Below are 117,011 nucleotides of genomic sequence, written 5' to 3' on the forward strand. Positions count from 1 at the left end.
GCGCGTAGAACGCAAAATTTAGCTAGCTCAATTATTAGCAGATTTATTTGGGGGCTGATTTTGAAAAAGTGGACCTTTTTTTTTCCTTCAAACTTTTGACCTTTTTGGACTGGGGGAGAATTTGGCCCTTTTTTGACCAAAAAGGCATATGATAAAACCCAATTTTTTTCGCTCGCTATACGCTAGACTACTCCGTAGTCCACTTGCCCATAAGTGCATACTCTAGATATTGCATTTAAGCTTAAAACTCCGATTTAAATATCTAATGACAATTCAATGACGTTTCCTTCACACATTAGGGCCTAAAGGCTTAATGTACGATTTCCTTCAAATTTTAAATTTGTCATTATATACTCAAAATGCTGAAATAATACTAGTAATAATTATCGGGAATGGTTTCTGTTAATTTTGAGCTAAAATAACGAGGTAAAGTGAAAGAAACACTGCTTGTTATTTTGGCCGTTTAACACGCAGTTCTATGGGAGGACATAAGGGAGTGTTCATTAATACTTTTTGACCCCCCCTCGATGGACCGCTAAACTTTTTTGACCCCCCTCTTTTGACAGACAAAACTTTTTTGACCCCCCCCCCCTTATCGTATAACAAACATACTTATTACTAATAGGCCCTATAGTGTTGTTTCCAGTGGTGTGGTATCTGTTTCACATTGAGGGAGGCAAATGTTTGAAACATTCTCATTGGGACAATTGCGCATGAAATATATACAAGCACAAGGAAATTTTCATTTTATACTTAATTTAGATTTGTCCCAAAATCAAGGTGTTTATCTGATTTTACAGGGATAAATGAATTATTTGGAGGTTTATAGGCACATCAGCATAATTTGGATCCGTGGCTATTATGATAGTACAAATGCGCGCAAACCGCACAAAGAATTTGGCCATATTGAGGTTTGAATGGTCAAATATTGTTTATATTGGAACAAATTTAATATGCAAAAAGCTAAAATGGTCAAATGTGAGATTAATTTGGTCACGCAAATGTACACAGGTATCAGTTTTGGCCCCCAAAGACCGTGGTATGGGCCTATGTGTGCAAAATAATTGTGCAATGAGAAATCGTAAACTGAAGTGTGCAGTTTACGTGCAAAGAAATTCAATTTATTTGCAATATTTTCTTGATCTTGATTTAGTTGTATTTTGATCAGATTGGTACATAATCATATTTGTAGCCTACTTTGAAGAGATATAAAATTCTATGATAAAAAGTGCCAGTATTTCCAACCCAGATGTTGCATGTTGCTGATCATCTTTAAGGTTAAATGCAATTGATTTTCAAGGCTTGATTCCAGAGGGGCGGAAGTTAATAATGGAAACAGCCATGCAGAAAAGAATGAACTCACGCGTACAATAATGTATCAATCTGAACTAGAACACGGACAAACCGCGGCTCGTGAGTCATCCTATATGTTGATCTTCTCTGGTTGCAGGGATAGGGAAGGGGCGACCATGATAGGACCATATGGGCTGATGCGGGGGGTGATTGTGGGCAGCCGTTTTCGGCAATTTTACTTTGGATTTTCTAAATTTTCAATTTTTAAAATTATCCTGGATGATATCTGTCGTGAAATAAATCAAGGCTTCTATAGGCTAGCCCTAGTATGCCTATTTATACCCTGATTATGCAATATATAGACCTACAACAATAACTACAACAACAGTAACAAAACCAACAACCAATATTTTGTTAATCTAATTTGTAAAAATATATTCATAGGCCGCGCCTAGACTATTATAGCCTAAAAATTCCTGAATTATATAATGAAAAAAAAAACGGGCAAAAACAATCAATCGCTGCAGTCAGAAAGAAAGAAACGAACAAGAAAAAAGAAAAAAATGAGAGAAAAATAAAATAAAATAGATGGAATGGACCACATAGGGACTCGAACACGTACCAACGTTTTCCAGCTCAAAACTATAGAATTATATAGTCGAACGTGAGCCCAGCGCGCTAACCGATTGAGCTACTGAGTGATCTGTGAATTGTGAAATCGATTGATCTCAAACTGACTATTATGGAATAGTGCATACCAGGCTCTTAGGGGCTGGCATTTTCTTCGGAAGGGGGGGTCACAAAAATACTGGGGGGTCATAGAATTTTCAGACCAAAAATAGGGGGTTATAATTTTTTAACACCCAAAATAGGGGGGGTTATAGAATTATTTAGGGCTGGTGACTTAAAATTTTCGCGCGCTGTGCGCGCATTCTTTAACTTCGCAGTCGAAATGTGCGTACAATCTATGCAAAATTTTTACACGCTCCACGCGCCTTCTTTACACTTACAATAAAAATTTTACCCCGCTCCACACACTTTCTTCACTTTTAAGTTTTGACGCGCTCCGCGCCTTAGTTCCGGCAATGAATAATTTTTCTTGAGTCTGTGTAGTTGGAAGGGGGGGGGGGGTCATAAAATTTTTCGACCCGCGATAGGGGGTCGTAAAAATGTTGCCCGCGATAGGGGGGTCATAAAAAATTGACTCCGGTCACCGACATATTTGTGACCCCCCCCACCTTCCGAAGAAAATGCCAGCCCCCTTATGATAAACAATCTCATCACCGCTGTAAATGTCGGAGGTATCGATGGCGAAAAACCTCGATTTTTGCAAAAGTAGCTTAAATTTGGAGTGAAATTCAAATGGGAAAGGAATCGACATACTTTTGAGAAATAATGTAGGCAGTTAGAAATCAAAATTAATGTTCCACAATCCAGATATCGATAATGTAACATAACAGTGTTTTGTGGTACAAGATTCTCGAAAATTGTTCCTAAAAACGGGCTAATAAAATTTAATCGGTACTGTTTTTGGTTCTTCCCCATGGCAACATTATTTCTTTGGTCGATTTGTAGTTCAATACAAAAAGGAGAAAACAATCACTCGGCGTAGTTTTATACGGAGCGAAAATAAAAAAAAAACTGCATGGAACGTGTTTTTGATCTTGTGAACACGGTGCGTAAAAATGATTTAAACGAAGGATTTTCAAACGGATTCTAAAAATTTGTATAAAGACACAAAAATAATGTTAAGATACGTCCATGCACCAACATTTGACTCACTGCGATATTTGATTGCTGAGAAAACGCGGTTTTAGCATGTTTAGAGAACAACTTTATACGTGTTTTATACGTTTTTTATACGTTTCTTCGTGTAATCTTAATGTTATATTAAAGCCATATTTTAACATTTGCTGATGAGAACGCCCTCAAAAAATTTTTAAATTCAGGTTTTTACACGATTGTAATGTACTTTAGTAAACAAAGATTCTCTGCAAAAATCAAGACTTTAGGTGCTGTAGTTTTGTCAAAATCCGAGATTTTGAATAAACCGCCTGAATCAGCGTTTTATTATTACGATAGAAATATTAGTCGAACGCGTATGCGATGTCAACACAGTACTACGTACACGGCGTGCGGGACACACACACACGCCAGAGGGTCGTACCATATTACAACTGCCGGCGTGACATGCATTGGCGCTAGTTGTAAATTCCGATTTTCTTTGCTTTACCTCACTTGTTCGGCTCAAAATTAAAAGGGGACATATATATCTGACAGTAAATGCTAATATTTTATTGAAAATTAATACTAATCTATTTTTAAAGAAATGTTATAATATGGCTTTAATTAATAGATATATGTACACTAAGTGCCATCATTTTTTCAAACAAAAGCACTGAAAACCAAAACTTGGCCATTTTAAAAGTGATATAGAGGGTCTCAATGCGCGCGAAGCGCGCGAAAATTTTGGGTTTTGAAGAGGAAAACTTTTTTGGCCCCCCTTTCCTACCACCTAAAACTTTTTGGTCCCCCCTCTTTTAAGACCCCCCTCCCTTTTTACCAATTCTTTGAATTATGACTTTTGTCGAACTTTGCTCTGTTTGGCTGATTCCATTTAGGTACAAGTTGTGACATGTGTAAACATTACAAATAATATATGCCAAAAAATCAGGTTTGAAAAAAATTAACCAAATTCATATTAGGCCAAGTAAAATAAAAAACATGTTTCACGTCCGGGTTTTTGAAAAAAAGGAGGAAGAGGGGGCTTTTTTATTTTTTATTTTTTATCGCAAAATCAGTGTAAATACCCATAATTAGAGCTGTTTTAGGGTATACAATAATGCCTGGAAAAAGGAGGAGGTCTCTTTTTATTTGTTGTTCTGAGGGATAGGCCCCCTTTAACTATCACAAAACCTTATAAAAGTGTTGCTTGTGTATTAGCAAGGCTATAGAAAGCATCTCTACTTCCTAGACATATGTGTTGAAAAGTTATAACTGAATTTCAAAAAATAAAAATTGAATTGAAGAAACCTCAAAAAAGGAAGCGGGAGGGGACGTGAAACATGTTTTATTTTTTATTTGGCCTTATAAGATCGTACATTATTCACCTGTATTCACCTGTATTCACCTGTCTTCTCGGGCTCTGATGGAGGCTATAAAAAGCCTATAAAATGCCCACCTTAAACATCTAAATTACACTGCATAGCCTAATAAGTGAGAAGGAGTTAGTAAACTGACTTCTGCTGCCAATCGGGTCCAATTCCATATGTGTACTTGTTGTACCACTTGAGAGAGCCGCGTCGACACCATTCTTGAATTCGTTGACTGATTTGGCTGTTACTACATCGTCCGGGAGCTTATTCCACGGAGTTACTACTCTTTGGGTGAATGAATTTGACCTTAAGCTGAGTCTTGAATGCCTCTTCTGAATTTTCATACTATTGCCTCTTGTTCTCCCTTCTTTAGCCAACACAAATAAAGCCTCTTTCTGAACATCATTGAAGCCATGCATTATTTTGTAGACTTGAATCAAGTCACCTCTTACTCTCCTATATGCCAATGATGGCAACTTCAATGCTTCTAATCTCTCTGCATAGCTGAGTTCCTTCAGTTCAGGGACTATCTTAGTGGCTCTCCTCTGTACTTTCTCGACACTCAATCTGTCCTTATGAAATGCTGGGTGCCATATGCAATTGGCATATTCCACATGTGGTCTGACCAGGGTTTTGTAGAGAATCTGAAACATCTCTCTGTCCATATAATCAAAAGATCTCTTGATTACACCTGTAATCCTGTTAGCTCTAGATGTTATAAGGCCAACATGCTTACTGAACTTCAGTGAAGGATCAAATAGCACACCAAGATCTTTTTCTTCATTCAACTCAACTAAGTTTCTGCTCACACCATCTTCCTGCATACTGTAAACATGTTTACTACTCTGCTGGCCATAATGCATGACACCACATTTTCCTACGTTAAATCTCAGTAACCATTTATCTGACCATTCACATAAGCTGTCAAGATCCTTCTGAAGGTACCTGCAATCTTCTTCATCATGGACTGCTGTGAAAACTTTCGTATCATCTGCAAATATTTTCACATTTCCGTCTACTATATCCGGCAAGTCATTAATGAAGATCACAAAGAGGATCGGGCCTAGCACACTGCCCTGAGGAATTCCACTCACCACATCCTCCCATGTAGACCCTTTGCCATTAATCACCACCTTCTGTTGTCTTCCCATCAAGAAGCTCTCAATCCAACTTAACACTCTTCCTTGAATACCATATGCTGCTAACTTCTTCAGTAGTCGTTGATGGGGACACTGTCGAAAGCCTTCTTAAAATCTAGGTAAACTACATCAATTCCTCCACCTTCGTCTAACATGCTTGTCCAGATCTCAACAATCTCCAATAATTGTGTAACACACGAACGGCCTGTCCTAAAGCCATGCTGGTCCTCGCTAAGTAATTGCCTTTCATCCAAATACTTCATTACATGGTCTCTGATGATGGTTTCCATCACTTTACACACAACTGATGTTAGGCTGACTGGCCTGTAGTTCCCAGGAGATGTCTTCTTACCCTTCTTAAACAAAGCAGTAACATGCGCTATCTTCCATTCACTAGGTAATTTGCCTTCCTTGATAGACTTATTGAAAATTATCTGCAACGGCTTTGATATCTCTTCTGCAGCTTCCTTCAGAATTCTCGGGTGAAGACCATCAGGTCCAGGAGATTTAGACGGGTTCAAATTCTTCAATTTCTTCAAAATATCTTCCTCTGAAATGCTAATGTCCGAGAGTATATCCCCTATAACTGTCGCCTCTGGATCTGGGACATCTGTAGTGTCCTCATCAGTAAAGACACTGGCGAAGAATTTATTCAAAATCTCTGCTTTGTCTTCATCTGTATGTGCAAAACTACCATCTTCCTTCTCCAAATCATGAATGCCTGTCTTTGTCTTAGTCTTTGAACGCACATATTTCCAGAAACTCTTCGGATTCTTCTTAATATCAGCAGCTAATTTCTTTTCAAAAGACTTCTTTGCAAACCTCACCTCCTTGGATGCTGCATTCCTAGCTCTCTTATAATTCACAAAGTCCTGGTACTGCCTTGTATTACTATATCTTTTCCAAGCATGATATTTCTTCTTAACTTTCTTCATGGCTTCATTAGACATCCATAGTGGCTTCCATTTCTTCCCTTCTTTACTTGCTCTGGGTGGTTTTGTCTTAGGTATATTTCTTTCCATTGCTGTTCCGAGAAGATTGGTAAATACATTCCATGCTACATCAACTGAATATGGGGTCAACTCCTCCTCCCACTGCACACTAGACAAATCCTCATTCAGCTTCTTGTAATCTCCTTTATCATACTTATACCGCCCAACAAATTCCTCGCTAGAGAAGTCTTTGTAGCAAATTAACTCAAAATGTATCACCACATGGTCGCTCTTGCCTAAGGGGCTACTATCGGTCACATCACAAATCATGGCCTCATCATTGGTCAAAATCAAGTCAAGACGGCTGGGTTTTTGACCATGTCTAAATCTAGTGCAGAACTCCACCATCTGGTACAAAAAGTTATCCTGTAAACAGTCAAGAAATGCCCAACCGGGGTGACTGACTCCAGCATTACATGTCCATGACTGCCAGTCAACTTCTGGAAAGTTAAAGTCACCAACTATAAGTAGATGAGAGTTCTGCCTGGTACATGCTTTGTTTATAAGTTGATTCAGCTGCTGATTATTTCCCATGGATGAATTTGGGCTTCTGTAGATACAGCCTAACAACAACTTGTCACCATCTTTCAGTCTTATTTCGCACCACATGGACTCTCTAAAAGCTTCATCTGTCAGGTCATCAACCTTAATAGCCTTCAACTCACTTCTTATGTAAACACAAATTCCTCTTCCTTTTGGTTCAGATTATGACTTTAATTGGTCTAGGAATATTTGCGCACCCTGAGGCTTATAATTAATATTAGGATGTTTCTGAAATTAGAAACACCAAAGTATCCCAGAATGCCATTCGGCACACCGGACAAAATTCAAGATGGCTGCAATCTGTGGAAAATGAGATTATTTTTTTCTCTTTACTTTAACATCTTTACAGTGCGAAGTGCGGCTGTTTAGCACTTTTTACAATGATGGTACATCGGCGGAAAATGTATACATTCGACACATCTACGTTACTTTCTTTGTTGTGGTAAATTATAAGAAAGAACTCGTGAGGGAAACTCAAATTACGTTGCCACAGACGCTCAAAACTCGATTGCTTAGTTTTACATTGACTTTGATCTGCACATTAACAACGTTGTTATAACAATGTATGAAAATGTATTGGTTTAAATACGTAAATTGTCTATTTTATAACATAATCGTTTAACATACAGCTTCACATCACAAGACAAGATTTTTAATTTTATTCCAAATCAGACTGAATCAGAGAAATCAATCAATTTTCACTGTCGTCACATTCAAAATCTTGCTCATCAAGAACAAGCCCACAACAAGTCAAAATGGATCACAAATATGTGAAAAAGAAGAAAATTGGAGAAGGTTCATTTGGTAAGGCTTTACTGGTGGTATCAAAAGCTGATGGAAAGGAATACGTTATCAAGGAAATCAACATCTCAAAGGTATTTTAAATTATATTTTTTATGCTTTCACTTCAGTTTGTAAAAATTTGAATATATGGCAATTTACGATGGTGTGTCAACTGTCATGTAGTTTTAAGCATGTTGACACCTTCTACTGTCAAAGCAATTGTGCATGGCCAAGAAAACGTACAAGGCATAGCCACTAGCCTGCCAGCCGTGTAGGCCGCGATTTACATTAGAAATAACACGGCTGATTTTCTATTTAAAAGGGGGTACTACACCCCTGGCAAATTTTGTGCCTATTTTTTGCATTTTTCTCAAAAAATATAGCACATCGGTGACAAGTAAGGTATATTATAGGGGCAGGGGCTACAACTACTGTACTGAAAATTCAGCAACTCAAAGCAAGCAAGTACGGTAGTTATTGATTTATTGTTGATCAAATATTGGTTTTCCCTTGAGTCTTGAGTCAAACGTAAGTCAAAGCTTGGATGCTGTCTTATATTGGTGATAGATACAGTGACATTCAGTTGTCTGATGTACTACATGTAGCTGTCATGATTCGCAATTTTAGAATAAGCCAAATCGGCATTAGAAGTTTGCAATGCATTGTGGGACAGTTTTTGCATTTTTAGGACACTTTGTCCTTTGACCTTTCACGGAAATTGTTTTTTGTGCATACAAAATATAATCAAAAAAGTTTTACTTGAATAAAAACAAATTACAAAAATATATTTATTATATAAATTAATTATCTAAATATTTTTAATTGTAACATTATTAGAATAATAAAAAAATAAATAATAATTAGAGTAATTTTTCCGAAATGTCAGAGGTCAAAGTGTCCTAAAAGTGCTCTCAAAAACCGGAAGTCACAATGGCAATTGGGCTTATTTAAGTGAGAAGAAAATAAACTTTGCTTTATGATCACTTTGATCAATTTTTAAGGTGCAGTTCACCAATTTTACTAGTTCATTAAGGCTACCTCTGCATTGTTGGTGTTGATTATAATGTCCGCTCAATGTCGTAGGCTTACTACAATCATGTCATCATTTGTGAATGATGAAACCAGTTTGTGACATAATTGCCGATGAAAATTAACCATGTGTACACAGTTCGTCTTTGTATCAAATACTCCATGGACTTTGCAATTGGGGTGGTGTGTATTTAACTAGAAGTAGTGATGAGGTGCTGACTGTGTGAACGCTCTTATTCATTTATCAAAATCGTGTCATCAGGAAATTATAATACAATACTGACATGTATTTAATATTTGGAAAATCCTATAAAGGTCCTTCAGCACTCCCTTACAGCTCTTGTCCAGCGAATGAGGTGCCGTCAATTTAGCAGGCTACTGAGTACTGAATGACCTTGCTGAATACTCTGATGTATAAACTCTGATGGAACAACAATTGATGTTTGGTTAATGAAAGAAAATCAATATAATAATCTCAATTTTCATCCACCCTCTAAGTTACGATTCGTAAGGGGTGGATAAACATTTTTTATGCTAAATTGAGTGCAAGAATATGTATTGGAGGTTGAGGTAGGGTCTCCTTAAAAACACCAGGGTTATCCACACTTAATAAGAGAGAGCTTACAGTCTATGCTTCCATGTAGCGGCGCCCTGATGATTGATGATGATGTGTCCTTTTAAAAAATAGGTAAAATTGATTTAAGGAGTGATTTTGCCAAGGCTGTATCAACCTTTCATAATCTAGTGAAATAAAAACATTGCAATCAATATTTTATTGAATTCCATTTTGTGGAAGTCAGCTGGTCTCTACTCATACTCAAAGAATGACTAACAGGGAGTGTAAAATTATAACAAAGAAAAATCACATTTTGTTGATCTTATTTAAATGTTTTAAGCTTTATGTTTGTGTTTTGTTTTTTATCAGAAAAAAAAACCCAAATGTGGCCAACAACAAAATAAGTGGGCTGATGATAATGCAATTTTAAATCACAATTAAATATCTACAACCAAAAATGCATAGCGTTTAGGTTTTTGTGCAAAATTCACTACCGTAACTGTGACATGTTTTCTTGTTCATGTTTACTCTGATATATGTTATATAATTACAAGCTCAGTCTGTCATATAATGAATATGCAGTGTACAATATATTTCAGCTTTTGAAACTAATGAAAATTGTTTTGATTTTTTTATTAAATTTTCAGATGAAGAGAAAGGAAAGAGAAGAATCCAAGAAGGAGGTGAGAAATTAGTCATGGAACATATACATGTTGTACAGTATGTCTTGAAATTTTTTTGAATTATAATTACTAGGCGGTTACCCGTATTTGGCGGTTCTCGGCTGTTGCGATTACCTGCTGATGGTGACTGTACTCACCAAGTTTTATGCCCATAGGACAGTTTTTACTAATTTGACCTCAGGTGACCTCAAAATGAAGTTGACTGTACCCACCACGCGGCCCTGATTTGGTAAAATGATCTAACTTGAAATTAAAATCACTGTTTCGAGAAAAAGAGTTTTAAAGTTTGAACACTTGACGTTTTTCTTTTTGAATAAAATAAATTATTAAACAGATCTTATGTCTTAGAAAATATAAAAATCTCATTATTTGGTGGCATGGTGGTGAATTTAGGATGTCACCAATGGAAAGAGCGCCCTCACAATACCCATGATATGGATTTATCTCAAAATATCCAAATTTCAAGTTAGATCGTTTTACCAAATCAGGGCCGCACGTTTCATGCCCATATGACAATTTGACCTTGGATGACCCCAAAATGACCTTCCAAAAATTTGACTCTAAAAGGTGACGGTACCCACCAAGTTTCCTGCGCATACGACATTTTTTTGTCTACACTAATTTGACCTCAGATGAACCCTGGGTGACCCCGGATGACCCCAAAATGACCTTCCAAAAATTTGACTATAAAAGTTGACTGTACCCACCAAGTTTCATGCCCATACGATAGTTTTTACTAATTTGACCTCAGATGACCCCTGGATGACCTCGGGTGATCTTGGCCCACTAACTGAAACAAACTTGTTCTGTCTGAGGTCCAGATGCACCCATCCACCAAGTTTGAGGAACGTGCGACCCCTAGTCTCCAAGAAAATAGGCGGAAAACAGTTTTTACTAATTTGACCTCAGATGACCCCTGGGTGACCTTGACCCACTAATTAATACAAACTTGTTCTGTCCTAGGTCAAGATGCACCTACCCACCAAGTTTCATGCCCATATGACAGTTTTTACTATTTGACCCCTAGATGACCTCTGGTGACCTTGACCCACTAACCAATACAAACTTGTTCTGTCCCAGGTCAAGACACACCCACCCATCAAGTTTGAGGAACGTACGACCCCAGTCTCCGAGAAAAACAGTTTTTACTAACTTGACCCCTGGATGACCTTGGGTTACCTTGACCCACTAACCAATATAAACTCGTTCTTCCTCATACCAAGCTGCACCTACCCACCAAGTTTGAGGAACGTGCGACCCCTAGTCTCCGAGAAAAGAGGCGGACAGACAAACAAACAGACCCCTAGATGACCTCTGGTGACCTTGACCCACTAACCAATACAACTTGTTCTGTCCCGGGTCAAGACACACCCACCCGTCAAGTTTGAGGAACGTGCAACCCCAGTCTCCGAGAAAAACATTTTTTACTAACTTGACCCCTGGATGACCTTGGGTGACCTTGACCCACTAACCAATATAAACTCGTTCTTCCTCATACCAAGCTGCACCCACCCACCAAGTTTGAGGAACGTGCGATCCCTTGTCTCCGAGAAAAGAGGCGGACAGACAAACAAACAAACAAACAAACAGACAGATTCTGGTGAATTATAGTAAGAACCCACTAACCAATACAAACTTGTTCTGTCCCAGGTCAAGACACACCCACCCATCAAGTTTGAGGAACGTGCGACCCCCAGTCTCCGAGAAAAACAGTTTTTACTAACTTGACCCCTGGATGACCTTGGGTTACCTTGACCCACTAACCAATATAAACTCGTTCTTCCTCATACCAAGCTGCACCCACCCACCAAGTTTGAGGAACGTGCGATCCCTTGTCTCCGAGAAAAGAGGCGGACAGACAAACAAACAAACAAACAAACAGACAGATTCTGGTGAATTATAGTAAGACTAGGCGGTTACCCGTATTTCGCGGTTTTCGGCTATCATGGTTAATGGCTTTCGCAGATCTCAAAATCAGGGTGTGTCCTTTGGCTGGGATCACTTTCCTAACAGCTGAGCTTAATTGCAGCTTTTTGCAATTTGACCTGACTTTTGCCATCAATTTGACATTTGACCTGACCTTTGACCTGGATGACCTAACAAACGCAACCCTGAGCTTTCTTGGCCAAAGTTACACCCACCCACAAAGTTTGAGCTCCATTATATGAGCAATTTGAAATTGTTACGTTTTTTGACCTATGACCTCTTAACCATAGGTCTGACAAAAAGGTCACCGTGGAAACTTTTGTTTGTCCAAGGTCCACTCACCCACAAAGTTTGAGCTCCATAGAGGCAATTTGAAATTTCTACCTTTTTAGGTCTGACAAAGAGGTCACCGTGGAAACTTTTGTTTGTTAGTCCAAGATCCACCCACCCACCAAGTTTGAGCTCCATACGGGCAATTTGAAATTTCAACCTTTTTTGACCTATGACCTCTTAACCATAGATCTGACGAAAAGGTCACAGTGGAAACTTTTGTTTGTTAGTCCAATGTCCACTTACCCACCAAGTTTGAGCTCCATACGGGCAATTTGAAATTTCAACCTTTTTTGACCTATGACCTCTTAACCATAGATCTGACGAAAAGGTCACAGTGGAAACTTTTGTTTGTTAGTCCAATGTCCACTTACCCACCAAGTTTGAGCTCCATAGAGGCAATTTGAAATTTCTACCTTTTTTTGACCTATGACCTCTTAACCGTAGGTCTGACGAAAAGGTCACCGTGGAAACTTTTCTTTGATAGTCAAAGGTCAACACAATGGCATGGCTAGATTTGCCATTTAAAGTGTTTGAAATTAGGCTTCAATTGAACTTGACCCCGTCCTTGACCTTTGACCATAAAAAATATAAACTTGTTCTTCCTCATACCAAGCTGCACCTACCCACCAAGTTTGAGGAACGTCCGACCCCTAGTCTCCGAGAAAATAGGTGGACAGACAGACAGAGTCACAGACAGAGACGGACAGACTACCAGTATTATTATATAGACTAGGTGGTTACCTGTATTTCGCGGTTTTCGGCTATCATGGTTAATGGCTTTTGCAGATCTCAAAATCAGGGTGTGTCCTTTGGCTGGGATCACTTTCCTAACAGCTGAGCTCAATTGCGGCTTTTTGCAATTTGACCTGACTTTCGCCATCAATTTGACATTTGACCTGACCTTTGACCTGGATGACCTAACAAACGCAACCCTGAGCTTTCTTGGCCAAAGTTACACCCACCCACAAAGTTTGAGCTCCATTATATGAGCAATTTGAAATTGTTACGTTTTTTTGACCTATGACCTCTTAACCGTAGGTCTAACAAAAAGGTCACCGTAGAAACTTGTTTGTTTGTCCAAGGTCCACTCACCCACAAAGTTTGAGCTCCATAGAGGCAATATGAAATTTCTACCTTTTTAGGTCTGACAAAAAGGTCATCGTGGAAACTTTTGTTTGTTAGTCCAAGATCCACCCACCCACCAAGTTTGAGCTCCATAGGGGCAATTTGAAATTTCTACCTTTTTTGACCTATGACCTCTTAACCATAGATCTGACGAAAAGGTCACCGTGGAAACTTTTGTTTGTTAGTCCAATGTCCACTTACCCACCAAGTTTGAGCTCCATAGAGGCAATTTGAAATCTCTACCTTTTTTGACCTATGACCTCTTAACCGTGGGTCTGACAAAAAGGTCACCGTGGAAACTTTTGTTTGTTAGTCCAAGGTCAACACACCCACCAAGTTTGAGCTCCATAGGAGCAATTTGAAATTAGACTTCAATTGGACTTGACCCGGTCGTTGACCTTTGACCTTAAAAAATATAAACTCGTTCTTCCTGATATCAAGCTGCACCCACCCACCAAGTTTGAGGAACGTGCGACCCCTAGTCTCCGAGAAAAGAGGCGGACAGACAGACAGACAGACAAACAGATGTACAAACAGATGTACAGATTCTGGTGAATTATAGTAAGATAAGCTTTTATCAGTTCACCTTGTTCTCCATTTTGTACAATTTTATCTTCATTTTGTCACCTTTTCTGTAACATACCGGTACTTGATCTGTATCATGTATGGATCTAAGGGACCATTCACAAACACTTGGGCCTGATGCAAAAAAAATTCCACGTGAAAATTTTCGCCCCCCCTTTACAGACCTCAAATATTTCAGGCCCCCCTTTTTGACATGAAAATTATGGGTCAACCCCATAGAAAAGCATATAGAAAAGCCCCCCCCCCTTAGGAGGGTCAAAAATTCTCAGGGCCCCCCCTTTTGGCATCAGCTCCCCCTAACAAGTGTTTGTGAACGGCCCCTAATTTCCTTTCAAATTCTTATTTTGATAGAAAGTGATTACTACAATTTGCTTTCATATTGAAAATCATTTTTTACATATTTCTCTATTTTTAATTGTTTTAGACAGTTCTTTAATAAAAAGCTGCAATTGAAACAAGATGAGACAACCTTTACACTAAAAATCCCATTACCTGAAATAATAATTTCAGGCTATATAGAGAAGCACAAGGTGAAAGTTGTACATTAACATACACACTGTAGAAGAAGTAGTGTTATGTTGCAGAGAAAAGTGTCATACGGGTCCCTGTTGTAGGTTATTAATAGTAGCAATGAGGAATAAACCTTACATAGGCTTCTACCCGGGGCTTCTACAGTCTGTGGTAATTTAAAAAGCCAGACTTAAAGCCCAGTACAGCATTCAATCTAACCTAGACGGGGCGCTTAATAATTTCCAGATATTTTGTAAGTCAAGCTGGTCATTTTTAAGGCACAACAAATAGACCAAGAAAAATAGAAACAAGGACTGTCTTTTGGTATTTGCAGGAGAGCATTAAATAGCTCTTTTGGAGCCTTCAAGGAGAGCTGTTTAGAACATTTACAATACAATGTAAGGAGAGAATGGTCAACTAAGGAGAGCTAAAAGTCACTCTCCTACATCAGATTTAAGGAGAGGAGAGCAGTAGCGAGTGATTGCTCTCCCTCTTCTCAAAAGGCAGTCCCTGTAGAAATAAAACATATTAATACAAAGGTCTCAACTATATTACAACCCTTCCCTGAAATAATTTTACTGTGGTCAAATCATCCAACCAACATCATTTTTCATGCTGTTAACAGTGCATTGAAAGTGGGTTGCTAACATTTCAGAAGCAAGTTAAAAAAAATTTCATGAAGGCGCTTTCTTTTTTTGAGATGTGTTTATTAGGTTGAATAAGTATTTTTGAATAATCAGTTCAATCACCAAATGGTGTGCAGTAGTGTACAGTAGATGTGAATGCAAAATTGGTTTGTACTTTGTAATGTTATGTGTTTACACAGTTTGCATATATGAGCAAGCTAGAAAAAGATTCACATAACAACATTTGTTCATAATGCTGAATTAGCACCTATGTGGTTTTTTTTAAACTTACAATTTTTTCCATTTGATTTCTTGTCAATTAAGGTGTCTGTATTGAAGAAGATGCGGCATCCCAATATAGTGTCCTATCAGGAGTCGTTCGAAGGTAAGAAACAATGTGTGCACATATATGCTAATGTGTGTGTGGGGTGAGTTGGGGTAAAATTGCTCAGTTTTGTAGATTGATTCAACATAGTAATTGTATTTCTGCATGATATACATCTCATAGTCACCCAAAGGTTTTTTAAGTGACAAACCATGAATGTACAATGGCAATGTATGAGTACATAATGCATTGGTGCCTGTAGTCTTCACTGTCTGCTGCTATACATTAAGTTCTGTCTATCTTTCTGCAAATTAAACTTACACAAATCTTCAGTGTTATAATTTAATGTACCGTTATACTGGATGAAATCAAAACTGCTTAAATAAGTCATGTATTTCATTAAAGTTGCAAATAAATAGAAATGATTGTTTCGGAATTAAAAAATGAATATGAATATGCCAACATGATATACCTTTAGCACAAAAGTTAACATTTGCTGTGCTGATTGTCAGACTTGAATGTCATGTAGCATGTCAGTTCAATATCAAACATGACAGGTGAAACAGGAATTGAAAAGGGAAAAATGGACAACCTATGGATTGATTGTAAATGACCTGTTCTTTAAATAATGAGCAGGGAAAATGTTAAATTCTGGTGTAGCTGTAAGTTTGTAAAGTGTGTATTTACTGGAAAAAATTGAATTCTATTTACTGGAACCCATAGAATGTCTACTGTATTTGTAATGCTTGTAATTAAAGTGTGAACTCTGATATTTTCTCTCCTGTATTTCATAGCTGAGGGGAATCTGTACATTGTCATGGATTACTGTGATGGAGGTGAGTTTAGACTTGCTACAGGGTCCTCTGCCTTTTCTGTAGTACTACTTGATCATTTTTTCAATCACTTTGAGCATGTGTGCATTCATAATCATCATGGCAATACACACATACCATATGTGCAGAAAACATACATAGTCAATACCATAGTTTCCCCAGCCAAGATTTTGCTGGTAATGCTGTAGTGAGAATATCCTTTCTGCACAACCCTCGAATTAACCCACGGCACCCACGGCATTTTGCCGTGGTGCCCAACCCCTCTGCCGTAATGCCCTAAAAATATGTCCTTTACCCAAGGCAGTCACTTGCTGTGCCAAATGTCTAATGAAGTTGCCATCGGTGCCCCAGCCCTGCCCCTTCATTATAAAATAATCGATCTATGTTTGTGTGTGTTTTCTTCACTTTTGATAAATTGCCTTGGTGCCCTTCTTAAATTTTCAACAGTTGCCATGATGCCCTCTTGAAATATTACAAACTGCTGTGCTTCCATTGCCTTTTCAGTGAAAATCCAAGGCAATTACCAACTTGCCCTAAAAAAGTTGCCGTGCCCCTTCAGATCCTTAATTCGAGGGCTGTTTCTGCAGTCATATACACATATATATGCACTGTACGTGTCATGTGTGGGTGTATTGGATTAAGGCAAGGGATCAGTAGCTGGGTCTGCACATTTACTACCTGTGGCCCAGACAAACTACTACCTAGACCACCGAACGCACATCCCTAACAACAGCAGTAGTTGAAGCCATGTATCCACCCATGGTGATTTTGACATGTTGACCAGAGTTACCATGCACTGAGAAAATGAACCCCTCAATGCGTACATGTCTAAAAAAGAAAGACACGCCACTTGCAGTGTAAAAAGGAAAGTGAGAGAGAAAAACAGCCTGATGCCTTGAATCAAGACTAAGGAGTATACTATGAAATGGTATTTAGTTCTTTAAAGTGAACCTCATTGAAAATAAAATTATATATCAATGGAAAGCTTATAATGTCAGGAAGCAGAAAAGAATATTTTTTATTTGCCTAACGTACCAGGCTAGACATAATCTCCATGCAAAGATTGGATATTGGCACCCCCCTAAATTACAAAACGAAATCGTTCAAATTAGGCGCTTTCGTTGATGACGCCAGCCCGGGACACACAGTTACTTCCGGTTTGATTGTAAACACAATGTCCATGCATTACTGTGGCATGCATCGGGCCAATGCACGAATTCAGTCATTGTCAACTTACTTTACATGAAAAATATCTTCAATAAAATAAGAATAACATGAAGGAAACATCATGATAAAATCAAGAATGAAGTTCCTGAATAAAGTGTGTGGATTTAAAAATGGGAAAAGTGCTGGCCGGGGTGATTTGGGATAGGCCAAGCCATCCACGATATCACTGATATGCATAGGGAATATTACAGTAAAGCACGAAGAGCAAAGATTCAGCGAAGAACCGGAATGAAAACAGATTGCAAAAAAATAACTGCTAGTGCTACCAGTTCAGATCGTCACACCAAGTTGAGATGAACTTATCACAATGAGAAAATGAAGGAATAGAATAAGGTACATGTACAGGATTTTTTAATTATTTCTTAGCTTTACAACCAGTCATGTATGATAGGCGAACTCGTGAGATACATACGGGATGAACTCAGTGCGTGACTGACCGAGGCTCAGTCGCCGAGTCCGGCGCCGAGTTTTCAGTATCCGCAACTGTACTGTACTTGCAGACAAAATGACCGATTTTATATTCACATTCTGATATTTCCAACTTATTGCTACTTCATCAGCAAAATTTATTCCTGTAAATGTTCCAAATATAAGATAACGATTGATCAAATCTGCTGAAACACACGCAAGCATGACGAAGCGAGTCGCTGTGTTTGTGCATAAACCCTGGAACCACCTGTCGGGTCCCTTCTTCAGCAGCAATTTACGTATTATGTGCGGTAATCCATAAAACATGAATGGTTCACTTTTCAGTACCGTATACTGATTGTACTATCATTAAAGAATCGTGACACAAGTGACAATATTTTAATTTTATTCAGATTTCAGAATTCCATCAAATAATGGTCTATCAAGCCCAAATTGTATTTATTTTATAATTAAATATCTGTTTCTTTCAATCGTGATTGTGTGGAAAGAATGTATTACGCAATGCGCTAAATATGAAAACCAAGTTTATATGGGCTGGATTTGATGAAATCGGCGGCTTTTTTATTAATTTTTTGATTAATGCAAGACGATATTTTTTTTAATCAGATATTTTAAAATGAATCAAGAATAGGGAATGTCACAAACAAGTATTTAATTTTGATTTTGATTTAAACTTTTGATCCAAACACAAGAATTAATTCCTACCTCGGAATTTTCAGATGGTACTCCATCTTTCATCAGCGAGTGAGTGACTGTATCACTCGCTGATGAAAAATGGAATACCATCTGAAAATTCCGAGGTAGGAATTAATTCCTTGTGTTTGGATCAAAAGTTCAAATCAAAATCATGATTTATACCAACACAGATGAACTTTCATGAAAGTATTTAATTTGTTATTCGATCATATTTATTCAGTCCATGACATGAACGGCAGCAGCAAGCATTTGCGCATGGAATTGATCCCAGCGCGAAATTCAAACTCAATTACCCAATTATACCCAGCTAGTTATGACTCATTTTGTCAAAAATTTACGGAAAATTTACGTGTTGACAATAATTCTATTATTTCTAATATATATAGAAGGAACCAGCAACTTGAAGATTCCTCTAATTTCAAGCTTTATTGTGAAAATCAGACCTGCCGGGCAGCTTGCAAAGTACAGGAAGCCAGTCTTGTTTACATGTTTCCAAGCAGGATCACGTGACTGCGAACCCTGAGCTTACGTCACAAGCATTCCCAAGGTCATAGACTGATAGACATAGATTGATTTGGGTGCTTTTTGGGCGCCTTAAAAAAGACCAAAAATTCATTAGTTTTTTTAATTTTTCAGCTTTATTGGCCATCAAAAAAATCGGAAAAAATAGTTTTTAGTATCCTTTCCATTGATATATAACTTTATTTTCAATGAGGTTCACCTTTAAAAATAGTTTGAATTACACTGGTTTGCGCAGTGGTATGAAGTACTTTTTGGGTTAAAAGACATTACACTGTAAGTTAACACAGATTTAGACAAATGAATAATTAGAACAGTTTTTTGAAGCATGTGGCAAAACAATCGGATGGTCACCTTTTCCGTCCATATGCAATATGCGAACAGAATGACAAAATGCTTCTTGCTTTGAAGTACAAAGTATTCAGTTATTTGGTACCAGTATATAAAAGACTACAAAATCAATGCAATTAAAGCTTTATCCACCTGTAGACGTCTCATGCCTAAACGATTTTGGCACCATATTCTCTGTCATTGTAGGTGATTTATACAAAGCAATCAATGGCAGAAGAGGAATTCTATTTCCAGAGGAGCAGATAGTGGATTGGTTTGTACAGATATGTCTAGCCCTAAAGCATGTGCACGACAGGAAGATTCTACACAGAGACCTCAAATCACAGGTAAATCATAACCTAGCATGGAAAGTTCTAGAGAGAAGGGCACTTGTATGTACAAGTGTCTTTGGTACATTTAAATTATGTGCATCATTTAGTAACACATTACATTCAAGTTTTGAGATGACAAAGGCTGAAAAGGGTGGTGAAGAAAGCAAAAAGGCTTAAAGAAAATGGGGATCTTTTCAAAAGTGGGTCATTTAGCGAAAATCTAATGGTAGACCTATCACTTTTAATACAAAATTTCTCAGAATTGGGGGTTTTCAATAAATCAAATTAGTGTTTTGAGGTGATTTGTCACAAACGTTAAGTCTTTCTGCTTTCTACATTAAGAAATATGATACATGTGATACCTATGATTTATTTTATAAACTTTTTTTTCATTTGCAGAATATATTTTTGACCAAGAAAGGAATCATAAAGCTAGGAGATTTTGGTATTGCAAGAGTGTTAAACAGGTAGGTATGTGTGTTCATTTTTGTCTCGCCTGAACTATGTTCAGGATGAGAACCACTTTTCTATTTGCCCGCCAGTCTGTCAGTAGTCTGACCGTCCATCTGTCCAGAGCTGCATCTTAGCTGGGTGAACTTAGGAATGTCAAATCACCAACATATATATTTATTTTTGTTTTAATAATATAATAAAATAAAACAAATGAATGAATGAATGAAATGAATATTTTGGATGGATAATATATATCTGCATAATTTATTAATTTCTGTTTTTAGTACTTCTGAACTTGCCAGGACTTGTATTGGAACTCCATATTATCTATCACCGGAAATTTGTGAAAATAAGCCGTACAACAATAAAAGGTATGTTTGAGTGACTTGAAAACTGACCTGCAAGTGAAGCTTTCCAGATGGAGTTGCAATACAGTAAAATTCTGTCTACAAGCATATATATGCCTCTAAACGAGGTTTTTTTGACACAAGAGACAAGAGGCAGACACTCTCAACAAAAACGTTATTTGGAGTTTGAACAACTATATTACGGATAAAGGCGGCTGTACAAACATGTATATTTGTAAGACCAATCTATTGCAATGTTTTTGAGAAGGGTATTGGCCTTTCATATCTTTTGTTAAAAAAAACCTCGTTTAGAGGCATAGGCCTATATGCTTCTAGACGGAATTCTACGGTATTGCAATACAACTTTGATGGGAATTTTGTACCACTGAAGAGATGATTTCTGCAGGCTAGTGATGTCCATACACAACAAATACCAACAATGAATTGACAATTTGCAGCCTTAGTAGTCTGCATTTTAGATGAAGTTAACAAATGCATGAGCTCTTGAGTATACAAATATTGATAGATCATAACAAAGCCGAGTCCTGCAAACATACAACAATTTTTAAAATGTTTGAAAGAAAAAGCATTATCCAATTTTAATGCAAAGAGGAGATTTCCAGGTGAAATAGAAGCAAGCAAATTATTGTGCGTTCCTGGTGTTCCTATTCTTAATTATCCAACATAATAAAATATTTGTCTATTTTATCGCAGTGATATATGGGCTCTTGGGTGTGTGCTATATGAATTATGTACATTGAAACATGCGGTAAGTGGGATTGTCATAGATTGATTTAGAAACACAAAATAGTTACACATTTCATGTTTAAAGTCTAGGTTACAGTGTACGTGTGTGACCTATGGAATAGGCCTAAATGAGTCACAGTGATTTTTCATTATTTTCCAAAGTTCAAAATAGGGGATTAAATGCAGTGCAGAGTCATCAGGCAGTAAGCTTACCTATTGAAGAATCAAAGGATTAACTTGAAGGGAAATCAGATTGTGTTCCGAGTAAAAAAAAGTTAAAATTTCAATCATGAATTCAAATGCAGGCGGCGACGGTAAACTTAGAATCATTTGTTAATGGCCCAATATAACCGTTGCTTCAACGGAGTGACATGTGCATTTCAATTGATTGCAAATATGAATTTTTCTTACAGTTTGAAGCAGGTAATATGAAGAATCTAGTTCTGAAAATCATCCGGGGATCCTACCCGCCTCTGTCACCTCGCTATACATATGATTTGAGAACACTACAAAATCAACTCTTCAAAAGAAGTCCCAGGTAAGGAAGTATAGAGAGTTACATAGCTTTGTTAGTTTTATGTGCTCTGTATTATGTTCTGCAGACATCATTAGTCAACTGCTGTGACCAGATGGACAGCCTCATCATTCATTTTGCCTCGTACCATTTTTGCTACGAAAAGGAACAATTGCCAAAAAGTGGCAAACATTTGCATTTTACATTCCATTACTGTCATACAGGCCCGCACGCAGGATTTTTTTTGGTTGGTGCTGATTTTGAAAAAGTGGACTTTTTTCCAAAAGGGGGGGACAAAAAAACCGTAAAAACCTGATTTTTTTGCTTCGCACGCTTGCAAATTCTTTAATTTTGGGATTTTTTGCAAATTTGGGGAGGTGCGCTCGCACCCCCCCCCCCTGCGTACGGGCCTGCTGTCATATTGTTAAGAACCAAGTAGCTAATGTGTTAGTTCAGTATGTTATGTAAATATTTCTGTTGATGACCCCATGTTGACGTTGGCTAAATAAACTGTATTTTTGCCAGAACTGGTAAAAATTGTCAAATTTCCTGTCCGCCGTCTTGAAAAATAGACTCCATCATTCAGGGTGAGCATGTGACAGTGCTTGGATCAAGACTGACTGTCATATGTAACATAGCGGTCTTAATTTTCATTTTTCAAGCGTAAATTTGCAATATTCCCAGTGAATAGGGTGTGGATGTAATAGAAGTTGAAATATCTTGCAGAAAATATTTCTTGACTCTTTTTTTTATGTTCATCACAGGGAAAGACCATCAGTGAATACGATATTGAAGAAACCTTTCATACAAAAGAGGATAGAGAAGTTTCTGTCAGAAACGGTAAGTTTGCATGTTTTCTAGCTTTTCATCTTATAATATACAAGCCTTGTTACAGATGACAAAAACCCTTTTCTCCGGGGCAGTCCAACTTAGATTTGCGATATATATTTTTCAGCTGTTTGAAATTAAAAGCAGCAGCATTGGATTTGCTGCATTTATCCTGAGTAGCAAAATGTGCTATGCAATATGTTTTTGTTGCAATTCCAAAATTTTAATAGAAGGGAAAATATCAGAGATGTGCAGACATAAGACATAAGAATGAGTTATAACTGTCAAATTTAGCGCAGCTAAAAATAACCGTATGACCAAAATTGATTTGCAAATGTTAAAAATTGTATAGCACTTTGCTATGCAAATTCAGGTTAATCCAGTGCTGAAAAGCAGCCATTTTTGGGCTGAGGTTGTATTATTATTTTGTTGTTTTTGATGGAAAATAAATAAATTTGATTTGATTTAAAGTTTATTTTGTCCCCTTTTTGTTATTCTTTTCTGTAGCAAGTGTCAGATGAATTTAGTCATACAGTACTACACAGAAATGCTCCTGCAGCTAAAGCAGGTGGTATAGGACGCCCTGTTGTCTCAGCAGGTAAGTTCAAAAATGAAATGAAAGTTAATGGCATATCATACTTGAGCATTTTTTGACGACATCACTTCCATCGCTGTTCTAATCTAATTGATAAGTTGCTAGCATGCCCAAGCGTCAAGTCGCAAGCCAGTTGACTTCAAGGCAACTTCGACGCTTACAGCGATTGCGCGCTGTTGACGATTGTAAAAACGCTATCAGCATTTGTTCACTAGCAATCTTGGAAGTGCACACTACAAATGATATACCCTCAAGAACTTGTTGTGTACATTTAATACTTCATCTATTTTGACATGCTCTGTGAAGAGTTCAGGAAGAGCTAAACACTATATCCTGTTTGTATGTGTGTACCAAAGAGATTAGACTAGAGTCGGAAGTTTACCATTTTCTAAAATCCATTTTCTGTGTTGTAATCCGTGTTGTAAAATTTGTAATCCATGTCATGAAAAACGCTTAATGTATAAACAATGACATTAATGTCACAATAAAGTGTTCAATGTCGCGATCAATATGCTCTGATTGGAATATTCTCACGATAATAGGCCGACTTACGATGTTTGGAGGGATATAGGGGGTTCATGCCTTGGTAATATACCTTTATTTCGGAATATTAAACAGTGTTTTTATCATAAGAATTGACACACACAACTCATGATTGTATTTAACATTTATTTCTCTTATCTTTTAACAATTTTTGTCACATCATACCAAAATGTCATTTTCCGTGTTGTACCTCCGATTCCGTGATTTTTTCCCGTTTCTAGATTAGACTCATAGTACCAACTCAAAATTGCACTTTAAGTAATGGTCTGGTAAATCCGCCATCTTGATTTGTCGCTCATGGAGAGCAGACTGTACCTCCGGCTTTTATCACCTAAAGCCCATTATGGAATGATACTTTCCATTTTAAGCTTGAGCATTACAAATTGAAAGTTTGCACATGCAGTGATTAGTGTGCATTTTTGGCACATCGTGTTACATGCTGTATGCAAACAAGCACACACTTTTGATTTAGAGAATAAGCGATAGGAATTTTTATTTTGCCTATCCTCTATCGTGTGATAGAAGCGACAGGCAGGTCCAATATTTTGAGTAGTGGATGCGGCGCAGCCGTATCCACTACGATAAAATATTGGACCTGCCTGTCGCTCATCATAGGTAGAGGATAGGCAAAATAAAAATTCTATCGCTTATTCTCATTCTTAGTCAGTTAAATATTATTTTAATAACTGTAAACAAATTTTTAAACAAAAACTAAGTTACCGTCATAAAAACTCTGTTGCGCGTTGCAGGCGTATTGCTAAGCGCGTTCGCGTATTCCGCACTAGTCTACGCATCCAGCACGATACATACGCGCACCTCTACACGCATGTTACGCATTATCAAGGCGCATGATGACGTGGGGTGCGTCTACGGCCTGATAGACGGCACCGAAATCATGCGATTGTCCAATCAGAAGAGACGCCACCCACCAGACCACTCCCACTGACTAAGAATGAAGTTTGCCAGACGCATAGTGAAATAACCCAGTTGCCTCCATGAGCAGCGACACACAAACATAGCAAAGTTGGTACTCTCTGATTCTACCTCATTGGTGTGTACTTATGTATATAGCTGCTATGTAACATGCTTGGCATCAAAAATTGATCCCAGACCAATATACTTTGCTCAACCTAAAGACATTTAAGCAAGCTAATCATACATCACCCATAGTGCACTTTGGGTAGATGCTTTGCGCAACTGCCTGCACGTCATTCTGTATCAGTCCACGATTTTATGAGTCTTGTGACTGATAGGTTGGGCAAAGTATAGTATAAGAATCAATTGAGGTCAAAGGTCATTTTTCAATCAGAATACGTCAAATTGGTGCACTTACAGCAAAGGTGTGATGGCCTGTATCAAATCATTAAGGATATGCATTATACAAAAGATGTATGGACAAAAGAGGATGAATGTGGTGATATTAAAAAAAAAATTTTAAATAAATGGAGAGCCAAGATGTTAGAGATGGCTGAGGAGATTTCACCCACAGCAAATGTTGCTGAAGAAGAGGATAATGATTTTAAACGTTGGTGATTCCATCTGACCAAAAAGTTAGTTTTTCTGGTTGACCAGATTTGATTATCAACTAATTAATAATGATTTTAATCTCATGCTTGTGATTGCAGCCAACAAGAAACCATCTCCATACCAACCAGCAAGAGTAAGCAATCCTGCAGCCAAGTACGGACCCTCGGTAGCACGTAAAGCCCCTGCAGCCGCCGCAAAGTAAGTAGGTTGTATATTAAAATTGGATGTAGCTCACATTGTAACTTAGTCTTTATATCCCATGTCATGACCATATAGAAGACACTTAACTTGGTTGATGCCAACTAGCTGAACAAACTATTATGTGGCGGCAAACCGATATCAACAAATCACAATTCTGTTTGATGAGTGCTTATGAACAGTTTCAATACAGTAAAGTGTACACTTACAGCTTCTAACAATATACATTTATCTTCACAAAGCACAAACAAACATGACGTCTTTCATGTGAAACTCATTGTGTAAGATTTTGAAGAAATTTCAATGGACAATGTGCTCTTTCCATTCTGGTCAATAACACTTATGTTGCTGTAATTATGAATGCAGTCAAGACTTGTAGTTGGACAAACGCTTTGTTTAGTAGACTTCTCTTATTAAAGATTTAATCTCCAAATGATTTTCTCTCAGAAAATTTAATAGATTTGTTGTAACATATTGTATTTTCAGGAGGTCAGCTGACAGGGAGAAAAAGGGACCAGATAGTAAAGAATTAGAAAGGAAGAAGAAAGAATTAATGGACAAAGAACAGGAGAGACGCAACAGGGTAAGTCAAGGTATCCTATAGAAGTTATCCTAATTTTAGAACTGGTAAAAACATACAAAATACAAATATCATCAGGAGAACACCAGAGTAAAAGGTGTTGAAATCAGGTACATAATCACTAGGGTCATATTCAAGGGGTGTGGATGACTGCCTCTGAGGTCTCGGCATTAAAAAAAATTTAATATATGTATTTAAAAGTAAATGTGTGGCCTGTTCCTTGCTTTACAAACACATTTGGGACAGTCAAAACTGATTGCTCCCCCTGTCAGTTTGAAAAGTTACTTTGAAAATCAGTTCTGCATGGTCAAATCCAGCACCTCTGGAGATGTTGCTCTCTGAATACGACCCTGATGAACATGAAGAAGATGGCATAAAGAAATATAGTAACTTTATTGTCTTTCCAGAACAGCTTTGTTGCCACTTTTACCTTGCTGGTTTAAAACAGTATGACTTAGATTTGGCTGGGATCAAAGTTATGACATCAATCAAACAATTTTTACTATTTTCGGTCATAATGGTGAACATGTTTAAGGGGTGGTGCAATAATTATGTGTACCCCCCGGGGGGTGAATTATAGGGGGGGGCAAAGATTTTTTGGCAGGCCAAAAGGGGGGGCAAGCATTTTTTGGCAGGTCGAAAGGGGTCAAGCGATTTTTGGCAGGTCGAAAGGGGGGGCAAGCAATTTTTGGCACAGATATTTTGGGCACCGTTTCTATATTATGCCCTAAAAAGGCGTAGGAAAACGTTATGAACACGTTCAAATATGCAAAATTTCCTGCTCGCTGCGCTTGCATTATATGTTAAGACAATTTAAGGTTTTAAATTCGGGTTCCCAAAAATCTTGCAAGGGGGGCAAAGATTTTTGGCACGTCGGGGGGGCAAAGGTTTTTGGCACGTCGAAGGGGGGGCAAAGGTTTTTGGCACGGCCAAAGGGGGGGCAAGCAATTTTGGCAGACCATTTTGAGAATTCACCCCCGGGTACACATAATTATTGCACCACCCTAAGTTGGCAATTTTGATTTTTGACTTTAAAGGTATTCTTATTATGCAAAAAAAAAGTATTTTTAAACTACAGGGGAAAGAAGAATTACGCATCGCACACTAGCACAATTAAACATGAATTTACAAATGGAAACATGACATGCATAGGCAGATATACCAGAGTAAAAACTCCGGACAAACCTGCTTGTGTAGGAACTTGACCCCCAGACCTCTCGCTTGACGGGCGAGCGCTCTACCACTGAGCTACACAGACTGTCCCTGATAAACAGGACTCAAGTCTGGTACTTATGGATATGAGCAATCAGAATCAGGGTAAACAATACAAACAAGTTGAAACAACACATTACATACCAGTGTACGAGATCAATTAATGATGATACCCGCCAGCCTAATATAATCATACAAACAATGGAAGAGGCTTACGCATAATACACTGGAACATGAAAACATTCAAACATTACAATTTAGTGCACGAGATTAAATTAATGATTTGATCTTGTGCACTAGTCAAGTTGTAATGTTTGGATGTTTCCATGTTCCAGTGTATGATGCGTAAGCCACTTCCCTTGTTTGTATTTTTAAACTAATTTTCTTCAACTTTGATTTGCACATAATTTGGCAGTCAGTCGGTGGCAAACTCTCAAACCTTGCATCAAGTGAAAACATTGTGATGAAATGAGACCAATGAGTACCTGATCCCAAGGGCGCTTGATTGTTTGCAAACCTTTGTTGTGCAGCCCTTTGTTTTTACCAGAACTAGCCTTAGTATTTGGTGTTGTGCACCCTTAAATTTCTTAAATGTCGCCCTCTATTGATGAGACTTGCAAATATGATATAGAGGGCAGCAGACTTGTTTACCGAAATAAAGCAGCTGGCACTAAAATGAAAGTTCATTTGCACCCAAGTTGCTTCTAATATCTGATCAATAATTTTTAATACAATTGTTTATTTGTTTATGCTTATTTAGAATAATTAAATATGAAAAATTATTATAAAATGCTTAAATTATGATTTTATAGAAAACTGACACCATAGACTTTATATTCATATATTGGTTCTTTCCATAGAGATGCATTGTACAGGGCATAAAAAGGGCATCTGCCTCTATGGCACATGGGTGGCTTTCGGGCTGCCTGTGTGGAATCGCCATCTAGAGATTTCGGATGCATAATCTTTAAAAATAGTGGCTGTTGGTTGTCATTTGCACCGACGCCCAATAAACAGTGCAAAAGTAGAATTTGTCTTAAATCCCCTAATCATGGGAAGTATGTGCAGAGAGTAGATATTCTTAAAGGGGTTTCTTTTCCAATGCAAAAATACTACAAATTTTGGTGGTTTGCGAGTGAAGACTGTCCGCACTGTCGACTGATTACGTAACTGTTATGAATAATTTAATTTGCATATCTTTTAAATATATTTGTTTATATATTTGTCAGTTAACAATTTTATTTATGCCATATTAATATATTAATTTTGAAACAGATGAGTAGGTAATAGTCTAATACACAACACATCCCAATACAATTCATTGATTTCAAGTGTTTATTAAAGCAGACTTACCAATGGATGACATCCTTTTTTGTGTGTGATTTTCAGGAAATTCATATGCGTCAACAGCAACAACGTCTTGTTGAGAAACAAAGGGTAAGTTTCTTTGTAATTTAAAATGAGCTCTATAATGTGACCCAATCCATTGTTTACAGACAGAGGTGCATAGAATCACAGTTCTTTCCACAGGTATTGTCCTGTATCCGCAATTGCAGTAAAAGCCTAACTTTTTTTTCAATTTATTATTTAAAAGTGGTGGTCCAATGTTTTCTATCTTACATTGAGGCCTACCATTAAAACTATCTGTTTCCAAATTTTGAATTATGTAATAATACCCCATAGAACAGAATCTACTTTGGTTGTTGTTACCACTTATTTGTTAACACTATCTTAATGAAACCTATCTTGGGCTTTTGAATTTTACCTGGACAGTGAATAAAATAGGAGCTTTCACCTGATACCAAAATCACTGTTTTGATGAGAAAAATTGGGGATGTGGTTTAGGATAGGTGTCTTACATCTTTAAGTAACATGAATTTCATGAAAAATAAAAATAACATCTTGCAGGAACCATAATACCAAATTTTAGGTTTCTGCAATCTGTATATATATATAATGCAAAATAGACTTAACATAATCATATGTCAACTTGTTCTCTAACTTGAGTTTTTAATAACATTTCCATTATACTAGATGCATCATATGAACAAAGCCAGAGAGGTTGGATGGAAGAACACACTACTTGGTTCAGATGAAGCTAATGAGGTCAGTGTTTACATGCACCCATCGGGGGGAGGGGTTGTTTGTATGGGGGTGTCATTGTACTAGATGCATCATATGAACAAAGCCAGATAAGCTGGATGGAAGAACACACTATTTGGTTCAGATGAAGCTAATGAGGTCAGTGTTTACATGCACCCATCGGGGGGAGGGAGGGGTTGTTTGTATGGGGGGTGTCATTGTACTAGATGCCTCATATGAACAAAGCCAGATAAGCTGGATGGAAGAACACACTATTTGGTTCAGATGAAGCTAATGAGGTCAGTGTTTACATGCACCCATCGGGGGGAGGGGTTGTTTGTATGGGGGGTGTCATTGTACTAGATGCATCATATGAACAAAGCCAGATAAGCTGGATGGAAGAACACACTATTTGGTTCAGATGAAGCTAATGAGGTCAGTGTTTACATGCACCCATCGGGGGGAGAGGGAGGGGTGGGTGTATGGGGGTGTCATTGTACTAGATGCATCATATGAACAAAGCCAGAGAAGCTGAATGGAAGAACACACTACTTGGTTCAGATGAAGCTAATGAGGTCAGTGTTTACATGCACCCATCGGGGGGGGGGGAGGGGTTGTTTGTATGGGGGGTGTCATTGTACTAGATGCATCATATGAACAAAGCCAGAGAAGCTGGATGGAAGAACACACTACTTGGTTCAGATGAAGCTAATGAGGTCAGTGTTTACATGCACCCATCGGGGGAGGGGGAGGGGTGTTTGTATGGGGGGTGTCATTGTACTAGATGCATCATATGAACAAAGCCAGATAAGCTGGATGGAAGAACACACTACTTGGTTCAGATGAAGCTAATGAGGTCAGTGTTTACATGCACCCATCGGGGGGAGGGGGACGGGTGGATGTATGGGGGGTGTCATTATACTAGATACATCATATGAATAAAGCCAGAGAGGCTGGATGGAAGAACACACTACTTGGTTCAGATGAAGCTAATGAGGTCAGTTTTTACATGGGGGATTCATGCTCCCCCAGTCGGAAGTGAACATTTTGAAGAAAAAATGTCTTCTGCCACTCAATCAGGCTTGGTGCCTCCCCCATTTGAATGACCCACGCTACACCACTGATGTTTAATTGGCTTGAAAAGAAGTTGTATCATTTAATTGAGACGTTCACTCTGTGGTATATTTACAATTTGGTTGATGAACCATAAGAATGTCTGTCCCTGTGTGATTGCCAAGACTTGTCTTTACATATGTATTTTGTAGGTATTCTAAAATGGTAACATGTTGTAACTATAAAACAATACAAGGAGGCATTTATATGATGTGCCCTATAATATAAGGTATTCTATTCTCAATACATTGTGTGTGTTTGTTTCAGAATGACAAAGCCAGTGATGAACCTCCTAAGAAAGAAGCAAGGATGGAAGCTCAAGATGTAATGTATAAAGAATAAGTTTGTTTTCTGTACACTGACTGATCCTGTAAAAACACTGCTGACCTCATTTTTTAGGAAGGAAAAAAAAACTGTTTCTTCCACCCAACTGTAATTCTTCAAACCCAATAGAAAAAGTGTGTTTTGTTCAATTCAATTTTCAGTATTCCTATTTTGTGTAATTTGGCCATTTATCCAGAACACCCAACTGTGTTACCATAATATGTTCCTCATTAGATTTAGATGCTGCAAACTTTCTTGATAACTCAGTGGTACAAAAAATGTTGGTACAGAATCCCCGAGGTTCCTGGTTTAATACCTGGTCCCTTGGCCAACTTGAAGGAAAGAATAATGCATGATACAAAGTTTCAAATGAGCTCAGATTTCATTTGGTTTGTGGTGCTTTCTATTCATCCCAAACAGGGTGCCAAGCCATTGCGTGAGAGAGGCAACTATGAGCAGTATAATAATTACCTAGACAAACTCCAAGCCAACCAGAAACAAGCTAAACCTGGGCCTGGTGGCCATATTGCATTCCGTAAAGATGCTGAGGACGCAGCCATTAGGCAGAGAATAGCAGAAAGACCTGTGTCGGCAAGTGCTGCTGAAGCTGCAAAACGAGGAGAAGATGGCAGGTAAATGAATTGGGTCTGGGTACCACAAAATATTGCACTTGTGTGTTTTTGCCCCTGACTTGTTAATAGTGATTTTCTTTACACTACATAGTGAAATTTGAGTAATTTTTCATTAATTTAATTTTTATTTTGTAAAGTATGATACTGTGTTATTTCTATCTTTATTTACACTGTGTAGAGATGCATTTGGGTCCTGAGGATTGGGCTCAAGTAAAATGCTCAAGCCAGGCTATAAAGCCTATAGTGAGCATGCTGACCAGTATGGAAAGAAACAATTGAAAAAAGAACAATGAAAATAAGGTCACTTCCAGCAAATCATTTGAACAATTCTCCTTGGGTCAAGAGAGAGGACATTTGTAATCCAATCTCAACTGCCACAGAGGCTCAAATGTGACAGGAATGTCTGATATGGGCACTTTGACAATTAGCGGGTAATGATTAGTGAAATAGTAAGGGATCACAAGTGGTGTTCTTCACTTGCTCAATATGTTATGTTGAGTTTTGAAATAATGATGCAAATTGAGATGTGGAAAAAGATTATTTATTCCCATTCAGAAAACTTACTCCATTTCTTTTTTAGCTTATTCAGCACAATTTTCTATTACTTCTTCTGATTCTTCTTGAGATTAACTTTCACTTGTGAAAGGTCTTGGTGATCCCAATCTGAAAGCTGTAGGAGCAAATGCTAAGATTTTGTTGGAGTCAAATCATGTTTCTTTCTTCTTTTCGTCCAGAATGAGAGGTGCAGAAGCAGCAGAAAGAGCTAAGATAGTGGAGGAATTCTTGTCACGTAAAAGACAGGCAGCCGCTTACAAAGATAGAGGTGCAGCACCGTGGATGGTAAATATATAGTCTCAACTTACTGCACATAATTAGGCCTAAAAATAAAATTGTTTGATTGGTGTAACATGAAAAAAAAATTAGGGTAGGTCGGTCGGCAATTTTTTTTTTTTTTACACACATTTTAAGCTGAAAATCGTGAATTTTTCATTTTTTTTTTAAATTTCAATTTTTCTTTATTTTTTTATCCATTTTTTGCAAAAAAGTAAGAAAAAAGGCTAAGATCAGGCCTATTTTTAGGGTCGGTCGGGTTACGCCAATCAAACAATTTTTTTAGACCTTAGCACCATCTCATTAATGGGCTATTCCAATTGAAATCCATACACCCCCTGTGGAAGATGTGACCTTAATCTCTCATACAGGGAGTGTGAATTTCAAATGGGATTAACAGAATGGTTGACTCCATTTGAAATTTACACTCCCTGTGTGAAAGGCTAAGGTCATGTCTTCCATAGGGGTGTATGAATTTAAACTGGAATACCCCAATTAGTGCTCCCAGTGGACTTTCTATGTTGCACCTTTTCGCCAGCCCATTCGGGGCTGGTACCTGTTTCAGGTTTGGGGTCAGTTTACTCAAGAGATTATATTTTAGTGGTATTGGAATGATTTTTTTTTTTTACTTTTTGTGGTTAAATTTTTTTTTAATATTTTAATTGATTTGTTAGGAAAAGTAAGTATGTTTTGCCGTTTCAACGAAAGCAGTGAGTATTACCAAAGTTATGTTTGAACTAATTAATTATGACTTTAAAAGTTTAAAGGCCTAAATGTAACAATAATATAGCATCATATGGTCAGCAGAAGAAAATCTGACATCACCTATGATGTCATATCAGTGTCCTTGACCGGGGTCCTTACTCCTTGACCACTGAACAGCGTGATATCATGTTGATAACAGATCTATAGAATCAAAATCTTCATCATATCCTCGGATCATATCACAGATTCTCAACAATCTGTGATCATATGGACCATATTGATGTGAAAGTAGTTATCTATCATATCCTGTGTCGTTTTATGGATAAAATGACTCAAAATGTTATTGATGAAATGGTTGCTATCATAAACATCAGTTTTGTCTTTTCAACGGGAAAAATCCGATGCAAAATAAAGTTTTTAGGGCCTAGCTATAATATGGGCATAATTTATGCATATAGTATTGAACAATGTACCCCATTTGACATGCACTTATAGATAAATAAATTGTCTTACTTTATTAATTTAATAACTTCTTTATTATAAATAAAATGACACATAACTATTTGATTCATAAAATTACATTCAACAAAATGATTGAAGAGAAAACACACAAGGCACTAGGCAGACTGTTATAGAATGGAGTATGTAAGATGCCATGTCCATAGCTTCATGAGGAGTTTCCGACTAGCAATCAACATGATCAGCACATTCAGAAAAACACAGTTTTAGAGTGAAGATTGTAGTGAGTAACCAGTCCTTTATAAATGTGCTGGCCACTATCTATTATAATATAGTAGGCTTAAACTATACATTGCGAATTAATTAAGTTATTTTAAAATAAAATGTACATGTAAGTTAACTCAAACCGCAGTGTATATATATGAAAGCAGTGAAATCGGACATTCCTAAGCGAAGATATTGAGTTCGTAAGTTCTGGTATTAAAAAATTGGAAATTGAGATATCGTGGGTAAAAAGCTGAAAAGACAAAAAAAACCTACGACAACAACAACAACAACAACAACAACAAAACAAACAGACCAGAACAATTTGGAGTACATGTAATGAATTAAAAGAGTTGACATGAGATTAGGAATTAATGTTTTCTGCTGTTTCAGTGTGCATGTTCTCATCGTTGATGGTTTGGTGGACTGTCATGTAGATGTAAGCGTGATCCTAAAAATGCCTTTCACATTGACCAAAACTAATTACAAGACCTCTTCTACATTGAGGCTGGCTTTCCCTTTTAAAGGGAATTTTATTAAGCTCCTTTTTTTTCTTTTTTCCAAATTGTTAAATCACATGACAGGAAAACCATTTGGACATTGTTGAATTTCAATGACTTTGACATTTGTTTACAGTTTATATATTTTATTATTGTGAGTTTCAACATTGTGTCCATGGAAAATGGCCATTTTGACTTTGAGAACATAACACGCTAGATTTGCTCCAAAGCCAACCTATATTTTTCCACCCGATAAAACAGAAAAAGAACTAAGACCAAATGCCATGACATATTCTCTCTGACACTAGTCTGAAGTGCTATAGAAGGTTGGCTTTGTAAAATTTGCAGTTAAGATTAAAAATTAAATAATGAAGAAAGTAAGTATCCTATATGCTTCACCCTAGCAGGACAGATGACAATGCGAGATACTATTTTAATTCTAATTATTCTATCATTAATTTCTTGGGCTTGCATCATTTATTCCATCCTCACATATATTAACCTGCTAGGTTGAAGCATATAGGCCGCATCCTTTTCATCAATATTTTATATATGATTGACTGACAAGACATAGTGAGAGAGTTAGTTGGCTAGTTTAGATTACCTGTGTACCAACTGTGATCTGAGATAGTGCAGTGATATAAAATCTGGACCGACCGGTAATCAAGTGAATGTGATTCAACCCCTACTGAGTCTTGATTTTTGTTCACTCTCTCAATTGATTCTATGTCAGTTTGCCAGATTTTCATAAAGTCATTTATAAATTTCCTGAAGTTTAAAGGGTAATTTGCACACTAAGACTATAAGTAGGAAACCTGGTGTTTCTCAGGCAAAGGCATTATTATTGATGAGTTTCTTATTGCATCATCTTTTAGGGTGCCCCTGCACAGCGGCAGCAGTCACCACCACCAGCAGAAGTACTTCTACCATATGGGGGTGGTCCTGGAGGGGCCATGAGAAACAAACATGGAGAAGAGCAGGTAAGATAATAAAGGGATTCAGGATTGGCTATGATAAAAATAAGATTCAAAAGTGACGAGGGACCTTGAGAGAGCTATTAGAGGTAAATAAAGATCTAAAGGATAAATTATGAGGGGTCATGATAGGACTTTGAGAGGTGAAAATCTTAAAGAGTTAGTAAATACCTATAATTATTCATTTGTATTGGGTGGGTTTCTAAAAGTATACATTGTTGAAGAGCAGGTGAGTACTGTTCTTCAGGAAGAAACAATTGTAATGTTAAAATGCTCATGCAATTTTCATGTGACAATATATAAAGCAGAGCTATAAACACTGAAAGGGAGCTAATTATACCAGAAGAAATTATTCCACTGTGTCATCATTTACTTTTATTACACATACACAATAACTTCTCATAGGGCCCTAACAATAAATACACAAAAGATACTCATTCCATTAAGCACCTTCACACTCCTTTAGAATTTACTGAGGTGTTCCAGAATTGCCCTGCTTAGATGCAGTTGTGTTATGTGACAATGAGATTGATTTACATATTTTGGCATTTCTAATGTGCTTGCACCTAAATGTTGTGCATGTACTGTGAAATTGGAGACTTTTGTGCTACATTTCTTTTGCATTCCAGGCAGCTACTGCGAAAATACAAGGCTCAATTATATTCCTTTTGTGTATAGGTCAGAGTAAGAAAGCTTAGAATTCTGAATTTATAAAAACAATTGAAATTGTTTAAATTTGGCAAAGCTTGTGAAAGAATTGTGCAAAAGAAAATATCCCTTTTTTACAGTACACCATACTGGTGTCACTCACTCATAATCACTATAGGTACTGACATTTTTGAAAATATGTAAATTCATTATCAATCCTGCACTATTTGCACCTACTTGCCTGTATACACTAATTAGTAATACACATATCGTTCAAACCAGTACACAGCTTTCAGTGCACCTTCTAACTTGATTTTATATGGCAGGAATACTTGGACCGTCTCAAAGCAATCCGTATGCAGAATTTTCAGGAGAGACGTAATTTGCAGCAGAAAGTTGCAGCTGGAGGCAAGGCTGTCAGGGTAAGATGAGTGAAAAGTGTAATATTAGGTAAAATATATACATTATTATCTGTTCAACTCCAGTGACACCTCATGCATATTTTCCTGGCTAGGATTAGGCAAATGTGCACTGGAGTGTCATGAAAACTACATGCCTGTGAAATCTCCACTACAGAGCGGAAATCCGCTTTTTTTTTTTTTTTTTTTTGACCGATCAAAAATCAAAATAGTGTCTGAATACTTCTGATAGCATTACGTGTCGCAATAAAACGACTGAGAAATGAGATTAACAATGCTTGAAAGGTCATGAACCCGGGTCATGAAACGCAGGTCATATATAACATCAGCGCAATATTCTTTGATTCCTCGCTCCGTACTCATTATATATGTTTGTTTGGAACTGCGCCCATCGGAATGATGTTTAAAATGGTGCCGTAGGGAAATACGAAATATGTGATTGTTCATAAGCGATTTTCAATCTGAACCATCCATCGCAAGTTTCACATTTGATGTCATAAAAATCATGTGGCATAATGCTAATACCCATTTGAATTTTATCCAAAGGTCCAGGAAATTAATGAGGTTTTACTCGAACTGGAATAGATAAAAAATGATACATTGACTGATATATATGTGACACAAGTGTACTCCAGATAAGAAACTGGTAGACTTTGTTCTATTTTGTTGAACATCATGGCTACCATAAAGGGTAATTTTGTTCAGCGACGCTCACATTTTAGCAATGAAATGCAAGCTTTATATCTTCAATTTATTGCCAGTATGCACCAGTGTTGTAGGTCTCGAGACCAGGTCTCGGTCTCGAGACCATCTCGAGACCTGATTTTGCAGGTCTCGGGTCTCGGATGTCAAGGTCTCGGTCTCGGTCTGGTCTCGGTCTCGGTCTCGGACATCAAAAGTCTCGGTCTCGGATGATTTTAAGTTCGAGACCTGTCGAGACCTGAAGAAAAAAAATATAATTTTCTGTTGTTCTTTATAACTTATTTTGTACCAAAATTTCATTGAATGTTGAAAATAATCATTGTATTGAAATACACTCAACTTGAATATGTAGGCCCTACTGTTCATGTTCATAGGCCTACTGCCAATTTTTTTAATTTTTGACTGCATATTAAATACAAATAGTTTAAATTATGAGAGAGTAATCATGCGTAAAATTGGCAAAAACATGTTTGCCCTAAAATAATAATATGATCATTTCCTGTTTTTTAAATTAATCATCATGAGGCCTCACCGTGCCCGCCTCTCTGCTAGCATGCTTCAGATTCTCATGTTTCTAAAAATGAGAATATAAACCTTTTCAAGTAAAACAATAACTGTGCAGAACTGCATTATACAGTATCATATATTATATAGGCCCTATGGTTAAATTTACCAGTTTAAGTTATCAGTGATATTTTAATGCAATCAAAGCAATAGCCAGAGAGGGGTGTCTTTAGGGTGTCCAAAATGGTCAAAAATACCTTGTTCTACAAAATCAGGGTGGCCACTTCCTATGCACGGAATAGCATTGAATTTGTACTGTAGTTTGGTAAGTAAATTTTCCGTTATATTTTAAACCCACTGGTAGGAAATTTTCCGCTTTTTTTCGCCTGAAACTAGAACTGCAGCCCTCTATATTGATTTTTCAAACTAAAATGCTAATACCTATTTGAATTTATCCAAAGGTCAGGGAATTAATGAGGTTTCACTCGAGCTGGAATATATAAAAACTGATACATTAACTGACATTCACTGTTACACTAGAATGTGACACATGTGTACTCCAGATGAGAAACTGGTAGACTTTGTTCTATTTTGTTCTGACACCATTGCAAAAGAGGATCCGAAGTACACCTGGTCATCAGTAAGGATCCTGTACCTTGTAAATAAGCAAATGTTGACACCCGCTCATAAGTAAGCATCCTGTACCTTGTGAATATGCAAATGTTGAATGGATAATCTATCTCAGCTGTGCTGAGCTGATGCAACATTGAGTAGCATTTACCTAATTTCAGTAGAGATTTCAGCACATTGTAGTAAAGGAGGATACCATGATGTTGTTTGCTTCAAATAGTTACCAGAAGTAGGTAATACAGTTAGAAGATATCCACTTGATTTGTTTCATTCAACAGCCAACTGTCTTGAAAACTACAGGACGTCGTTGGGTAATATGATACAATGCATGAACTGATTGATTGCATGATTGGCCATTGTAAAACAATCTGTTTGTAAACCCAACAGACTTCCTATATACCACTGGTTATGGTGTGTGATTGCATTTTGACATTCCATTATGTTTAGTGAAATGGTGATGTGCTGTTTTGTTAGAAGCAGCTGCTTAGCCAGATCACAGATTTGTCAGCAAAATCGGAGGCAAAATGTGATGCGATCAAGCAAAATCAGTCGGAACTCGGAAATATTGATTTTGAGATATAGCCAAACAAAGGCAATATTTCCTTTTGTTTCCTCTTGTTTTGGAAACTCTTTAATTGCTCATATCTTGGAACTGGTTGTTCAATTTCAATGGGGTTTTCTGCAAAATACAGCTTTGCAAATGCTTTTTACTATACTATAAGGAACTGAAAATTTAATATTCCTGAGTTTTGACTGATTTAGCGTGATCGCATCACAAATGGGTTTATCAAAGGTGTTTTTATTTCAGTAAGAAATTAATGTCATTTTAAACTAATCCCAATCCAGAAAAGCATGAACCTGAAAACACTTGAGGTGAAATTTAGGTGCTTTTTAGCACATGATATTGTTAAAAACAAAGGTGTGAAGAAATTTTATGTATGCCAGGGGAATTCTAAAGATTCACTCTGACAGCTGTTGTGCATTTTTGCATGACTTATATGGAATGCATACATTAATGGCTATTGCTGGTAGAGAACCCTCTTTGTTACCATATTGATTTCCATTCTTTACCAAGTTGTAGCAAGTTGTGAGAGGAGCATAAAAATAAGCATGATAGAGTACTCTTATATACCACTTATTTTGGAGCTAATACTTTGTTTCTCGCCTTTGTTAACTAACACCAATTTGTTAACTAATCATCACCACTGTTTTCCATGACTCAAGTTGTAACCCTAACCCTAATACCTTAACCAAAGCCTTACCTCTAACATTTACCCTAACCCTCAGGCTAAAACACAGCACATGATTTTATATATAGATGAAGTAAACATAACAGACCATGTCACTGTGAATAATTATGTTTATGTTAATGTTGGGTGACGTATGCAGAATGGGTGCTCATTAGTAGATACCGTCTCCTTGCGCATAATTTTCCCTACAACACCTGTATTACACATGTTTGCAATTTCTATCAAGGTCAAAAACATATGCAAAGATCAGAGATGACAGTTTTCAGGTTTTAACCTGAAATCAGGTTTTTTGTGAGTTCAAATTCCCGCGTTTTTATTTATTTTCAGCCTGTTTTTGGGATTTTTGGCCTGCATTCACACGCTTTTCATGTTTTTTGAGTGAAACTGACTGGCATCTCTGAAAGATGAGCAAAGGCTACAGCTTAATAATGACAGCATATCAATTATTTAATTGTGATCAGCGTGATAAGCGAGCAAAAGAGAGTGGCATACATGATTGGTTAACGGTGCAGTGCCACACCGTCAATCACCTGTTTGGTAATTCAAGAGGATTCATGTGTGACATGAATTTAACAAATTTTTAATCCAGATTCAGCAGTCTGTCAAACTCATCATGATATGATGACGTAGTTAAATTATCAAGTGATGGTAGTAAAAGCAATGAATGTCAAATCATTTTGCTGCTCAATAACAATTTATACAATATTATCAAAGTACTTTTTCTCTTTTGGGTACATTATCGGGATATACATGTGCCATCAAACCCTTTGCCAATATGAGAGAAATAATCATTTGTCATTAATTCGGCAACAGAAGATCGCATACAGGCCAATTTACAGACGAGTATGTAGTCATATTCACCGCATGCTTAAAAGTCAAAAGTATTATCTTAATGGCCTCATTTATACTCCATTTACCAAAAAGTATTTGTCAATTTAAGCTTCATATTATTCCATAATATCCAATTTTCTTTTCAAATATTAAATCTGTAACATGTATGAATTATTTCATTCTAGGCATCCCTAGAGGGTCAAGATCCTAAAAGTAATGCTGAAGCAAGACGCAAGAAAATTGAAGCATTGAAGGTAAGCTGCACTTTCCCTTATTTGGTTCCCTTTTTAAATAACTAAATTACAAAGTTTTGAATTTATGGAACTATTATATTTTATTGAAACTGCTATGTTGGATCTGATACCACCAGACTTCATCAGAGTAATAATTTGGTAGTTTGTGTGCATCTCTAACCAATTACGACGCAGTCTATATTTTATTTGACCTCAAGTTTGGTAGTGATGTAGGAATCCCACACAGCATATACACACACATACAAGGGGAATTCCAACATGCTTGCAGTGCAAACCATGTAGAAGCACAAATGTCACTAAACGTGAGGTGAATTGAAGTGAACCAGATATGGCTTGATCATCTGTAATTGCAAAATATAGTCCACCCAACCATAATCCAAAAACCCTAAACTTAACCCTAACCTGATTTTGGGGCAGACTGGTTACTGCAATTACACCCTGGATTCTTATAAATATAAATTATATATGACACACTGTGATATCAGATCATAGACTTACAGAATGATGTAAATGTTTATTATGAATAGGCTCAAGCTGATGAAAAGGCAGCTAAACTCAAAGAGCAGCTGGAGAAGCAGAGACGTGATGCCTATGAGAAGGAAAAGAAACAGTGGGAGGAACATGTGAGTATTAAAGAGTATTTCTATAGCGCTCTACAAATAACACAGCACTTTTGCTCCAAAACAAAATACATATGGAAAACAAAATAAAATAAAAACAACGACAAAAAATTACGCATGTCTTCAGAAGCCACTCAAAAGCAGCAGCAGATTCCGCTTCTCAGACATAAACAGGGAGCGTGTTCCAGAGCTGGGGCCCAAAAACGGTGAAACAGCAATCCCCGGCTCTTTTATTGGAGCAGACTGTATAGAGCCTTGTTTTGTCAGATGATGTGCGAAGCCTGCGACTGCTTCTAGATGAATATGGATGATTATAAAGCGTGGCACTAAAACTTTCCCAGCATGGGGTCAGTGTTACAGAGCTTTATCCCATCATATTGGAAACATCTTTGCAATGTGATCCTTTTAGTAATAGCTTACTCTATTCTTTCCATTAAGGGTATACGATGTAGCAGAAGCAGCAGAAAAAAAGTAGTTCACAGCATCTTGCGAATGGTAGGGAGCTTTAGCAAAAATTGCATTGCTCAATTCATAGCGGAGCGCGTAGAAGAATTCAAATATCACAGATATACTTTTGTAGGTCCTGTGGTTCATGAGTTATGTTGTAAAGAGGGCTGAAACAACAACACTTTTGTAAAACGTACATAACTCACATTAATAACAATAAATTCAGCAAGTTTTCAAAGTATATGATTTGTAGAATGAACTTTTGCAAAACACCAAAGTTTTATTTTTCAAAAATATATTGATTCAGATAATGAAAATCGATTTTTGGCTGCTTCGACCAACAATACCTCGTATACCCTTAAATGCCCCATACCTCATTAAGCACCCACCCACTGACTTAGCAATTTGAATATCATGAAATTACTTATGAAGTCCCACAGCCCTTCTAATTCTTTTTATTTTGCTTTCATTTAGCCTAAAAAAGAATATCAAAACTCTCTGCTTAAAATTCATAATATTAATTTATCATCGGAGATTCCTTGTAACAAAGGCTCTTCATTCCAAATTTGTCCGTATAAGCGCCCATGGGCCGTGATATTTCATGAAGGGTGGGCGTTTATTAGGGACTAATTATAGTGTATGTGTTTACCTTTATAAAAGCTGTTTCAAGCAACAATGGCACAGGGGAGGGGCACCGGTCACCGACAGTACTGTCTTGGTGATAAACAATTACAATAGCATTGGATTTGTACGGGGGAGGGGCACCGTTCGCTGACAGTACTGTCTTGGTGATATACAATATCATTGAATTTGTATCCATATTGAAATCATTAATAAGAGTATGACATGAACACAAATGATCACTTTGCATATTAGAATTTTTTTTGAGTGGGCGTTTAATAGAGACTGGGCGCTTATTAGGAACAAGATGGTATTTTGCAGCAATTTTTGTTTCTCCATCCATTCTGCCATGGTCACCATATTTACAGCAACAAAAAAGGTCCTGGATGATATGATTTGGGATTCTGTGATTGTAAACAATGGAAAATAAATGCCCAGCAGCACCAAATTCAGAACTTGCAATGCCTACCGATCATAAATCCTCTTTATGTGATGGACTCATCAGGTTTTCATCATAAAGGTGATACATCATCAGAGCTTATGATATGTTGTAATGCTTTGCAAAATGACCTCATCAGTGTAATGTCATAGACTTATTCCAATCAGCCGTCTACACTTCGCATGTCTGTGTATGCTTCGTAGTGACGACTGATTATCTTACAGTCCATATCGTGATGGACTTCTGAAAACTATTCAATGCGACTTTGGTTGTGCGTCGTAGCGTGACTGATTAGCGGCGCTCGTGTACCGCACCGCTGTGACAAGATCGCGCTCTGAACTTCTAAAAACAACAAACTCGGTCAAAAAGGTCAATTTGGACACAACTGAGCATACTCGATGCCACAGGAATCCTGTTGCAAAATCTGTCACTTTTTTTCCACGTAGTTTTCTCAGTCGTCAATCCAGACGGTTGACGACTGAGGGCAGCAGTCAAGTAATGTCATAGTTAATACAACAATGTTTAATGCATGATGTATTATTGTTATCACACCTGATTTCTCATTGTATCTCATTATATATCATTCAACAGCTTGCCAGAAAACAGAGAGGAAAACAGAGGTAAGTATATCTAGATGTAAGTTCACATGGGTCCACAGAATTCTAATATACACAAGAACCGATTATCCCTATACCGATGCGTGGCCGCCAACGTAACCGTCCCGGCTGAAAAATGAATCAAAAAAGGTACGGCAAGAATTTTTAGCATCACGACGTCAAGTTCACTTTTCAATATGCAAACTGTAGTTAGGATAATGAAAACGACTGGTAAGCAAGTCTACTAAATGACCTCAAAATCTGAAGAAGAAAAATGGCGGACCGTCGCTGGACTCTTTCCAGAACTAATGCAGCATATTTAGCCATTGTCAACATGGGGTCATCGCCAAGAATATTTTCCTTAAATAAAAAACTAACTCCTCCGCTATGTGGTATTTCACGATATAACGTTAATGGAAATAAAAGTGTAAATGTTTTTCGTGTTTCGAATCGGACGGGTGACAAGCTCTAATGACGTCATGATGTAAACAACATAATCGTCATTAATAATTAATTAGGTAAACCCAAATATGGAGGTATCCAAAAGTATGCTAATTCGTAGTTCAACAAATCAGAATACGATCCTGGTATCCATTCAATGCAAATGAGTTGAAGGAGGTTACGTGAACATGTACACTAATTCTCATCTAGCTTTACTAAAAGATCTTTGCATGGGTCCTGATAATCCAGTCTGATCCAGTATGGTCCAGTCTAACAGCAATCTGCAGATACTGTAAAACATTTTTAACTGCAATAATTCATTAACATTGACAATGTCAGATATGCTTCATTAAAGAAACACAATTTCAAGGATTTTGTCAGCTTTCTTATTGAAGACAAATAAATTTATTTATCACCCATTCATATGTGACATTTTACAAGATGATTGAGCACTCACAAGTTTGAAAAATTACAGCAGTATAACATTTTACAACTGTCATCAGTGTTTTGAATGTTTTTAACCTTAACTATATTACATTAACAGACATGCAAGCAGGCAGAAAAGCAAAAATCACAATAAAGTAAAGTAACACACTATAAAAGATTTCATATGTTGAATAATAATTTTTGCTGTTATTCTATTATTTTCAGAGAACCAAAGCAGGTGAAACCTAAAGGCCCAGCTGCACGTGGTATGTAATACTTTCAAATACTTTTATTCTTTCTTCATATTTTAGGGTAGTGTAGCTTCCAATGCTGTTCCTGTTTCACCAAAAATATTAGACCCAAAGAGTACCGACTTCAAATTGCCCTGTGTATAACGGTGTGGTAAATCCCCCCGCCATATTGGTTTGCTGCTTATTGAGGTCAAATATTATAATTATATTGTTATTTTGACAAGAGCCAAAAATTGAACGATTGAGACATCTTTAAGCTTGAGTGTTACAAAGATTTGCACACTAAGTGCTTAGCGTCCATTTGTAGCACAACATGTAGCATGCAGAACACAGACAACCGGACACTTATAATCGGAAGTTTGCCGAGCACGTAACAAAATTATATGGAGGTGCACGAATTACACTCTATGAGTGACACACACAGTACAAAACCGCTACTCTTTGATTTTCTACTTCTTTGGTTTTCATATGTCATGTATTGATCTTTTATATTTCTATATTATTTTCAGTCATTGGACTTACAGGAGTTTTACACGATGTTGGCATTGAAGTACCATCAGCTATTGTAAGTATTTCCATTACATCTTTTATTTCTGACATAATCTTATGCCAAAGGATTAGATATGAATCATGAGCTATTATCACTTTTATTGTTATTTGCTCCTTAGTTTTGCCTATATATCAATTTTGTTATTATCGACTATGGTGTGACTGGATCCGATCATGTCTCATATAGTGCTTAACATAGTATACAAATATTGACTGCTATTAGGGGCATAGTTAAAATTATAGGCTCAAGGTGATCACCGCGGGCCTATAATTTTAACCATGACCCGAATAAAGCAGTCATTATTTGTTTTATTTATATACCTCGTTAATATAGATTTTTGTCATCTGATTGGTTAAAAAGCCTATTTTATTGTTAATAGGCTAAGGTAAAATTTACAAAGAAAGTTTTTCGTTATGAACCGATCGCGCCACCGCAACTGGCAGGCAGCGCGTTGGCGCCACGTCCGTAATGTGAACACGTCATCGCGCGCGTAGAGTTTGATTGGGACGCACACCGATGATGTGAAAATGACTATGCCCGGGGAATATCCTTTTTAAAAGACTATTGCCCGGGGCATAGTTCAGTTTTTACGTAATTCTTAAAAAAGGAGGGCATAGCTAATTCAATGACTGCACTTTTAACCAATCAGATGACAGGAATCTTTATATGAGGTATATAATTACTAATATTTTATCTATGAGATATATCCATATTAACTATGATATTTAGGCCATGTTTGTGATGTAATGAATATTCTTGCAAGTTAAAAACTTTTTTGATGTTTGTTCTTTTTTTCGCAGCAAATTGAAGAACCTAGTAAACCAGACATGTGAGTATCAAGATTAAATTGGGTTCATTTTAAAATCCTGTACATATTTAATAGATCTTATATCATAATTATCAAGGTTTATATCAGAAAGTGACAACCAGCAGTCAAAAAGAAATACAAAAAAAAGAAGAAAGAAAAGCAGGATTTTATTTGATTGTCAAAGAAATAGCACAAAAGATCTATCCTGTGCTCTTTCAATGAAAGTTTGCAGTGCAGTTCAATTTGAACTCTTTTCTTCTCTGCTTTGCAGATCAACCAATGCAATAACTAGCGAACCAGAAGCCCAGAAAGACCCTGAGGTATGTTACCATTTATTACTTCTTAAACTTTCCACATGTTCTTGCTGGTATTGCGTTGTACATCTCACAGTGTCAAGTAACTTCTGATACATAACCTATGAATTGTTTTTACGTACAAGAAATCAAAAATACCCTAATAAACAAGCACATTGAGGTTGACAATATGTTTGGCTCCAAATATTTTATGTCAGGTGTTCAAAAGGTCCCATGATCATGGGCTTGAATTGTGTGATTAGGTAGTTGGAAAATTTGAATTGGAAAGTCAAAGTTAATCCTGCTTATAATTCACTAGTAAACATGAAATATGTAATGTTTGTTTTAAATGTAAAATGCCACACCTATACCTAACAATGCAGCTTTTCCTCTATATGACAATAGAATGATGCAAATGATCGTAGGAAGTGGATAGGTGGCGAGACAGCTGTGGAAAGACTAGGCAATATGCCTATACAGGCGGATACTGTCCCTGTACAGATGGATACCGTTATCTTCAGAGGCAAACAGGTGCAGACAGCATGGCCATACATTATGATAGATGTCTTTGCTTTGCATGATCTTCTATGCATAGTCTTTGTAGAGTGTACAGAGGCCTTGTGGATTTAGAAGGCAGTTAAATGATACCTCAAAAATATGCAGTATTTATCTTTTAATTTTATATTTTTTGTTCAACCACATCCTGTGCTCTGAGTTTATAATGATTTATAATTATGTTTCTTTTATGATTTATAGCTATTTCTTTTACTAATGACATACAGTTTCGCTTGTCATTAAAGTAGTGTGTGTCTTCAGCATGCAGGATATCATTTGCTATAGTTTGATCAGCTCTTAATAGGCGGGAAATGTTAGGCTTTTACCACTACGCCAAAAAGTAGACCCACGTTAAGAGTGCTGTTAGTTGACCTGTCTGAACTATATTTTGTGTGTTAAAGAAAGCAGACGAAGTATAGGACTTGAATTAATAATTTTGTGATGCTTCTGGCGAGATGTCACAAAACAATTCTCAAAATAAAATATTTTGATATTAGTACGCGATGTTATAAGGCCCGCCGATTACGAGCTGATCAAAGTATAAGTGTTGTTTATTTTTATATTATTTGCAGGAACTATATGTTTTTGTGGATTTTTGTTTTGTTTTGTTTTTGCTCTTTGTTTTTTTTTTCCATGTATGGTTGCATGGCATGTGTGTGTGTCACTGTATGTTTGCCAGATCTGTGTATATGATCAGGGTTGTACTTAATCTTTAAAAACCTCAATTTTTCTTCCTTCAAAATTCCAAGTCCTATATTTTGATTACTCAAACTTATCTTAAATTATCATCTGCCTGGTACTATTGAAACTTACCCCATCAAAGTTACCAACCAGTAATATAGGTGGTATTCAGATATGAGATACTAGTAACTTGAAATGCACAGATCTATTTTTCCCATGGTAGGCCAAAAAATATTAGCCTCTGTATTGTCCAAGAAAAGCTAAAAATTGCTGACTGGAATGGCTGAAACTTAAGACTAGATATTTGACATGATTACACAAGTGATGCATGATATAAAATGTTTAGATATGGCCTGCTTTCGTCAAATAGAATATTAAGTGATACTATATGATTAAAGTTTGTGTGTTTCTCTTGTTGTGTTGGGAGGGAGCATTCCGCATTAGACTTTTCAGACCTGCTATTAGAAAAAGACTTGGAAGTTTCCTGTTGTCCCTGTTTTTGGAATCTATATAGGTCCAGGAATCTTCTGTCCTGGAAATGTTGGCATTTAGTGGGAAATGAGAGTTGGCTTCCTCAAATAACAAATATATCATCATAATAAGAAATGATGGGAAATATTGTTACTTGTGTGGGAAATATGGCTTATCTGCCCTGAAAAAATCAATGTTTTTGTTCTAAGGCCAGTTTGCTTTTATTTTAGATGGATCTGACACAATTGTCATCAAGAATGACGTTGTAGTTGTCTAGTTTCTTCATTTTGTTTTTGTAGATTTCAAGATTTTGTCATGATATCCCTATGTGAAGAAAGAATCCAAGACAATTTAGCAAACTGAAACATCTCATTATTTTCATGATCTGAAAATACTGTTATTTAAGTTATGGAACTTGTTTTGAAACATAAATGGAAATTGAGGCAAAACTTAAAAAGTAACTATGTCCTTGGTTCAAGTCTTCATTCTCTTTATTCTTAATTGATTTCAGGAAGTTGCTGATCGTAAACATTGGAAAGGAGGAGAAACAGCAGCGAATAAACTCTCCAATTTGCCTCTACAAGAGAATACCAGTCAGGTGCTTACATGCATGCAAACTTGATTTCATTTCATTTTTTTTTTTTTTTTAGGTTTCCTTAATTTTAATTGGTTAGACCTTATTACAGCATGCTCTGTGTGTCAGTAACACTAAGCTTGATATAATATATATAGCCTGCTGTTTCATACAGCAAATTTCTGGCTTTTTGCTTCTTTTGAGATTTTAGCATTTGCAGAAGGCTCATATTTTTCTAATAACCCCAGTAAAATTTAAGGCCTGAGATGTATTCCATCAGATCCCACTTGGTGGTATACCACCCCTGCTATAGAGGCCGTCAGCCTTTCACCATCTTGTGGGTACAAACGATCTGCGTGTTCATGCATCGGACACTACGCACAGGGCGCAGCTTGCCATGCAGCTGTTATCACACGTCGATGCAGTGATTTTGCTGTTCACGTATGGAGATCGCGACCGTCACAGCATGTACCCACAAGATGGCGGCATATGACGTCACGCTGACGGCCTCTATTGTATGGGCCATTGTGATGCACATGTTTTGCTTCTATTATCCAAACTGCTGAGAGTGAAAACTTGGAATGAAATTGATGTATTGATAGGGTAGAAAACACCATATGAAAAAAATTGGACCACCTGCTTTAAAAGCAACTTTATCTCTTAGGTCAAGTCAGTCATTTTCTTTATTCGTATGCTTAATTGATTCCAGGAAGTTGCTGATCGTAAACATTGGAAAGGAGGAGAAACAGCAGCGAATAAACTCTCCAATTTGCCTCTACAAGAGAATACAAGTCAGGTGCTTACATACTTGCAAATTTAAATTTGTTTTATTAAGATGAACACTTTATTTATAATATACCCTTTTCCATCATAGTGCAAAAATGCATTAAGTTCAAACTTGGTAGGTTTTGTGTGTATCTCGTTTTGGTGTACAAAAGGATTTGGATTATACCTCCAATGTTCAAATGCATTGCTGGGAGGATATCATGCTTTCGACTTCGTGTTTGTCTGGCCATTTTTAAAATCCCAACAAATAATAAAGCTTTGTCTTTTATCCAGATTTAAAAAATATATAATCAATACTCACAGACACACACCAAATATGTGTAGTGTAGGTTTTCTATTTTATAAACCCATATCATATGCCCATGTACTTACTCTATATTTTCACCTATATTCCTTTTACACAGATTCCTTTAGATCGTAGGAAGTGGACCGGTGGAGAGACAGCTTTAAATAAGTTAGCCAATCTTCCTGTACAGGAAAATACAGGCAATAGTGAGGTGCACAGATATAAATATCGATATATGCATGCTACAATAATTTTTATGCTACATTGAGTTCAACAAAGACATGCTGACACAATGGCTGTGTGGTGAAATTGCCTTGAATGTGATTGTTAGGACTTTTGTTTTGGTAGTCATTGATCCTGCAATGGCATTAGAGGTACTACAGTTATGCAGATCAAAGATACTGTGTGCACTTTGTCTACTCTGCTGTTAAGTAACCAGATTTATTTAATCAAAGACAGAATTAAAAAGACCAGTTTACGTTCGATGTCATCTGTCAATTAAACTTGTGCACAATTTGTGTACAAGCGTCATGAGGATTGAGTTCCTGAACGTATCGGTAAAACAGTGTGTCTTATTGTTAATATTGCACTGTCAAACATACAAACCGTCTCAAAAGTTGGGTCTTAGTATAGTAGGAAACTTTCTTTCCTGAAGGCACCATGTCAACAATGGGTCAATCCTTCATGTAATTATTTCGTGTAAGCTAATCCTAACCCTAACCCTAAGCCTAAGCCTAATCCTAATCATAACCCTAATCCTAACCCTAATCTTGATCCTAACACTAAACTAACCCTAACCTTAACCCTAATCCTAATTTTGTGTAAAATTACATGAAGGAATAACCCAACAATGCCTAGAAAAGTTTTGCCGTGTAAAAAAAGTACCATAAGTCTGTTTAAGATTATATTGGTCACAGTGATAATCACATGCATTGAGTTAAACACAATACATGCAGGCAAAGGTAACACCAGCAGGGGTGTGAGAGTTCAGATTAAAATCTGAATTCAGATTTTTTGATCTTGATTTTATCTCTTTTTCTGCACTTCCTCTGTACAAAAGTATAGAAGCTTCTTCAAATTTCAGACTTTTTCAGATTTTTTCAGATTTTTTTATCTGTTGTCACTCACACCCCTGATCAGGCGCATAACCAGGCTGGTCGCTCCGAGGGGAAAGAGCATGGGTATTGAAAAATTTGGCCTGGTTTGAGGAAGAACGTCAAACCTGATCCAAAAATTGGTTATCAATTTGCATTTTTTCCATCATCTGAAAATATTTTTGAGGGTACAGTCTGCCACACCCTCTGGTTACACCATCAGGTAGTATTCTATGTATTTGTCACATACCTTTCAAAGTTTGTTTGTCTGACTTTACTGAGCTGAACACACTTTACCTAAGACTTGTGGAGGATATATTTTGGAAAATGAATTGCCAAAATACAGCTATGGGTGTATGTCTTTGTTGCACCAACACAGCGTCTAGTGTATTGGATTTGTATTGTTATTGGTATGCATGCTGTATTTATTATTGGTGCCAAGGTTTCTTACAGTACTCAATGACCCCTCCCTGCCTCAGTATATTTTGTGATAACCCGCAAATAATGGTTTTCTATTTCCAAGTATGCTAACAAACAAATTAATGGGAATTTCTACTCATGTGGCAACTATAAAACAGGGTATTGACCATTACAGCTTATACAAATTAATGTACTGCATAGATGCATAAGCATCTTATGGGCTGCGACATGTAGTATTAATTATGCCTAATACCGTAACCACCCGGGTATAAGCCCACCTTCGGCTATAAACCCACCCCCTATTTTTCAAAACATTCTGGGAACAAGGGTGCACTCAGGTATAAGCCCAGTACTAAATTTTCGCCAAGTTCTTAAATCAAATCAATACTTTGCTCTCATATTTAAGAACAAATATAAAAAATATCAGTTGATAATTAACATTCCACACTTATAATTTTAAGAAATTGACATAAAAGATAGAAATTACTGGTACATTGGGCATATACAAATGGTGGTGATTTTTCTTATTTTTAAATTCAAGCACTAGCCCTTCCCCGGTTATAAGCCCACACCCATTTTTGAAGTGAAATCTGCCATCTAGGGGGGTGGGCTTATACCCGAGTGGTTACGGTAATATGTGGCACAATCTGGTCCATGGAGGCCAAGTATGCTAGACCTTTGGTGTTTTTAGTATATGATAGCCTAATGTTTGTATGAGGTAATCATTATAGTAACTCTACTTTCAAAAATGCCTCCATGGACCAGATCGTGCCTCATATAAGCTTATTTTATTGGGGTCAATTAACATGGTGAAATGTTTTGCAAATACATGCAAGTGAAAGTTGCTGCATAATATTCTTAGTTTGAGCAGCAGTGATTTTGACTTATATTGATGATTATGGTTTCCTAATACCTCTTACTTTCTATTCAAGGTCTGGTGCATGCATGGTGCTGATATTTAACCCTTGGTGTTGGGATTTTTGTTATATATTATGCTTGCATGTTGGACGTCTGATATACAAGTTCACATATATGTCATGAATTGTAAGGGAGCAAACAAAATGATTTTTTTAATCAACTTTTATTTTGTTGCATGTCAAACAATTTTCAAGACCTGCATGCATAAGATTTTTTATGATTTTATCTCTACTTATTTGCAGATTTGAAGTGTGATCACAAAAAATTGATATTTATTATATTGGTATATATTATGGTTGCATGATACATGTATTTTGAGTCCATTAAGTTTTGTAATGTTTAACAATTACGATGCTTTTTCTCATATCATATCCTTACAGATTGACCGCAAGAAATGGGCTGGAGGCGACACTGCTTTGAGTAATTTAGGTAAAATGCCTTTACAAGAAACAGCCTCAGCAATGGAAGGTAAGAAAACTTATGACAACACTACATCTGATGGTACCTTAGTTTAATCTTAATCTTAAAAGAAGGGTATGAGGTGTAAAAAATGGCAAACAATATAATAGAAAATGTTTATTTAGGTGACAAAAAAAAACCTGTTCTACAGGCTTGACTGAGTAGTGTTTGTTTGTTTTTAGCTGAAATTAAAATGGCCGTTTTGGGTTAAAGTGGATTGATTTTGACCCCAAAATGGTTTTTTTAAGTTCAAAAATGTTTCAAAATATGTCTGCAAAAATTCAGATCTTTTAAGCTTTGAATTAATTTTTAGGGTCATTTAGCCTCTTCCAGAAAAAAAAGAAAAATCTTGACCAACTGACCCTACTTGGCAATTCCTCCTGTAGAACAGAGATTGTTTTTTGTTGCTTTAATTGTTTCACCTCGCCTCATTTGACACTAGTGTCCATTCTTGAGACCTTAACCTATGATATGGGTCAAGTCCCTGTAGGTAACATAGAAACAACATCGAGGTAAGGCTAAAAAAGTTGTAAAGCGCATGGCAGTTTCAAAAACGAATGTGGAATATGGTTTTTTAAGATTTTTATTTTTTTCATGATGTTTTTAAAACTGAATTTTGAATTAAGATGTCATTTTTGAGTGTTCAAAAGTACACAGGATAAAATTGTGGTTGATTTACACAATTGAAGTACAAATATCAATTATTCAAAAGAAAAAGAAAAAATTAATTTACCATTTCAGCTGACATGGAAGCGCTAAGAAAAACGAATGCACACAGGCGCTTTGAGCCACAACATTTTTTAAGCCTAATCACTGTTTTTTAAATGTAGTTGCAAAAGCAATTCAGAATTATGAAAATCCATGCTACCTATACTATTTATTATTAAAAAGATGAAACTCTTACAAATGACCAAGGTTGCTGAAAACAAGAAAAAGCTACCTTGTTGGTTTTTGAAGACCTTGAATTGACTCATATTGCATCGATACTACTTGCTTATGTAAAGTTAAGCATTCTTTTGGGCTTCATATTCCCTTTGAAAGCAGCATGGCACCTTAACTTTAAATTTGGAGAGCAATTTTGGGCAAGTCAAATTATTGTGAGGTCTGTCATTAACTTACCAAAATAGAATTATACATTTAAATAACATTGAATATTCTTGCACCATCTTATTTATTGCAGCCACAAGTGCCCAGGATGTTGTAATCCGTGGTGCAGGACCTGCTATAGGTGGCGCTATTCCTGCAGCTAATGGCGATGGAGGTCGTAAAAAATGGGGAGGTCATGGGACAGCAGTAGTTAGTGCCCTGGGAAAGGTGGATTTAGCATCAGAGACAATTACCCTCAGCAAGAATGAACCAAAAGGTAAAATAAAATGTTGCATTTGTTTGTTTTAATTTATTCATTTTCAGGAAAATTTTGATTTTATATTACTCTAGTGAGTGGGTTTCAGATGTGACTTGTGTGAATGGTAATAATTATGATTCAGCAAATTAAACCCGATGCAAGTAGAAAGTAATTCTGGTTCTCTGGGAGCACACCAAATAAAATTAGTTGTGTTTCTTTTATTTAAATATATTATTTACATAATGGGCAGGATTTTAATTTCTAAACACAAGTGAAGATAAACAACCAAGTTGAAATGCCTTACCTTATTCAACTAGTAAAGGTGATTTAGAAAATTGACTATAGTTGCTTCATATTTTTGTACATCCTTCATACAGCACCCATGGGTATAACTATAGTGAAGAGTGATGACAAGAAGACACCTCCAAGGAAATTACCTATTGCTAAAGGCACCATTACTATCTCTAAACCAGATGACGCAAAATCAACTGATGACACTGATGGCGGTAAGATTATATCTTGACATGTTTTGTTGCGTGGATGCAAGAAAAATCTAATGATCTCAAGCAAATAACATCTGCAATTGCAAGGACCAAGGGAAAAAAGTTTGTTTACGAAATCTGCGACCATAACTGTGAATTTGGATTTGCCACTATGCAATGAGCTTATTTTGGCCTTCTTTGTTTAAAGTGGCAAAAACACTCAATTGTTGGTGGCAGGTCATTGGAGCAGGTATTCTTTTATGCATTTTTATGCTTTACACAACTCAACTTATACTAAAATTAGAATCAATTCAAATTCAATTGTTTTGATCTAGGTGATATTGAGACAATAGAAACTGATGATGGTAAAGCAGATGAAGTGAAAGAAAGACTGGGTACTATAGGAGAATCGACAGAACCAAAGACAGCATGGGACAATAAATCACCCAGACCACCAAAGTCTCCTAAATCACCAACGGGAAGTTCATCTTCACTAGGTAAGGAGGAAAATTGTAAAACCCACAGATACATTGAAGGATTAGATCCCATGTAGATGCGGATCAGACACAATCATTATAATTCCTTACCTTGAAACTTATTGCAGTTGGGGATAAGCACTCAAATCTGCAAATTTGGCGACATTCAACATAATATTTTTATGCATAATTTTTGTTCAAATGTCAGAATATGGTACGCAATATTCTGCTTTTTATTCGTCGGTAATGATTTGTCAAAAATCCAAGTTTAAAGTGTGTAAATTGATGTGCAAAGTTGCAGAATTACTTTCTTAGAAGTGCTTTTTTGATTTGGCTGTTAGAACTGTATATCGCCGTATACAGTGATACATTGTCACCCTGTTCGGTGAGGTCGCCTGGTTGAGCGAGGTCGCCCAATCGAACGCTTTTCCCCGACTGAGTGGTTAAAATCTTAAGTCAGATTTTATGAAAACGTTATTACAATCAATATTCATACAAGAAAATGTCCATATGAGGAGCAAAATTAAGCACTAAACCAGGATTGATTATATAAATTGGTGCATGAAATACTATTGTCCCAATTACTTGGCTTTAGTGGGCAATCATAGTTTCAGGGACTTTCAAGTAGTGTGAGCAATACCGATCGATTAGTACTTCGACGTGGGATAATCATAACTATTTTAGTGTGGTAGTTTCTTGGCATTGCATACGAATAAAGTAAACTTCTTGAAATAATTTCTTGCTGCAGATGTAAATGAAGAAACTGTAATTAGAGCAAGATCACCGAGGTCACCCAGGAGGCGACGTGAACTTACCAAGAGTGAAAAGAAACAGAATGGTGAAAGCTGTGAAGAGACACTGAAAAAAGAAGATGAAAAGACGCCGAAAAAGATAGATGAAAAGACACCGAAAAAAGAAGAAGAAAAGATGCCAAAAAAGGAAGAAACATGTGAAACAAAAGAGGATGGCAAGTCAAAAGAGAAGACTCCAGAAAAGCAAACTGATGAAGAACAGGACAAATCTCAGGAGCAAGTACCAACCAAAGAGAAAGGTGAAAAACAAAATTGATCACTTAACTCTGTTACATTATATTGAAACCCTATGTGTGGGGGTATTTATGTGTGTGTGTGTGCTAGGGATGTGCAGGGTAGGGGGGTGTATGTGTTAAAAAGCACATACAACTGTGTAGCCTTACTGCAACTGTGGAGCTCCACGGTTGGAGATAGCTTCAAAAACAAGCCAGAGAGGGATATAAAACCCCCATTTTGTGATACGAATACCTCCATTGTCAGTTGTTTGTGTACGGATGAGCTTAGCATTTAGAATGTATTGGGTGTGTGTGCGTGTGAAGTGAACCTCCGCGGTTGGAAACTCCACACTTGATAGCGTCTACAAGAGTGGGTTTGTTTGTTAGAAGTTGATATGAAGACATTCAAATGTTCGGTCTGTGATTCCAACTTGATGCAATAGACTAGAAACACTTCAAAAGAGAATTTAACAACAAGTCCCCTATTGGTTGGTCTTGACAATTGCCTTGCACTATTACATCAAATTTGCATGTATGAAAATTAGCACACAAAATGGTGTAATTGTGTCTATGGTCCTTGTTTGATGGCAAATGTGTGGGACGTATGTGTCGGTGTATTCGATAGTGGTCCCAAGTGTGCATGCATGTTCATAGGTACACAGTGCACACTTCCATATAGGAACACAGATATTTTTCTGAGGTTTTAAGCATATTCCCTCCCTCCCACCTCCAATTAAACAAATGAAAATAAAAAATGATATTTTATTTGACATAGACAATTCACTCTCTGAAAACTAACTGCTCTCAGCAACATTACCAAATCTTGCCTGCATCCTTACTTCTCCCAACCTTTAATACAAATGAGAAATATCTCATCATTACCTGGGCTTTGCATCACCATCTATATACTGCAATCCAAATCTTACCCTGAACCTGCTAAGCTACTAAAAGCAAAGCTTGGTTAACATTGAACTGATACTCAATAATATTGTAGTCCCAGTTCATTTCTTGTTAACCATGTTTTTAACATAGGATATGTATTGATATGTTACTTCACAAAGTACTGATAAGAATTTTGACAAATACAAATGATTAAACAACTCTTGCAATCATTTGCAGCCTCAATGTGTTCCCTTTTGTGTACTTATGTATGGGAATCAAAAATATGGTGTTTTTAGCAGAGACTTTGACACTGTTTTTAGTATATACAAATCAGTTTCAATAAACGATGTATAACAATTTACGATTGATAATAATGAACTATGGTACAATCTATTACACCACTCCTGTCATACCCCCTCTGATTCTAATGAGAATTGTGCATACTCATGGAATAAGCCACAGGTTCTGGGTGGCATAACTTATTCTAATTCAGTTGGTGCATCTTGTCAAGAATACAAGCAATTTGATTGGTTTTCACCTAAACATTAAGACACGATAGTCATATAAGACAGCAAGCGCACAGACACGCAACGGCAGCACGCTTGTAGATCCTCAGAGATAATGCGTTCACGTAATACATGTGCACGAATGAAGAACGCAATTCGGCGGCTTAGATGTTCGTAACGGTTTCATTCATTTAAAACAACAGGGATGTACTTACAAAAGTAACTTGATCGGGAAAAAGCACTTTTACTTATAAAAATTATACTTAAACTGAATAAGAATGAGAATAAAAGAGAGGATGCACCGACATCCACTACTCAAAATATTGGCCAGCCCATCCATTGTGACACGATATTGGATAGTCAAAAGACAAAATCCTAGTTTTATTCTCTAATTGAAAAACTTAACCTGAACTATTTCAGTTTCTTGATATGCATTCAAAATTTGCAAACCCTTCGTGTATTAACAAGACTAGTGTATCCTTTCTTATTTTGCTGCTTTTTATGCAAAAATCTAATGATATCACATGACATTTGTTATACATAATTAGTGAAGCAGTAGTACAATTAGCTTGATATAGATTAGCCTTAACCCTGCTTAACCTAGTACTGCCTCAATGCACATCATATCAGCACAACATTTGTCTACAATTTTCATTACAAGTTGCCAATATTGTAATACTTTTATATCCCTGCCCATATCCATACATCCCTATACTAAACATCCAAACCAAAAGGTTCAGAAGAGCAGACTGTGAACCAGATCAGAAAGAACAAAAATGTCTTGGAAGATGAGGAGGAAGAACAGAAAAGATATCTTGATGCTTTACAAGAACAGCTAGATGCAGAAAAAGAAGATGAATCTCAACCCAACCAAGATGATCCTTTAGAAGCCTACCGAGACACTTTCTTAGAACTATCCGGGGAATTAGAAGTGGTAACTCCAACAAACCCGGATGAACCGAGGACTTTCAAAAGAATCCAAAATCGGGATGAAGCAACGTTAAAAGCAGATGCGGAAGTGGAGTCGATTGGAGTGCATTCTCCGGAAGAAACCAGGCGACTGAAGTTGTTGAAAGAGGAACCGTGCACTCCCCTAGTAGTCCAGTAGATGTTTGGATGACACCAAGTGATAAAGCAGTTGACCCTGATAAAGCAGTGGAAGGTAGCTAATTTGCATGTTACTGTTGAACACAGCTAGGTTTGTTTGCTGTGCATGATTTTGGATGATTTAGAGATGGTGTTTTTACATTTTACTGACCATTTAACATAGTGTTTTGTTGCATTTGTGCCGTTTGTTTTGCACTGTGTGCTTTGAATGAACAAGAAATCAAAGGATCTGTCTACAAGAGCTGCCATGTTTGTTTCTCATTCATCGTTGACTTTGTTGAAATATATTTGTCTTGTGTTTTCCAGTGTTATTCATCAGTGTTACTCAGTGTGAGTGTGGAATTGTGAAATGTTTTCATTATTTTAAGTTGGAATTCTGGAGAAAAAATGAAAGTCACGATTTAGTTTCTGTGAATAGAAAGTTAGCAGCTTATTTTTATTTCTTCATGAATCTTCATTATGCAAGTATGAAATGTGTGAAATATCTGCTACAGTTTCAATCCTTTCACATGACCGATACTATATATTTTCAGCCTTTTTTTGCGATTAATATCAGAACTACAAATTTAACAGCCAGCAAAAGGTTGTTGTGACCCAGGTGGTTTTCTGTGCAAGTTTTTGAAACTGCACAAAATAAACATCCAGAATTGCTCAGAACTGCAAAAACTGTATCAAATTAATACCGCTTTTAAAGTATTCTGCTTTGCATAATCTTTCTGCACTCTTAGTTTAAATAAGATTTTAACATATCTATTTTCTTCTTGAAATTTGACAATGACATTAATTTAAATGATGAAGTGCATGTCACAGTATAAATGTTGCAAACATTTAATCCCTGCTTCCACCTGCCATATATTTAAGAACCTTGATATTAAACATTGACTGTCCAGTTTCATAATAAAACATCTAGTGCCAACCCCACAATACATCTTTTTCCAAGCATGTCAACATTGAGTGACCTACTCTTCCAACCAAACTTTTTTATTATTTTTATTGTGTTTTTATTTGGTTAAAACAATGCCTGTTTCATTTTCTTGGAACTTTTCATAACAAAGTTGTATTAACTTGTTTTTTCTTTATTTACAAACTTGAAGTGAACAAATCACACTGAAACAACATTTAATAATCATCAGCTCTTATAATTATTAATACACTTTATATTTCAATGAGCAATTACATCGGTTGTACAGCAAATGTTACTTTACTGCACATCACATTAAAGCCTTAATGTAAGATTTCCTTCAAATTGTAAATTTGTTATTCTATACTCAAAATGCTGAAATAATACTAGTAATAATTAGTAGAGACTGACCGATCAGGTCCTTATCTGAATCGGCCGATTGGCCGATCAATTATCTCTTTGATCTGCCGATTCGATCGCCGATCGCCGATTACCAGTTCCCCAATTGTAAACAATGGCTGCCATCACCGTGAGTAAATTTCACCCGTATGTTGAAAGGGTACTTGTACGCAAAGTATTACCATAATTATGTATGCTCTGAGCACAAAAAAACACACTCCCATATGCATTTAAAATACTGAATTTGACCATGATTATTATAAGCTCAATTTACCTTTTCCCCGGATGTCCCAGTCCATCGAATTATTCGATCGCCCCATTTTAATATTGTGTTTACGTTCAAGTCAGTGTGAGTTTTGCACACGGCCCAATCTGACACGCACGTGTGTAACCCGGAAGTGTTGAGTTTTGCACACGGCCCGCACGCACGTGTGTAACCCGAAGTAAGAACTACAATTGTAATGTGCATGCGGGGAATTACCTGATTAATTATCTCAGCTGCGTGCCTGAATCACGGTATGATTTTATATGTTTATCGCCTACAAAGCTTGTTCTTTTGCTAAATTTCGCTTGATTTAACTAGTCTTATTCAAAGAAATATACAAATAAATGAATACTTGTTAAGCTTCAACAATTACTTTCATGATATTGGGTGATCGGTGCATTACATCGGCGGATGAAGGAAAAATCGGCCGATGCAGATTACTACCGATAAGCTAATAATCGGCCCGATACGGAAGCTACCGATCTGATCGGTCAGTCTCTAAATTATTGTGAAGGGTTACTATCCATTTTGAGCTGAAATAACAAGGTAAAGTGAAAGAAACCCTGCTGGTTATTTTAGCTGTTTAACATGCAGTTCTATAGGAGGACATAAAGTCACAATTCTTTATGTCGTACTTTGCTCTGTTGACCTACAGACACAATAAATTTGGCTGATTCCATTTTAGGTGCAAGTTGGGACATGTGTAAACATTACAAATATGCCAAAAAAATCAGGTTTGAAAAAAATTAACCAATTTCTTCATATAAGATCGTACATTATGGCTTTAACCTAATGTTACTGTTATAACACTAATAACAAATGGGCTATTCCAGTTGAAATCCATACAACCCTATGGAAGACATGACCTTAATATCCAACACAAGGGGTGTAGATTTCAAGTGGAATCACCATTCAGGTAACCCCATTTGAAATTCACACTCCCTGTGTGGAAGGTTAAGAGCAAGTCTACCATAGGGGGTGTAAGGATTTCAACTGGAATAGACACATGAAGTTGAACTATACCACATGAAGTTAATACTCAATTCAGGTTTAAAGTATGTTCAAAAATGTTTTGATCAACGTCACCAATTTATGTTAAAAATTGTGTACTTACTTGGGGGTAAATTTTTTGAAGGCCACAACAACAAGACTATTATATATTGTTTTAATTTAGGTTATTGTTGTATTGAAAACTGCAGGATTCAGTGACCTATTCAAACCAGAACAGCTGCTGCCCAACATTGTGGAACTTATATTAAAAAGAACTTCAGGGTCTGATATGCCATTCCTGTCACACACCATTTAATTATTTTGAAAATGGTGCATACTCTTGGAATAAAGCACAGCTCATGGGTGCTGTACCTTGTAAAACCTAGCCAAGAATTTACCAAAACAGGATAGAATTATCTGCTGTTACATCTGTTAAGCTAGTGATATGAAGACTTCGTTTATGATATCTTAAAAACAAGATTGATGCTTTGATTTCAAATTATTTTTTGAAATTGTGTATCTATTTGAACACATAATAATGTGTATTATGATGTATTTTTATTTGAAGCTCTCATTGGTAAAGTAGACTTCCAAGATGAAGAGGAGGAGGAGCAAGAACCAGGGACAGATGACAAAGATGATAGGTAGGTCAATGGGCTATTCCATACACCCTCTACAGCCTCTATGGAAGATGCGACCTTAATTTCCTACACATGGAGTGTGAATTTTTAATGGGGTTACCTGAATGGGTGATTCCATTTGAAATCTACACTCCTTGTGTGGGAGATTAAAGTCTTCCAAAGGGGGGTGTATGTGTATGGATATGACCTAAGAAATTGATCATTCTGACTTAGCCTGAAGATGACACTCGCTAAGGTATGGGAACTCAGCCCTCTGATATTTTAGATATATACCAGGGATGTGGGGAAAAGTGTTATTTTCATTGTAGCTAAATAATATATTGTAATTTTAGAGTTGTATTTTGGTTATCTTGTACAACGCCTTGTGGTTGCATGCAATATAAGGCACTTAATAAATTGCATTTATTATTTCTTTTATTATTCATGATCAGTAAAGTTACTAACATTATTTCCAAAATGTCAGATTTGGGTCTAAGTTGTTGAAATCATGTTACCTCAGCAAATTACATGTGTTTTTCTCATCACTTTTCTTACAGTGAGGAGGGAGGACTCTTTGTTGGGCTAACCACAGGCAATTTTGACACAGATGCAAGAGTAAGTGTGGAAAGATTGGTGTAAAATGTACAACATTAAATAAGTGAAGTCAGATACCATAGTAACATGATAGGGATATCATACCAATAGGGCAATTGTGGCCATTGTACAAAGCAAACAGTAAGGCATAACATCTAATTTGGTCCTATAGCTATATCGGTGATTAGCTCTTCTGTCGTACCTTGAACATATGCATAGTTTCTTTGTTTTTTATTTAAATGAACAACAATAACACAATGCAAATGTTAATTATTAGAGCTTGATAAATGAAACTTTTATAAAAACATTCCAGATACTCCGCTCATGCTCTTTACCAGACCTTAGCAAACTTTTCCGCACCACACTGGCTCTCAATCCATTCTTTGAGGTAGAACAGCAGACAATGGCAGCCGCTGCAACAACCCTTAATCTCAATTTGGAATTAGAAGACCTGGAGGATGAAGACCAAGAGAATGATGTTGGGGAAGATGATTTCGATGGAGGAGGAGATGAAGATAATGTGGTAGAGAATGGGGATGATGAAGAGGAACAGGATCAATCGGGGTAAGTGATGGGGAAATGGTTTGATGCTGGTTTAATCATCTTTGCCTACTCTGGCCACCAAGGCCAATAGGGAAAATGATGTTATAATGTGGCCATGTAAACTGTAATGCCACTAAGAGCAGTAAAAGAGAATGAATTGGATGCAATAAGCATGACCTTGCATTAAGGGGCCAATGTGAATGTAGATGTGATTGTCATGCTCAGACCTGTAGTCAGGGGATGCGGGTGGTATGATGTACCACACCCCCCCCCCCACCCCAATAATAAATAAATAAAAAGTCCACTTTTCATGGACACAATTTTAAAATGTACCCAAGAAGTTAGAAATTATAAAGAAAAAGTAACCGGAAGCCCCTTTTTCATGTTAAACCTTTCATATTACTAGTCTGAAAAATTTTGCATGTAAACAAATTTATTTAGTAAAGCATAAATTTTTGAACTCCCTGCCCACAACAAAAGTCCTGGCTACGGGTCGTAAGTCCAAAGTTCTCTCAGGTGATAATGATAGTCATATTGGAGTGGAGTTGAAAAGGTAATGTTGAAATTGAGCAGAAAATTCATCTCATCTGTAGATAGTGATAAGGTAATAAAGTGTGTCCTTGATATTGGTAATTTTATCAGTAACTGTGGATCATAGATGTTTGCTAAAGACAACAGTGATTTGGTGTAATTTAAACTGCACAAGAAAACCAGGAACAACTATTATGATATTTAGTCCCAATTTGGGAGCCTATTGTACTCTGTTGCCAGGGACTTATGAAGGCATTAGAATTTCTATGGTAAATGGCATAACTGGATTGATATTCAAATAGCTGGGCAGACCTTAACAGTCACGATTTGCTTCTGTGAACTCACTGATTCTTACTGCTTATGTTTAGTGGAAGGCCTTCAACTGTACAGGTTGAGTGAACATGAATAGCCAGCTTCGTAGTAACCAAAATGATGTGACAGGAAAAGGCCTTGGCTCTCGCACAACTATAATGTGCGGACATTATATCTGGATTGTTGATTCTTGGAATGTAATGTGGGATATTAGCTTAATCTTGACAAGATGAATGTGGTATTTTGTTATTCGTGTATTTGATTTTTTTCCAGTGATGTTGAAGATGATGATGAAGATGATGAAGACTACCAGAGCTTCGTAGAATCACTCAAGCATGTATTGGAAGCAGCTGGTAAGACACTAGGTTCACTTCCATTAACATCTATCAAGTTGTGAGGCCTTAAACCATGAAATAAGCTTGTATATATTTGGGATTAAACCTCGCACTAGTTAATATGAGCACCATTCAGGATTTCACTAATAAATTTTGAAATTATTACACTGTCATAGAAAATTATGCTGCTTTGGTTCTCCTTCTTGCATGGAAAACCTAAAGCTAGGAGACAGGTCTTGGGATGTTTTTTGAACAGCCACTCCCTGGTTTCAGTGTCTACATCAGAAAGACCTTTTGGAATTTGGCAGGCTGTAAGAGGGCATTTGGTGATGATGTGATCAGCTGTCTGTTGTTTAGCTCCCCACTCACAGGCTCGGCCGTCAGTCAGGCCTTATTTCCACATGTTCGCCTAAGTGTCCAACCCTGTGCGTTGGCGGTTGAGTCTCACCCAATCACCCATGCTTGACGAGGAAGGTCAAAGTGATTTAGGCCATATCCCTCTTGTGGAAGTATACATGAATAAGAAAAATGGAGGCTAAACAATGGGGATTAATATTATAAGAATATATAAAGTATCGCCAAGAATATAGCAATCTATATCAAATCATCTCTGTATTTGACAGACAAAGGAGATGATGAAGAAGCCATGGAGAATGATTCGCCATCCCCTAAAAGTTTGTCTCCAACTGGAGCTGAAGGAGGTGAAGATGATGAGGATGATGAAGATGGAGTAGGGAGTAAACCCATCAATGAAGATTGGGATTCTGGTAAGAATTATAAGTAGCCTATGACAATAAGTTTACAACATCCAAAACATACAATGTCAAATAGTGTCCCCATTATGCATCCATGTACAAAAACATGAATATTTTTAGCTTTGGCCAACAAAAAAGAAAGTCTGTCTCAAGCACCCGCACATATCGCCATGTGAATTCTAATTAATGCTTAGCACTATGTGTTGGCCGTAAAATTCAGTGTTTTTTGTTTTGTTTTGTTTTTTCTTTCCATATGTTCAATTTTTTTTTGATATTTTCAGTATAGTATCTCGATCAAATTTTGTCTTTTTTAGCAGTTTGGTTGTTTTTTGTACATACCGTAGAATTCTCGTCTAGAAGCATATATGCCTTTAAACGAGGGGTTTTTTTAACGAAAGATATGAAAGGCCAATACCCTTCTCAAAAACATTGCAATAGATTGGTCTTACAAATATACATGTTTGTACAGCCGCCTTTATCACTAATATAGACAATAGTTGTGCAAACTCCAAATAACGTTTTTGTTGAGAGTGTCTGCCTCTTGTCTCTTGTGTCAAAAAAACCTTGTTTAGAGGCATATATATGCTTGTAGACGGAATTTTACGGTATTTCGCCATGATTGTAAAAGAGACAAATACAACTATTCATTGTGTATGTATATTATTATGTTTTTACCAAATGTGTCTGAGACAGACAAAATTGCATCAACAAGAGACAGTCATTGAAAGTTTGTGATTGGATTGTTCTCTGTAGGTGAAGGTGATGGAAGTGATGATGAGAACCAAAACCAAGATGATGATGATACTGAAAGTGTGTACTGCAGATTGGAAGAGTCAAGATTACAACTTGAAGAGGAACTGGGATGTGATGATTTCTTAAAAGCATATAAGACTGTGCAGGTATGTGGTCTTTGATAGCTATTAGCTACACATGAATATAGCATGCCTTCAACTGTAAACCCATACTGTGCAGGTATAGTGGTCTTTGATAGCTTTTTGTTACACAGGTATAAAACATGCTTTTAGCTGTAAACCCACTCTTAATCTCAGTAGTAACTTTTAAGACATTTATAAAATCATACTAGCCTGTCCATCAATGCCAGACATGCAATGTGACCCATAACCTAAATATATGCAGGTATATCTTGTTTAATTCCTGTTACAGTAGTCAAGTGGTTCCGATATGTCCAACCATTAAGTTCAGCTGTGGGTATGGTCAACCTAATGAGTTCCTGTTAGATAGTAGCTATATGCCCTCTTTTGTTGCAGAGCTCTCACCATTCTTTGGATATTGAATTGACCACAAAAAGGGAGGGGGCTTTGTCAGAGTGGTTACAGTTATTACAATCTCCCTTCAATAATAGTAATAATATAATATAACCATGATTACAAGTGCATTACACAATAGTTTCCAAATGCTACATAAAACACTGGATATAAATAACAAAAAAAGCAGAACAACATCATATAAATCCTTTAAAACCTTTAAAATATAAGCCTACATATCATAAATAAGATTCAATCCTTCCTTCAGGCAATTCATGAAGATGAAGATGAGAACATTGATGAAGGAACTAAGATAGTTGGCAACATCCTAGGAGAGCAGAAGCAACATCTGTACACCAAAATCCTACAGCTAGTCATGGCTGATGGAGCTTACACAGAAGGTATGTTATATCTGATAGGTTTGTTGTTATCCATAAGTACATTTATTTCCCCACAGGTTGGCTGCATTAATTAATCCATGTGATGATCAAACATACTGTTTTCTTGCATCATAATTTTGAATCACAGGAAAATATCAAGTGAAGTTTATAAACTTCCATTTCATTTACCCCAAATGATATTTCCAGTTATTAGGTGATTTTTAACAGGTCACTGTTTGATTCCCATTCTTTGTATTTGTAGAACAACATTGAGAGTTTATCACCATGGAGCTCAACCTTTTCCATACTTGCCAGGTCTTTGTATGTTTACAATGTGTACCTATGTAGCTAGCTATTGGTGAAAACTATGTTTCTCATTGTTAAACATACCAAATCCAGAATAAAGTTTGCTATCATTTATTGATGTATTCCAATCACAGAATTAAAGACAGAGAATCGGGACTCGACTGCCATCTTGATACAGGCATGGAGCAAAAATTGGGGGTATTCGGTTTCCCTCGGAATGCACTCGAGGCATTCGTTGTCATGCAAGCGACATGGATGATGGGCGATTTGAGAGACGCACTTGATGCGACCTGCACGCTGAGTACCAAGACGCTTCAGATGAGACGCAGAATTGTTTTCGTTCGTCTCCGCGCACCGTCGGCAAGGACCCGAATACCCCCAATTTTATCCCCATAGGTGACGGCGCGATTGTACGTGGCGGTATAGGGAGTCCCGGTTCTCCTTCTCTAATTCTGTGATTCCAATTGAAATCCATGCACCCCTTTTGGAAATTATGACCTTAGTATGTCTTACAAGGGGTGTAGACTTCAAACTGAGTTACCCATTCAGATAACTCTAACTGTAATTCATACTCCCTGTGTGACAGATTAAAGAAAAAAAAAAATATACAGGGGAAAGAAAAATTACACGTCACACACTAGCACAATTAAACATGAAATTACAAATGGAAACATAACTTGCATAGGGAGATAAACCAGAGAAAAAACGCTGAACATATCTGCCTGTGCAGGGACTTGAACCCCAGACCTCTCGCTTGCAGATTCAAGTCCCCGCATAGGCAGGTATGTCCGTAGTTTTTGATTTATAAAGAATTATGATTAAGCATCATTAATTTGATCTTGTGCACTAGTTTGTAATGTTTCTATGTCCCAGTGTATGATGCATAGGCCTCTTCCCTTGTTTGTCAAAAAATATATTTTTTCAAAGTATTTCATAAGGGGTGTATGGATCGCAATAGATGTTGGGAATTGAGGAAATCTTAAGAAAATTAACATACTTATCATACAAATTCAGAATAAATGAAACCAATGGTTCTTGGTGTGGCAAGTAGGTTGAATATGAGAACCATGCATCTATAGTGAACTCAAGAAAGAACTTATTAAAGTAGAATTGGGCAACCTGCAACCTTTGATAATGTCCAATAAAGCCTGTGATGCCTTTTCTTATGAAAAATATTACATTAGGAATATATGAAACAAATTTTACACTGTATGTGGCCCTTTAAACATATTAAAAAGTTTTGAAATTTGCAATATGGCCCACAGGTCCAAAAAGGTTGGCCACCCTGGACTTAAAAGAAGATGCAGAGATATTCAGTAAATCATCAGAGAATTGCTAAATAAGCAGAAGTAGGTCATAATGCTTTTTTATGAAGTAGCAAGTTTCTGCTTCCACTCAATACAAAAGGAGGTAACCAATGCACATCCTAAAATTTTTCAAATACCCCTTTGCTATGCTTATTCATCAAATTAACCTTCTTTTTAAACACAATCTAGGCCAATTGTGGTTTTCAATTACTAGAATGTCAAATACCCCCTTTCAATAACACTTTTAAGAGTCATTGTGGCTTTAAAAAGCCATAATGTGTGATTTGCATAGAGAATAGATTCCTATTTAAATGTTAGTTTTCACTGATCGCATTGTTCCCTTTTAATTTCGAGCAAAACAAATGATGTAAAACGAAGAAAATTGCTATTTCATTCCATGCCTACAATGCGTGTGTTTGCTCGCCGATCGTATTATTATCATGAATAGTGGTGTAGCTTCACACGGCTAGGAGGAACAAACAAGACGTAAGACGAATAGCTATATGCACACAGTTTATACGTCAAGACTTAAGACGAGACGATTCAATGATTCAGTAATACACATGCACACAATGTGTTTAGCCACCACTCAATCGGAGAACTCTGAATAAAACCAGAGATTTCCGATTTTAATATAAAAACTTAAATTTTACTGTAATTAAAGCACTTCAGGCATAGCAAGTTATTTACCCCTATTTTCATGGTCCGCACTGAAACTGGAAAAAAATAGCCCTTTTGCGCGATATTTAGAAAGTGCATTAGGTACCCACTTTTGTGTTGAGTTCAGGGTCTCTGTTACGCTATCCTTAGGCTGTCTTCTAACATCCCTATGTCAAGCATTGTCTGAATTTGTCTGACCTATAATGTACACACACAGATTTTGTCCCGTGATAAAAAAAAAAAAAAAAAAGCCAAACATGAAAACATAATTTCTGGCTTTTTAATACAGAGTGAGCAACTATATGGGTAAACATTAAACTTATTAATATGGAAATATAAAAGTGTGCATCCAGAGCTACCAATCTCTGCATGTCTTTTTCAGACTTGAGAGTTGTCAACTTCAAACCTAAATTCAGGTATTTTTTTTACCAACATTTACACATTTTTATATAGTTTCACTGGGTGTTTTTTGGGGGGTGCTCAATTTCACATGCTTTTTCAGGTATTTCTGTCAGTTTCAGCTTTTTCTATGAGAGTTCATTCTCTTGCTTGATTTTTATAAATTCTATCAATGAGTTGACCAAATTGTTGTGATTGATTTGTTTCAAAAGTTATCAATTGGTAAATATATATATGTGCATTGTGATTGCTAGTCATATTTGTTGGTTTTATCAAAATATAGCTGTTAGAAGAATATGTCATTTGTATTGTCAAACAGAAGGCATGCTTCTAAGATTTAAGGTTAAACAAAGTGTTGAAGGGCTTTACCTCCAGAAAAAATATATTATTACCTTATACATAAGAAAATATGTCTACTTATCATGTGAAATAAAAAAATCCGGAAAAAAATGTGTGAAAATGTGTTTTTAGCCTATTTTTTTTAGCTCTTGTCAAGCACTATTATTCGATTTGTTTACAAGCGCCAAGCAACTGTCGTCTAGGAGAGTGATTGACATCTTTATTATTAGAGAAGAATGGAATCTGTATAGTTCATGAATATTCATGTAGTATTTATACAACCTGTATCCCAGCCATTTTGCTTAGCTATCATAATCGTTCATATAAGACGCCCATATGATCCATGGTGTTAAACTGATATTCAGCAACTTTATATCTCTCGATCTTTGCGATCCGAAATATTGAATTTCAACTTTAGGCACATCTCTAGCAAGATAATTAAATACCTGTCACAAATAGAGGTCTTGAAATGTTACTTGCAACGTTAAAAATGTGAATAGAGAACAAATCGGGTTCAAACATGCTTCAAAAATATTAAGGTAATTGTCAACGCGCCTACTACCAGAATAGCCGGAAGAGGGCAGACTTCATAAGGGAGTGTTCATAATATATTTTAGTGGGGACAAAGAATTTGAACTTATTTCGGGAAATTTCCTGGGTTTTTGGTTTTGTTTTTTATTTTATCTTCCTGTTCGGGTGTTTTGGTTGGCACATTTTCGGGCATTTTCATGCACTTCACAGGAGTTTTTTCGTGGCTTCTCTGTAGCTGTCGTGGTGTCTTTTTCCCCACGTAGGCCTACAGGGTATAAATAATAAATGAATAATAATATATGAAAAAAGAATCTGGAACTTCAACGTCAAAAAACAAAACAAAAACAAGACAAACTGTACCCTGCTAAAAATATCAACCCCCATATCCTCTCTGAGAATAAAAATAATAAGACTCCAACCTCACCTGCAAAAAATATTTTTTCGGGGATAATTTGGGATAAGTTCGGGCCTATTTTATTTGCGACAATTTTCAAAATCTATAAGGTGAAATACGATTGTCGTGGGGATGTGCGGCAGATTTGGGGTGCATTTTCAGCCATTTAGTTTAGACTCTGTTGTATTTTTAGCCATGATTTTATTGACCCTCAGTGTCTTGAAAATTAGGTTTAAGAAGGGTATTTTTCAATGATTTTCTCGAAAAAGTAAAAATTTTAAAACTTTCAGTCCAAAAGTTGATACAATTTTGGGTCTGTTTTATTCAAATTTGGTTTAAAATCGCATCAGTAGTTTTTTCGGAGTCACAGCCTCACATCCTTACCCAAACCAACTTGAGAAGGTTCCCCGGGTGTGTGCAAATTTGCAATTTATAGGCCTACACTCATCATTTAAGCCTAAAATCAAAGTGTTAATACCATTAACACTACCATGGCCCGCTTTTGTCGTGATGACTATTTTAAATTATAAATCTGGTCCCGCTAGAGGTGTGTTTTTACCCATGGAGGTCTCTCCCTCGGGTTCGTGGATGTGCCACAGTTTTGGGGTAGGCCTACCTTTTCAACGACTATGATAGGTGGGTTTACAGCGAAGACCAACTTTTGGGCGCATTTTGGCAAAAGTGGCCTTAAAAAAGCGTCCAATTAGGCCAAATGTGGGTGACTTTGATCCCTCAAGGGTACAAATGTTTTGAAGAGACCCGCCGAGGTGTTTTTATAAAAAAAAATGGTCGGGCCTGCTAAAAAAACCTCCCGGAATCAAGCATGGGTAGGCATACCAAAATGCCTTGATGAGACCCCCCCCCCCAACCCAGCGCCGGGACCTCCATTGCTTCGTCGTCCCCCCGAGTCCACCCGAAAATACCTAAAAATATAACATTTTGATAGGCCTACTAGACCTATATTTGTCTGTAAACCTCATAGTTGTAGGCTACCGCGTATGTCTACCGTGATGACAGTAGCGTAGCTGCCGGGGGGGGGGGGGCAATTGCAAAAATTGCCTATTTGGGCCCCCGCCCCCTAGTGCAAGGAAAAAAAGAGGGAAAAGGGGGGGAAGAGGAAAAAAAGAGAGGGTGAGAGGAGGGGCAGAGAGATGGGGAATCCAAACGATATGCAATACAGCTCAATAGGCCTACCATATACGATTATTATCAATAAGCCTGGCAAAATTGTCTATTTGGGCCCCCGCCCCAGTGGGAAATTTGGTGGATTTGGGCCCCGCCCATAGGGCCTACAGTCTTGCCCCTCCTGGAAAAATCCCAGCTACGCCGCTGCGTGATGATGTTGCAAACTTTGCGGAAGTTCATTCATAAATTTCCCATTTCCACTCGACAACAACCCGGGACAACAACAGTCCAGCACTCAGCGCGCAGTAGCTAAATCCCCGAGCTACTCAGAGACATGTGCGTTTCTCTTTCAACAGAAAATATGTGACCATGTGACTGACACGATGTACGCTTCAAATAATTATGCTCTCGGCGTCGAAAGTATGATAATGGAAAATATTTATAATGAACACTCCCTTATTTAGCCACACCTCAGTTCCTTTCTCGGGTTGCCTGGTATATCAGCAAAATCCTACACCTATCGCCTTCCCTTGATAAAATCCCTGATAAAAACTCGTGATATTGAAATTGAATTTCAGCGCCAGAACTTCCGTCATTCTAGCATCATGGATGGATATGCAGCAGACTTGTAGTGACTCGACTCGAAATGACTCGACTCGACTCGACTCGAGTTGTGGTGACTCGATGACTCGACTCATATTATGCAGTGGCGCCGCTTAGGGGGGGCAGTATTTCCAATATTTTTTCTTTCCCACCCAGTTTTTAGGCAAAATCCCCACAATTATGTAATTTTCCACTTTTTGCGGCAATTTAGTGCAATGATTTCCAAGTGCCCCCGTCTCAAATTCACTTCCCCCCCCATGCCCCGCGAAAAAAATTCTGGTTCCGCCACTACGGGTATGGCCATATCTAGGGGGCTTTCCCACCCACCCCCAGTTGCCCTTGGTTATGCTGGACGTATGAGAAATTTAGAGCTTGTTCAATTCCACCAATTTTAGAAATTTTAAAGGTATATACAGCTAGTGTATATAGCCTTTTAAGGCCGATGTAAAATTAATATTTTGGTTCTCGCCCCTCCCTCCTCAATTTCTGGGATTTGTCAGATTTTTTTTTTTTTTTAGATTTTTCAATTTTTTAGACTTTGGAATGATTTATGAAATCTTCATACATATAAATAAGTTTATTAGAGAACAAGCATCACTTCCAAGTCTTTTTATGGAAGGCCTACTCTTGAAAGTCTATCACTCAAAATCTCACATTGAAAAAAAAAAAGGCCTCATCGCTTCCTCGAGCACTGTTGGAGAAGTCCGAAAACTACTGACAATGCTAATTTTACATTGAAAAAAATAAAAACAAACAAAAAACACCTCCCTCCCTCATCAATTCATGAAAATCCTCTGGACGAGAACCAAAACATTAATTTTATACGGCCTAAAACGGATCACAGTCAAATAAAATATCGTAGGCCTAATAATTTTACCAATGGCATTTATTGAGCTGCTCCTATGGTTTAATATTGATATTATATAATTGAGCTCCTTGTCAAGCTCCTGAGTACAGTGACTAACTGAGCTCCCGCTATATTCAGAAATGAAGGCCTGGCCTTAAATGAATAATTAGGATTGAGGCAGCCTTTTGTTTCATTTTACAGAACTTTTTTAATCCCCAAAATTAGTGGGTTTTTTTAATGGGGAGTAGGCTTTTAAAACGAAATTCAAATTTGGCAATATTTTCCATTGCTTAACGAATTGATCTGCGTGAAAATGCCTAAACATGTGGCCAGAGCGGGATGAGTGGTATAAAAATCTTAACTTGTGAGAAAGGACGTAGGCCTATGGGGTTGTATGAGGTTGTGGATCACGAAATGCCCCTTTAATGTGTGCTAGGTAAAGTCATTCTTCCTCCCTTTCGACATGCCAAAATTTATTCCCTCCCCGCCCGCCAAAAAATTGCTTTCTCGAAAGGCTGTGCAATCAGTACCGGTAGGCCCTATTAGCCTACTAATTATAAGCCAAAATTTCCAAGCGACTCGCTAAAAATCGCTTGCTTCCCGTCTCGGCCAGCCAAAAATCGCTTGTCCGCACCCCCCTGCACTGCCAAATTTTTGTGGCCCTTCCCCCTTGGCCTGCCAAAAATGCCCCACCCCCTTTGCATAGGCCTATAGGCCTATATGCCAATTTTTGGGATCCCCAATTTCCATACCCATACCTTAAATGGATTTCTAAATATATCTACCTGTTGCAAGCGCAGCAAGCATGAAAATGTGCACATTTTTTTCGCCCTAACTACCCCCCCCACACACACACACACACACACATTTTCCCTCCCATGCACCAGGTTCATTGGCGCTAGATTTTAAGCTAGAAAATACCTAAATATTTTAAAATCCAAACTCGGCAACACCACTTTATCGGGCAAATAGAGCCCGTCATTATCACGTAAACAGCGTGTTTAAAAAAAAAAATGAGAGTGTCACTTTTGCCCAAAAATTTGAATTTTGGCCTTGAGCAGCGACAATCAGAGGTAAGAAAAACACAGTATGACGCAGCTTGAAATATAGAATCACTATATCAATTTTGAAGTTTGTACTTCAAAGCACGTCAAACGAGGTGAAATGGTTCTAAAAAAAATTGATTTCGCTGTATCTTTTTATCGCGAAACTAGACAATTTGACAGCAGCGAGTCGGAAAAATAGCAAATATCTCAATTTTCTGCTATCGAAATAAAAATTTAAATAGCACCTGCATATAGAAGAGGGTTTATAGAAATAATGTAGGTCAGAATTTTGTCTATGAAATCGTGCACGGAATTGTTATTACTGGTTACAAAACGACATACAAGTGGAGGCCATTTTACTTCAAATTCGGCAAACATGTAAGCTTACTAAAACAAATCGAGACAAGCAATATCAAGAATGAATATGCACATTCTTTTATTGACTTGTTTGTAATGTGTGTCGTAGTTCCCAACAAAATCGCCACTTCCACTGAGAAATTATGGCCGTGTTCCCAAAAATCTTGATGCTCGGATATTGAAAAAAATTGAAATGTTTGAAAAGTACATTTCTTTTTGAGCCAAGTGGAAAATTCAAGCATAATAATAACCCTTACACTTTCAGCTTTTAGACGTAGTTTTGCGTTTTCTCTCTCACGATATTTATTTCCAGAAATAGATAATTTTAAAGGGGGCTACATGCAGTCTCATTCTGGATCGATCATTACAAAGTTTAGTATAACCTTAAAAAAACAAATTCCTTGTATGAGAATAGTGTTGTTTAAAAGTGCAGCATATTATTTACACAGGGTTACTGTTTGGTTGGTCACTCAATCTAAAAATTGTTGGCAACCATGTTAAGGGGGTACTGTAGTAACTACACCCCTGCCCAATTTTGTGCCTATTTTTGCATTTTTCTCAAAAATTATAGCACATTGGGGACAAGTAAGATATGTATATTATAGGGGCAAGGACTACAACTACTGCACTGGAAACTTTATTTCAGCACCGACAACAGTTGTGGAGTTACAGTCAAAAATGAGGGAAAACCAATATTCGATCAATAAATCAATAACTACTTGCTTTGAGTTGCTGAATTTTCAGTACAGTAGTTGTAGTCCTTGCCCCTATAATATACATATCTTACTTGTTACCAATGTGCTATGATTTTTGAGAAAAATGCAAAAATAAGCACAAAGTTGGCCAGGGGTGTAGTACCCCCTTAAGGGTGCACCAAGGATCACATTTGGTGGGAAATTTTTCATCTTTATTTTCACTTTTACTTTTAAAATAACAAAGACAAGCATATTTTTGGATTTAAGGAATTTAACCAGCCCTCGAATTAAGGATCTGAAAGGGCACGGCAACCTTTTTTAGGGCAAGTTGAAAATTGCCTTGGATTTTCACTGAAAAGGCAAGGCAGCACAGCAGTTTGTAATATTTCAAGAGGGCATCATGGCAACTGTTGAAAATTTGAGAAGGGCACCAAGGCAATTTCTCAAAAGTGAAGAAAACACACACAAACATAGATAGATGATTTTATAATGAAGGGGCATGGCTGGGGCACTGACGGCAACTTCATTAGAGGGCACGGCAAGTGACTGCCTTGGGTAAAGGACATATTTTGAGGGCTTTACGGCAGTGGGGATGGGCACCCACGGCAAAATGCTGTGGGTTAATTCGAGGGCTGAATTTAACCGTATCTTTGAAATTTGGAAAAAGTCACCCTTTTTTAAAATGATCCAAAAACCTCAATTTCCTGCTAAAATTGTTGATCCACCACACTAGTTAATAAAAGCTTATGCTTCTAAATGGCCAAAATTACATATTATTGCTTTAAATGCAAAAATGTTGTTACTGCTTTCTTAACTTTTGAATTAGTAATAAATTAATAATAAGTTGAAAAAAGTTCAAATTTTGGTCCATATTTTGGTGGAAAAAAAAGCAAAATTTCAACAACAAAAAATGGACCTTTTTCAAAATGTTTAATTTCATTTCCAAATTTCGGAGATACAGAACGTTGAATTCCTTTAATTATTTCTTTTCCAAAAATCATTTCCTTTCCAAGAATCGTGCTTTTTATTTGATTTTAGGTTAGTGTTGTAACAGCATTTTGCCAAGAAAAAAAACAATGACATTGTTGTATTTTCACAAATTGTTACTTTGATTGCACATCTGTCTTTAATCATGCATTGTTCTTTTTGCATCAATTCTAAATTGTAGTGTGTGTTGACTTTATCTTGCAGTTTATAAGTGTGTATGTATTGTCACAGAGTACAACATTTGCACAATTCTGTTATTCTAGTTTGCATACAGACTGTATCAAAATGATTGGTACCCATCAATTTTGATGTTTATTGGAAAGCCTGCTTCTTCCAAATGCAACATTGGATACTCTTGAAATGTCCAGAATTTGAAAATCAATCTACAAATTATTTGGGTCTTATTTGGAATTGTGATGTGTCATTATCAATGAAAACTGATGGGTACCAATCATGTAAATACAGCTTGTATGAAAGACAGAAATGCTATGTCTTTAAATAATTGTCTCCAAGATTATGCATTGTGTAACTATGTACATACCAATTCATAGTGCTCATAATAGTCATGGATGTTGTAAAAATAAGAGTTGGAATAAACCTTAACCTTAGTAACACTCATTCTAAATCTAGGAGAAAAATTTTGACATCAATTTTTTTTCTTGACCTCTGTTCCAATACTCTTCATTGGCCATACTCGAAAGAAAATAATCCATAGCTTTTTTACTGAAACATATTTGAGGTATAGTTTAGAATGTCCTTCCATCTTACAGGTAATTTTGCATCATAAATTCAATCTGATTATTATTTTAATCATTTTCTTTTTGTTTGTTATTACAGATAATGATTGATGCACCCAAACTAGTATAGTCAGGACTGCCTACATAGAGTGCCTATTGGTCATCTTTATTAAGCGACACACAAACATTCCTTCACTAGTTGCAATGGCTAAATTCTTCCGCACTTTGCATGAATCAAAAATAGATTTTTCACAAAGTTGTCGGGGAAAATCGAGTGAAAATGTACTGGTTGACAGTGTTACAGAAAGGGCATGATTTTTAGGAGAATCAATTTCATTCTCCAAAACCAAATTTTGAAGAGTCTTATCGACAAATCGATTCTCTGATAATTGACAAATTTGAAGCCTGTTTTAATTTTGTGTCTTTCTATGTACCATGAAAATGTATTTCCTAATCAAAATTGAATAATTTATTTATTTTTTGTTTAGTTAAGCACAAAAAAAGTTTGTCTATTCATATTATTAAACATTCTTAGTCAGCAGAAGTGGTTTAGCTTGTAAGCGCTAAATAATGGCCGTTTTGTTGAAGATAGTATTTGCCAAGCTGGGCAAATAATACACGAACCCAGTTATGGGCAACTGAACTGAACATGTTTCGTTCATTTTAGAATAAAGGGAGTTTTCAAGATGGTTGCTAAATAAAATGGTGTCAAGTTATTGAATTATTATTTAACTGATTAAAAATTAATGTGCCTCCATCCACTACTCAATATATTGGATCTTACTATCCTCTATCACACGATAGAGGATAGTAAAGCAATAATTCCTATTATTTATTTGCTAAATATGACAACAGGTTAACAATAACACTAGCCTTGTATGAACCATTGTAATGAACTTATATAAAGACACAAATAATGCAGTGAGATAAAGCAATATTGTCATGCCAAAGTAATGTAAGGCCAAATTTTTTAAAAAAAACGGTTTGTCTCAAAGCTCTCCAACTCTGAAAAACTAATGCGAAATGCGTTTTAATTTTTTTTTTAATTTGTCCAAAGATTTTTTTCAAATGTGAAAAAACCTCACAGTCCTATTCTACTTTATGAAGTGTTGTATTGAACAATAAAGTGATGCTGCTATTGTATTGAAGTGAGGTAAGCAGGGGTCTAAAAATGTCAAAACGGCATTTCGATCATATTTTTTACACTTTTTGGAGAAAAAAATAGAAGAAAATTTTTTTTTACTAATGAGGGCGAATAAACTAATGTGCGCGAGAGCTTTGAGACAAACCTTTTTTTTATTTGGCCTAAAACAAAATGAATAATTATCAACAAAATAACCTTTTCCTTAGCAATGGTGTAATATCAAGTGTGCATTTTAAAAGAGTATTTGATTTATAGTTAAGTAATCAGATCAGGTCAGAGTGAGCATTAGCATTGACCAGTATGGTGAAAAATACGGATAAGTTATTTGTCTTAGTAGTGATCGGCCAAAGAGCTAATACCGTAAAACCTTGTCTACAAGCATATGGTGTGTTTTTGATGAAATCTAAATAAAAATGAGACAGCTGTAAATATGCCAATACAATAGATCGGTCTTACAATATACTTGTTTGTATATGCTTGTATCGGTAATTAATTTGCTCAAACTCCATAATATTATAATTTTGTCGATGGATGGCGTCTGGATTAAATAAATTTAGCTTTCATCAAAAGCATGCTATATGCTTGTAGACAAGGTTTTGCGGTATTAATCGTGCATGCTAAACAGTGTTGCAAACAACAAAGGTGACATTGAAATGCTTCAAAGCATGTAATATTAGACTGAAGACTGTATAGTCACTTTGAAATATTGTATATTCATTGCATATGTGATCCAACGCATCAAAACGTGACAGTTGTTGGAAATCCACATTTGCAGATAATATTGAAAATATGTATGAAAAATACAGACAATATTAAATATATATTTTGTATTGTCTGTGTCACATAAAATCAATATTCTACATCGGACATCAATGTGTCATGTGTGTGAGATGTCATTTCAAATTTTTTATGTGATGTGTCATACCGTAAACGTCCGCCTAATGGCGCTATGGGCTCCCTTGACATAACTGGAATTTTAGACACAAACTATAAGTGCCCTCCCTTATAAATCCCACCGGCAAATAAGGGCACATACCCTTAATTCTTGTTGGGTTTTTAGAGGAGGTAGCTCTCTATTTGTACATGAAATTTACCTCAAGGCAAAGGAGCCCAGGGCGCCATTAGGTAACGTTCTGTATTCCTTTGTGATAAATTGGAAACATGTAAGCCATAAAGTGGAAAATATGTGTTTTTGTATTAGTTATGAACTATATTAATTTAGTCTGTTTATCAAATCAAAAACAAGTTCTGGGTGATAAAATCAAGTACTGTTTAATTAAGTCGATTCATAATTCGATACGCCACGCAGTGTATAATGGGGAAAATGTCGACATCCAAAGCCTGTGTAATCTGAATACAACACAGGAACATAATGTCATTGTGTATTTAAATGTCAATGTTATAATGTTACACACAAATCAATTGGTCACACAGACTCCTGCGTGGAGCTGTTTTCAATATTATTATTATCACACTCACCCGAAAATCCTATGGTGGCTAGAACGGCGATGCTGACCCTGAAGGTCAAAAATTGGACTTGCAAGAGCAAAGAGCAACCGCTGGCGCCGCATCGTATTGTGAATCGCCAGAATTTGGGTGTTTTGGGGTTTTTTTTGGTTTTGTTATTTGTTCAATATGACGTTTTTAGTACATTTACTACAAACTGTCCATGTCTTCTACCGTAAGTTGCCTTGTTTGATGTGTAATTGCAGTTTCTACCCAAACTTTTAGGTCTGATCGAATGAGCGTATAGCGAATACCGTATACAGTATACTTCTATGTGATCGCAGCCTAATGGTTGCAACACAGTAAGAATCTACTCAGCTAAGGTTTCATTTTTAGGTATGCAGGTTCAGTTGGAAATAATGGTATGGGCTATTTCTACTGAACTGGATAACAAATTCGACCCGTTTCCAACCGGTCGACAAGTAGAAAACATGCTACATGATGTATTCTTTCTTTCTTTTGTTTTCATTCATACTTCAACATTCTTGATGTAGATATCCGTCCTATTATAAAAACGCAATGTGTAAATAATTCTAATACAGTGCTATAATATTATGTATATAGTTGAGAATATCAGGCCATGTATATTACATTGGTCATTTAAAGAAATCAGTGTTTGTGATTAATAAGTGATAGCTGTGAGATTTTGTCAAGTGCTTTTTTTATAAAGTTTATAAGAAACTATCTTATGTGTACTAGTAATCAGGTGGTGTATGACATGCATTCCCTAAATTCAGTAAATTTTCATCGTCAACCGTGTAATTGAATGGGATTATTTTGAAATTTTAAAACGCTTGAAATATCACAAACAAATAGGCCTATGTTGATAAATAATATAAATACAAGCTAAAACCGTTGGGGTTCGATAATGAACCCCACAAAACTAACCAGTATATGGAAAATGCCATACGGCCGGGCGGTTTTAAGAGTTGCCGGCTCGATCATGTCATCCGCCGCCTGCTACATGTAGTAATGTACAATATTTACTCTCAAAGACCAAATGATGCATAAACATTTCACTCGCTGAATAGTGAAGCCAGCAATGGGCTATTCAGTTGAAACTTTTTGGGCATTTTCCCCCGCCAAGAAAAATCATGCACATGGGGTGAAAATGACACCCTTTAGGCTAATGAAATGAAATTATTAGTTTCCTGTCACATTTTATTCAGTGAAATATGAGGTCATGATTTCATTATTCATTATTTTGGAAAATTTCATTATTGTCAAAACTTTCATTTATATGGCTATTACCTATATTGTTGATAAAAGACCATCTCAAAACAGGTAATGCTTAGATCGTCATTACAGACATTTTGCAACAGATTGAGAAAAAATTTGAATTTGTTTTTATTTAAATGAAAAGAAATTTGCAATTTTTGTAGTCACTGGAAACATGAATGAGGTAATCCTTAAATTTCCATTATTTACCACATCCTCTACCCCTACAACTAATACTGCTGCTTATGATCAGCAGGGGATGTCAGACATTTTGAGAGTTTAAATTTTGATTATTTCCATCTCAATTTTCAGATAATTGACTTTTATATGAAAATAATGAAAGTTTAGTCAAATTGAAAAAGTTGTGAGGGCGGGTGACGGAAACTAATAATTTCATTACATTGGCCTTATAGGATCTCCTTTTATAGAACCTGTAGCATACTTATTGTGTGTCAGCATTATTTGTCTCAATATTTGAGTGCAAACAGGCTAAGTCTCTTGGTCTATTGCCATTTGGTCTAATACCATTTCGTCTATGTCCCGTTTAGTCTATATTCAATTGGTCTATTACCAGAAAGGCTAATTGCCACTTAGTCTAATAACCATATAGCCTAATGTCTATTTAGTCTAATATTGTTTGGTCTAATAACCGGTATGTCTACTAACCATATAGTCTAATAACCATTTGGTCTAATATTTCTTCAATAACCGTTTAGTCTAATAACCGTTTGGTCTAATAACCGTTAGGTCTAATACTAAATGACGGTCTAATAACCAGTTAGTCTAATACAATTTCGTCTATTTAATGCTTGTAAGACTAAAATGGTTTGTAGACCAAATGGGTATTAGACCAATTGGCTATTAGACCTATTGGTTATAGACCAAATGGGTATTAGACTAAATGGTTGTTAGACTAAATGGTTTTAGACTTAATGGTTGTTAGACTAAATGGTTATCGGACCAAATAGTTATCGAAACAAATGGTTATAGGACCAAATGATTATTGGACATAGTGGATATAGACCTAATGGGTTTCAACGAAATGGATGTAGAGCGAAATGGATATTAGACCAAATGGTATTAGACCAAATGGCAAATCTCCAGTCTCTTCTCACTGACCCACCTTGATACATTACAGTTGTGTAAAAATCAGAATCGTGGACATCCTCACATCTCCTGCCAACTAAATAAACTAAGTGTGTCCGAGGCATTTGAAACTCAAACGTAATTTGATCAGTAACATTTGTCACAATGTCAGTGTGAAGAGATGCTTATTACCAAAAATTGTACTATGATAAAAAGAAAATATTATCAATATACTATAAGGTAAATAAATTATATAATTGTAATGATTATCTAATTACTCGATACACCCCTGAGCTCCACTGGGGTGTTGATGCACCAGCATACACAATGTCTGGGGTGACAGAGATCAAATATCTTTCTATATTGAATGGACAATATAATATAGACTCATGAAATGGGTATCGTAATGTCAAAGACAATTTCAAACATATTGCATAAATGTATCTTGAATAATTGCTTATAATTTTAAATCCGAAATAGGTATAGATGTTCACACCATGGATATTGTATACAATAAAATCACATATCGTGCTATGAAGTGTATAACCTAGTTGTATTTTTTGTTACATGTCTCAAAATTGTGAGCCAAATGTGTTGGAATTCCTGGGAGTAATAACATTTCGTAAATGTTATTGTGAAAAAGGCATACTTTACAACATACCTTTTAAAGCAGCTCCTTTGGTTGTCCTATTTTAATTGAGAGAACCATGTGCATCAATCCTGGTGACTGGGAGAAATCCAAGGGTAGGGGTAAATGTTGTTCTTTTCAGCCGCATCAAACATGTATATTATACGGGCAAGGAATCCAGTTACTACACTGGAATTTCAGTGACTCGAGACAAGCGGTACGTTATTTATGATAAAGAGGTACCGCTAGAATGTACCTCATTTCTTAACATATATAATGAACCACTTGTCTTGAATCACTGAAATTTCAGTGTGAAGTTATTGGATTCCTTGTCCCTATAATATATGTTAACTTTTGTTACCAGTGTGTAATTATTTTTGCGAAAAACGCAAAATTATTCACAAAATTTATCAGGGTGTGTAGTACCACCTTAACAATTCAGACCAAATGTTCCCCCACTTTTCAAGATGATTGACGTCGCTGGAAGACCATGTCCTCTGTTTTTGTCATCTGTGTGAATCCGTCAAATTTTTATTTCCCTGCTGCATACTTTTTTTACCTTGTTCCGAACAATTGTTCGGATGATCTATGAAGGTGAAACATGCTATATGTACGGTATTATAAAGAACAAAAAACAACGTGAGGGGTTGAGTAAATACACATTTGTCTTCAATATGAACTTTATATACATAATTTTGTTTCTACAAACCGACGGTCCATGTCTTCTGCCGTAAGTTACCTTGTTTTATGATGTGTAAATGCAGTTCGTAGTCGAATCTCGAATATGAGCATTGCTAAATTTGTAACAACGTGCACGTAGGAAGTGGAAAGCACATGATTTATTCATAGAAGTGAACCCCAGGAAGTGGAAAGCGCATATTTGTAGCTAACTTTGTAATTTAAGCCTCAATATACGATTTCGGTCACATTTAGTTATTCTTTGACAAATACTATAAGAATATTATCAGTAACAACTGTCAGGAAAGTTTTCTGATCATTTTAAGCCGAACTAATGCGGTAAAGTGAAAGAAAATTCACTATCTTAGCTTTTTAATTGTGATGTTCTATGAGGGATTTCAAGTCATAATAGGCCTATGACTTTAATTCAAACTTGCTCTGTTGTCCTAAAAACACAAAGCATTTTGCTGAATTCAATTTTGTGTAAGTTGGGATATGTGTAAACATTACAAATATGCCCAAAAAATCAGGGTTGAAAAACATTGACTCAACTCATTTTAAATTATCGTTCATTATGTCTTTAATAAAAAAAAGCACTGGACTGTACATAAGCCAGAAAGTGTACAGTTAGCATTGCTAAGTTGCAATAAAATTACACACAGGAAGTGGATAGCACGCATTGTTAGATTGTTAATAAGCCAGGAAGTTGAAAGTGCATTGCGATTTGCGAAATGTGTTGTAAAGTGCACACAGGAAGTGGAATGCGCATATCACTTGATTTTTCATAAAAGTGCACCAGGAAGTGGAAAGTGCACTTTGCTAACTGACTCTGTTTTTGAATTTTTACAGTGGAAGAAGCACTTATAATTGAAAGAGGAAATCACTTATTTTGAGATTGTACATACGACGTAAGCCAGGAAGTGGAAAGTTATAAACACAAAATTTGTAAAACAAAATTCCTGATAACACAAAATGTTTTTGAAGTCCCAAGCATACACCTTCATACGTTATACCTGATAACACAAAATTATATTAACACAAACTAAATTCCAGGTCCCTGACTATTTTAACAGGCAGTGGGAAATTTTAGACATTGTTTTTATTTTATCTTTAAAAGTAATGATGATAAGTCCATAAAAGTAGACATTTTCAATGTGTGAAAAAGTCGCATTTTAAATTGTTTCATTAATGCTAAAACTGGCATTACTCTTGTAAACAAATGTAAATGTATATTGAACAATATATTCAAAGTAGTTTAAAGAATCACTAAAATATCACATTATCACATTTAAATATCAAATTCACATGTAGGGTGTTCCAAAACAAAAATCTGACTTTTAATCTGAATATACATGCACAACCTGGATTTCTGACACAATGCAATACTGATTACAGAGAAATGCATATACAGAAGTGAATTTCTTGTTTTATGCTATAGCAATACGCGCTGTCCACTTCCAGGATGCATTTTAATTACAAACTTGGCAATGGTCACGGCAATAAACTGAATCTCGACCGACTCCCCTAAATCCTCACACGCTTTGCGCATGTGCGAGTACTAGTCTGTGTTCAAGACTTTGCGTGTATTCATGATGTATTGACCAGGCGAGCACGTATTATTTGCCGTGCTTGAGATCACTCGGAGCCTACAACTTATTACAAACAAGTGTGCTAAAATCATGAAAAATAGACCGTTACTTTTACGATAAAAGAAAATATGTCTATAGGCCCCTATCCATAGAAATATTAATGCTTTATGCAATCAACTATCATTTTATTGTACTTTGCATATGTGGAAAAAATAAATTATGATATGTTAGGCCAATGGAACTCGATTATTAGTTTCCGATTGGTTGTTTGAAAAAAGGATGAGGTCGCTATTTCATTATTCATTATTCGGTCTCTTTTCATTATCCATTATGTCAACAAAATCAATGATTTTATGAACAGCTTTCTCCAAATATTAGGTTCCCCACCAGTACCAAAGTATATATTGTTGATGAAAGACCATCTCAAAACCGGTATTAATGCTTAGATCATCTTTACAGACATTTTGCAACGGATTGAGAAAAGATTTGAATTTGTTTTCATTAAAATGAAAGAAATGTGTAATTTTGTAATCACTAGAAACATGATGAGGTAATCCTTAAATTTCCATTATTTACTACATCCTCTACCCCTACAACTAAGAAAAACTGCTGATTATGATCAGCAGGGGATATCGAGACATTTTGAGAGTTTCAATTTTGATTCTTTCCATTTCAATTTTCAGATCATTGACTTTTTTATGAAAATAATGAAAGTTTTGGTCAAATTGAAAAAGTGATGCGGGCAGTCAATAGGAAACTAACAATCGAGTTCCATTAGCCTTAATAGCCTATGTTAATGCCGTGAGTTGGCTAGGCCTATGCCCGGGCCTATGGGCTCCTATGCCTAGCTTAGGCTCTTTAAAATATTTTTAAACGGCACGATGACTGTTAATTAGGTAGGCCTATTAATTATTAATTTTAATTAAAAATAATGTATCGCATTATGTAAAGTTTGCAAACCTGCTTCAAAACATATGGATGGATCTTCTTACAAACCATTATACCGTGCACAACTTAATAAGTTCCCCCTAAATACTTATCGGAGTGGTCACATCCCAATATCAACGGTATACATTTTGGCACTGCAGCTATAATTATTGCGATTATGGTTGATTTTATAGGTCTAGGCCTACATTGATATCTAAAATGCAGGGGTGTTTCAGTATCATAGTTAAGAAGTAAAAAAAAGTAGCAAATTAATATAGGCCTGTGTCATTTTGAGAAAATGTCAAATAAAGATCAAATAGGCCTAATTAAATATTTTGCAATTCTCAATTTTGGACGCGGGAATTATTAGGCTAAATAAATAAGAAATAAGTAAATAAATAAACATGTTTCACGTCTTCTCTTGCTTTCTTTTTTTGAGGTTTCTTCGATTTATAGGCCTATAGGCCTATTATTAATTTTTGAAATTCAGTTTAATATAGGCTAACTTTTCAAAACATATCTAGGCCCTATAGGCCTATATGTCTAGGAAGTTGAGATGCTTTCTATAGCCTAGCTAATATAGGCCTACAAGAAACATTTTTGGAAGGTTTTGTGATAATTAGGCCTAAAGGGGTCTTACCGATACCTATCAGAAAAACAAATAAAAGGCTTACTCCTTTTTCCAGGCACTGTACTGGGTAGGCCCTATTTACCGGCATTTTTTGAGATAAAAAATAAAAACTCCCCTCTTCCTCCTCTTTTGTCAAAAACCCGGATGTGAAACATGTTTGTTTATTTTGTTTGTTTAGGCCTATAAGTTTGTTTATTTATTTGTTTATAAGTTTGTTTATTTGTTTGTTTGTTTGTTTATCTTTGTTATTTATTTTGTTTATTTGCCTGTATTTTGTTTGGGTTTAAGTTTGTTTGTTTATTTATATTTGTTTATAAGTTTGTTAATTTGTTTAAAACTTTATTCATAATTTCTTCGTTTGTTGATCTTTTTGTTAATGATATTGTTTATTTGTTTGTTTTTAAGTTTGTTTATTTTGTTTCTTTGCTTGTTTGTTTATCTTTTGTTTATTTGTCTGTATTTTGTTCAAGGTGTAAGTGTTTATTTATTTATTTGTTTATAAGTTTGTTGATTTGTTTATAACTTTATTGTTAATATGTTTGTTTATCTTTAATTATATTATATATTTGTTTTTGCTTGTTTGTTTATCTTTTGTTTATTTGTCTGTATTTTGTTTAAGTTGCAAGCTTGTTTGTTTATTTATTTGTTTATAAGTTTGTTGATTTGTTTATAACTTTATTGTTAATAAGTTTATCTTTTGTTAATTATATTGTATATTTGTTTGTTTATTTGTTTTTTGCTTGTTTGTTTATCTTTTGTTTATTATTTTGTTTATTTGTTTGTTTAAGAGTTGTTTATCTTTTTGTTAATTATATTGTTTATTTATAGGTTTATTTATTTATTTGTTATTTATGTTAGTTACTTTGTTTATTTGTTTATTTATTGTTTGTTGATTTGTTTATTATTTTGTTGATTTTTTGCACATTTGTTTATTCGATTATTTGTTTGTTTATAATTATGCTTCTTAATTTGTTTATTCGTTCGTTTGTTTATTTGTTTATAAGGTTTTTTAAAACCTTATAAACAAAAATTTAAAATTTATATATCTATGTATTTGTTTGTTTGTTTATAGTTACTTCCAGAGTGGTGTAAATTGTTTTCATTTAATAAATTAATAATTGCTAACCACTGCTTGCCTATTTGTTTGTTTGTTTGCTTGCCTATTTGTTTGTTTGCTTGCCTATTTGTTTGTTTGCCTGCTTGCCTATTTGTTTGTTTGCCTACTTGCTTGTTTACTTGTTTGCTTGTTTGCCTACTTGCCTGTTTACTTGTTTGCCTACTTGCCTGTTTACTTGTTTGCCTACTTGCCTGTTTACTTATTTGCCTACTTGCCTGTTTACTTGTTTACTTGTTTGTTTACTTGCCTGTTTACTTGTTTGTTTACTTGCCTGTTTACTTGTTTGTTTACTTGCCTGTTTACTTGTTTGTTTACTTGCCTGTTTACTTGTTTACTTGTTTGCCTACTTGCCTGTTTACTTGTTTACTTGTTTGTTTACTTGCCTGTTTACCTATTTGTTTACTTGCCTGTTTACTTGTTTACTTGTTTGTTTACTTGCCTTTTTACTTGTTTACTTGGTTGTTTACTTGCCTGTTTACTTATTTACTTGCCTGTTTACTTGCCTGTTTGTTTACTTGTTTGTTAGTGCCTGTTTGTTTGTTTACTTGTTTGTTTACTTGCCTGTTTACTTATTTGTTTTACTTGTTTACTTGGTTGTTTACTTGCCTGTTTACTTGTTTACTTGTTTGTTTACTTGCCTGTTTGTTTGTTTACTTGTTTGTTTACTTGTTTACTTGCCTGTTTGTTTGTTCACTTGTTTGTTTACTTGTTTGTTTACTTGCCTGTTTGTATGTTTACTTGTTTGTTTACTTGTTTACTTGTTTGTTTACTTGTTTGTTTACTTGCCTGTTTACTTATTTGTTTACTTGCCTGTTTACTTGTTTACTTGTTTGTTTACTTGCCTTTTTACTTGTTTACTTGGTTGTTTACTTGCCTGTTTACTTGTTTACTTGTTTGTTTACTTGCCTGTTTACTTGTTTACTTGTTTGTTTACTTGCCGGTTTGTTTACTTGTTTGTTAGTGCCTGTTTGTTTGTTTACTTGTTTGTTTGTTTACTTGTTTGTTAGTTTGTTTACCTGTTTGTTTACTTATTTACCTTTTACTTATTTACTTACTTGTTTACTTGTTTATTTATTTATTTATTTAATTAATTAATTATTTAAGTATGTATTTATGAGTAAAATTAATGATTGAGTAAAACGGGAATTGAGTGAGTGAGTGAGTGAGTGAGTGAGTGAGTGAGTGTGTGAGTGAGTGAGTGAGTGAGTGAGTGAGTGGATGGTTTGATTAGCTTATGATTGATTGGTTGATAAAATTATTGAAATGTTGATTATGTTAATTGATATGTTGATTGATTGATTGAATGGCTGAGTAAGTGATGATCTATATTGATCGCATGAGTGATTGAATGAGTTCTGAAGTATTACTTGATAATAGTAATAATTTTGTTTGACATGATCGAGTGAACTAATGAGATATATATAGATGAGTGAGCAAGTGAGTATTAATAATTGAATGATTGGATGATTGCTTGATTGAAATTTTGATTGAACAGGTGTGTAATTCAGTGAGTAAATGGGTGAGCGAGTAATTTGATTGGTCGATTGATTGATTTACTGATCGGTTCAATGATTGCTTGATTCGTTGATTGATTTTAAGCAATCAGCGAATCATTAAAATGGTTTAATAATTGCTCGATTGCTTGATTGTGTGAGTGAGTGACCAGCCAGGACTATATAAACCAAAGATAAACAGAGATTTGATGAACCCAAGCATCACATAAAATGGCCTGTCAATCTTTTTCAGCTTTTCTCAAATACCTTGTTTTTTCATTTTTGCGGACACGGATGCATATTTAGAACATGCATTGGTTACCCACTTTTGTGTTGAGTTCAGAGCCCGGGTCTCTGTTGAACTATCCTTAGCCTGTCTACTAACATCCATATGTCAGGCTGCCGTACATGTGCACAGATTTTTGTCCCTGTGAAAAAAAAAAACCGCCAAGTTCTAAGATCTGCTATTCCAATATGAAAACATAATTTCTGGCTTTTTAATACAGGGTGAGCAGCTAACTATATGGGTAAACATTAAACATATTAATATGGAAATCAAAAAGTGTGGAAAAGTGTACATCCAGAGCTACCAATCTCTGCATGTCTTTTTCAGGCATGAGAGTTGTCAAGTTCAAACCTGAATTCAGATATTTTTGTTACCAAAATTTACGCATTTTTATTTACTTTCAGGCTGTTTTGGGGGGGTTTTTTGCTCAATTTCACATGCTTTTTCAGGTATTTCTATCAGTTTCAGCTTTTTCTATGAGAGGTCATTCTCTTGCTTGCTTTTTATAAATTGACCAAATGAGTTGACCAAATTGTTGTGATTGATTTGTTTCAAAAGTTATCAATTGGTAAATATCTATATGTGCATTGTGATTGCTAGTCATATTTGTTGATTTTATCAAAATGTATTTTTGTATTTAAGGAATTTAACCGTATCTTTGAAATTTGGAAAAGGCATCCTTTTTTAAAAAGGTCCAAAAACATGAATTTCCAGCTAAAATTGTTGATCCACTAAACAAGTTAACAAAAACTTACACTTCTAAATGACCAAAATTACATATTATTATTGCTCTAAAAGCAAAAATGTTGGGTTTTTTTTCAACTTTTGAATTAGGCCCTGAAATTTGTTTTATAGCCAAAAATGTCCCCAAAATTAAAAACAAATTAAAAAAATTAAAATTTTGACATATTTCGGTCCATATATTGGTGGGGAAAAAATACATTTCAACAACAAAAAATGGACCTTATTCAAAAATGTTTAATTTCGGAGATACAGAAATTTGAATTCCTTTAATTATTACCTCTCCAAGAAACATGATTTTAGATTATCATTGTTGTAACAGCATTTTGCCAAGAAAAAAAAACAATGACATTGTTGTATTTTTACAAATTGTTACTTTGATTGCACATCTATCTCTAATCATGCATTGTTCTTTTTGCATCAATTCTAAATTGTAGTGTTGACTTTATCTTGCAGCTTAAGTGTGTATGTATTGTCACAGAGTACAATTTTTGCACAATTCTGTTATTCTAGTTTGCATACAGGCTGTATCAATATGATTAGTACCCATCAATTTTGATGTTTATTGAAAAGCCTGCTTCTTCCAAATGCAACATTGGATACTCTTGAAATGTCCAGAATTTGAAATCAATCTACAAATTATTTGGGTCTTATTTGGAATTTTGATGTGTCAGACTCATCCATTATCAATGAAAACGGATGGGTACCAATCATGTAAATACAGCTTGTATGAAAGACAGAAATGCTACGTCTTGAAATACTTGCCTCAGCGATTATGCATTGTGTAACTATGTATACCAATTCATAGTGCTCATAATAGTCATGGATGTTGTAAAAGTTATACAAGAGTTGGAATAAACCTTAACCTTAATTACACTCATTCTAAACGGAGGAGAAAAAGTGTGCAAAGGATACTTTACAATTTTGCCATCAGTTCAAAATTCTTTCTTGAGCTCTGTTCCAATACCCTTCATTGGCCATACTCGAAAGAAAATAATCCATAGCTTTTTTACTGAAACATATTTGAAGTATAGCTTAGAATGATTTTCTGTCTTGCAGGTAATTTTGCATCATAAATTCAATCTGATTATTATTTTAATCATTTTCTTTTTGTTTGTTATTACAGATAATGACTGATGCACCCAAACTAGTATAGTCAGGACTGCCTACATAGAGTGCCTATTGGTCATCTTTATTTAGCGATACACAAACATTCCTTCACTAGTTGCAATGGCTCAATTCTGCTGCACTTTGCATGAAAATGCATTTCCTAATCAAAATTGAATAATTTATTTATTTTGTGTTTAGTTAAGCACAAAAAAAGTTTGTCTATTCATATTATTAAACATTCTTAGTCAGCAGAAGTGGTTTAGCTTGTAAGCGCTAAATAATGGCCGTTTTGTTGAAGATAGTACTTGCCAAGCTGGGCAAATAATACACGAACCCAGTTATGGGCAACTGAACTGAACAAGTTTCGTTCATTTTAGAATAAAGGGAGTTTTCAAGATGGTTGCTAAATAAAATAGTGTCAAGTTATTGAATTATTATTTAACTGATTAAAAATTAATGTGCCTCCATCCACTACTCAATATATTGGATCTTACTATCCTCTATCACACGATAGAGGATAGTAAAGCAATAATTCCTATTATTTATTTGCTAAATATGACAACAGGTTAACAATAACACTAGCCTTGTATGAACCATTGTAATGAACTTATATAAAGACACAAATAATGCAGTGAGATAAAGCAATATTGTCATGCCAAAGTAATGTAAGGCCAAATTTTTTAAAAAACGGTTTGTCTCAAAGCTCTCCAACTCTGAAAAACTAATGCGAAATGCGTTTTAATTTTTTTTAATTTGTCCAAAGATTTTTTTCAAATGTGAAAAAACCTCACAGTCCTATTCTACTTTATGAAGTGTTGTATTGAACAATAAAGTGATGCTGCTATTGTATTGAAGTGAGGTAAGCAGGGGTCTAAAATGTCAAAACGGCATTTCGATCATATTTTTTACACTTTTTGGAGAAAAAAAATAGAAGAAAATTTTTTTTTACTAATGAGGGTGAATAAACTAATGTGCGCGGGAGCTTTGAGACAAACCTTTTTTTTATTTGGCCTAAAACAAAATGAATAATTATCAACAAAATAACCTTTTCCTTAGCAATGGTGTAATATCAAGTGTGCATTTTAAAAGAGTATTTGATTTATAGTTAAGTAATCAGATCAGGTCAGAGTGAGCATTAGCATTGACCAGTTTGGTGAAAAATACGGATAAGTTATTTGTCTTAGTAGTGATCGGCCAAAGAGCTAATACCGTAAAACCTTGTCTACAAGCATATGGTGTGTTTTTGATGAAATCTAAATAAAAATGAGACAGCTGTAAATATGCCAATACAATAGATCGGTCTTACAATATACTTGTTTGTATATGCTTGTATCGGTAATTAATTTGCTCAAACTCCATAATATTATAATTTTGTCGATGGATGGCGTCTGGATTAATTTCAGACATGAGAATTTTCAGGTTTAAGCCTGAATTCAGGCTTTTTTGTTGTCCAAATTTCCGCACTTTCTTTTAATTTCAGCCCATTTTTGGCCTTTTTAGCCCAATTTCATGCACTTTTTCAGGCTTTTTCAAACACTTCAGGTTTTTTCATGGATAATCATTCTCATGCCTGTAATTTAGCTTTCATCAAAAGCATGCTATATGCTTGTAGACAAGGTTTTGCGGTATTAATCGTGCATGCTAAACAGTGTTGCAAACAACAAAGGTGACATTGAAATGCTTCAAAGCATGTAATATTAGACTGAAGACTGTATAGTCACTTTGAAATATTGTATATTCATTGCATATGTGATCCAACGCATCAAAACGTGACAGTTGTTGGAAATCCACATTTGCAGATAATATTGAAAATATGTATGAAAAAATACAGACAATATTAAATATATATTTTGTATTGTCTGTGTCACATAAAATCAATATTCTACATCGGACATCAATGTGTCATGTGTGTGAGATGTCATTTCAAATTTTTTTATGTGATGTGTCATACCGTAAACGTTCGCCTAATGGCGCTATGGGCTCCCTTGACATAACTGGAATTTTAGACACAAACTATAAGTGCCCTCCCTTATAAATCCCACCGGCAAATAAGGGCACATACCCTTAATTCTTGTTGGGTTTTTAGAGGAGGTAGCTCTCTATTTGTACATGAAATTTACCTCAAGGCAAAGGAGCCCAGGGGCGCCATTAGGCGAACGTTTACGGTATTCCTTTGTGATAAATTGGAAACATGTAAGCCATAAAGTGGAAAATATGTGTTTTTGTATTAGTTATGAACTATATTAATTTAGTCTGTTTATCAAATCAAAAAACAAGTTCTGGGTGATAAAATCAAGTACTGTTTAATTAAGTCGATTCATAATTCGATACGCCTACGCAGTGTATAATGGGGAAAATGTCGACATCCAAAGCCTGTGTAATACGAATACAACACAGGAACATAATGTCATTGTGTATTTAAATGTCAATGTTATGATGTTACACACAAATCAATTGATCACACAGACTCCTTCGTGGAGCTGTTTTCAATATTATTATTATCACACTCGCCCGAAAATCCTATGGTGGCTAGAACGGCGATGCTGACCCTGAAGGTCAAAAATTGGACTTGCAAGAGCAAAGAGCAACCGCTGGCGCCGCATCGTATTGTGAATCGCCAGAATTTGGGTGTTTTGGGTTTTTTTTGGTTTTGTTATTTGTTCAATATGACGTTTTTAGTACATTTACTACAAACTGTCCATGTCTTCTACCGTAAGTTGCCTTGTTTGATGTGTAATTGCAGTTTCTACCCAAACTTTTAGGTCTGATCGAATGAGCGTATAGCGAATACCGTATACAGTATACTTCTATGTGATCGCAGCCTAATGGTTGCAACACAGTAAGAATCTACTCAGCTAAGGTTTCATTTTTAGGTATGCAGGTTCAGTTGGAAATAATGGTATGGGCTATTTCTACTGAACTGGATAACAGGTCGACCCGTTTCCAACCGGTCGACAAGTAGAAACATGCTACATGATGTATTCTTTCTTTCTTTTGTTTTCATTCATACTTCAACATTCTTGATGTAGATATCCGTCCTATTATAAAAACGCAATGTGTAAATAATTCTAATACAGTGCTATAATATTATGTATATAGTTGAGAATATCAGGCCATGTATATTACATTGGTCATTTAAAGAAATCAGTGTTTGTGATTAATAAGTGATAGCTGTGAGATTTTGTCAAGTGCTTTTTTTATAAAGTTTATAAGAAACTATCTTATGTGTACTAGTAATCAGGTGGTGTATGACATGCATTCCCTAAATTCAGTAAATTTTCATCGTCAACCGTGTAATTGAATGGGATTATTTTGAAATTTTAAAACGCTTGAAATATCACAAACAAATAGGCCTATGTTGATAAATAATATAAATACAAGCTAAAACCGTTGGGGTTCGATAATGAACCCCACAAAACTAACTGAGTATATGGAAAATGCCATACGGCCGGGCGGTTTTAAGAGTTGCCGGCTCGATCATGTCATCCGCCGCCTGCTAGTAATGTACAATATTTACTCTCAAAGACCAAATGATGCATAAACATTTCACTCGCTGAATAGTGAAGCCAGCAATGGGCTATTCCAGTTGAAACTTTTTGGGCATTTTCCCCGGCCAAGAAAAAATCATGCACATGGGGTGAAAATGACACCCTTTAGGCTAATGAAATGAAATTATTAGTTTCCTGTCACATTTTATTCAGTGAAATATGAGGTCATGATTTCATTATTCATTATTTTGGAAAATTTCATTATTGTCAAAACTTTCATTTATATGGCTATTACCTATATTGTTGATAAAAGACCATCTCAAAACAGGTAATGCTTAGATCGTCATTACAGACATTTTGCAACAGATTGAGAAAAATTTGAATTTGTTTTTATTTAAATGAAAAGAAATTTGCAATTTTTGTAGTCACTGGAAACATGAATGAGGTAATCCTTAAATTTCCATTATTTACCACATCCTCTACCCCTAGGAAAAACTGCTGATTATTATCAGCAGGGGATGTCAGACATTTTGAGAGTTTAAATTTTGATTATTTCCATCTCAATTTTCAGATAATTGACTTTTATATGAAAATAATGAAAGTTTTGGTCAAATTGAAAAAGTTGTGAGGGCGGGTGACGGGAAACTAATAATTTCATTACATTGGCCTTATAGGATCTCCTTTTATAGAACCTGTAGCATACTTATTGTGTGTCAGCATTATTTGTCTCAATATTTGAGTGCAAACAGGCTAAGTCTCTTGGTCTATTGCCATTTGGTCTAATACCATTTCGTCTATGTCCCGTTTAGTCTATATTCAATTGGTCTATTACCAGAAAGGCTAATTGCCACTTAGTCTAATAACCATATAGCCTAATGTCTATTTAGTCTAATATTGTTTGGTCTAATAACCGGTATGTCTACTAACCATATAGTCTAATAACCATTTGGTCTAATATTTCTTCAATAACCGTTTAGTCTAATAACCGTTTGGTCTAATAACCGTTGTATTGTCTAATAACCAGTTAGTCTAATACAATTTCGTCTATTTAATGCTTGTAAGACTAAAATGGTTTGTAGACCAAATGGGTATTAGACCAATTGGCTATTAGACCTATTGGTTATAGACCAAATGGGTATTAGACTAAATGGTTGTTAGACTAAATGGTTTTAGACTTAATGGTTGTTAGACTAAATGGTTATCGGACCAAATAGTTATCGAAACAAATGGTTATAGGACCAAATGATTATTGGACATAGTGGATATAGACCTAATGGGTTTCAACGAAATGGATGTAGACGAAATGGATATTAGACCAAATGGTATTAGACCAAATGGCAAATCTCCAGTCTCTTCTCACTGACCCACCTTGATACATTACAGTTGTGTAAAAATCAGAATCGTGGACATCCTCACATCTCCTGCCAACTAAATAAACTAAGTGTGTCCGAGGCATTTGAAACTCAAACGTAATTTGATCAGTAACATTTGTCACAATGTCAGTGTGAAGAGATGCTTATTACCAAAAATTGTACTATGATAAAAAGAAAATATTATCAATATACTATAAGGTAAATAAATTATATAATTGTAATGATTATCTAATTACTCGATACACCCCTGAGCTCCACTGGGGTGTTGATGCACCAGCATACACAATGTCTGGGGTGACAGAGATCAAATATCTTTCTATATTGAATGGACAATATAATATAGACTCATGAAATGGGTATCGTAATGTCAAAGACAATTTCAAACATATTGCATAAATGTATCTTGAATAATTGCTTATAATTTTAAATCCGAAATAGGTATAGATGTTCACACCATGGATATTGTATACAATAAAATCACATATCGTGCTATTAAGTGTATAACCTAGTTGTATTTTTTTGTTACATGTCTCAAAATTGTGAGCCAAATGTGTTGGAATTCCTGGGAGTAATAACATTTCGTAAATGTTATTGTGAAAAAGGCATACTTTACAACATACCTTTTAAAGCAGCTCCTTTGGTTGTCCTATTTTAATTGAGAGAACCATGTGCATCAATCCTGGTGACTGGGAGAAATCCAAGGGTAGGGGTAAATGTTGTTCTTTTCAGCCGCATCAAACATGTATATTATACGGGCAAGGAATCCAGTTACTACACTGGAATTTCAGTGACTCGAGACAAGCGGTACGTTATTTATGATAAAGAGGTACCGCTAGAATGTACCTCATTTCTTAACATATATAATGAACCACTTGTCTTGAATCACTGAAATTGCAGTGTGAAGTTATTGGATTCCTTGTCCCTATAATATATGTTAACTTTTGTTACCAGTGTGTAATTATTTTTGCGAAAAACGCAAAATTATTCACAAAATTTATCAGGGTGTGACGGTGTGTAGTACCACCTTAACAATTCAGACCAAATGTTCCCCCACTTTTCAAGATGATTGACGTCGCTGGAAGACCATGTCCTCTGCTTTTGTCATCTGTGTGAATCCGTCAAATTTTTATTTCCCTGCTGCATACTTTTTTTACCTTGTTCCGAACAATTGTTCGGATGATCTATGAAGGTGAAACATGCTATATGTACGGTATTATAAAGAACAAAAAACAACGTGAGGGGTTGAGTAAATACACATTTGTCTTCAATATGAACTTTATATACATAATTTTGTTTCTACAAACCGACGGTCCATGTCTTCTGCCGTAAGTTACCTTGTTTTATGATGTGTAAATGCAGTTCGTAGTCGAATCTCGAATATGAGCATTGCTAAATTTGTAACAACGTGCACGTAGGAAGTGGAAAGCACATGATTTATTCATAGAAGTGAACCCCAGGAAGTGGAAAGCGCATATTTGTAGCTAACTTTGTAATTTAAGCCTCAATATACGATTTCGGTCACATTTAGTTATTCTTTGACAAATACTATAAGAATATTATCAGTAACAACTGTCAGGAAAGTTTTCTGATCATTTTAAGCCGAACTAATGCGGTAAAGTGAAAGAAAATTCACTATCTTAGCTTTTTAATTGTGATGTTCTATGAGGGATTTCAAGTCATAATATGACTTTAATTCAAACTTGCTCTGTTGTCCTAAAAACACAAAGCATTTTGCTGAATTCAATTTTGTGTAAGTTGGGATATGTGTAAACATTACAAATATGCCCAAAAAATCAGGGTTGAAAAACATTGACTCAACTCATTTTAAATTATCGTTCATTATGTCTTTAATAAAAAAAGCACTGGACTGTACATAAGCCAGAAAGTGTACAGTTAGCATTGCTAAGTTGCAATAAAATTACACACAGGAAGTGGATAGCACGCATTGTTAGATTGTTAATAAGCCAGGAAGTTGAAAGTGCATTGCGATTTGCGAAATGTGTTGTAAAGTGCACACAGGAAGTGGAATGCGCATATCACTTGATTTTTCATAAAAGTGCACCAGGAAGTGGAAAGTGCACTTTGCTAACTGGCTCTGTAATTAATTTTTACAGTGGAAGAAGCACTTAAAATTGAAAGTGGAAATCACTTATTTTGAGATTGTATATACGACGTAAGCCAGGAAGTGGAAAGTTATCAACACAAAATTTGTAAAACAAAATTCCTGATAACACAAAATGTTTTTGAAGTCCCAAGCATACACCTTCATACGTTATACCTGATAACACAAAATTATATTAACACAAACTAAATTCCAGGTCCCTGACTATTTTAACAGGCAGTGGGAAATTTTAGACATTGTTTTTATTTTATCTTTAAAAGTAATGATGATAAGTCCATAAAAGTAGACATTTTCAATGTGTGAAAAAGTCGCATTTTAAATTGTTTCATTAATGCTAAAACTGGCATTACTCTTGTAAACAAATGTAAATGTATATTGAACAATATATTCAAAGTAGTTTAAAGAATCACTAAAATATCACATTATCACATTTAAATATCAAATTCACATGTAGGGTGTTCCAAAACAAAAATCTGACTTTTAATCTGAATATACATGCACAACCTGGATTTCTGACACAATGCAATACTGATTACAGAGAAATGCATATACAGAAGTGAATTTCTTGTTTTATGCTATAGCAATACGCGCTGTCCACTTCCAGGATGCATTTTAATTACAAACTTGGCAATGGTCACGGCAATAAACTGAATCTCGACCTACTCCCCTAAAATCCTCACACGCTTTGCGCATGTGCGAGTACTAGTCTGTGTTCAAGACTTTGCGTGTATTCATGATGTATTGACCAGGCGAGCACGTATTATTTGCCGTGCTTGAGATCACTCGGAGCCTACAACTTATTACAAACAAGTGTGCTAAAATCATGAAAAATAGACTGTTACTTTTACGATAAAAGAAAATATGTCTATAGGCCCCTATCCATAGAAATATTAATGCTTTATGCAATCAACTATCATTTTATTGTACTTTGCATATGTGGAAAAAATAAATTATGATATGTTAGGCCAATGGAACTCGATTATTAGTTTCCGATTGGATGTTTGAAAAAAAGGATGAGGTCGCTATTTCATTATTCATTATTCGGTCTCTTTTCATTATCCATTATGTCAACAAAATCAATGATTGTATGAACAGCTTTCTCCAAATATTAGGTTCACCACCAGTACCAAAGTATATATTGTTGATGAAAGACCATCTCAAAACCGGTATTAATGCTTAGATCATCTTTACAGACATTTTGCAACGGATTGAGAAAAGATTTGAATTTGTTTTCATTAAAATGAAAGAAATGTGTAATTTTTGTAATCACTAGAAACATGATGAGGTAATTCTTAAATTTCCATTATTTACTACATCCTCTACCCCTACAACTGAGAAAAACTGCTGATTATGATCAGCAGGGGATGTCAGACATTTTGAGAGTTTCAATTTTGTTTCTTTCCATTTCAATTTTCAGATCATTGACTTTTTTATGAAAATAATGAAAGTTTTGGTCAAATTGAAAAGTGATGCGGGCGGTCAATAGGAAACTAACAATCGAGTTCCATTAGCCTTAATAGCCTATGTTAATGCCGTGAGTTGGCTAGGCCTATGCCCGGGCCTATGGGCTCCTATGCCTAGCTTAGGCTCTTTAAAATATTTTTAAACGGCACGATGACTGTTAATTAGGTAGGCCTATTAATTATTAATTTTAATTAAAAATAATGTATCGCATTATGTAAAGTTTGCAAACCTGCTTCAAAACATATGGATGGATCTTCTTACAAACCATTATACCGTGCACAACTTAATAAGTTCCCCCTAAATACTTATCGGAGTGGTCACATCCCAATATCAACGGTATACATTTTGGCACTGCAGCTATAATTATTGCGATTATGGTTGATTTTATAGGTCTAGGCCTACATTGATATCTAAAATGCAGGGGTGTTTCAGTATCATAGTTAAGAAGTAAAAAAAAAGTAGCAAATTAATATAGGCCTGTGTCATTTTGAGAAAATGTCAAATAAAGATCAAATAGGCCTAATTAAATATTTTGCAATTCTCAATTTTGGACGCGGGAATTATTAGGCTAAATAAATAAGAAATAAGTAAATAAATAAACATGTTTCACGTCTTCTCTTGCTTTCTTTTTTTTGAGGTTTCTTCGATTTATAGGCCTATAGGCCTATTATTAATTTTTTGAAATTCAGTTTAATATAGGCTAACTTTTCAAAACATATCTAGGCCCTATAGGCCTATATGTCTAGGAAGTTGAGATGCTTTCTATAGCCTAGCTAATATAGGCCTACAAGAAACATTTTTGGAAGGTTTTGTGATAATTAGGCATAAAGGGGTCTTACCGATAACAAAAAAAAAAACAAATAAAAGGCTTACTCCTTTTTCCAGGCACTGTACTGGGTAGGCCCTATTTACCGGCATTTTTTGCGATAAAAAATAAAAACTCCCCTCTTCCTCCTCTTTTGTCAAAAACCCGGATGTGAAACATGTTTGTTTATTTTGTTTGTTTAGGCCTATAAGTTTGTTTATTTATTTGTTTATAAGTTTGTTTATTTGTTTGTTTGTTTGTTTATCTTTGTTATTTATTTTGTTTATTTGCCTGTATTTTGTTTGGGTTTAAGTTTGTTTGTTTATTTATATTTGTTTATAAGTTTGTTAATTTGTTTAAAACTTTATTCATAATTTCTTCGTTTGTTGATCTTTTTTGTTAATGATATTGTTTATTTGTTTGTTTTTAAGTTTGTTTATTTTGTTTCTTTGCTTGTTTGTTTATCTTTTGTTTATTTGTCTGTATTTTGTTCAAGGTGTAAGTGTTTATTTATTTATTTGTTTATAAGTTTGTTGATTTGTTTATAACTTTATTGTTAATATGTTTGTTTATCTTTAATTATATTATATATTTGTTTTTGCTTGTTTGTTTATCTTTTGTTTATTTGTCTGTATTTTGTTTAAGTTGCAAGCTTGTTTGTTTATTTATTTGTTTATAAGTTTGTTGATTTGTTTATAACTTTATTGTTAATAAGTTTATCTTTTTGTTAATTATATTGTATATTTGTTTGTTTATTTGTTTTTTGCTTGTTTGTTTATCTTTTGTTTATTATTTTGTTTATTTGTTTGTTTAAGAGTTGTTTATCTTTTTGCTAATTATATTGTTTATTTATAGGTTTATTTATTTATTTGTTATTTATGTTAGTTACTTTGTTTATTTGTTTATTTATTGTTTGTTGATTTGTTTATTATTTTGTTGATTTTTTGCACATTTGTTTATTCGATTATTTGTTTGTTTATAATTATGCTTCTTAATTTGTTTATTCGTTCGTTTGTTTATTTGTTTATAAGGTTTTTAAAACCTTATAAACAAAAATTTAAAATTTATATATCTATGTATTTGTTTGTTTGTTTATAGTTACTTCCAGAGTGGTGTAAATTGTTTTCATTTAATAAATTAATAATTGCTAACCACTGCTTGCCTATTTGTTTGTTTGTTTGCTTGCCTATTTGTTTGTTTGCTTGCCTATTTGTTTGTTTGCCTGCTTGCCTATTTGTTTGTTTGCCTACTTGCTTGTTTACTTGTTTGCTTGTTTGCCTACTTGCCTGTTTACTTGTTTGCCTACTTGCCTGTTTACTTGTTTGCCTACTTGCCTGTTTACTTATTTGCCTACTTGCCTGTTTACTTGTTTACTTGTTTGTTTACTTGCCTGTTTACTTGTTTGTTTACTTGCCTGTTTACTTGTTTGTTTACTTGCCTGTTTACTTGTTTGTTTACTTGCCTGTTTACTTGTTTACTTGTTTGCCTACTTGCCTGTTTACTTGTTTACTTGTTTGTTTACTTGCCTGTTTACCTATTTGTTTACTTGCCTGTTTACTTGTTTACTTGTTTGTTTACTTGCCTTTTTACTTGTTTACTTGGTTGTTTACTTGCCTGTTTACTTATTTACTTGCCTGTTTACTTGCCTGTTTGTTTACTTGTTTGTTAGTGCCTGTTTGTTTGTTTACTTGTTTGTTTACTTGCCTGTTTACTTATTTGTTTACTTGCCTTTTTTACTTGTTTACTTGGTTGTTTACTTGCCTGTTTACTTGTTTACTTGTTTGTTTACTTGCCTGTTTGTTTGTTTACTTGTTTGTTTACTTGTTTACTTGCCTGTTTGTTTGTTCACTTGTTTGTTTACTTGTTTGTTTACTTGCCTGTTTGTATGTTTACTTGTTTGTTTACTTGTTTACTTGTTTGTTTACTTGTTTGTTTACTTGCCTGTTTACTTATTTGTTTACTTGCCTGTTTACTTGTTTACTTGTTTGTTTACTTGCCTTTTTACTTGTTTACTTGGTTGTTTACTTGCCTGTTTACTTGTTTACTTGTTTGTTTACTTGCCTGTTTACTTGTTTACTTGTTTGTTTACTTGCCGGTTTGTTTACTTGTTTGTTAGTGCCTGTTTGTTTGTTTACTTGTTTGTTTGTTTACTTGTTTGTTAGTTTGTTTACCTGTTTGTTTACTTATTTACCTTTTTACTTATTTACTTACTTGTTTACTTGTTTATTTATTTATTTATTTAATTAATTAATTATTTAAGTATGTATTTATGAGTAAAATTAATGATTGAGTAAAACGGGAATTGAGTGAGTGAGTGAGTGAGTGAGTGAGTGAGTGAGTGAGTGAGTGAGTGAGTGAGTGAGTGTGTGAGTGAGTGAGTGAGTGAGTGAGTGGATGTTTGATTAGCTTATGATTGATTGGTTGATAAAATTATTGAAATGTTGATTATGTTAATTGATATGTTGATTGATTGATTGAATGGCTGAGTAAGTGATGATCTATATTGATCGCATGAGTGATTGAATGAGTTCTGAAGTATTACTTGATAATAGTAATAATTTTGTTTGACATGATCGAGTGAACTAATGAGATATATATAGATGAGTGAGCAAGTGAGTATTAATAATTGAATGATTGGATGATTGCTTGATTGAAATTTTGATTGAACAGGTGTGTAATTCAGTGAGTAAATGGGTGAGCGAGTAATTTGATTGGTCGATTGATTGATTTATTGATCGGTTCAATGATTGCTTGATTCGTTGATTGATTTTAAGCAATCAACGAATCATTAAAATGGTTTAATAATTGCTCGATTGCTTGATTGTGTGAGTGAGTGACCAGCCAGGACTATATAAACCAAAGATAAACAGAGATTTGATGAACCCAAGCATCACATAAAATGGCCTGTCAATCTTTTTCAGCTTTTCTCAAATACCTTGTTTTTTACAATTTTGAGGACACGGATGCATATTTAGAACATGCATTGGTTACCCACTTTTGTGTTGAGTTCAGAGCCCGGGTCTCTGTTGAACTATCCTTAGCCTGTCTACTAACATCCATATGTCAGGCTGCCGTACATGTGCACAGATTTTTGTCCCTGTGAAAAAAAAACCGCCAAGTTCTAAGATCTGCTATTCCAATATGAAAACATAATTTCTGGCTTTTTAATACAGGGTGAGCAGCTAACTATATGGGTAAACATTAAACATATTAATATGGAAATCAAAAAGTGTGGAAAAGTGTACATCCAGAGCTACCAATCTCTGCATGTCTTTTTCAGGCATGAGAGTTGTCAAGTTCAAACCTGAATTCAGATATTTTTGTTACCAAAATTTACGCATTTTTATTTACTTTCAGGCTGTTTTGGGGGGGTTTTTTGCTCAATTTCACATGCTTTTTCAGGTATTTCTATCAGTTTCAGCTTTTTCTATGAGAGGTCATTCTCTTGCTTGCTTTTTATAAATTGACCAAATGAGTTGACCAAATTGTTGTGATTGATTTGTTTCAAAAGTTATCAATTGGTAAATATCTATATGTGCATTGTGATTGCTAGTCATATTTGTTGATTTTATCAAAATGTATTTTTGTATTTAAGGAATTTAACCGTATCTTTGAAATTTGGAAAAGGCACCCTTTTTTAAAAAGGTCCAAAAACATGAATTTCCAGCTAAAATTGTTGATCCACTAAACAAGTTAACAAAACTTACACTTCTAAATGACCAAAATTACATATTATTATTGCTCAAAAAGCAAAAATGTTGGGTTTTTTTTTTCAACTTTTGAATTAGGCCCTGAAATTTGTTTTATAGCCAAAAATGTCCCCAAAATTAAAAACAAATTAAAAAAATTAAAATTTTGACATATTTCGGTCCATATATTGGTGGGGAAAAAAAATACATTTCAACAACAAAAAATGGACCTTATTCAAAAATGTTTAATTTCGGAGATACAGAAATTTGAATTCCTTTAATTATTACCTCTCCAAGAAACATGATTTTAGATTATCAGTGTTGTAACAGCATTTTGCCAAGAAAAAAAAAAAAACAATGACATTGTTGTATTTTTACAAATTGTTACTTTGATTGCACATCTATCTCTAATCATGCATTGTTCTTTTTGCATCAATTCTAAATTGTAGTGTTGACTTTATCTTGCAGCTTAAGTGTGTATGTATTGTCACAGAGTACAATTTTTGCACAATTCTGTTATTCTAGTTTGCATACAGGCTGTATCAATATGATTAGTACCCATCAATTTTGATGTTTATTGAAAAGCCTGCTTCTTCCAAATGCAACATTGGATACTCTTGAAATGTCCAGAATTTGAAATCAATCTACAAATTATTTGGGTCTTATTTGGAATTTTGATGTGTCAGACTCATCCATTATCAATGAAAACGGATGGGTACCAATCATGTAAATACAGCTTGTATGAAAGACAGAAATGCTACGTCTTGAAATACTTGCCTCAGCGATTATGCATTGTGTAACTATGTATACCAATTCATAGTGCTCATAATAGTCATGGATGTTGTAAAAGTTATACAAGAGTTGGAATAAACCTTAACCTTAATTACACTCATTCTAAACGGAGGAGAAAAAAGTGTGCAAAGGATACTTTACAATTTTGCCATCAGTTCAAAATTCTTTCTTGAGCTCTGTTCCAATACCCTTCATTGGCCATACTCGAAAGAAAATAATCCATAGCTTTTTTACTGAAACATATTTGAAGTATAGCTTAGAATGTCTTTCTGTCTTGCAGGTAATTTTGCATCATAAATTCAATCTGATTATTATTTTAATCATTTTCTTTTTGTTTGTTATTACAGATAATGACTGATGCACCCAAACTAGTATAGTCAGGACTGCCTACATAGAGTGCCTATTGGTCATCTTTATTAAGCGACACACAAACATTCCTTCACTAGTTGCAATGGCTCAATTCTGCTGCACTTTGCATGAAAATGCATTTCCTAATCAAAATTGAATAATTTATTTATTTTGTGTTTAGTTAAGCACAAAAAAAGTTTGTCTATTCATATTATTAAACATTCTTAGTCAGCAGAAGTGGTTTAGCTTGTAAGCGCTAAATAGTGGCCGTGTTGTTGAAGATAGTACTTGCAGAGCTGCGCACATAGAACATAATACACAAACCCAGTTATGGGCAACTAAACTTGTAAACAAGTTTCATTCATTTTAGAATAAAGGGAGTTTTCAAGATGGTTGCTAAATAAAATAGTGTCAAGTTATTGAATTATTATTTAACTGATTAAAAATTAATGTGCCTCCATCCACTACTCAATATATTGATCTTACTATCCTCTATCACACGATAGAGGATAGTAAAGCAATAATTCCTATTATTTATTTGCTAAATATGACAACAGGTTAACAATAACACTAGCCTTGTATGAACCATTGTAATGAACTTATGTAAAGACACAAATAATGCAGTGAGATAAAGCAATATTGTCATGCCAAAGTAATGGAAGGCCAAATTAAAAAAATGGTTTGTCTCAAAGCTCTCCAACTCTGAAAAACTAATGCGAAATGCGTTTTAATTTTTTTTTTAATTTGTCCAAAGATTTTTTTCAAATGTGAAAAAACCTCAACGTCCTATTCTACTGTATGAAGTGTTGTATTGAACAATAAAGTGATGCTGCTATTGTATTGAAGTGAAGTAATCTAAGAGCAGGGGTCTAAAAATGTCAAAATGGCATTTTGATCATATTTTTGACACTTTTTGGAGAAAAAAAATAGAAGAAATTTTTTTTTTTTACTAATGAGGGTGAATAAACTAATGTGCGCGGGAGCTTTGAGACAAACCATTTTTTTTATTTGGCCTAAAACAAAATGAATAATTATCAACAAAATAATCTTTTCCTTAGCAATGGTGTAATATCAAGTGTGCATTTTAAAAGAGTATTTGATTTATAGTTAAGTAATCAGATCAGGTCAGAGTGAGCATTAGCATTGACCAGTTTGGTGAAAAATACGGATAAGTTATTTGTCTTAGTAGTGATCGGCCAAAGAGCTAATACCGTAAAACATTGTCTACAAGCATATGGTGTGCTTTTGATGAAATCTAAATAAAAATGAGACAGCTGCAAATATGCCAATACAATAGATTGGTCTTACAATATACTTGCTTGTATCGGTAATTAATTTGCTCAAACTCCATAATATTATAATTTTGTCGATGGATGGCGTCTGGATTAATTTGGCTTTCATCAAAAGCACGCTATATGCTTGTAGACAAGGTTTTACGGTATTAATTGTGCACGCTATTAAACAGTGTTGCAAACAACAAAGGTGACATTGAAATGCTTCAAAGCATGTAATATTAGACTGAAGACTGTATAGTCACTTTGAAATATTATATATTCATTGCATATGTGATCCATCACATCAAAACGTGACAGTTGTTGGAAATCCACATTTGCAGATAATATAGAAAATAAGTATGAAAAAATACAGACAATAATATAGAATTTGTATTGTATGTGTCACATGAAATCAGTAGTCTACATCGGACATCAATGTGTTATGTGTGTGAGATGTCATTTCAAAGCAAAAAAGCTGCTCTTTATATTGATTGAGAAATCTAAAGGTACATTTTTCTCCCAGACAACTTTCTATGTTTTTATGTAATGTGTCATATTCCTTTGTGATAAACTGGAAACATGTAAGCCATAGAGTGGAAAATATGTGCTTTTGTATTATTTCATTCTGTCCATCAAATCGAAAGCAAGTTCTGGGTGATAATACCAGCAAGTACTGTTTTAATTCAGTCAATTCATAATACGATGAGCCTACGCAGTGCAAAATAGGAAAAATGTTGACATCCAAAGCCCGTGTAATACGAATACAACACAGGAACATAATGTCATTGTGTATTTAAATGTCAATATAATGATGTTACACATGAATCTATTGATCACACGTAATCCTTCATGGAGCTGTTTTCAACATTATTATTATCACACTTGCCAGAAAATCCTATGGTGGCTAGAATGGCGATGTCGACCCTGAAGGTCAAAAATTGGACTTGCAAGAGCAACCGCTGGCGCCGCATCGTATTGTGAATCGCCAGAATTTGGGTGTTTTTTGGGTTTTTTTTGGTTTTGTTATTTGTTCAATATGACGTTTTTAGTACATTTACTACAAACTGTCCATGTCTTCTACCGTAAGTTGCCTTGTTTGATGTGTAATTGCAGTTTCTACCCAAACTTTTAGGTCTGATCGAATGAGCGTATATCGTATAGCGAATACCGTATACAGTATACTTCTATGTGATCGCAGCCTAATGGTTGCAACACAGTAAGAATCTACTCAGCTAAGGTTTCATTTTTAGGTATGCAGGTTCAGTTGGAAATAATGGTATGGGCTATTTCTACTGAACTGGATAACAGGTCGACCCGTTTCCAACCGGTCGACAAGTAGAAACATGCTACATGATGTATTCTTTCTTTTTTTGTTTTCAATCATACTTCAACATTCTTGTTGTAGATATCCGTCCTATTATGAAAACGCAATGTGTAAATAATTCTAATACAGTGCTATAATATTATGTATATAGTTGAGAATATCAGGCCATGTATATTACATTGGTCATTTAAAGAAATCAGTGTTTGTGATTAATAAGTGATAGCTGTCAGCTGTGAGATTTTGCTTTTTTTTAAGAAGTTTATAAGAAACTATCTTATGTGTACTAGTAATGTACAATATTTACTCTCAAAGACCAAATAATGCATAAACATTTCACTCGCTGAATAGTGAAGCCAGCAATGGGCTATTCCAGTTGAAACAGAATTTTTGGCATTTTCCCCCACCCAAGAAAAATCATGCACATGGGGTGGAAATGACACCCTTTAGGCTAATGAAATGAAATGATTAGTTTCCCATCACATTTTATTCAGTGAAATATGAGGTAATGATTTCATTATTCATTATTTTGGAAAATTTCATTATTGTCAAAACTTTCATTTATATGGCTATTACCTAGGCCCTATATTGTTGATAAAAGACCATCTCAAAACAGGTATTAATGCTTAGACACGTTAGATCATCATTACATACATTTTGCAACAGATTGAGAAAAGATTTGAATTAGTTTATATTTAAATGAAAAAAAAATTTGTAATTTTTGTAATCACTGGAAACATGAATGAGGTAATCCTTAAATTTCCATTATTTACCACATCCTCTACCCCTACAACTAAGACTGCTGCTTATGATCAGCAGGGGATGTCAGACATTTTGAGAGTTTAAATTTTGATTATTTCCATCTCAATTTTCAGATAATTGACTTTTATATGAAAATAATGAAAGTTTTGGTCAAATTGAAAAAGTTGTGAGGGCGGGTGATGGGAAACTAATAATTTCATTACATAGGCCTTATAGGATCTCCTTTTATAGAACCTGTAGCATACCTATTGTGTGTCAGCATTATTTGTCTCAATATTTGAGTGCAAACAGGCCAAGTCTCTCCTCACCGACCCACCTAGATACATTACATTTGTGTAAAAATCAGAATCTTGGACATCCTCACATTCCCTTCCAACTAAATAAACTAAGTGTGTCCCAGGCATTTGAAACTCAAACGTAATTTGATCAGTAACATTTGTCACAATGTCAGTGTGAAGAGATGCTTATTACCAAAAATTGTACTATGATAAAAAAAAATATTATCAATATACCATAAGGTTAATAAATTATATAATTGTAATGATTATCTAATTACTCCATACACCCCTGAGCTCCACTGGGGTGTTGATGCACCAGCATACACAATATCTGGGGTGACAGAGATCAAATATCTTTCTATATTGAATGGACAATATAACATAGACTCATGAAATGGGTATCGTAATGTCAAAGACAATTTCAAACATATTGCATAAATGTATCTTGAATAATTGCTTATAATTTTAAATCCGAAATAGGTATAGATGTTCACACCATGGATACTGTATACAATAAAATCACATATCGTGCTATGAAGTGTATAACCTAGTTGTATTTTTTGTTACATGTCTCAAAATTGTGAGCCAAATGTGTTGGAATTCCTGGGAGTAATAACATTTCGTAAATGTTATTGTGAAAAAGACATACTTTACAACATACTTTTAAAGCAGCTCCTTTGGTTGTCCTATTTTAATTGAGAGACCCATGTGCATCAATCCTGGTGACTGGGAGAAATCCAGGGGGGGGGGGGGTAAATGTTGTTCTTTTCAGCCACATTAAACATTATGTATATTATACGGGCAAGGAATCAGTTACTACACTGGAATTTCAGTGACTCGAGACAAGCCGTACGTTATTTATGATAAAGAGGTACCGCTAGAATGTACCTCATTTCTTAACATATATATGAACCACTTGTCTTGAATCACTGAAATTTCAGTGTGAAGTTATTGGATTCCTTGTCCCTATAATATATGTTAACTTTTGTTACCAGTGTGTAATTATTTTTTGCGAAAAACGCAAAATTATTCACAAAATTTATCAGGGTGTGTAGTACCACCTTAAGTGTCACCCCACCTAATTAACATACATAGTTGGCCAAGGTCAAAAATTTTTTATCGTGTTGGTCGAAAGGGCTTTGGGTGCAGATTGTAAAAATCCACTTTGCTCACTCATATGTTACCCGTTGCCATGGTAACGACCCGGAATGTATTTTAGGCGATTTTAGCTCATTTCAGGCTGAAATTTGCCTAATAAAGAACGGACCATAGCTCCAATATTCGAGAAGGTAGAAGAAATTTTGATTATATCCTTACAATGGACCATCCTTCTACTTTCCAACAAAAAAAATAAAATTGTTCATGAGGTGTTCGTTTGTATCTTTTTTAGACCTGGCAACACTTATAGTTTTGCCATTTTGAAAAAGTGGCAATTTTGACCTATTTTTGAGGTGCAAAAAAACTATTGGCCATGACTCAAAGAATATTGTAATTGTGGTTGTGAACAAAGCAGACCATGCCCCATTCAAAATTGATATAAATGGCTTGGGGGATTATATCAGTAAAGCGGAGTGTTGCCAGAAAATAACACATTTATTGAAAAAGGCGAAATTTGACATGGAGTGTTTTTCCCCTGTATTTAGGTAATACTAAACATATTTTTTATGTTTGTGCATCATGTTATCTCACAATTGAATGTTTTTGATCAAGATATTAAATGAATTCAATTCCTTTTTTGATATTTAAAGTGTTGCCAGTCTTCAAAAACAGCGTTTTAATATATTTTAGTCAAATAACTACATGTAGTTAGTAATTAGCACATATTTTTAAAAAAGTCTAAAACCAAATGATAAAAGTATAATCACTTGGACTATACGTCTAGATATTGATTTTGCAGCCTAGCAGGCCTTACGTCATTCAACAATAAGCTATGGCAACTGCAGTGTTCCCATAAAATAAGCAAATTTAGTACTTGGTCACATTTTTTAAGTTGGTACCCCATTGGTGCACATTTGGACATTTGGTTGAAATCACCTCTTTTTTGCACCTTTTTGGTTATATCTCAAATGTAGTTCAAGAAAAGTATGCAAACCCATACATTTCTGGAAAGCTTATGCTTCATAGATGGCCATTACATTAGCTAGCATTTGAATATACAGGGTGATCGATAGGTAATATAGGGAGTAACAAAATAATTCCACACACAAAGTTGAATAGTATTATGCCAATCTCATCTGACTGAAATTCGTTTTTCTTTAAAGAAAATACACAGTTTGCCCTTTCTAAAACTACAACATTTATGTTAATTAATTATCTGTACAATCACTATACAGGGTGTGCAAAAAAAAACCGAACATAATTTATTCGGAATCTATATGATAATATATAATCTCATTGAAGTAGCTCAATATCCTAAGATTATACTTACTGACTAAAATCTCAGTTTTGATGCTGCATATACTTGTGCTGCATATATATTAGTCTGAAAACAGAATGATTTCATATGCCATGAAACTACTAAAATGATTGCTTATCTTATTTTACAGGGTGTGCCAAATTTTACCGTAGTGAAATGCTATTATTGAGTGGCCAAATTCCCAGCAGAAATGTTGACAGTTAAATCTACCACTTGAAATGTTGTTTTTGCATTGTTTATTGTATTCAATTCGATTCCATAGATTTCATGTGCATTACAAATGAATAGAACATTATAGGGTGTGTCAAAATGATTTTACTAACTAAATATAGCATGCATGTTAGTGCTGACATGTACAAAGCATGTCAATGTTCAAGTACACTTTTATAAATTCTAGGATAATTGTAAGAATTGCAGAGAATTCTTTTTTCATTTTGAAATTACACCATTTTATTCCATGTTCAAGCCAACACAATCAATTGGCAACTTGTCTTCCTCATTATTATATTAATTAAAACAGAATTAGGAATTAACAGGAAGCTAGAAGTTATGATTTTGCAATAAAACTTTTAAGAATCAGCAGCACTTTTCTTTAATACATTGTAGCTAGTCCTGGTGCAAGTATGCCTATTGGAGTTCTTAAAAATTTCAAACATACGCTACATAGAAGAAATGCATAAACCACATAGCTTCTTCCATTCTTCGACTAATTAGGAGTATTCAGTGACTGCTATAATTAATTAACGTCCCTGATTAATTGAAATGGTTGTGATTCTTTCGAAGAAATGAATATTCTTTCATTTAAGTTTTTTTAAATTCCTGTTATGCCTTTAACATATTTTGCAAAGAAAAGAAAAAAACTTGAAACACACACAGTCACCCATAGGAAATGTACATGCCTGCACATCATCCACCTTCACATCCGCCACATCCACCCTGACTAATTAGCTGCTGCAATTAATTGAACAAATATGCTCTCATTTAAGCCCAAGTGTACATCCCTGCTATGCTGATAACATCTTTTATGAGGGGAACATTCAACACAAGTCACCGAAAATGTGACAAATCCGCCTTTTCTGGGTACCAACTTAAACAATATGACCACTTTCTTTCTACAGACTACATTGTCAGGCACTGATTTGTCTTCACATCTATATGGTATTTCACAAAATTGTTGTTTGATATCCTTATAAATTTGGATCAATTCTAAACAAAGTGTTTTGTGTTATAATGTACTATATACACCCAGTGTTAAAAGAAAAAGACACACTTCTGCATTGCAAACATTACAAATAATATGAATTTTTTTATCACAAAATGTCAAAATGAGTTCTGCCTTATTTCTCATAACAAGAGTTATTTAACAAGCTTCAAATTATCAATGATATCTGCTCAGTGGCATAGCTCTGAGGGCAAGGTGTGTGTGTGTGCCGGGGGGGGGGCTTCCCCAATTTTGGACAAGTTTGCACCTCCCCCAAATATGCCCCCCCCCCTCTGAACATGTCCTGTTTATGCTACTGTATCTGCTGGACAAAGGTGGGATAGAGGGCAATGATACATTGATAATCAAGTAAGATATGTATATATTATAGGGCAAGGACTACAACTACTGCACTGAAAATTCAGCAACTCAAGGCAAGAAGTTAATTGATTTATTGATCAAATATTGGTTTTCCCTCATTTTTGACTGTAACTCCACAACTGGTTTGTGTGCTGAAATACAATTTCCAGTGCAGTAGTTGTAGTCATTGCCCCTATAATATACATAACTTACTTGTCACCAATGCGCTCTAATTTTTGAGAAAAAGTCAAAAATATGCGCAAAATTGGGCAGGGGTGTAATACCCCCTTAAATAACTCTTGTTAGGAGAAATAAGGCAGAAAAATTCATGTTATCATCAGTTTGTAATGTTTGCAATGCAGAATTGTGTCTTTTTCTGTTAACACAGGTGTATAGTACATCATAACATAATACACTTTGTTTAGAATTGAATTCTCAAATTCCCCAAAATCAGTACATAACAATGTAGTCTGTAGAAAGAAAGTACTAAATTTGCTTACTTTATGGCAACACTGCAGTTGAAATCCCTAGCTTATTGCTGAATGATGTAAGGCCTGTTACATCAATATTCAGAAGTACAGTCCAAGTGATTATACTTTTATCATTTGTTTTTAGACTTTTAAATATGTGCCAATTTCTAGTCATTTGACTAAAATACCTTAAAATGCCGTTTTTTTAATACTGGCAACACTTTAAATATCAAAATAGAAATTGAATTCGTTTAATATTTAATATCTAGATCAAAAACATTCAATTGTGAGATAACATGATGCACAAACATAAAAAATATGTTTAGTAATACCTAAATACAGGGAAAAACACTCCAAGTCAAATTGAGCTCTTTTCAACAAATGTGTTATTTTCTGGCAACACTCTGCTTTACTGATATAATCCCCCAGGCCATTTATATCAATTTTGAATGGGGCATGGTCTGCTTTGTTCACAACCACAATTACAATATTCTGGGAGTCATGGCCAATAGTTTTTTTGCACCTCAAAAATAGGTCAAAATTGCCACTTTTTCAAAATGGCAAAACTATAAGTGTTGCCAGGTCAAAAAAAGATACAAACGAGCACCTCATGAATAATTTTATTTTTTTATTGAAAAGTAGAAAGATGGTCCATTGTAAGGATATAATCAAATTTCTTCTATCTTCTCGAATATTGGAGCTACGGCCCGTTCTTTATTAGGCAAATTTCAGCATTTTCAGCCTGAAATGAGCTAAAATCGCCTAAAATACATTCGGGTCGTTACCATGGCAACGGGTAACATATGAGCGAGCAAAGTGGATTTTTACAATCTACACCCAAAGCCCTTTCGACCAACACGATAAAAAATTTTTGACCTTGGCCATCTATGTATGTTAATTAGGTGGGGTGACACTTAACAATTCAGACCAAATGTTCCCCCACTTTTCAAGATGATTGACGTCGCTGGAAGACCATGTCCTCTGCTTTTGTCATCTGTGTGAATCCGTCAAATTTTTGTTTCCCTGCTGCATACTTTTTTTACCTTGTTCCGAACAATTGTTCGGATGATCTATGAAGGTGAAACATGCTATATATACGGTATTTAAAAGAACAAAAAACAACGTGAGTGGTTGAGTAAATACACATTTGTCTTCAATGAACTTTATATACATAATTTTGTTTCTACAAACCGACGGTCCATGTCTTCTGCCGTAAGTTGCCTTGTTTTATGATGTGCAAATGCAGTTCGTAGTCGAACCTCGAATCTTAAGCGTGTTTCTATTGACCACACAGCAAAACACAGGCTTTGCTGTACCATTACCAACACAACCGTTACTAAATTTTTCATAAAAGTACACACAGGAAGTGGAAAGTGCATCGCTTGATTTTTCATGAAAGTGCACAGAGAAGAAGGCGTATAATTATTGCTTGCTAACTTTATAGGCCTTACTAATAAAAGCACTGTGCAAGTGAAAAGCGCTTATTGTTGATTGTTCATAAGCCAGGTAGTGGGAAGTGAGTATTGCTTGGTTTTTCATAAAATTGCACCAAGGACTTGGAAAGTGCACGTTGCTAGCTAACTCTGTAATTAATATAAACACATTGCAAGTAAAAAGCACTTTTTTACGACATGGCATAACTGGGCATTAACAGCAGAGACAACAAATTATTGTGAAGCTGCTGACGAGGAAGCACCCAGAAAGCGATTAACCTCCCTGCTGAAGCTGGCCCTTGATCTAGTGACTGGAATTTGGGCAGGAAGAGAATTCCATAATTGTGCTGTAGATAGTAGGAATGATCTTTCATGGCTGACAAGGTATGATCTTGGTACTTCCACTGCTAGGTCATGAGATCTCACTTGTTGCTGAAGCCATGGAGTGGAATATGAGCATTGCTAAATTTGTAACAAAGCGCACGTAGGAAGTGGAAAGCACATGATTTATTCATAGAAGTGAACCCCAGGAAGTGGAAAGCGCATATTTTTAGCTAACTTTGTAATTTAAGCCTCAATATACGATTTCGGTCACATTTAGTTATTCTTTGACAAATACTATAAGAATATTATCAGTAACAACTGTCAGGAAAGTTTTCTGATCATTTTAAGTCGAACTAATGAGGTAAAGTGAAAGAAAATTCACTATCTTAGCCTTTTAACTGTGATGTTCTATGAGGGATTTCAAGTCATAATATGACTGTAATTCAAACTTGCTCTGTTGTCCTAAAAACACAAATCATTTTGCTGAATCCAATTTTGTGTAAGTTGGGATATGTGTAAACATTACAAATATGCCAAAAAAATCAGAGTTGATAAACATTGACTCAACTCATTTTAAATTATCATCCATTATGGCTTTAATATAAAAAGCACTGGACTGTACATAAGCCAGAAAGTGTACAGTTAGCATTGCTAAGTTGCAATAAAATTACACCCAGGAAATGGATAGCACGCATTGTTAGATTGTTAATAAGCCAGGAAGTTGAAAGTGCATTGCGATTTGCGAAATGTGTTGTAAAGTGCACACAGGAAGTGGAATGCGCATATCACTTGATTTTTCATAAAAGTGCACCAGGAAGTGGAAAGTGCACTTTGCTAACTGACTCTGTTTTTGAATTTTTACAGTGGAAGAAGCACTTATAATTGAAAGAGGAAATCACTTATTTTGAGATTGTACATACGACGTAAGCCAGGAAGTGGAAAGTTATAAACACAAAATTTGTAAAACAAAATTCCTGATAACACAAAATGTTTTTGAAGTCCCAAGCGTACACCTTCATACGTTATACCTGATAACACAAAATCATGTTAACACAAACTAAATTCCAGGTCTCTGACAATTTTAACAGGCAGAGTGGGAAATTTTAGACATTGTTTTTATTTTATCTTTAAAAGTAATGATGATAAGTCCATAAAAGTAGACATTTTCAATGTGTGAAAAAGTCGCATTTTAAATTGTTTCATTAATGCTAAAACTGGCATTACTCTTGTTAGCAAATGTAAATGTATATTGAACAATATATTCAAAGTAGTTTAAAGAATCACTATAATATCACATTATCACATTTAAATATCAAATTCACATGTAGGGTGTTCCAAAACAAAAATCTTTATTAATTTTCATATTGTTGTTTAAAGTACACCCAGGAAGTGGAAAGTGCACTTCGATTGATTTGTGATAAAAATGCACCTAGGAAAGCGCACGTTACTAGATTGTTCATAAGCCAGGACGTGGAACGTGACCATTGCCAAGTTTGTAATAAAAGTGCATCCTGGAAGTGGAAAGCGCATATTCCTAGATTTATCAAAAAAGTGCCCCCAGGAAGTGGACAGCGGTATTGCTATATAGCATAAAACAAGAAATTCACTTCTGTATATGCATTTCTCTGTAATCACTATTGCATTGTGTCAGAAATCCAGGTTGTGCATGTATATTCAGATTAAAATAAAATTAATAGATTTTCTCTTTAATTTTTGTCAGATGGGTTTTTCTTTCATTTTTTTGTCAGGGGGCACTCTGCGCCCTACCCCCTCCTAATCGCTGGCTACGCTACTGCGTACCGGTTAATATGTGGAGCTCTGCCTGCACACGGGGTCGACAGCTTCCCTCCGAGAAGGACGGAGTAGACCTACTCACACAGTTCATTTGTCAATTCTAAATTCTTTTGTTTTGATAACATAAAATAAAATAACGTAACGTAAAATACTATTTTGTATATAAGTAGACCCTCCCTCGGGTCCGTGGAGAACGACTGGTAATGTAGATTACATAGCATTAAAAATCAACGCTCAATGGACTTTCGCGTTCACTTATAATACGAGTATATTTCTATATTGCTGCATGGTTGACTGTGGTGGGTGTAATTAGTGGCGTCGATTTGTGGATGAAGAGGAATGGGTTTTGGGCATTGAAGAAAATAGGGGGGGGGGGGTGGGCATTTTTTTTCATAGGGCATTACGTAATTATTTATTGTTACATTATCCAGAGATGGAACCGAACCGAGACTGGGGGCCAGTCTAGTATATAAGTGAACTTATAGTCTTCTTATAGTGAAACGCCATTCATTATTCTTTTTTTTTTCAAACTATAACCAAGATAACAGAAATTTCAAGGGTGGGCCATTTTAAGTGGACCATTTTAATGTGGACCTTATCATGAATAAACCAGATCGACAATTCACCTATCGTCTTGCAGTAGAGCCAAAATCTCGGTCAAAAGTATAGTTGGAACACTTAGGTAAAAGTAGGACTGTTTTAAACTTTATTTGACATGATATAATTTTACGTTCTTTGGTGTGAATTACAACCGCCCCTGCTCCCCAAATCAATGATGTGTGTC

At 35.5% G+C, this 117,011-nt stretch overlaps 1 protein-coding gene and 1 non-coding gene across 3 annotated transcripts; both read left to right on the forward strand.

The window, feature by feature from the left end:
- The first annotated feature begins 7,344 nt into the window (after positions 1-7,344).
- Positions 7,345-91,191, forward strand: LOC140161252 (serine/threonine-protein kinase Nek1-like). Of its 2 annotated transcripts, XM_072184712.1 has the most exons (45): positions 7,345-7,937; positions 10,078-10,113; positions 15,543-15,603; positions 16,338-16,379; positions 19,785-19,924; positions 20,309-20,376; positions 20,647-20,733; positions 21,424-21,478; positions 21,870-21,994; positions 22,735-22,810; positions 23,306-23,396; positions 25,562-25,661; positions 26,148-26,244; positions 28,843-28,890; positions 29,488-29,559; positions 30,916-30,972; positions 31,393-31,604; positions 32,339-32,444; positions 35,239-35,343; positions 36,312-36,407; positions 38,519-38,551; positions 40,507-40,575; positions 41,103-41,198; positions 43,294-43,322; positions 44,391-44,431; positions 44,926-44,981; positions 45,767-45,795; positions 46,046-46,094; positions 46,473-46,598; positions 48,286-48,372; positions 49,058-49,144; positions 49,539-49,631; positions 52,233-52,320; positions 53,492-53,674; positions 54,034-54,162; positions 54,474-54,635; positions 55,363-55,665; positions 61,260-61,335; positions 61,869-61,926; positions 62,219-62,469; positions 63,565-63,644; positions 64,250-64,393; positions 65,135-65,280; positions 65,915-66,047; positions 76,460-77,327. In XM_072184712.1, exons 1-45 carry the CDS (start codon positions 7,818-7,820, stop codon positions 76,468-76,470), a joined length of 4,353 nt encoding a protein of 1,450 aa, XP_072040813.1. In that variant the 5' UTR covers positions 7,345-7,817; the 3' UTR covers positions 76,471-77,327. The 2 variants fall into 2 exon arrangements, with proteins under 2 accessions (XP_072040813.1, XP_072040814.1); XM_072184713.1 differs by lacking the exons at positions 46,473-46,598; positions 48,286-48,372; positions 49,058-49,144; positions 49,539-49,631; positions 76,460-77,327 and adding an exon at positions 90,530-91,191.
- On the forward strand, positions 28,334-28,463 carry LOC140161446 (U11 spliceosomal RNA). Its single transcript, XR_011860135.1, has one exon. It is a non-coding gene; the product is annotated as a U11 spliceosomal RNA (small nuclear RNA).
- Positions 91,192-117,011: the final 25,820 nt, after the last annotated feature.

Source organism: Amphiura filiformis, chromosome 9 (genome assembly GCF_039555335.1).
Source record: "Amphiura filiformis chromosome 9, Afil_fr2py, whole genome shotgun sequence".
NCBI lineage: Eukaryota > Metazoa > Echinodermata > Ophiuroidea > Amphilepidida > Amphiuridae > Amphiura > Amphiura filiformis.

Bases quoted from the DNA above. Each gene is read 5' to 3' on its own strand.
- LOC140161252 (XM_072184712.1), top strand. From the start codon at position 7,818: ATGGATCACAAATATGTGAAAAAGAAGAAAATTGGAGAAGGTTCATTT. The intron at 26,245-28,842 runs GTAAGTCAAGGT...TGTGATTTTCAG, and splicing joins AACAGGAGAGACGCAACAGG to GAAATTCATATGCGTCAACA. The intron at 65,281-65,914 runs GTATGTGGTCTT...TCCTTCCTTCAG, and splicing joins AAGCATATAAGACTGTGCAG to GCAATTCATGAAGATGAAGA.